This window comes from Typopeltis vanoorti, chromosome 6, assembly GCF_054136105.1.
Source record: "Typopeltis vanoorti isolate ZY-2024b chromosome 6, IOZ_Tvanoo_1.0, whole genome shotgun sequence".
Taxonomy (NCBI): domain Eukaryota; kingdom Metazoa; phylum Arthropoda; class Arachnida; order Uropygi; family Thelyphonidae; genus Typopeltis; species Typopeltis vanoorti.
Genome location: NC_143554.1, coordinates 88,765,970 through 88,910,148, shown reverse-complemented (window position 1 = coordinate 88,910,148; position 144,179 = coordinate 88,765,970). Strand labels below are relative to the sequence as shown.

The window sequence follows — 144,179 nt, the reverse complement described above, 5'->3', positions numbered from 1 at the left end:
TGCAGGCAATGAACGCAGCTACTTATGCCAAGTAATCTAGTTAAGTGTTCTTTTCAGCATGAAGGATTGTCGCTACAATTAATTATTCAATTAATTGCAATTATTCAAGAAATATAAAATTTCTTTTCATTCTCTTACAAACGTTGGGCAATTCTTTTAAAGTTTCGTTTAACATTGACACAGCCATCAGAAACGCGATGACAAAGTAAAATTAATGCAATCCGCCCTCTACGATATCAGTTAGGAGAAATTTATGATGCACTTTTTGAAATTTTAAATAATGAAGTTTAATATAGAAACTCAGCATGAAGCATAAACATTATGTTCTTAAATGAAGGACTACAAATTTATTTGTTCTCTTATAATTTGGCATGATTTACTTAACAGAATAAACCCTGTGAGTAAAATGCTTCAGGAAAAAATATGAACATTACACTTGCTTTAGAATCTATCGAAAACTTAAAATTTTCTTACAAGAGTATCGATCAGATACAAATTTCAAAGAAGTTCTAAAAACGGCAAAATAACGGAGTGAAGAGGTGGATGGAGAACAAGAATTTAAAACTGGTACGGAAGTTCGACGACGAAAGAAGACACGACAATTTGACAACGAGCGTCTTGACGAAACCACACAATCGCCAGAAGATAAATTTTGAGTGAATGTGTTTTATTTATACACTTCTAGACGTTGCAATGTGTTCGTTAATAGAACGTTTTGAACAACTAAAAACATATTATGATAATTTCAATTTCTTGTATAGATTACTACAAATTAATAACGAAGATTTACGAAAACATTTACGACAATAAAGACGTAAATTTAATAGAATTATATGACGAGTTATGTGCTTTGCGAGATATTTTTCGGAAGGATAATTTAAATATTCAAAAGCCCTTTCGATATTCTTAATTTTATTGTGCCTAATAATTTATCTTTCCCTAACTTTTCAATTGCTTTAAGAATACTATTAATCTTACCTGTTAGTGTAGAGAGCGGTGAACGTTCCTTTTCCAAGTTGAAATTGATTAAAACCTACTTAAGAACAAGTATGTCACAAAAAAGGCTTGTTAGTTTGGCGTTAATAGCTATTGAAAATGACATATGTGCGGAATTAGACGTTAAGACCATTATTTCTAATTTTGTGAATATGAAATCAAAAACCTTGAAATTTTAATAAAAAAAATTTGAAGTATATTTATGTAATTGAATTTATTTTCTGTTATTCTGTAAAGATGTCATTTTTTGAATACTTATATTAAATGTTCTAATTATTTCTGAATTCTTTTCCTATTTCCTCATCTATCTTGAGGTTCTTTTATTTTCCTAAAAGATAGTTCCACTTATAAAAATTCTTAAAAAATTTTTACAAGTTACTAAGAATTTAGTAACTTGTAAAATGCAAGAATTTTTTAAACTTTAGTTCCAATAAACTTTTACTTTAATTAAAATTCATTTTAATTTTGTTAGCAATTTGGGTCGGTGAGAAGGCTATAATCCCTGTATCATTATATTCAACGATTAAAGTGAAGTGGCTTTATCAAAATTTGCTTTAACTTTTGAGAATTTTTTGAATATTCGTGTTTTTAACGATTATCCTGCCTAGTCAACACCCCCTTGTTCGTTACATTTAGCGAACCAAAGTGTGGCTGTTCTCTCAAAAGTTATTTAAGAAATTTCAAATAATTAAAATTTTTATTATCGTAAAAGAACCACACACTCCCAGATTGTTACAGGGGCGCTTAGATAGACATTGCATACGGGCGCCAAAGACTCTAGCGCCGGCTCTGGCACTTATTATTATGGGAATAACTTTCGTTTTCTTTTGCCGGATTCAACTTCGACTTGCAACTCACGATACTTTGTAATTTTTGTTTTTTGTCGTCAATGCGTCTATCTCCTGGTACTTATATATATATATATATATATATATATATATATATATATATATATATATATATATATATATATAATATTCATCAAAGCTTGATTTGCTTCTTCAGTCTTAAGACAAGGCTGCTTATATTCCACTAATTCGGGCCCTACCCTAGGGCCTATGATTTGTGGAAATACTTTCTGAAAATGAAAGCTGTCCTGAACAAAGCGGCCTTTTGCAGCTGCCCAATTTTTAATCCATCTAACTCGAGTGCTTCTAGATGTTCTTTCAATGTTTAAGGGATGGCGCCTAAAACACCTATTATTATAGGAACAACTTTCGTTTTCTTTTGCCAGATTCGTTCAACTTCGATTTGCAAATCGTGATACTTTGTAATTTTTTCATTTTCTTTGTCGACAATCCGACTATCTCCTGGAACTGATATTTCGATAAATAATCCTTGATTTCACTTTTTTTCAACCACTGTGATATCGGGTGTGTTGCATTCCAAGCTTTTGTCAGTCTGGATTTTGAAATCCCAGAGTATTTTAGCTTTTTCATTTTTCAACCACTTTCTGGTGAACTTTATGCTTCCAATAGTTTTTAGATACTCCAAACCCATACTTTTTACATAAATGCCAGTGGATTATCTTAGCTACGTTATCATGCCTTTTACGGTACTCAATTTGTGCGATTTTTGCAAACTACAACAATCAAATATAGCAATAAAGTATTTATTTACATATATTATGTATTGAAGAGCACATTTTCAATGAACAGAATTTTAAAAAATCATTAACAGATGTCGCCACATTCAACTACACTAATCTTTGAAATTAGCCTTTTTTTTTTTTTTTTTTACTCGAATACGTCGAAGGTTAAGCTAGTTATCTTCGTGATTTACAAACGTGTTAACACTTATATATAAATCTATCCGGCAACTTTAATGATTTTTTTTAAAATTTTATTGCTTTTAGGGAATAGTTTTCTACTGAGAGTTGCAATTCTCTTTAGTTATCATAAGTTTAAACACCATTAAAATGATCCCTTGTGAAAATAACTAAAACTTAATATTTTAAAACAAAATTCAGATGTCATCTAGAATCGATGATATCAGTTTGTGCGAGTGTAACAAGCTAAGAATTTTTGAGATCAAATGTTCAAAAGAGAGCATACTTGACGATGAAAAGTTATGCAGGCCACATAAACAGAAGAAACAGGAAAGTTTTGTAACAGCGTGTTCGTCTTGTTGTGTATTATCTGTCTTTCAACTGAAATTTTAGGACAGCTGCAGTTTTTTATGGTTCTCTCAGTTCCCATAAAAGAACTGTGGAGTAGAACCTCAACAATACACTCAAATAATGCTTGCATGTAGTTGTGGTGGTACAATCATCTTCGTGAATGAACAGCACACTGTAAAATAAGGAGATAAAACACACACACACACACATAAAATCGTAATGCACGTTCTAGAATTTAATTCTTTTAATTCTCAATCTTTCGAAAATTTTGAACTAGGTAACACAGGGTCTTCAATAAGCTATTGTGCAATGGAAGAATATTTTTCGTTGCAATTTGAGTATTATTTAAAGATTTTTTTGAAATTCCTTTTAAAAAAAAATCCTTATTAATTCCAAAAACAATGGTGGATGAGCATTCATATGAATATGAACACATTGTATTTTTTTCCCTTTGGCTAGATGGGTGAAGCAAGAATGCTTTTCATATTCCCCGCTATCTGTAGAAGAAAATGTATTGATAGGGTAATATAGGGCCATAAGCGCTGATCATGGCAGGAGGGTGACAGCAATAGCCGAGCCTCGGTTAAAACTTCATTGGTTAAACGCATTACCATCCATTAACCTCCCAGAGTACCCATTTTAGTCGCCGCGTACGACATACATGGGCTACAGTGGGGCTATTCTTATCCCGACCACCACACTGGGTACGAACACATTTATAGTATATTTATTAAATGTTTGTAGTTCCAATTATAAACAGATAAAATGGTGTTTTTGAGTTATTATAAGAAAACTAGAAATTAAATAAATATTTAAATGTTTTTATTTTGTTATTTTAATTTATTATATTTTTATTTTATATATATAGAAACAACACTTGTTTTTATATTGTTGTAAATAATTATTATTTACACCTTAATAAAATATATTAATTTCTTGGCTTTAAAATGCTAATGGCTTTGTGACATTTTTCTTTGAAAAGAACTCCGCAAATGTATTTTTCTTAAATTAGAAAAATGCAAATGAATAAACTTCGTTATGCTTGTTTCTTTATTTTTAGCGCTTTGGTGTATTTGTGTATTTTTTACAGTAGTTTAAGCGCATTTTCCCCCCTGGAATTTGTTATAACATTAAGTTTTTATTAAAGAGGATTAATTGCTCAGTTTTTTATTCCGGTTCTGCAATTTAAAGTTTTTATTATATATCATAACGCCTTTTATTCCCTACATAATAATTAAATAATAATAAACTATTATTATTAAATATAATAATAGTGTATAATATATAATAAGAATGGATTGCGATTTGCTAATTTTCTTGTTTGTTTGTTTGATTATTTTACCGAATTAAAGGTGTCTACGGCAGTTAGTTTTAAACAGTTTCAGAAACCAGCTTTAAAAAATAATTGAGTCGCTCTTGAGCGCGCGCGCGCGCGTGTGTGTGTGTGTGTGTGTCATGTAAAGTGTATTCGTTCATGGTATAGTTCGCCCACCATTTCTAGATCCCTTCTTGGCTTTGTGCCAAGAATAGTCGATTCATGCAGAAGGGGAGAAAGAAATGAAGGATGTACGAATTGGTCGCCAACATGCGAAATCACGTGCTTTCTTGTCTGTCGCTCTACTAGTACTAGCTTGATTTTTGTTGTTCTCTTTTTTGCATTATTTTTTTATTATTAATTTGTATGATGGATCCAGTACAGTCAACAAGTTCTATTGTTACACGTTTCAGTAGTTCTTGCAAAAGAATGTTGAATAATGTGCTGACATTCTGTGAAAAAGAATCGTAAGAAGGCCGTCTTCTTCTTCCTCTTTCTCAAGTCATAAAACATGCAAGTGCAATTGCGGGCGTATCGGGGTCGACTGTTAAAATTTAAATCTCCTAAAAAAAGCGTCAGAGAAAGAAAACCATCGAAACCGTAGCTTTGAATGGGTTTGATGTAGAACGTTATAAGAAGAGCTATTCACGAATTTTACGTGGTCGAGAAAAGCGTGCCAACTGTTCCGAAATTGATTCCTGTGCTTAAAGAAAAAATTAATTTTCTTTGGGAAAGAGAAACTTTAAGGAAAATACTTCACGAAATCGGATTTTGTTTTAAAAAGTCCCATGAAAAGGAAACTTATCATGGAGCGAAGTGACATTGTTTTATGTAGAACGCAGTATTTGCACGTATTAACACTCTACGTACATTTTTCCAACAAGCAAAATAGTTATACAAGCAAAATAGTTACACTTTAAAAACAGCAATGTTCGTAAAAGAAAAGCTAAATTTTCCGACCTGTAATAATAAACAAACTCAGTTTGTTTATTATTACCTCCCAGAAGACAGACTGATTACCCTATTATCGGAATGGATTCTCCTTTTTCTGACATGCGCAGAAAAGTCGAGGGACCTCAAATCGGTGGGCGAACTATAAATGCGTGCATCGATTTACTGGCCATAAAATTATAATAATCATAGCTATTTCGAAGAAAATAACAAGGCAATGTCAAAGAAATCTTTACTGAGGCACTATTATACCAAGAGAATTACTGTCATCAAGTTAGCTGATTTGGATATTAACTTAGCACTAAAACATGAATGTCTAGTTCAGAAAAGATAGAAATGCTTAACATCACTCGATTCTTAGAATAACAAGATTAACTGATTTTTAGTTGAATGGTTTGATTCTCAAGAGCAGTTTTTAGTTTGAAAGAAATAAGGCAAACGTCAACATCCTGTCATCGACAGACATTGGTTGGCTCCACTCAGTGATGGCCTTCCACCCATACCGAGCAGAACCGCTCATATTCCGAAGAAAAGCATTCACCGGCAAGCCCCTCAGCGGGCCGTGCTGGTGAATTTAATTAGAATTTGTAGAGAACACTTTCCCCGGAGACTCAAATTGATCCCTTAAGGCAAAAACCTTAAGAGGGCGAACTCAAACTCTCGAATCTCAATGCTCCAGGCGGGTAACAGCAACAGCCGAACCTACCTCCCAGGGTTTCATCCACCCATCAACTGCACAAGAAATATCCTTTATAGTCCTTATAAGGACTGACTTAAAGGGGCGAAGCAAGAATGCTTTTCATCTTCCCCGTTATCTCTGGATAGGGATAAGGTGTTATTGTGCTATTAAAGCTCTGATCATGGCAGGAGGACAACAGCAATAGCCGAGCCTCAGTTAGAACTTCATTGGCTACAGCATTGCCATCCATTACCCTCCAACGGTAATGGATGGTAACACCTTGAGAAAGTATAGGAAAATAAAGAAGTGAGTGAAGATGCATATGCGTGGTGTTTCTTTAAATGTTAAAGCGGATTTCGTTTTGATTTCCATTTTTATCGGTTTTATTTGCAGTTAATTAGTGACCCCCACATCAAAACATTTTCAATAATTGTTTTATATCACCTCCAAAAAATATTTCCTTTGATATCATTGAAATTTATTTAAAATTAATTTGCATTATTAATTTAATTTAAATATCTAAAAATAAGATTTATATTATTTAAAAATCATTTAATTAAATTTAATTATTTTAAAACACCCTTTAAATTCTACAAAAAGAATTATATATTAAATTATACTACAATGGATAATTCTACAGATAACGGGGAATATGAAAAGCATTCTTGCTTCGCCCCTTTAAGCCAATCCTTATAAGGATAAGGATAATTCTGCTGAGGTGATTAGCGGAAGTATCCAATACCCTTGGAGGGTAATGGATGGCAATGCTGTAGCTAATGAAGTTCTAACTGAGGCTCGGCTATTGCTGTTACCCTCCTGCCATGATCAGAGCTTTAATAGCTCAATAACACCTTATCCCAACACTGTCCTCTACAGATAACGGGGAAGATGAAAAGCATTCTTGCTTCGCCCCTTTAAGCCAGTCCTTATAAGGATAATTCTGCTGGATTGTGAAAAAAGATGGCGGCTCGTGTGTTAGTGTTTAGGGTCGTGTATTATTGATGATGAATTATGAATTGGTTTGATATGTTTTTAGCGATTTATATTGCTTATTCATTAGTAATAGTAGTTAATTGCTTGCTACCATAAACAGTCACTTTATTTTCCTTAGTGTTTATCCAGGTAAGTCATTTGTAATTACAAGGGCAATACGCTAGGCCTACAGCCGCTAGTATCGCCTTTGTTTGTTTCTTATAGTGACATTTTATTGCTGGTAGACACCTAACAGTGTCTACGGGATTTGCTAGAGGACCCTCAAAAGTCCACAGGATTATCTTTACCTGCTCGGGACACCTGAGAAATCTCTACTCTTTCTCCATCTGTGTCTTGAAATGGCAAAACTTGTGAATGAAACCAGGTTCGAGGATGTATATAAGGAATTCCTCAGACTGGGAAAGCTGCTAAGTGATAATTGGCCGGGAAAAGTGAAACTGTATGACACGTTTCCGCCCGAATGTGTCTCAGACGTTGTCGCTGAAGATCATTTAGAATCGGTGCCTTCTACTCCTTCAGACTTTGTAGAAGTGCGTGCACGCAAAAAGCGAAGAACAACAGATGAACCGCACAATGACAATACTGAAATGAAACAGGGTTCGGACGCCGCTAGTTCTCCCAAAGAAAAGTGCCTCCGATCATCCTTAGAGAAAAGCATAAGTGGGCAGCTTTAAGATCCACAATGTCCAATTTGCATATTGGCTTCATTAAGGCCAAAAACATGAATGAAGGCATAAAGATCCAGCCACCAACAGTGACAGACTATAGAAGGTTGTCAAAAGAACTGGACGACAGAGGCATCCAGTATCATACCTTTGCGCTGAGCTCCGAAAAAAACTTAAAAGTAGTCCTTCGTGGTGGTGTCTGTGAAGACACCACACAGCAGAAATAGCTGCTGACCTAAATTCTCAGGATCTGCCCCCAGTCAAAGTGAGCAGAATGTACAAAGCTGACAAGACTCCCATGCCATTGGTCCTTGTTGAGATTCATAAAATATACAAGGATATTTACAACTTAAAAACAGTCTGTGGTCTCATCGTCACACCGGAACCACTCCGTAACAGATCATCTTCTGGGCAGTGCCACAGGCGCCAGAAGTTTGGCCATGCCCGGAATCTATGCAGAGCGAAATATAGATGTTTACAATGTGGAGACAGCCACCCAACCAATACTTGCACAAAGCCGAGGACTACCTCGGCCAAATGTGCCAACAAAGGAGGATGGCTGATTGACCAAATGTGTCAATCAGCCCTCCTCCAAGAACACCAGAGGCCCAGACATCAAAACCGGAAAGGAAAGACCCAGCAGCCACAGTCGGAGACCTCCAATAATAGAGACACCCGAAAGCAAACAAGAAGCTATGTTGAAGTGACCCGTACAACTAGACCAAATCCAGAACAACATCAACCAACAGCACCAAAAACCTTACAGCTGTTATTACGGTCTCTCTAGCAAATATGCTACAAAATTTCAGCCTATCACACCCTACTGAAACCTCCACTAAAAGATTTCTTCGTGAAACACAGGTCATCCTCACAGCTCTCATAAATGAATAGTACCAAACTCATTCCAGCATCTCTTCAGATAGTTGCGTGGAATGCAAATGGCCTTAAAAACAAAATTCTGGAACTCCGACACTTCACATCTAGGTATCAACCAGATGTTATTTTAATCAGTGAAACTCATTTAAAACCCTCAGACAATCCTACAATAAGGGGCTATCACCTATACAGAAATGACAGACTACTCTACAGAGGCGGCGGCACTGCCATCTTTATAAAAAACTACATTAAGCACCACTCTGTGAGCATTCCTTCAACCACTAACCTTGAGATCACAGGAGTGGAAGTAGTCACTGGCAAACTTAAAATCTACTCAGCTTACAACCCTCCCCAAAAATCTCTACTTCACTCTGATCTAAATGCCATCTTATGCACAAGAGAACCCACCATTATTGCCGGGGATCTGAATTCCAAGCATCCTGCGTGGAATTGTACAACCACAAACAAGAATGGTTGCATCCTTTACAATTACTTAGGATCAAGCAACGCTGTTGTGGCAGGCCCCACCGAACCAACTCATCTCATTGCGTTCGGCACTGCTGACATCCTGGATATAGCTATCCTTCAGGATATTCAACTTCAATTCAGCATCATATCTATGGATGAACTATCATCCGATCACAATCCAATTCTATTACAGCTTGGAAATCAAGAATACCTATGTCCTCCTTCTCACTCCTACATTGCATGGGAAAGACTGTCAGCAGCACTGAAGGATTATATTGGACCTGTTCCTCACATACGCACAAAAGAAGAAGTAGAAACTGCAGTTACAAATCTCACACAACAAATTAATTCTGCTATAAAGGTAGCTTCCTCCTACAAATCTTCCCGCAAGCCAGATCGTTTGCCTGAAGACATCATGAACTTGATCAGAGACAAAAACAGAGCTAGGAAAAGATACCGTAACACGTATGCACCACAAGATAAAATAAATCTAAACAGATTAAATGGGGCAGTAAGAGATGCACTCAGAGCCCATAGAGACCAAGTATGGGATGAAAAGTTATCCTCCGTTTCTCCTACTAATCACTCCATCTGGAGACTACTGAAAAATATCAAAAACAAAGACAGATCCCTTCCCCCAATATTCTCTGACCAGGGCCTTGCTCAGATGTAGACAAAGCAGAAGTTATAGCACACAACTTAGAGGAGCAATGCAGGCCATCGTATGGAAACTTTGACTTTGACCACATATATAAGATCCACAGCAAGGTCAGACACTCACTCAAACTTCCTATCTCCAGCACTGACCATATTGCACGAACATCACCTGCTGAGTTATATGACATTATTAAAAAATTAAAGAACAAAAAAGCTCCTGGGCCAGACGGCATTACTAATCGGGTGATTAAACTTCTGCCCCGAAAAGCAGTAGTGCACCTGACCAGTATAATAAATGCAATTTTAAGATTTCACTATTTTCCTTCCACCAGGAAACTGGCTGACATAATTCTTATACATAAGCCAGGCAAAACCCACACCTACCGCAAAATTATCGTCCAATCAGTCTTATCTCAAATCTGGGTAAGGTTGCGGAGAAGGTCATCCTCTCACGACTCCGAACCTCAGTAAATGACCTAAACATCCTCCCTAAAGAACAATTTAGTTTCAGGCAACACCATAGTACTACCCAGCAAATCCACAGAGTTGTGGAATACATCACCACCAGCTACAACTGGCACCAGTGCACAGGCGCTGTTTTCCTAGACTTATCGAAAGCATTTGACAAAATCTGGCATTTTGGACTCCTGCACAAACTTATCTCAGCCGGTACCTCACTAAAAATGGTTCACTTAATCCATTCATATCTTCAGAATAGATCAATGCAAGTAAAAATCAAGTTCCACATCCTCCTAGCGCCACATCTTTGCTGGAGTGCCGCAAGGATCTCTACTGGCTCCATTGCTGTTCTCTATATACATGTCAGACATCCCACACAATCCGATGACTTCCATTTTGGTCCTGTATGCAGACGATACAGCCGTTCTTATCTCAAAAAGGCCAATGTCTCCTGTAGGAGATGTGTTACTATTCAATACTAAAATTCCCTGGCAGACAGAAACAAATTACCTGGGTGTGATTCTCAACAAAAAACTATCCTTCAATCTGCACACTAAGTCTGCGTGCACAAAGGCATCTAAAGCCATAGCTCAGATCTATCCGCTAATTAATAGAAATAGCAAGCTCAGCAACAGAATCAAATTGCAGCTATACCAGATGACGATTCGTCCTATAATCACCTATGCCTCTCCGGCATGGAGCCACACCTCTAATGCTAACATTATGAAAATACAGCGAGTGCAGAACAAGTGCTTGAGAATGATTCTGAACGCCCCGTGGTATGATAGAAACAATCAACTCCACAGAGACACAAATATTACTTATATTTTCTCTTTTCTACAATCTTTAGCAACCAAGTTTTTCCTAAAGACGTCCACACATCCCAACGATTTGGTTCAGCAAGCTGCAGCATACGATCCAACGGATATATTCAAATATGAAAGACCAAAAGCTATATTGGCCTCCTTTAGTGATGCATAATCTCCATGCCCATTCAGGGCGAGCAATCTGCTCATAAATTTTACCTTCACTGTAACCGCAACAGATAGTGGGGAATATGAAAAGCATCTTGCTTCACCCCTAAAGACATAAATGTCAATTGTCAATAATTCTGCTGATAATCGACAGTGAGATGCGGTGATTAATATACACTGTAATTGAAATATACGTAAACGGCACGAGCCTCAATGATACGTGGACCCTTCCGCTACGAGGTCAGAATATTATGCCTGTTAATTGCATGTGTTCTTCCAGAGGAATCCTTCCCACCTTAGCAATTAGTTTTGACATTACTTAATGACGATCTCCATATTGTATTTTGGGTAATGAAAATAGTTGAAGAATTATTAATATTTGATGTTGGCATAGAGAAAAAAAATTCATTCACGAAATCGTCGTGATGAAATCACGTGACATTCCACTAATTTTAATGAAAGGCTAACATAATTAACGATTAACATTTCTGACATAAAGGGTGAAACAAAAATGCTTTTCATGTACCCCGTTATCTGTAAAGAAAATGTATGGATAGGGTAATGCAGGGCTATAAGCTCTGATCATGGCAGGAGGATAACAGCAATAGCCGAGCCTCAATTAGAACTTCATTGGCTACAGCATTGCCATCCATTACCCTCCATGGGTACCCATTTTAGTAGCCTCGTACGACATGCATGGGCTACAGGTGAGCTATTCCTATCCCGACCACCACATGGGGTATTAACATAATACATTTTGAAAGCATAACACTTACTTAGAATTAATAAAGATATATAATAAAATGCTTATATAGAATTAATAAAGGCATTTAATACTTAATTAAATCAATAATTATAGATAACGATTATTCATAATTAATGAAAATATAATAATTAGTTAGAATTAATTGATATGTTAATCCATATTGAGAATAATTTAATGTGGAATACTATCTTATATTATCATCTATACTAAATCTTTTTTTAAAAATGATTATTATTATTTTCTTTTATTAATTTGTACATTTATATTTGTTTTGACCGTATTGTCCCAGATCAGTACAGGTAATAATTAATATAATTAATTATTGTATAATTAATTTTTCAATAACTGAAAATCTAAAAAAAGTTTAGATAAAAAAAGTCATAAATAATACTAGGAGAACCCCATAATATTTGGAAACATAAAGCTTTTAAAATCATTAAAAAACAAAAAAAAAAAAAACAGAATCAAAAAAACACGTAGTGTGATAGTAGGTGAAAATATGAAAGAATTAGTAGCTTAATTTTTCTTATTTTTTATGTATGTGTCCACACACACACACACACACACACACACACACACACACTCTTGAATACTGACCTTATGCTGTAACTTTTGCTAATTTCGTTATGGTGGGTATGACTTTTGCTGTTCTTGTGCCAACAAAACATAAACCAACCAACTAGTTTGAATGTTTTGTCCCAAAGGCGAAAACTGTTGCATGAGAACATTAAGAATAATTTCATAAATTGTTGCAGTCCTCAGTTTAGGCAAAAAAGCATTCAAAGTATTTCATTATTATAAGGAGATATACGGAATGGGGGAAAATTAAAGACTTTCCAAATGTATTATGAATGTGAAGCAAAAACTAAATATCATAGGTGTATTTTAAAAATTTATTCCAATCAACAGAGATTTTTTTTTTTTTTTGTAAGGAGCATCCATCATTTTGTAGAAATGGCGTTTGGTCTAGATCTGTTTAGATCAGTTGGTATTAACAAGGGCTCTGTCCGTCGGGAGACGTGTAATGTGAACAATAATTGTAACTGATCAACAAAACAGTCTATGAAATAAATTGTTTTTTGATTCCATGCTCTGAACAGTTTTCATTGTCGTAAAGCTTAAATAAAAGATAATAAAAAAAACATAATGATTGCTGGCCTGTGTGGTGTAATGGTTAGCAAAAATATTCCGCGAGGTCGGTAGAGGTTTCAACAATGGAATACGCATTTCTTTTGTTAAAAACCTCAAAGGAGCAGCAAGTCACTGAGATTTTTTAATCGTTTAGTTTAGAGAATCGCCACGAGATGTCGCTTGCATATACGACATACGTTATACGCATGCGCATAATACCCTACTTTTTTCTAGTAGAGTTGTTGATTATTAACAAATCCTGAAGCGCAGTCTAATCATTTTAATAATGATAATATTCAAATAGAAATTAGTGAAGGAAATTCTTCGTAATACAAAAGCATAAACAATTTAAATCTTTATAAAATTTTTTCTGATTGTTACGAATTCTTTGTAATTAAGATTTCTATTGTATGTGTAAAAAATATTTTTTATTGCTGTGTTATTCTCTGTTGAGTATTATATAACTGATAAAAGGGTAAATAATACGATTTTGAAACATCCACTTAAAAATCAACGAACGTAGACTGAGTATATCGAGTTTACGTACAGAAGCCAACATTAATATGTAGGCTTCTGAAAGTAATTAAATAATTCCGTACATATTTAAAAGCGTTAGTAGACGATTTGCATAATTACAGAGGTTCTTTATAATTACATTAGATAATTGAAAAATAATAAACGGAAATGAATGTTGTGAAATAAGCACATTACATGAGAATCATTTATTATTTATGTCTGATAGCATTGTAGTCATCCCCCAAACAGGGGATTTTATTCTTTATTAGTCAAGAGAAAATAAAAATATATGCTTTTTATCTTCTCTAAACGGAATAACTTATTTTAGAGGGGGGTTCCTGCATATTCCATATTTTAATGTTATGTTCGTATTAACCTCTTTATTGTAATCATCTTCCTCCTAGAAGCCACAAGTATCTGTGGCGAAACTAGTCGGTTTTCATTTTTATATTGTTAAGGTCAAATAACCAAAAACACACAATTCCTTTTCGTTTTTTTTTTCTTTTTCGCTATGTAATATCTCACACATTACTACTTTCCCACTTAGACCGAAAAAGACAACTGTAAAGAACTATCTCGATGTATCAACGATCAACATTACTGGCATAAAGGGTGAAGCAAATGATTTTCAGACTCCCCGCTGTCTGGTAAGGAAACGGTGAGTTGAAAAATTTGTGAGCCAATTGCTTGCCATGAGCGGGCTTGGAGATTAAACGTCAGAATTGGAGTTTATGATGTCTTTTGTGTTTGAAGTAGACTGTTACGTCGTAATTTGCAGCTAGTTGAACCAATATGTTAGGGTCTACAGATGCTTTTGAGAAGGACTGTGTTGCTATAGTCTACAAGAAAGTGTAAATAGAGGGGAAGTCTGTGTCCTGATTGAGTTGCACATTTCGTACGAACCAAGGTGCATTCAGGATCATTCGTAGACGTTATTTTGCACACGTTCCAACTGGAGAATATTGGAATCAGTGGCATGGCTCCACGCCTATACTCACTCGACGAACCCATCGATTTGTAGATGAGTAATTTGATTCTGGTGTTCAGCTTACTGTCCTTTGATCAGAGGATAGAGCTGGGCAATGGCTTTTGATGTCTTTACACAGAGAGTCTTGATATGGCTGTTGAAAGTCCAGCAGAACACCTAGGTATTTGATCTCTGTTTGCCACGGGATTTTAGTGTTGAATAGGAAAATGTCTCCTTTTGGAAGACTTGGTCTTCTGGAGAATAGCATGGCTACGCTCTTATGAGGATTCACTTTGCAGTTTCCATTCGACGAACCATTTTTCGAACAGTAGTAGATTTTCTTGTAGTTTCTTGACAGCAAGATGTGGCTTTAGAGATCTGGCTAATATCGTTGTGTCATCTGCGTAAAGGGCTTTGATAGATGAGAATGGATTGTGTGGGATGTCACACATGTATATGGAAAACAGAATCGGTGCTAGTAAGGATCCTTGTGGGACTCCTGCCAAGATGCGCTTTTGTGCTGATACTGCACTGCCAATTTTAACTTGCACACGTCTGTCAACAAGGTATGATTTGATTAAGTGAACCATTTCCAATGGTATTTCAGTTGAGATGAGTTTATGTAGTAATCCGAAATGCCATATTTTATCAAATGCACTGGCCATTCAAGGGAAAACAGCTCCAGTGCATTGACGCCAGTTGAATCTGTGGAGATGTATTCTACAAGTCTATGTATCTGTTGCGTGGTCCTATGGAATTGACGGAACCCAAACTGCTCATTAGGCAGAATGTTTAGCTTTTGTACGTAGGCTAGGAATCTGATAAGAATCACTTTCTCTGCAATCTTACTCAGATTTGAGATGAGGCTGATTATTCTGTAACTTTGGGGCAGGTGAGGGTCTTTTCCAGTCTTATGAATTGAAATGATGTCCGCCACTTTCCATCAGGAAGGGAAATGTTTAAAGCGGAGGATGGAATTTATTATGGTGGTCAGATGAACAATAGCTAAAGGTGGTAGTAGTTTTATCACCTTGTTGGTGATGCGGCCTGGTCCAGGAGCCTTTTTATTTTTTAGTTTCTTGATTATATCATATATTTCTGCTGGTGATGTGGGTGCAATCTCATTGGGGCATGTTACAGAAGATTTTAACGAACTTTTGACATGTCTATGGATCTTGTAGATGTGATTGAAGTCTAGATGACCTCACGAAATTCACTTTTAATAAGGTATATAAAAAATAGATTTAATAAGATATATATATATATAAAAAGAGATATATCTCGATGCATTAAAATATCTGAAAATATATGTAATTTTCATATGAATTAAAATAAATGGTAAATTTGAAATAGTCATATTTGTTATGATTTAAAGCAAATTTTTGTAGTATGAATATAAATTAGGAAACTTAATTATTGTGTCTACTGTTTTATTTTCCGATAATCGTTTTACATCCAAGTGTAAGCGCTTTTAATGATGCGCGCTGTCGCGTACAGACATTTGAGTTTAATTTATTAAACAAAGTAACAATATTAAATCCATCGATGCGTTTCCTAAAAGAGGGCGCAGCTGTTACTAAACGCAGAAAATCAAATATCCATATCCGAACATTGATTTGTTAAAAAAATAACCTCAGGACGAAATCGGTTATAAAAACACCCCCATGTTTAATTAAAAAAAAAAAAAACCTTTCGATATCTTCAGTTTCAACATACTTCTTGAGCACTTTAGCTGTATGGGCAATGGAATTGTCCTACATGAAAAGAAAATACGTGCCAACTACATCAGTGCAAAATTGCACTTTGGGTTCGAGGGTCTGTTCTCGGTACCACTCGGTAACAAAAAATTCTTCGTTGTAGAATTCTTTTAAGCTAAAATGGATTTCATATATGGTTAGCACATACTATCGTCTTACAATACATTTCTGTAAGACGATAGATGAGAGATCAGCGACATTGAAATACACACCACATCTATTCTGAAATTATCAATCCATTTTAAAAATGGTCATCCTTGGGATATAATTCACCTAATCGCCAGACCTTTATAAGAATAATTATAAATAATCAAAGGTGTCTCCCGGAAACTCGGAGTTTTTCATCCCCCAGAACAGGCAAACCGGCCCGTGAACACGCTCATCTACAGACTCACTGGAAACACTATAGGACACACTGGAGGCATGGGACTAACCACCTTATCCTCGATAGAGTAGCGGTTAAGTGTAAAAAAATCCTCGACACGTAAAAGAGGAATAAGACAAAAGATTTTGTAATTTTATTATTATTATTATTATTATTATTATTATTATTATTATTATTTTCTTTTTTGCAATGAAAAAAGATAGATAATTCTTGTTATCAGTCTAAACAGAAAGATGTTTACTAGAATTTTAAAGAGGAGAAATAGAAAACAGATGTGTAATCAGTATAAGCGAGAAACAAAGTTAGATGTGCGACATATGCATTAATGTTCGCATATATAATAACTTTATATAACAAATTTTAATTATATGTTATTACACAATACATAATTCCCTTAATATTCATATTCAATATAAGAAATATTATAAAGAATTGAAGAACAAAACAACTATGAGAATTCATTTGTTATAACAGATCATAAAAATATTCTTAATCTTTTTTTTTATCGACGCTCAGAGAGAAAATTACAACTTTCGAAGGCATGTGACTGTTTTTCATGTATTTCGTCAATACACGTTTCAGAAAACAATTTCTCTATAATTATTATTATTACTTTATTCACGTAATTGATACACAGACAATACAAGATATCAAAAGATATCTAAGAATAGTCTGTCAGGTAGAGTCCTAAAATATGGACTGTTCCAAATAATGCCATTTTTTCAAGGTCATACGGGGTCACTTCGTTGATATTTAACTGCTGTAAATCAGAGGTCGGCAAGAGGAGGTCCAAACGTGCATTTTTGGCGGTCCATAAAAGGTTGACCATACTTACAAGGTATGTACATATGTTATACGTGCATATGTACATGTATGTACATATGCACGTATAAATGCATATATACATGTATGTACATATGCATTTATAAATTTATAAATGCATTATTTAAATAATACATTTTACAATATGAATAATAAATTAAAAGCAATTTTACACCTACACTTCGTGATATTTCCGTGTGACTTGCGCCAAGTCAACCGTGTGAGTCATCATGAATGGGGATAACTTCAAAAAAGGATAACATCTTAAACTACATTTATTATACTCTAACCAAGTGAAAAATAAACTTTCAACATCTTTCTCTAAATCCAGAGTAATTTATTAAAAAAGGGTGGCACACAATTTGGCAACTCCTATAGGTGGAGATGACCTGCTAATGCTTCTGCCTGGTGTCTCCACTCGTGCCTGGTTCCCACTGAAGAGACCTCAATAAAGGTCGAAACTAGTCTGGGTAGTGGCTCGTCCCTTACCGTCCCTTAATGCATAACATTAGACATATCCGCAAGGAGATGTGTTTTGCATTATGGGAGATACTGAGATGGGAGAGTTGGTGGCTTGCTCCACCTTTGCAACGAGTTGCCCTGGTGTTGTACCACTTTACCCCAGTCCTGAAGATACTTTCAGGCGCAAACTTCGTTTGCACACACTTGGATAAAGGATTAAACTACATTTATTATACTCTAATCAAGTGAAAAATAAGCTTTCAACATCTTACATGAGTAGGGATAAGACTGATACAGTAGCGCCCTCAGGATTTAATCTTAGAGGGGGCCGCGCACTCAAGATTTAAACTTGGGGGGGGAGTTGAGTAGACGATTTGAGAATGCACATTATATTGCACACGACCTATGAATGAGCAACTGCAGCGATTGCCAATACATGAAATCCGTGATCTCCTCTGTCCCGGCTCGGGCAAACGAGTAGCGCTGGGTCCGCAACAGCACTACTTTGTTCGCCTTGCGTTCATAGCTGCCGGGATTCCAATAGCTATAGGGGATTTCCACCATATACTGGGGTGGGGGGGGGGGGGGGTGGGGGGGGGGGGGGGTGGGGGGGGGGGGGGGTGGGGGGGGGGGGGGGTGGGGGGGGGGGGGGGTGGGGGGGGGGGGGGGTGGGGGGGGGGGGGGGTGGGGGGGGGGGGGGGTGGGGGGGGGGGGGGGTGGGGGGGGGGGGGGGTGGGGGGGGGGGGGGGTGGGGGGGGGGGGGGGTGGGGGGGGGGGGGGGTGGGGGGGGGGGGGGGTGGGGGGGGGGGGGGGTGGGGGGGGGGGGGGGTGGGGGGGGGGGGGGGTGGGGGGGGGGGGGGGTGGGGGGGGGGGGGGGTGGGGGGGGGGGGGGGTGGGGGGGGGGGGGGGTGGGGGGGGGGGGGGGTGGGGGGGGGGGGGGGTGGGGGGGGGGGGGGGTGGGGGGGGGGGGGGGTGGGGGGGGGGGGGGGTGGGGGGGGGGGGGGGTGGGGGGGGGGGGGGGTGGGGGGGGGGGGGGGTGGGGGGGGGGGGGGGTGGGGGGGGGGGGGGGGGGCATTGGCCACATTCACATCACTCCATCACTAGAGGGTGTAACATGATTCGACTTTCCATAACATAACATAACATTCAAGCTTCCACGTTCTACTGTAAACGCTCTTTGCCCTACTGAAGTGGAAGCATGTTGGTTCGGGTAATGTGGGGCTTTCATATTGTGGTCATACCATGCAAACCCATTTTTTGAGGCTCAGTTCTGAATTTTTTTTTTGGTACAGATTCGTGTTCTAACATGATGCCTGAAACTATTCATTCAACGTGTCGGCCAAAGAATGGTGGTTTTTACATATAATCCTTCGTGGCACTCTACAATCGCTGCCGGTGAATGTGATGAATCATCTCGTGCAGGTAGCACTTGTAGTTGACTCCCTTTCCCTTCCATCTCAGTCTGGTATTACTGATTGTTGATCTGGGATGGCCCAATTTGTTAACAAAATGCCAAACAGACAGACCTGCAACATGGCATCCTATCACAACGCCTGTTTCAAACTACATCAGTTCTCTTCTAGCAGCCATTTCAGTAGGACAGTCTTGACTTGGGAGCGTCATATTCCTCCAATTTATACATGCTGCAAAACACGGGACTCGTTACATAGTCCAAAGCATCTTGCCCATGGGAGAGTGTCCGTTCAGATTTTTCCCAGAATGTATATATATATATATATATACTGTATATATATATATATATAAAAAAAAAAAATCAGCTAACGCCTTTTTATTCCCGTATATACGGGAGTAGGCGAGGCCATTTAGCCCTATCTAACTTTTGGAGACTGAGTGGGCAGTTCAATCTCCACTGGTACCCAATCAGAGACAGATGGCCCAAGGCTATCACTAATTAAGCGGTACGCAGTGAAGAGAGACGGCTCAAATGTGCCGCCATCTCGTGGTCTCTAACACCCTAACACAATATATTTTAATGTCTGAAATAATGTGGGTTCTACGGTCGATTTTCTTGAGTTTACAGGACGAAAAACCCGAGTTTCCGGGAGGAAAAACCTGCTTGCCCGTGCCAGAGATCGACTTACTCGGGAACCGGTCGAAAAAAGGCTTAGAAAAATTTCCTCTAGTCGCCGACTAGACTCGAAACCAAGACTTCCTTCGTGCGGCCTAGCGCGATGGTGTGCAAACGCCACATCCACTGAGCTACACAGGCTCTCACAGGCTATATATATATATATATACATATTCTGAAAAAATGTGCTGCCCCTATATTTGAAATTACCCAAGAAAAGCGAAAATAACTTTGCTTTGTTTTATAAAAATATCACTTTTCCATCCACTTTTACATTCAAGCATCCATGGAATAAACTAAATGACCTACATCATCATTAAAAGATCCAGACTAGGCCTCCTGCTCTTGATAGAAACTCGAATTGTGGCTACATCAACCATAGTCCAACTTTAATGCAAAAATTACTCACTTCATGATTTATTTAGTCACAGGTGTGGCACTTTTGTCTGATCGGACGATGCCTACAAGAGAATGTCAAATTTAGAATCTCCTTCTTTTGACCTTCTCCGTCTCAAGGCTTCGTGTTCTGTTCGGTAACATTCAAATACTGTATTTCTTCTTCTTCTTTAGCTTCTTTCCATTCTAGATACAGGCTTCCCGTTTAATTTTCCAGTTCTCTCCTATGTAAATCATTCTTCCATGTTATATGTTGACATTTCCTTCATTTGGTATCCACTAAGTTCTTATTATTGTCCATTTTGTTTGTCTTGAAGTGTATTAATATGGCAAGTCCATCTCCATTACATGCTTTAAAACAGTTCACAATATTTTCATACTCCAGGCATCGCTTTAATTCTAGTATTTTTTTTTTATTTTTATCCCTTTTTGTTATGTAGAGCATTCTTTTCTTCAAGGATCACTGGGCCACATGCAACCTGCCTTCCTGTTTTTGCCCATGTCTCACTTCCGTAGGTAGACTCTGGAATAATGCATTTATAAAACAGCTTTGTTTTTAGGCATGTGCAGCTCAGTGGAATTGACGTTTGCATCCTCCATGCTAGGCTTCCCGAAGATAGACTTAAGTTCAAGTCTATTCGCCAACTGGACGAACTTTTTCTACCTCTTCTTCGACTAGTTCCCGGGTTAGTCGATCTTTGGCAAGGCAACCGGTTTTTTTTTTATCCTGGTAACTCCCGTTTTACGTTCTGTAAAATCAAGAAAAATCGACCATAAACCCATGTTAATTCAGAGAATAACATATCCTGTTAAGGTTAGGCATCAAAGGATGACAGCACTGGTTGTTTGCTTGTCTCTTCATCAGTTACCGCTTATGATTAGTGATAGTGTTTTCACAGACAATCACAAATATTCATTCCCATGGCGGGATTCGAACCCACAACCTTTTGGCTGGAGAGCAAAAACGCTAACCACTCGACCAAACCAACCATGTTTAACATTATAATTAAAGATGTTCAATTTGACTTTGACTGTAATGGCCTTCAATTCTTATCAATTCCATTTGTTTATAGCGAGTGTGCGGTTAATCCTCCCACGCTGACCAGTCGTCTTGGGATTTAGTCTAGTAGTTAAAGCAAACAGATGGGAGGCAAAGCAGTCTCTCACAGTATGAAGCGAAAAATATAGTAAAATAGAAAAGATTCACTCGCAATCCTCAAATACTCTAATAGCATTGGGGGAAAAGAGAAAAACAAAGAAAGACAGATAGATAGAAGCGTATAGATAATATAAGAGATCTATATTATATTAAGTAATGCATGATCTACCATCAGGTACTTTGGGTTTGCCACTCCCGTACTCACTAAAGTGAGCCCTTGAGAAATTATTGCATTTATCAATCCTGTTATCCAAATAGTGAAGTCATCTTCCTAAATTACTTACGTGTTCTACTGGATATCCTTGTGGTCATTTCTATGAGGCTAAATGAACATGATAAAAACATTCTAAAATAGCCGTAGATTGAAGTCATCAGCTTTTTTCTGGTTTTCAGTCGATTCCCCGTTAGTTGATAGTCGATACAATTAAGCGTTTTTTTTTTTTTCTTTTTCATACAAAGCCTGAGTTAATGAAACTTTTGCGTCGATAAATAGCTTTCTTCTTCTAGAATAAATCAGATTTATAACCTTCTGACTCAGAAAAATTGACCATACAACCCAAACCATTTCACATGGATACTAGCTAGGAGTGGGAACGTGATATGGCAGTGATGTGTAGGTATTTTTGTGCGGTGTCGTTTCTACATTTTCCTATAGAGATCGCAGTAATTTGTAATGACGAATGTAGAGATCTGCTGCCGACTACTTTTCAAAACGTTAATTATTCATTATTGTTTTACTTTTGAGTGAAAAAAGCAGTTGACTTTAAAACTGAAAAAAAAAAAGTTTCTGAATTGACCCAGAGATTATGTCAATATAACCCTTTTTTTTTTTTTTTTTTTGGCAAGAGAGTTGATTTGGTATTGCACTACGGCACTACTTAAAGGTGATAGCTCTGAGGGTTGTCTTAAAATGGCATCCATCTGATCTCTGATGAGAAGCAACAATTCAAAAACCTATCAAGTTAGTGAGATTAATCAAAAATTAAAATTGGTCTTATTCTACTTTTATATATACTTGTCTTTGCTACAAAAAAAAAAATCGTGCCAAAGAATTTTTTTTTAAAGTTTGAAAGGAAAATATTATTTTCACACTTCGCTATAAAACCGTATTGTATATTTGTGTTTTATTTAATAGTTTTCGATGTCACGATGAAAGGTTCTTGTCTTTATATCCATTGAAAATTATATATTTGTGTTTTATTTTAATAGTTTTCGATGTCACGATGAAAGGTTCTTGTCTTTATATCCATTGAAAATTATATTTTAATTTTCAACATTTTTACTATGTTTTTAGACATTGTTTTATGATTTTGGATCGCTAGATGTCAGGATTATCTATTTTCGCCGCTAGAAACGTGTTTGTTATGATGGCAGTTATGGTAAAGTGTAATGGTTTTGTAGTTGCTTTTTTGGCTTTCATTTTCATTTGCTTTACTTTGTGCAATGGGAAAAAAGAAGTAAGATTTTTAGCATATATATTCTTCTGTTTATTGCTTTCATTTGGTTTTACAAATATGTAGATATTAAGGAAATTGTATTCACTAATTAATTCCTTCGACTGTTGAATGCGGTTGCAATATACTCTTGCTGCCACGTCATGTTTATATTTATTAGCGCACCTACTTTCTGTTTTAGATGCTTTCAATTACTGTTAATTAGCTATCGAATAGATTATTCGTCTTGTTAGATTAATAATATTAAAAGATACCCAGTTAATTGTTGATAATCGATAACTCAAAAATATAAGCAGTGAATTGATTTGTCAATAACACCACTATTTATTTAAAATGTTTACCAGTACAGTTTAGTAGCATAGAAGATTCATATATGTCAGATATATAAATTACTATGCAGCAGTAACAATAAGAAAATAATATGCTTGTGGATATATTTGAATGTATTTGAGAAATACATTCAAAAAATATATTTGAGAAACTATCTGATATGATCAGACTTGCGTGTTTAGTTTTTAATCACCCTACCTGCCTTGAGTATACATCCAGAATCAGATGGATGCGAAGTGTCCATTGGAGTCACTACAATCTTTGGATATTATACAAATAATATCGATACGAAGCGTATATTTTTGATATGTTTTATCCGTTTGGACAGTTAATAACCAAATTTTTTTTAACCATATGGCTGGCTGTGGGCTCTGTTGCTCTGTATATATGAAAATGAAGGTATTGTAAATAATTTTGTCAGTGTTGCTGATTGTCTTCCCTCTACTTCATCACTGAATGATGAACACAGATGAATATTATATCAAAATGCAAATACATTTTCTTTAATGTTCCAATGTAATATATATGAAGAGTGCCTGTTGATGTGCATTAAATTGATAGCATGTAAATCTATATTCAAAACTTTGTCTAGTGATAAAAACAGTCTCTCAAAAAAACCAATTTCTCATAAAGTAGCAAGAGGTGTAATTTAAATTTTTTTATTTTTTATTATTTTTTTTTATAATGTTTCAGGCTGACTGAAACTTCCCACCCACCACTCATACACACAAAAGAATATGGATAGTTGTCAAAAAAAAAAAAAAAGTATTAATCCCAGGAAAAGTGACAAGCAGTAGAATTTCAAACATGTCACAATTTTTTGTGGCAATCTCATATGGTTTGTTTTGCATCAGTACATTGGAATGGTAATGTACAGGTAATGTAAAATACCTACGTAAGATGATCAGTAGTGTATACTGAAATGGTTCAGGATTGCATTGCTTAGGGTTAATGTTTGGCACCTAAGGATATGTAGCAAATATAGCCTGTGAACTGGATTTATTCCTTGGTCATTGTCTGCTTTGTGGAAATTAAGTTTTGGAAATAAATTCTGACATTCATTTGAAACTGGAAAATTAAAGGGAATTATACAATAGCCCTCTCTCTGATAACTTAGTTCTAAGCACAATTATGTGACCCAGTGGACATTGTTAGTGACATCGGCAGAAATGAGATCATTGGAGTGATTGACTTACTGCCGGCGAAGATAGTAACAACTGCATGCCATATTTCAAAAACTGAAATGAACCAAGTAAAACAGAACAAAAAAAAAAAAAAAAAAAGCTACAAATTACACAACAAATTTAAACTGATAATAAAAATAACCCACCATCATTAAAATGCACACAATAAAAATGAATCTGATAAAAATAAAAAAAACACCACATTCACTTATAAAAGCAAGGGGGTGCCTTTGAGGGATGCCCACCGAATTTAAATGGTCTGGTTAGCTCTCTGAGGGGTGTCCCTTAGATAGCTAACCTGATAATTTAAATTCAGTGAAACAAACCATTCACCACAACACAAATAAAAAAAAAAAACACGAAAAAGAAAAAAAAAAAAACAGTACCAATAATGCAGGCACCAAGAACCAAACACATACTGTCCTCGAGAGCCAAGCTAAAGTACCCACTCATCCATCCATCTCACTCAAAAATACCAACCTATCCTACCTCCACTATCACATCCATCCACACATTCCACCTCGGAAACACACCCACTCATCCTACTTTCACTTCAGAAACACCCAACCATTCTGCCTGAAAAAACAAACACACCAACCTGCAGCCTCCAAAACACACACAATTCCCCCCCCCCCCCCATCAATCAGTGCACACATACCTAATGCTGCAAAGCCAAGGAAAGTTTTTTCACTTGTTTACAAAGTAAATCATGCTTGCCAAGAAATTATTATATGTAGGTATCTCCATGGAATCAGATGATTCATTGAAGGAGAAGACCCATTATCTATGATAATTGTTATTCATAATTACTTATCATACCTCTCCTTAAACTCATTCACTGATGAAGCACTCACAACCATCTCTGGTAACCCATTCCCTCATCATCTAAGCAAGGGTGTCAGAGCAACTGACTAACTACATTCATGCATAATTTTAATGGGTGACCTCTTGTTCTCACCCTTCCTGCCATGAAAAAAAAGGAGGTCTTCAGTGTCAGTCCTATAAAATCCCTTGAATGACTTATATGCTTCTATCATGTCTCCTTTTTTTTGCTTATCAGCTAGTTTTTGAAGCTTACAGACCTTCAGTTTATTTTCATAAGGAGCGTTCTGTGTGTTCTTAAACAACACATAATCTGATGTGCTGTTTTGGCTGCCTTGCAATATCCCTTCCAAACTTCAGTATTCTTGTTTATATTCTTGCTTAATTCTTGATCCAAGTATAAGCAAACAATGGATTAAACAAGAATATATTCTTATTTAATATAATTAAATAAGAATGTGATAAAGTATAATTTATATTGAAGTATATGGAGTTATGCTTATGTCAGGTACCTCCAGGAAAATTTAAATAGACTTTAGAGTGTGAAAGAAATAAGTGGAATTGCTTTAATGTTAGTAAATACAAAAGTTTTTGCTCTAAAGTGAATGCAGTGGTGTCGAGCCGGGTACTGTATTAGTGGAAGCGTGCTCCAGCAGGTGAATAAGATTCTAGATTGGGAGGTGATAGAAATTAGAGGGCTAAAGTTTAAAGGACACATTGCAGTTATTATAAAGACAGTATATTACATTGCTGCTGTGATAAGGAGAACACTGACAAGTAGGGATAATGTGGTGGTTACTGTATAAAGCACACTGGATGAAATAGTTTTCTTTGTGATGTGAAAACTGGAGCAGCTAGTTTCAATAAGGATTTATTAATTTATTTAAATTGGAGCAGCTAGTGATGAGTAAGTAAGGAAATACCAGCACCCTGAAACATCTGTTATCGGGAGAGGTTGAGAGAATATGAATTGCAGTTTGGTGGATAGCAAAAAAAAGAGGTGAGATGATAGGCATTTAAGTCAGCTGGAGATTTTACTTGATTAATACAGAAGAGAGTGTGTGTGTGTGTATAGGGAGCTAAAGGGTCTCTCATTACTTTATACAACTTCTAAGAATAGTCATTCTTGGAAGTTGTATAAAGGTGTGATGAAGAAAAGATCGAGGAGTAGATTTTTTAGAGACTAGCAGGTGAGTGGAATGCATTGCCAGAATATGTTGTGAATGCTAGCAGTCGAAACAAGTTTAAAGTTCAACATGATAGATATGTTGCTTGCTGAGTGCTATTTTCTACAATTAATCTGTTGACTCCATGAAGGCTTGGTATACTAATAATATAACTAAAAACTATAACTAAATTCTCATTACTATTTCCTTATTTTTCTGAAGTCAAATTGTCAAAAAAATCATCCAGTAACTGACAGTCTGAGGATATTTCTGAAATATGTGGTTTCATGCAGCCAAATTTGAGTTTGAGACAATTCTTCATTGCAGAGATCAATTCATGAATGAGTGTGATATTTATATGTGCTTCTATGAATTAAGCACATATAAGCAAAGTGTTATAGCACAAACAGCTAGACTTAAATGATTGTGATAGATCTGGATGTGATCTTTTTGTTCTGCAATCCTGAATTAAAGTAAATTTTTTCCAACAGAGTATCTGTAGCATGTTCAGCTGTATCTGAGTGATTGCATTATGAGAACTGGATGTAATCTTTCTGTTCTGATTCCTTATGCTAGCTGTCTTGCATTCTAGCTCTAATAAGCATGTTTACAATTGCAAGGTATACTGGGATCAATCTAAGAATTAGATCTGATTCTTTGAGAGCCGAAGTACATCAGTTTTCTGATGTCTGAGGCTTTTCACCTTTCTGAAGATTCCTTGAACACTATACTAATTGAGCAAACACACGACTAGCTTATCTTCAGATTTAATGGAATGAAATAATAAACACATCTTTAATAGTTCTATTTCATCTGTCAGAAAGACATCATCTGGGATACATTATAAAAATTTTAATAATACACAGAAACACACAACACTAATTGATTAATGTTATACTAGAAGTCCAAGATTTGAAGAGTGCCCACTATGTTGGTTGCTTTTGGATGGGGGGGGGGGTGATCTAAGAATTGCTGTTTCTCAAATCTTGGGAAGTTTCACACAACTGTATTTATTTAAATTTGACAACATCTGGAACAGAAAGAGGAGGGATTTGTTTCTTAGGAGATTGGATAAGAACAGCCAGCTTCATATATCAAAATAATATGATTCTTATAAGTATTTATTTTGTAATTAAGATCATTGGAGTTACAGAAGCAGTTTACTGCATTTTCCTTGCTGTGCATAGTGACTATGCTGAGTTGTGACTTAGCTTTCCACCAGATATCCATGCCAAATGCTGTGTCTACAAAGTTGGAACAAGACAGTATACAAATTCCATTTACAGAACTATGAAATAATTTCATTGCTAAAGGTTATTATTAAAGGTGCTGGCCATTGGCTGAGTGAGTAGTTTTTGTTTTCCTGCCTAGAAGTAGGGTTTATTTCCACCATGGCAAAAGTCTATAGGTGATGGCGATTTTTATCATTGAGACCACAATCCTGGTTATTGGTAGCGTGAAGTGGATTCTCAGATTATCTAACTTTTAGCAAATTCCCAGCACTGTCTTCATTCCCCCTTCCCCATCATATTTTTGAGTAGAGGTGATGAAGTCTGTATGTTCCATCTAGTTTTTAATGATATCTCAGAACTGTACATTGAAATGTAATATTATGGAAAAATTAAGTAAAACTCTGTGATACATGAAGCTTGTCTGTGTATCAATCAGAAACTACAGTACACTAATTAATATATATATTTTTTTACTTAAGTAGTAGTGCAAAAATGAATAGTCCAGTTATCTCTGCCTTTAAAAAGAAAGTTTAAAAAAAAAAGATATGTTATCATTTGGCACAGAAGTATAAATTTACTGATGTGCTGAAAGGGTCTTCACTGATCTGGTGTATTAAGGAGTAGAACTCTGTAAGGTATTCCATGATATCTTTTCCTGTATTCTTTTCCATTATATACTATTCTTTGATATCTCTCAGCCATCCCTTTATCACTGTAATCTTTGTATTCATCCTCATTTGCTTTCCTGAAAACTTGGATTCATCATTCTGTAAAATTGAAAAATTAGCTAGCGAACACAATTTGCCTCAGTTTAGTTGCCTCAGCCATAATGTCAACCCAACCCTTACTGTAATTTGTTATAATGTCCATCCGGTATCCTGTCAAATGATTGCAAAGTTCAGTAGTATCACGGTTTAGCCATTCCCCCTCACCCAACTAATCTATCACTTTGTTATAAGAAAGTGAGTAAATTACTGTGACAAGATCTCTAACAAAACTATGGTGTTCCAATACAATATCATATTCCTATTAACTTTTTTCTGAATTCTGGCCTTAATTTTTCAAATAGTAAATGTAGTCTTAACCACCACTTCTGAGATATTGGTCTATAAATTGCTGCTGCTGTCATATAGCCTCCTTTATATAATTTAATTATCTTTCTACTCCCTTTGGATCCTAGTCAGAAACACTGTCAGTTTTTTTTTTTTGTAATACATAGGCAGACATCCCATCAAATGCCCTGCCATAATTCACGTTGAGATTTTGTAATATCCTGAACATCTCCAGTTTGCCTGCCTCTATTTTCGCATCAGTCACAGCATTTCCACATGATCACTTGGTACTTCAAATATTTCTTTTGTTGCTATTACCTTCTTACTATCTATATTCATCTGTAACCATCTCCATTTAGAATCATGATCATATCATTTTAGTATTGATGTTTCCAAAGTTTGTGTAAGGTATTATGTGCAAGGTATCCAAGATATGGTCAGCAAGCTCTGACTGACCATGTTTATGGCAACGGATGTATTTTTTTTTATGTTCTTCTAGGCAGATGTTAGCAGCTCTCCTAGTTTGACCATAATATAAGCTGTAGGAACTTTGTAGACACCTGGGACAGCATGTTGAGAGGATGTGAGGAACAATTAATTTTTTGGTCTTTATGGCATTGTAGCTATTGGACTGGAAAGTCTTGCAAATAAAGGAGAGTTCAGCTGGTAAAGCCGTGGTAGAACAGATTGGAGAATCTATTAACAAGGGTTTTGATAACTGCATATTGTTGAGAGGGGAGATGGTGGGAAAGTTTGTGTATGTATTCACCTGTGCAGGTAGATTTTCTGTAAACTCAGAAAGAAAGAGTGCCATTGGGAAGAAGAGCGATTAGAATATTTAGAAAAGGCATGCTATTGTTATTTTCTTTTTCTGCAGTAAACTGGATTCTGGGGTGCTGTCTGTTGAGATGGTCTGAACTAGCCAATATCATCAATGTATCTTAGCCAGATAGAAGATTTGAGAATAGCAGTATCAAAAGCCTGTTTTTTCAAAATGCTCCATATAATAATTGGCTAGAGGTAGGGAGTGGGGAGCCGATTGGCTGTATTCTCAATCTGTTTAATGTCGTTTCCCTAATAATGTCTCAGTGACTGAGATGAAATATAGGAGGGATTAAATGTGTTGTTTAATTATTTATATGTGCTGTGTTTATTCCATTAAACCTTAAAATCAATACCATCAGTGTTCTGGTTCACAATAGTAGACCTTCCATTAATTACTGTAGTATAAATGGAACTATAGGAACAGAATTAAGGTCAAACTGTGTACTTTAGTATAGTATAAAGTTGGGCTTTAATTTTTTAAAGTCCAACTTTAAAAAAATTAATTGTTTTGGTCATTTAATTTTTTTAAATGACCAAATTTATGCCTTCTTTATTCATTATTCATTTGCATCAATCAGTGGTGCAGTTTTAATTTTGTTTTATAATGATTTTATTTATAAGTTTTGTTTTTTAAATGGCAGCAGATGCATTATTTAATGTCTATTATGATGTTACTTTAAGGCCCAAACCCTTGGAGAAAGAGTTCAGCAGTTAGCAGAACTGAGTTCCAAAAGACCCATTATTCGGCTCAATGGAGAAAAATTCCGCCAGTTTGTAAAAGTCTCTCCAAGAAATTATTCTTTTTTTATAATGTTGACAGCCCTTTCTCCACATCGTCAGTGTGTTGTATGTAGGTAAGTTTGATGCTAGGATGAACTTTTAAGATTCCTGTTAGTTTGCAGATGCAGTTATGATATATACTATACAAAGCTGAATGGTGTGAAACTTTCTACACAGTAAAATATCACTCATCTACTAACCTATTGCTCTCTGCATAATTATACAGTCACACGTGCACTATAGCAGAAAATTTGTTGTACAAATATTTAGTCTTGTATGTTGTAAGATGTCATCAATGTGAGCAAAGAACAGACGAACAGTAGAGCACGTGTTAAATGATAGTCCCTCTATACATGCAGTGGTTTGTTTTTTAAGTTAAATTATTGGACTGTAAATGATAATTAATAATAAATTGCTACAGTTGAAGATGGCAATTTCCTAAATTATGAGATGGTAAGCAGTCATTGCAATTAAGTTGCAGCGAAGTAGGCTTTCATCACTTTGTACACAGATTTTTGTAATAGTTTGATGTGTTTCAATTGTACCCCCTGGGTTACATTTTCAATTCCATTCTGTGCCAGGCCAGATTTGTACAGATTGATAAACCAGATGATGTTCAGAGATATGATTATTGATTGAGCTTCCTGCTTGTTTGTATTATGACAGCTTGCACAAACATGGTATTAGGTATACATCAGGCAGCAGCATCATTAGTGAAAGTTTCTTTTTAAGAGGATAACAGATTGTGAATTTGGATGATAAGTTTGATGATAGCTATGAGTTGGCTTTTTTTTTTTTTCATAATCTTTGTCACTCATTCAGAGACTCCCCTTGATGTATGGGAGTCGTGTGGAGTTTTGCTTCTTCTCGTGGTTGCTATCTAGGAACAGTGTTAATTACTTTTTGTCTTCTTGGGTTTTATCCATTGACTAAAGCTGTTTGTTTGATGGTTTCCAATTCTTGTTTGAGCAACCTCTCAGAGGAACAATTTTGTGTTCTCTGGATACTTGGTACTTTTTTTTTTTAAATACCAAGAGGAATTTCCTTTCTGAAGGTACATATCCAGTATTACTCAGATGAATCACTTCTTTACAAGATGCCATACCCATAATACCTTAGCTCGCCATCTCAAAAGTATGGTATGGAGAGCTGAGGTATTATGGGCATGGCATCTTGTATCCAGTTAGTTATTCACATTTGACATCACTGATGTCAAATGTGAAGTGACCATATATGGTCACTTCCATACCTCATAGGTGTTTTTTTTTTTTTTTTTTTTTTTTTTTTTTTTTTTTTTTTTGTTTGTTGGAAGTAAAGGATTCTGCAAGAAGAAGAAATAGGATCACAGATGCACTTTTCACACAGAGTTAGTAAGACAAATAATATGTTAACCTCTTAGCTATCCTCCTGTAATTCTAACCATTAATATTACTTGTAAACCTGGCTCGCCGCTAAATTAGGTTCTCCAGCCTGGTTGGCTGAGTGGTTAGCGTATCCACTCTCCAGCCAAAAGGCTACAGGTTCGAATCCTGCTGTGGGCATGGATGTTTGTGATTGTCTGTGAAAAATACTAGTAGTGGTGATGGGTGGTAGATGGCGTTGGTGTAGTTGGTGGATTGAGTGGCGGAGAAGAGCTGTAGAGTAGGTGCCCTCCCTCGATGAGTCTTTGGATTCCTTGGAGGCTTTACGTAATAATAATATGAGAACAAACTTTGAATAGTTCTCTGACAATTTTGATTACTTATCATAAACAATAAAATCATTTAAGTATTAAACACAGATGTGTATTAAGTGTTCTCTTTGATTAATTGGGACTAACAAAATGTTGCAGTAACTGAATTTAATGACTGGCAAGCAGCTAAACCAGTGTTTTTTCTCTTATATAAAATTAAATGTGGTTTCATGTTATTATTATAATGATGCAATATATAGGTGATGTTCTAATAAAGAATATGTAAAAAAATGCTTTCATGACTTCTCCTTTTCAAGAAAATATGTATATTAAAATTAAAAAAACTCTAAATTATAATGTGATTTATAATAAAGTAAAAATTTAACAAAAAACTTATTAACTTTCTTTAAATTCAAAAATTTTACCTATTTTTTTTTAGATCAGAAAATATGGTAAACATCTTCTACGTATCATTTCTACCAACACACACACACACAATCTTTTCACGTCTCTGCAAACCAACCTGTTCCCGAAAAAAGGAAGATAAGTTAGCCATCAAACTATTATCCCATTGCTCTCACCTCGGTCTTTAAAATAATGGAGGAGATCAACAACTAGCATCCTCATTACCTAGAGATCAATCAGTTAATTGCTGATTACCAATATGGATGTGACCATCTCATTCTACAGCAAACTTCCCTGCTAGGCTTTCCCACTTTTGGGCACTCGCCATAGAAAGATTTGGAGAAACTCATGTAGTTGCTCTTGATATTTCCAAGGCATTTGATTAAGTCAGTCACTGCAGTCTCCTTACAAAGGTACTGTCTGCCTGGTTAGCTTAGTGGCCATGCGCTTCACAACCATATGCCTGGGGAAGGAGTGTCCTAGGTTCGATTCCCATTGACGATGTGAGGAGCTTCAGCCATAGTCAAGTTAGCTGGTCTTTTGCCATGGACAGCAGGGTTTTCCCCCCAGTTTATCTGGGGTTTTTCATCCTACAAGCAGGCAAACCAGCCCCGTGAACACACATGGATACAGTCAGGAATACTTAAGACTCAATAATAATACAGTCAGGAATACTCCAGCTATAGGTCTGAATTGTCAGCTGTGCCAGTCCTGAGCCCAGATAAAAATGGGGGGGGGTTGAGGTGGTGCCATACCTCCCCATAAAAGGGGTTCACGGCCGTTGAATCACCATGCGAAATGAATGAATGAATGAACCCAGGTGCCCTCTTATGGTCCCTCCTACCTTTTGCAAGTAGATTGTTGCTTCCTTTCTGATCATTTATTGTGCATCATGGTGGATGCAAAAACCCTGGTTCCTCTCATCCTATTCTTCCATCAATGCCAGAGTCTAAGGTGGCTATGCTTTGGACTTTGGCATTGATACATTAGTGATCTTCTCTCAGACATTCAATCCTTTTCATAGCTTTTTGGATGCTGAATAGGCTATAGATGTGATGTTTCATGCTAGGATAAGTAGATGTCAAAACCAATCCAAGAACAAAGACTGATCATGAAGCAGAATGTTATTTATAATGAAGAAGAGTGAGGCACAGTTTTTCTTCTGGGAAATATGACAGGACTGTATTCTAGAAGCATTAAAATTCACTAAATTATTTTCATTCCACTTAAGAATGGCTAGGAGATTGGTGTTTAAGGCATTGTCCACAAGGAGATCTTAAAGCTTAAGACATCCAAGTACTATGATGTTTTATAAATGATAAAGAGGAATGGAGTGTAATGTCTTCAGAAAATTAATTTTGGACAGACCAAATTAATTTTGGTCTGTCCAAAAGGAAAGAGAGAAAGAATGCTTGATTGTATCCAGAAAAGAGCTGTCCACTTAATAATGACCCATTTTCTTTCTCTCTTTCCTTTTGGACAGACCAAAATTAATTTGGTCTTGGAACAGTCTTCTTCATGCTGTTTCTCCCCCAATAAATTTAACTCTCAACTCTTCAAGAATAATAGGCAGTATGAAATTGCACTTTTTAACTGAAAAATGAAAAATAAAATATCCCGTGTCTTGGAAAATCACAGTCAAGTAGATTTAACCTGATTTTGTTTTACTACATTCAAAAGAAAAATCACGTGCATATTCCAGCCACTAAATTAGAAACCTTTATGCAGATGTACATAAACATTATTTGCATATATACAAAATACTTGGTCACGTGTGTCATTATGTGTTCTTGGCAACTATTTAAGAATGCTGCTGTCAGTAATTGTCAATAGTGCTGATCACAATGGGAAAAACAAAAGATCTTTCAGAGTTCAATAAAGGGATTATTGGGGTGTCCGTCTGGCTGGAGCCAAGATTTTGAAAACAGTGGAGCTGACTGGTTTCTGAAAAAAGTGAGATATTCTGGATATTTACTCAATGGAAAAATAACCCATATTGCTTGTCTAAGAGGCATAACTGTTGTCCTAAGAAACTCTGTCAGGAATGAGATCTTCATTGTCTGGGCTTGTATGGACAAACAGAACTTACAACAGGAAGTTCTGTTTAGCCAGAACATTTAATGAAGACTGTTCCCAACCCATATTTCACCAAACTACGTGCACGGAATTGAAGAGGATCGGTATTGGCAGTTGCATGCTTATACGTAAACCACTCTATTAAGTAAAAGTTTTTAATTCAGTGGCCAGTGTGTGTTGTAGTAGTAGTAAGGCAGATATCACAGTAATCTCTATCTTGATAAGCAGAACCATTTTATTCACAAGAACAAGATATATATATACTTATTTCCTATAGAAACGATTTGCTTTTGATTTATTTATGACAAAACACACTAGTCATTGAATATCTAATTATAAATTGACTGTTTAGCAGACAACAAAAGAAAAATGCATTTGATTTTTGGCAAACTGATCATAATCTCTCTCTCTCTATCTCTCTCTCTCTCTCTCATGCAGATAAGCTCATTTGAGCCAAACATGAGGCAGATTCAGTAAAAAAAAATTCATTTGATCATGATTGATTAATAAGCAAATTATATATAATGGCTTTAAATAACATAGTATTATCAAAGAAGAAGATACATTTGGCGATTTCATCCACTGTTAATAAACAAAAGACAAATATATATATATATATATATATATATATATATATACATTTTTTGAAGTGTTCTTTATATTGTTAATTACTTAAGCATCAACTGTGAATGTAATAATTTTTATTATATTAGCATTTTATTTTCTTATATTAGGATTAAGGCAGTCCAAGATAACTGGATTCTCTGTTGACATGTTTGGTTTCTGCCTTCATTTATTATTATTAAGAGCCTCCCTCTATGAGTTCCTGACTCCAGGGAGTCAGGCACTCATAGAGGGAGGCTATTTTATTACAAATAGGAATATAAGAAATCAATGCTATATATAATGAACTCTTGATTAGCCATTGACTGATTAACAAGATTGTGGATTAATTGTGCCTCACAATTCAAAAACTATAAATTTTAATTTCTGTTCTACATATTGATAGGTACCTTATTTTGCTACAAGAAAACATTGTTTTTAACAATTTTCCACATGTAATGTTCTATATTCCAACTGTCCCTGTCAACTGCCATTATAAGGCAGTACATTGTGTACTGCAGATAGCAGAGGCAGATGACCCAAGTAACAAAAGCAGTTGCACACAGTTAATCAGTGCCATAGTACTTGTGCCTGTGTTGTGCATTAGTTTAGAATTATTTTGCTGTCTGGTGTAAAATTAATTTAAATCTTTTACCCATCACTAAAAAGAAAGAGTTCTAACAGTTGAACAAAAACTTTAGCACATAAATCAAAGGGCACTGCAGTGTTAACTTTGGTGAGAGAGTTAATCTATGAATAAACATTTCATGATTTAAGAAAGAAAAAAAAAAGTAATTGAATTTGCCAGTCTTTCTAATAGTACTTTCAGTATGTCAAAATGAAAAACGGTGAAGAAAGTTAATAAAAAATAAATAAAATCAATCATCTTTTTTTTTTTAAATGTATTTTATTCATAATTTTTTAATATACATGTATTAATGTCATATTATTATTATTATTATTTTTTTTTTTTTTTTGTCATTTTGTGGATTTATCAAGGATTCAGTTATCCAGAGAAGTTTATTTACAGGCATCCACAGTGAAGGAAATTGACGAAATTTCCTTCACCATGGAGAAAAAGAAAAAAAAAGTTGCCAATCTACTGTATATGTAAATCAGCAATTGGCAACTTTTTTTTTTCTTTTTTAAGGAAATTGACGAAACCAGAGACTTGGGAGTGTTAGTGGATAGGGAGTTAAAGTTTGGGGGGGGGGTATTCATAATTAAAGTGGCTAAAGCAGCTCATCAGATCACTTGGTTACTGATGAATACTTTGAAGAGCAGAGACAAGCAGGTTATTGTACCTCTTTATTGAACCTTGAGTGCATAGATCTGGGTGCCAGGGTTTCTTGATAATGAGGAGGTGGTAGAGAGGATCCAGAGGAGAGTGACCAATATGGTAGCTTATCTATGGAATGAACCTTATGAGAACAGGTTGAAGATTTGTTTGTTACAGAAACTGGTTGATAGATGGATATGGGTGCCATGACTGTGAATGAGTTCAAAACAAAGTGATAGATACTGTTCAAATGCTGAATAGTTCATGACATGATGTTTAGAGTCTCTCTCAATGAGTCTAAGGACTCCTTGGAGTAGCCCTTAATAATAATAATAATATTCCTCAATTTGTTTTGCCTGCCACAAAATAAAGACAAATTGGTAGAACACCAAAATGGAGCAAAATTATTAAAATGTGTTGCAAGTGGAATGGATGGAGATATGCAAGTGGAATGGCTGAATAGTTCTTGATATAAGGTTTAGGGCCTCTCTCGATGAGTCTAAGGACTCCTTGGAGTAGCCCTTAATAATAATAATATTCCTCAATTTGTTTTGCCTGCCACAAAATAAAGACAAACTGGTAGAACACCAAAATGGAGCAAAATTATTAAAATGTGCTGCAAGTGGAATGGATGGAGATGTGCAATCCAAAAGGAAACTCCTCCCCTTAGTATTTATTTTTTCATAGAAAAATGGTGGAAGCAAATAATTTTTTCTTCTCTTATATATTTGCATTTCTGCTGATATTACAGCCACAATTGACTAGTTATCAATCCCTGATATAAATGAATATTATGAAAAGAGTACTATGCACTATATGCAGATCAGATCCATTCTATACTTGCATTTATTGTATAAATGCTGTCCATTATTCCTGTACAATTCTGAAATAAATGTTAAACATTGGAAATCAGTATGCATAAATGAAAATAAGAAATAAACAAATTAGAGCATCAGTAAATAGCAGCATTATACTTTTTCATTTTAATCTTATTGTATTTGATATTTTACTTTGATAGGATAATCATAGCAGAAGTGTAAAATTGTCACAGTGTAGTAAATTTAATTATTATATAACTGATTGAACTTATTTAATTATTATAAACTAAACTATATTAATCACTGACTTTCATTATTAATTGTATTTTTATAAAAATAGGCACGCACATGATGAATTTCAGATTGTGGCCAGTTCATGGCGATATTCTCAAATGCATTCTAATAAACTATTTTTCGGAATGGTCGACTTTGATGAAGGATCAGATGTTTTTGCTTCAGTGAGTATCTATAGTGTCTTCTAGAAAGAACTGTTTTTTTTTTTTTTACCTTGCTATTAATGCTGTTGTATATGCCACACATGCATGGCCCTTTTATCAGTTACACTGTGTGTGTGTGTGTGTGTGTTGGGGGGGTGGCAATGATCTGATTCCTAAATGCAGAACTAAGGTCAGCGATTAGAGCTTCAGATACATAGCATTTAAATTGTCTAATTGGAGGTTCAATAATAACTGCACATTTAAAAAAAATAATCTGTTTTGTCCATTTGGAATTGCAGTGATTAAGATGTTCCATGATTTTTTGTATTAAATTATGATATGGATGACTTGTTATCCATATTATTTTATCCTGTAGTGAAAAGGTTAACACCTTTTCACTACAGGGTGCTTAAGGGGGTCAAAGCTGTATAACTGAGAGAAGACCTCCACATAGCCTTTAAAAGAATGCGGAGAACCGACCAGGTCTTCTGACCTAATATCCAATCCTCACCTTCTCGTGGTACATGCATCTGGATACTAAACAAACGAGGATGGGCTGACAATTTGGGATTTAGCCAACCAAATTGTATTCTTATTGGCTTAAACCATAATGGAGCAGGATTATAGAATAGCAATTTGGTATATGAATATCTGTTGTGAACAAGTTGTTGGAGTAGAGTTTGTTGTTCTTCAGTAAGTTTTTCTTCATCTCTTCTTATAGGGACTTCCCTTTTTTGTGAGTGTATGTATGTATAATACCTAGTTTTTTTGACACAGTGTGAAGAAGGTGAATGTAGGTAATGACCTGTAGGAGTGGGCTTGTGATATACACCAAGTGAAAAGCTTTTTCAGTTTTTTTTTTTTTTTGGTAATTAAAACATCTAGGAAGGTAGTTCCAAAGTAAATTTGATTTTTTGGTAGAATGGGTTGATAGATAAAAGAAAATTGTAAATAATCTGGAAATAAAGTGCTGCTGATTTACATGATTACAATAGTTAGAGCCAAGTTCATAGTTTGGTCATCACAATTGCAGATGTCTGAAGTGGTATATCACTATGAGAATAAGCCAGGAATGGCCTATTCTCATAATTTTTTTTTTTTTTTTTTTTTTTTTTTTTTTGTGTGTGTAATTGTTGTAGAAGGTTAGCATAGCTGTTGATTTGTTATTTGGTCCTTTAGAAGATAAGCAATCATTATCCCAAAAGACTGTTGGCATGACTACTAGCCAATGGCACTTCCTTTACCCTCCTTGTAGGTGGAGATTTGGGTTGTTTCATCTCTAGTTTGTAGTAGTATATTCAAATCTCATCAGTAATCACAAATCATCTTCTCAGAAAATTAATGTTTTCTTCATAAAACACTAAAAAAACCCTCTATCAAAATTGACATTGAATGCATTTTTGTTCCATGTCAAGAAACATGGGGCCCACCTTGCAGATACTTTTGACATACCCCAGTACTTGAACTAGAATATTGTATAGCCATTCAGCCGAGATGCTCATAACCTCACCAATCTCATGCACTGGAAGATGACCCTTATAGTCATCTACTGTAAGAGCTCATCTTCCATGCTTTCTCAGCCCACATTTAGCTAGAGCTACCCACTTTATTTTTACTGTTAAGAATGAATGAATGATCAGATTATCCTAAAGTATTATCCCTGTCGGTTATAATTTCATTTGGGTTCATACCTTTCTTTATGAAATATTTGATGGCCACACAATGCTCAGTATTTTCTATTTTAAAAAAGCGCTCAACCCACTTCAATGGGCTACTGAACAAAAACTACTTAACAGATGATTATGGCATTTCTCATATGTTCATAATTCTAATGATTAAAGATTAGTATGCCAAAACAATTTTGGCAACTCAGATGGCTATCTCTGTTATTCAGGCCACAAACCTTTCAGACAATCCTCGTGCTCTTAAATAAATTACGTACAAATTTGCAAGATTGCTTGATTAAATTGAATAATTGCTGTAATAAATTTGAACTGAAAATCACCAGTAAAAAGACAGGCCATGAAAATAGCAGGAGTATTGAAAACATCAGCTACATCTCTAGTATGGTGATGCAACTGATGAATACAGAACTGGATACAGCTAAATGCAAATCAGTTTTTACTTATGGATTTGAGAGCTGTGTTAGAAGCAAAACACTTGACAAGGACTAGAAACCACAGATATGAAAGTTTTGAGGAAAAATTAGAGGAGTGTAAAGGTGGCACCTATGATAGAATCACATTAAAAATGTAGATACTAGGAACTTGACATTGTTAGCATTCAGGAATGTGTGAGCAGAGATAATCTCAGATGGTATAGTATAGTCACTTAAACAGAATTGTAGATGAAAGATTAGTAAAGTACGTATGTTTGATGTCAGGATGGTAGGGAAAAGACCCAGAGGAAGGTCATGATCTAGATAGATACATGCAGTTAGAAGATTGAAATATAGATCTGATATTGCACTCCTGATAGACTAATTTGCTGAAAAATTGTCAATATGAAGTTAGTAATAATATACATTTTTCATGTTTTATTGCAGTAGTATCACACCGTAGGAATTTGTTGATGATGATAACTGTTTTAATAATAATTGTCTTTGTTATATAAGAACTGTCATTCTTTGTATTAGATGGCTGTAGTAAGTTTTTTGTCTATGAATATTCTTTCTGTTATAGGAAAGTAGGACTGTTTTATTTCTTTAGTTGAATTAAGTATCTCCATAACACAATTGGAAGAATAATGGTACATTGCACCCTTCGATTGTAAAAGGCCTACGTTTGATTCTTGTCATGACGAGAGAAATGTTTATATGAGATTTTTTCAATTGAAGATGAGTTAGTTGATCTCAGATAGAGGTAGCAGGGTTTTTTCCCACCTGGAAACTTGGGTTTTTCATCCTGCATATAGACAAATTAGTCTTCAGAACCTGCACAATTTCCAGACAAAAAAATACTAGTGGTGGTGGGCAGTAGATGGTGTTGGTGTAGTTGCGGTTTGCCATAGTTGGTGGATTGAGTGGTGGAGACGGAAAGTTGTAGAGTAGGTGCCCTCCCTCGATGAGTCTTTAAGACTCCTTAAAGATGTCATTGAATAATAATAATTATTATTATTCTCTCTTTTATTAAAGGAAAGGAGAGTGAAAAAACTTTAAACTGATAATTCAGTACATGAAATGATATAATAACTTATCTGCTCTACTTAATCTGTTCATTAAGAACAGACTGTTGTTACTTGAATTTTTTATGAAATGCAGTTTACAATTAATTAATGTCAATTAATTCTTGGTTTATGTTTTTCGACATTATGAATTTAATTATTAAAATTAGTTGCTCAACAAATTTTTGTTTTGATAAATTTTTAATTTGTAAGGAAGTGTGTGAGTGCATTGCTAATTAATGGTTTAGTAATTTGTGTATGTTTCACCAATCAGTTTGTATATAATTACTGTAAATAATATTTGATTAACTTATTTATTTGGATATGCTTGCAGTAATTTTTGACTACAGCTAGAGTAATTAAGATAAGATTTCATTATATTCAGATGAATATTTGAGTCTGAGATCAGCAGTAGCACTTCCTAAGGATAAACCTGGTTAGCATTTTGTGCATTTAAAAATATAATGCACAGAAATGAATCATCAGAACCAGATAGCGTTGTGTGGGAGAGATACTGCAAAAACCACAATTTGAGGAACTGGATGTTTTTTCTCCATATGCAGTAGGGAACAAATTATCTGAACAAGCCAAATTTTCATCGTTTTTGGTTTTGGTTTTAGTTCACTATTTTGGTTGAGTGCTGCATGCTTGAACTCTCTACAATATTTATTAATAGTGTTTTGGCATTTTTAATAGTGCAAACAAGTTGACATTTGTAGTGGTTTATTCATTTTGTGTAGCTATAAAATGGATACATCGCCAAGAAAGTCTTCAAAAATCTGTACTCTTTCTCAGCTCAAATCCATGACTCAAAAACAAACACCACACGCATTGCCAATGAGTGTGTTGTTCGTTTGGGTACTGTTATACACTTTTAAAGGTTTAGGGAGGCAGGTACCTTTTTTCCTAACAGAAAAGGAGAATGTGGGCAAAAAAGGAAAACTGCACTTACTAGTTAAGAAAAGCAAAATGAGTCTAAGATGGTCTGCTGTAGACTTAGAGACTTGGCAGCTAGTAAGATTAATGTTTCTGACATGACAGTCTCTTGAAGATTGTTGGAAGCAAGGAAGACTACCCACAGACCAAAAAAGAAACAACAGTTGATGAAGACTATACAGAAAAAGAGGCTCCAGTGGGAAAAAGTATACAAAGATGGGACTATTGAGAAGTGGAAAGTCATATTCTTAGATGAGAGCTATTTCTTTGTCGAGGGATAGTGAGTACCCAATGTTTGCAAATCAGCAGCTGAGAAGACCTCTCCTTCCCACCTTCAGCAAGCCCTAAACACCCAGATAAAAAGATGTTCTCTGGTTGTTTTACACATGATGGTCCAGGATCACTTGTGCCTGTTGATGGTATGATGAAAAGTGATCAATACATAAAAATATTGGAGAAAAGAGTGGTCCCACAGAAAGACAAAGGTCTCATCTTTCAACAGGATCTCACTCCATGCCACAGTTGCAAAAAGTGATCATTTTTGAGAGTTCCTCAAAAATCACAACACCTAATTGCTTCAGTGACCAGGTACCTCTCCTGATATTAACCCAATAGAAAATTTGTGGGCCATGGTGAAAAAGAGACATGGGAAATTAAATTGTGTTCCAAAGGATAACTTAATTCAGTCCATTATAAAAGTATGGTTTCAAGATGCAGAAATAAGAAAAATGTGTTCTACGTTGGTAGAATCCATGCCTAAGCGAATTAATGAACTTATTAAGAACAGAGGAGCACATATAAATTATTAACAAAAGTTGGAGTTTAATTTTTTGTACTTATTTTCTTGTGAAATTAAAATTTTTCTTTAAAATGTGAGTGTCCAGATTAATTTGTTTGCTACTGTATGTCTTTGCAAAGAATTCATCACTTCAAATTCTGTTTTCCCAGTTTCACCTTCTTTCAAACAACAGAAGAAATGAAACTACATTTGTGAGTGGAGAGGAGTGTGGGTGGGGGGAGAATAACTCTCCAAAACCTTCCAGATCCATGATTTCACTTCAAATTATTGGTTATTTTTCCCCATTACTAATCTTCAAAACACAGTAAATCATTTATTGCAACTGAACTATCAGTTTCTTCAACTACTGCTCATTTCACATTGCCTAATTTAGATATCTTTTGGCTCACTTCATCCTTAATAGTAGTTTTTAATCTTCTTTAGCTAAAAATCTACCTCATTCTGAGAAATTAATTTGTCATTATTCCTCTTCTAGCAGCATCAACCATCCTGAGTTTTTTTATTATTAAATCTTTACTTTTTTTCAGCATAACCTTTTTAAATATCAGTATCATATTTTTAATTTTCATGACTTTTACCTTCCTTATATTCATCAAATACGGAGGACATTTTCTGTCACTCTTGAACTTCAAAATTTTTTACATGACCACTAGAATATCATATAATCCAAATAATTTTCCAGATAAACATGATCAATTTATTATCAGTCATCCTTCTATGTTGTTCTTCAAGGCATTTCAGATTCGAGCTGGTGTTGAAAGGACATTTGATTTCTGTTCTTTCTTTCTGTGGTTGGATTATTATTTTTAGATCTTATGGGCCAAAAATTTGTTTTGAACATTGAAACAGTTCTGTAATCTTGGTATGAAAATCTTTGCTTCCATTCCACTTGAAATTATCTGTCTTTAATTTTTTATTATGCTGTCCAAAAAATGTGCCAAGGATGTCATAGATCACAATCAAATATATCTTAACTCATTATCATCAAAATCTTTGTCTTTCTTTTCTGCCCACACAAGAACTCACATTGGTTGTAAGTAAATAAATTGAGCTTATCAACTTATTTTTTGAAAAAAAGCTTGATACCAAAAACTTACATGATGCCTGTATCACAGTTATGCTAAGTTGATTCCTTGTCAGACTTGTAATGTTTGTTTACACTACAATAAAATATGGATGAAAATGAGAATATAATTTCGTGTGTATTTTATGTGTAACATGAAATAAATTTCATTTACAGCTGGGTCAGAATTCTGCTCCTGTTTTCCTTCATTTCCCAGAGAAAGGCAAACCAAAGAAAGCTGATCAAATGGATATTCAGAGGTAGGCAGCACTGTTTTATCATGAACCATCTTTATCTTCCTTGTAACCTGTTAGGCACAGTGGCATGTATCACAGATTACTGTTAATTCATATTTGTGAATGAAAAAAAAAATCATTGTTGTAATTGGCAAACACAGATAACTTTTGGTTTCCGTTCTATTTTATTTTTATTGCAATCCACCCATGAAAGATTGTAATCCTGTAGTACATTTGCTGCTGTATTGCTAAAATTAGATTATCCAGAATTCCATCTCTTTCTCTATTGACCAAAGATCTTTTTCAAGCACTTCAGGCATCCAATAAACGGGATGATGGTCTCACACCAACATTGTAAATCATCTATAACCTAAGTACATTCACAGGCACCTGTGCTGCAATGAGATTTGAATTTACAGCCTTTGGTGAGAAATTTGGAATGTTATTCATTTAGCCAACATGTTGGTATTATAATATAGTAAGATATTATTATTTAATAATCTCAGTTCATATCACTTTCTGCTGCTTCATCAGTATGTTAAGAGCTGTTCTGTTTTACAATTTAGCCAACTTTTTTGAATAATCCAGATATTTTTCAAATCGTGTGTATGTGTACAATATACAATAATTATTCTATTGCATTTTCTCTCTCTCTCTCCCCTCCCCCCTCTACTGTCTTTTATTCCCCAGAGGGAGGAGGCAGATCTTTATCCCTGTCGTCTTTAATCTTTTACAAACTGTTTTATTTCTAACTTCACACTCAGATTCATAAGTTAAAATGGATTTGAAGATCATCTTGTATACGGTTAGTTTATGGTTTTGAACTACTCATCATTTCCTTTGATGCTTAATAGTTGGTTCTCTTTCTCATACAGCAGGGATTGAGACTTAGCACGTTGACCACTGTATGAATCAAATACGATTCACACTACATTTTTCAATGCATTGCGTGAATCATATTTGCTTCACATAAAGATTTTTCTTTCAGGCTGCAGTTCACCCATGATTCATATCTAAATGAAATGCTTATGGGTAATGGAAATGTGGGGCCTGGTAAACAGGTTTATATAGCTAGCGCAGTAGAATTTCAACTACATGTACAACAGGTGGCCTATTATAGGGGTTTTATTTTTACCTGATTTAGGCCAATTTCTAATGTTGAATGAAACAATAACAATGGTGCTAAATATTTATTTATAATATATGTTATTATAAATGTGTCAAATCATTAATTTTTCTTCTAAAAAATTGAAAAACTAATAAACAAACAATACACAAATAGATATGAAAAATATAATTAGGTGAAATTATTACTAAACAATTACAAAGTGCAGTTATGCACAATAGTAAAACAGCGAACACAGTAAAATTTTTCGCACTAAACACATTTCTACCATGTTTGTGTGGCCTTAGATGTTGCATATTTTCTATTATGTTCTTCGGTTAACTTTTTGTAGCAAGATGTACATCTTCTCCTATTACTGTACCAACCTCTTCTAAAATATGTTTTTCCTTGTCTCAAGTCGAAGTGACATTATTTTCCTTGGGTGTAATTCCTAATAACTCTTTTGTGATTTTTTCTCTAAATTCTGTGATGCTAATGTTTTTATCAGTAACTTGCTTATATACTATAAAACTTTTAGCATAACCTAAAAGAATTTCAACTGTGAGTTTTCAGTACATTTTACACTTCTTCGAAGATGAGAAGCATAGGCTTTTACCTGATCAGATAGATCAATAAAACGTTTGCTTTTGTTATAGTCTATAATAGCTTCCGACTTTTGCACTTCATTACCATTTCTTGCTGTAAGAGATTTCGTTTTGTTTGTGTGTTTTGTTGATAACATAAGCACTTCACGTTTATTGCACCATTTTATTACCCCCCCCCCCCCCGTGTCACTTTCTTTACCAATTATTTCACCCTTTTTCAATTTCTTCTGGGTAACAGCCTGTGGAATTCCCTTTCGATTTTTTCTCAAAGTGCCTACAAGGGGTGTTTGTCTATTTAAAAATTTGTACACTAATTCAATACTGATATAATAATTATCTACATATATTGTGCATCCATGGTCAAGTAGATTCTCACAAAGTTCCATAACAATTGAAGTTTGGAACACTATTAGTGGTATTGGTCTTTTCTACGCTGCAGTATATCTTAAAATCATATGTATATCCATCTTCAATACACAATTTGAATAGTTTTATGCCAAATTTGTGTCTTTTATTCTTCATGTACTGACGAAAGGCAAGACGACCTTCAAACGGAACTAAAGTTTCATCTACGCAAATATTACTCGAAGGCATCATTATTTTCTGGAAATTTTTTCTTATATGATTTATGAGAGGTGTAATTTTATAAAGTCTTTCAGAAGTAATTCCACCCTTGTTGTCTGTGAAGTGCCAGTTACTGAGAAGAAGGAGATTGAACCGATTCCTTGACATAACTTGTTTGATTTCTAGAATAGAGGATGTTATTCGACCAATAACAATCTAATTTTGGCATCTGCACTAAACTGAACCAAATTTGCAGACCCAAAAATATCTTAATTTCATTGGGATTTCTGTTTTTCCACTTTCTTATCCTTGCTATTGGTAAAATTATCTTACTGAGTTTTTGAAGAGTGTATCTGTTAGTTTCTTGCACCATTAGGTCCAGCAGTCCTTCATCAACAAACATAAAAAAGAAGTCTACAGGCTGTTTATTGTGCATTTCTTCAGTAACATTTTGTTTTATTCCAAAATTATTATCCACAAACTGAAAATGTTTTAGATTATCACCTGTAATTTCATTCCATTGTAGTTCGGTTGAATTCACATTTCCAAGTAGTTCATCTGAGGAAGAATCATTAGTCAAATGCAGATTTCTTATAACATCATCAATTGTTTGTTCTACAAAATGAGCAGCAGTAAACTGAGATGTACTAGGAGCGAAAACTTCGGTATTACCAGTTGTAGATACTTTTATTCTCTTTCTAGCAATGAGAGAATCAGAATCTGAAGAGACAGAACTAAGATCACTTCCATTGTAACTTTCTGACGAATATTCGTATGGTTCATCATCAGATAGAACTTCATTTATCAAGGCTTCTAAATGACATTGCTCTTTTTCGTAGTCTCCCATATTAGGGCAATTTATAACAATATTTATCACTATAATAAATTTATTCCACCGGACAAAACACTGAACGCATATAACTGTTCGTACACGTCATAGATATGCAAGTTTGACCTTGTGTGAAGTGCGAATCACGTGCACCGCTCGGCCCAGTCAGTAAAAAAATTCTTCTCAGGTCACGCAGTACACACGTGATTTGCACTTAACAAATCTATTTAGCTGCATGAAATAGATAAAAAATCATAAAATATGATTATTTCATGTTACTTTTAGCAAATTGTAAAACAAAAAGAAGTTAGCCCGGGGATCACAAAATTTTTTAACATTACGGTGGTCAACGTGTTAAGTAGTAAATGCATATAGCTGTGTGTTTACTACTCAAGTTTCTACACATGCACAATCATTTTTAGATGTTGTTTTACTGTTCTCCTTTACTCTCTCCAATGTCTCTGTGACAAGTGGCCAATATTACAAGCAGTAAATCTTTTTTGTACATGGGTTAACTGTTATTCACTTTACAATTTTGTGATGCATATTTCCTTAAAAAGATTATTCTGAAACTTTTTTCCAAGGTGCAAACCTTTATTTGCCTTTGCCTCTGGTAATGTTAGTGAAACATCAGCTTGTATATAATTAATTTTTTCAGTAAATTATTTGCATTCTGATATTTACATAGTTTTCTGTTCCAGAAACTTCAATATGGATCATAAGTAGGTTAAAAATGTCTATTAATGACTAACTAAGATGTTAGATTTAGCATAACCACTAGAAAAAGCTTTTAGGAATCTATATATGATGATTATTGCCTTATCATTAAATGTTTCTGCTGTTGAGCTGCTGATTATGTATTGTAAGGAAAAGTTCTCATTTATTGATGCATTTTTCAAAACTTTTTTTTTTCTTAATTGTCTTATGTAGGATAGGATTTGCAGCTGAAACGATAACTAGATGGATTGGAGAACGGACTGATATTCAGGTATACATTTATTAATAAAACAATTTAAAAAATTATCAAAGTTCACTTATGGGATTTGTTTATAATTTTTTTCATAATGTTACTAATTAATCTCTTCAACTGTAATTCCAAAACAACAATGAATGATATTTATTAAGGTATCTAACATCCATCCATCCATTGTTATTTCCATCTAGGAAGTTCATTGCATATATCTTCATGCAGTCCTATCTTGGGCTATTCTTTCTCTCCACATAGTGTCAGCTGAACCAGTCCTTTGTTTTTGATCATGAGTTGTTGTTGTTCTCCTCCATTGCTCTATTTTTCTTTCATATAAATCTTTTGTAAGATTTTCTTGTCTCATTGCAACCTGCTTATACTATTTTACTTTTCTGTTTCTTTATTGCACCAGCTTTTGTATCTATCTAAAAAAAACTTCATTTCTGTTCTTTTGGACTCATGAGATCACTCTTCTTAATGTCCAAATCTTAAAAACGTATGCATTGATTGTTCTAATGTCTTTATTCATTGTCTGTGTTTCTGATCTACTGAAGAGTAAATTGTATAAAGAATTTGATCATTCTTAATGAAGTTTTTTACTTATTTTTCATGATGATGGTAGTATGGTTTCATTTCTGTAAAAGATTGATTTTGTAATTTATGTACTTCTAATTATTATTATTATTATTATTATTTTTTTTTTCATCTCTCATCCATCTGTAATTAGGTGGATAGGTGAAATCCTGTACTTGGGATTTGATCTATTTTATAATAGCGTTTTCCACTTTGATTTTGACTTTGGAGTATGGATTTTCTCTGCTTATAACTTATAGCTTATAACTTTATTTTGTAATTTAATGTAATACCATATTTATTTTATATATTATAGTCTTAATTTTATTTTTTCATATTCAACATTATCCACCATACTCTTTTCAGTTTTTAAAATATTCACCACACTGTTCCCATATTTTATTTTTTAGTATTTCAGCTCTAAATATGAGGATAATCTTCAATGGCAGCCTGTATCAAGTATTGATCATATTGAGAACTGTGTAAAAAAAGTTTTATAAAGAATCATTTCAGTAGCTTTCAGAGATTAACTGTTGACCTCAAATACACAAATGTTATTCAAGAAAAAATGAAAGAGTTTGAAAACAAGAACAAAACTTTACTGCAAGGATAGAAAAATTGAAACTCCGTGGTGGACTCGGGAAGATACGGGCAATCAAGGAAAAGAGAGCATGTCGAAAGTTCTTGGAAGTTAAGTCGTATGCACACATGAATGTGCTTTGAGAGAATATAGAGAGAAACGTAAGAAAGTGAAGTAGGGTGTAAAACTAGCTAGTTTTACACAAAAGTCATGGGGAGACTTTAGTAAAAACATAGAAAATGAATATCAGGAAAATCGTGACATATTTTGGAACTGTTAAAAAAGCTTAGAAGACTGAGTACTGTAAAGGAGTCTGATGATAAAGGTGACATCAGAGCTGAAGATAATGATAATCTGGATCTAATTACTTTGAAACATTGCTAAATGAAACAAGAATTGACAGACTGGTGATTGAAAATATTCAAAATTGCACATCAAGAATACATATCAATATTTGATTTAAATAAAGCTATCAGAAGTATCATCTGCATAATAAAGATTATTTATACTTTTGTTTTTATTCCATGCACTTCTTCAGTACTTTTAAAAATTTCTTCTTAGGGATTGAACAGAGGGGGAGAGGAAGTACACTTTCCCATCTAACACCTTTCTGTATTTGTAAAGTTTCTAAGAATCCTTTATTAATTTTTATGTTTGCTGGTTTATTCCGTATATGCAGGATATCAGTCTTATGTTATTACTGTGTACCATTTTTCATTAACATTAATTTCTTATGATAAACACTATCAAATTTTTATTTTAGTCTATAAAACAAAGATGAACGTCTTTCTACATTTTTTTCTAATCTAATACTGAAGATAACTCTCTTGTTCCTGTATATTTCATAGCAATAGTTTTGTTATTAAGCTTATTGGTCTGTAATCTTTATGTGAACATGAAGATTTTAACCTGCTCCAACTTTTTTTTATTGGGATGTGATGTTTATGAAGATAGAAGTACTGTGATTGTCATCAATCATCTAGGGCTTTTAGCATGTTTGAATTTCATGTTAATCCTGGTGCCTCCTCTGTCTTTCTTTCATGGCTGCTCTTAGGATTTCTTTTAATTGTAGAGGACTTTTCTCAAAATTCTCAAACTCTGGTTTTACTTCTGTATCATCTCTGAAAAGATCTGAAATGTATTCTGCTCACATTTAATTTCTTCAGTCAAATAACATTTTGTACAAGGCTTAGTTATAGGCAGCAATCTTTCAGAATATCTTTGGAAGTTTTCATTTCTTTTGTATCTTGAGTCTGTGTAGCTCAGTGAGATTTGCACTCTTGATCGCCTGAAGGAAGACCTAGGTTCAAATCTATCGCAGACTATAGGAACATTTTCTAAGCTTTCCTTCGACCAGTTCCCAAGTTAGTTAATCTCTGGCATGGGCAAGCAGGCTTTTTATCCTTTAAATTCAAGGAAATCAACCACAGAACCCACACTATCTCAGAGAATAAAGAAATAGTGTTACGATTAAGGACACGAGATGGCTGCACTTGTCATCTGCCTCTCTTCACCAGAATGCCAAATGCTGTTAGTGATAGTCTTGGGCCAGCTATCTCTAATTGGCTTCTGGTGGAGATTGAACCATCCCCCCCCCCTCAGTCTCTGAAAAGTTGGGGCTAAAATGGCCTTGCTTAAGGGAATCAAAAGCATTAGCGTAAAAAAAATAATAATAATAAATTAATTAAACTTCAAGTGCTTAAAATGACTTTTTTTGTTGCATATTTATTTTTATTACAGTAATTCTTTGGGTAACTGAAGTCTAGGCAAGGTTCTTTATTTCTATTGTGTATTTTAGTCTTACTTTTGATTTTGAAAAATTGGAATGTGGTCTGAATCCATATCTGCTCCTTGGTGTTTTTTTGCTTACACAATACTATTTCTGAATTTTTTTCTTCTCATTATATAATATGTGATTTCTGATATTACCTTTTGGATGTTGAAAATAAGTACACCATAATGAACTTGCAGAAGTATGATAAATTGCTGAGTATATTAATCTTATGAATGAGAGGCTGCAAAATCTACAGCTCATCAGTGCCAATATGTGTGGATGATTAAAAAAGAAAAAGGAACCTTTTTTTCCCTCGACAGCTGACGGTTCAGTATTCTAAGGTAGGGTAGATTTGGGATGTATATGGTATTAGAAATTGTATAGGTGATGAGTTATCTTGAGCAGAAAAGACATCTAGTTTTGTGGAGATGGAGGAGACTAGATGTGATGTGCTTATGCCAATCAAGGTTAAAGGTATAAGCTAACCTGGAGGGGTGAAGGGAGAATCTGATCTTGCACAAAGATGTGGATATTATGAAAAGTGAGAGAAGGTCAAATATGATCTTTCTTGTAAAATAAGACATAACTCTATTTTGGTAGTGCTGAAGTAGACAAGATTGTCTTCACTGTCACTGAAAAATTACCATGGAGATCAATAAGGCACTAGTTGGTTAGTCACAAAGGATCAAGGTTAAGGTTAGGGAGACTTCAAAAAAGTCCCTATTCATATATGAATAGGAGAAAGAGTCCCAAGCTACTCTGCCATTGGTGAAGACATCTAAAGAAAGGAAACCATCCACTATGAGACATACCAAATGACTGTAGAGGAAATTGGCAATCCAATTGCAAAGGATGACTTAATGGTAATTCTGTAATTCACAGACAATCACAAACATCCATGCTCACAGCGGGATTCGAGCCTACAGCCTTTTGGGTGGAGAATGGATATGCTAACCACTCGGCAAACCAGGCCAGTGTTATTCATATAGGCGATGAATAACAGTATAGATAATATATCTCATTGTCTCACACCTGATTCAACATCAGGTAGATCAGTCTTGCAGATAATCAGGTAATAATGATAAGGAAGATAATTTACAAAGAGCAATATATAACTAAAACATTATAGTAGGACAGTTTGGAATGAAAATATCCATAGATAAAACTAAAACAATGACATTTTGTGGACAAACTCCAATTAGAAGTAAAATAATTATTAATAATAAAATATTAGATAATGTGAAATATCATATGAAGGAGAAAAAGACAAAATTAAAAACTTCAAAATTTTTACAGATTGTAGGCTTGATAAATTGAACCCCCAATCCAAACATTCTACAAAACGAAACATGCTTGAAAATATACAATACTTTAGCTATGCCTACATTACTATATGGCAGTGAAATTTGGGCAATAAACAACAAAATAAACAAAAATAAAAACAAGTGAAATGTGATTCATGAAAATAACTGCAAAATACACATTATTAGATTAAAAAAAAAAGGACGAAGATATTTTAAAAGGACTAAAAATAAAATCAGTTGAAGAAAAACTAAACAATTACAAATAAAATTGGATAGAACATGTAAACCGAATGGTCAATACCGGATATCCTAAACAATTAATAAAATTTAAACCATTTGAAAAGAGGAGGTCAGGTAGACCTCAAAAGAGATATTAGATGGATAATGAGACTGGAACATACCAGTATGGTCTATATCCATGATTAGCATTATGATGATGATATACACCCTTGTCTCACGCTTGATTCAACATCAGACTGTCTTCCTGTGCCTTCTTCAATTCTAGCAGCTGACTTACAACTCAAATAAACTGTATTGCTTCATATATTCCTTTTGTATGAGACTAGCTAACTGACTTTTAAATGAAAAGCTGTTTAAAATCTTACAATTATATGATGCAAATGAGATTTCTTTGTATGATTATTAATAGTAGAAAAAGCCTGAATTAAAAAGATTAAACTTTGAAGAATTATTACTAATTGCCTCTTTATTTTCCACAAGATAATTTCTTATCCCTTTTTATATATTTTGTAATTGCATTGATTATATTGTATGTGATATTTATTCTTTTTAAGATTCGAATTTTCCGTCCACCCAACTACTCTGGTACCATTGCATTGGTAATCTTGTTTGCACTGATTGGTGCTTTGCTCTATATGAGAAGAAACAATTTGGATTTTCTGTATAATAAAACTTCATGGGGATTGGCTTCTCTGGTAAGCAAAATCTATGTTTAGATGTAGAGAGTCATCATTCTGAGCTTATGATACAATTTCTTGTAATTCTTGAATGTAATACAAACAAACTAGTAGTAAAAAATCACTTCCAATTGGGGTTAATTTCAGCGAAAGTAATTTTCTAAATGATGGAAAGAAAAACATTAGTTTGCCAAATCATTATCTAGTTTATTCTCTACTTTAATTTTATTATTTTCATGAAATTTTTTTAATCTTTTGTGTATTAAATTATGAAGGAGATTCATATTTGAAAAGTGAATCAGAGAATATATGCTATTGAATTTTTGTTTAATCTTAAACAATATGATGATGTAACTGAAGAAAACATGTGTCTACAGTGAAAGTAGAATAGTTAACTAACTAGTTAATAGATATTTTGATGAGAAAACACTTGTTTCATAAAACTAAGAAAAGTGGGAAATTCAAATACAGATGATAGCAGTGGTTATCTTTTTAAAAGCAACTGCACATGTACCAGATCTAAAATGTAATGATATTAGGGCTTGTGAGGTTTATTTTATACAGTTAGAAATTATAATTTACCAAACTACAGGAGCACATTTCTAAAGTTTGTGAAATTATAATTAGAAAACCCACATTACAATTAAATTTGGGTAATGTAGGCTTCAATTTCCTTCAGAAAGTATATCTGATTAGGACACAGTATTTTTCTGAAACTATAGTTTAATGTTCATAATGAATGTTTATTTTCTTGATCATCTAACGATGATCAAAAAAATGCCAACAGCTAAAGTTTGTTGAAACTAGTAGGTTTAATAAATATTTATTAGTTAACAATTGATCTATTGTCCAAATATAGTTTAATGTTGTTTCTGGAATTATAGTAAAGATGGAAATAGATTATATTAAGGATGGTTAAAAAAAAAAATAGGTATAATTTGAGAAAGGTGTTCAGAATGAATCTCAGTTACATGAAATTTAGATATATGCAGGGCTCCAGAATTATCACTTAACTCTACTGGTAACAAAAAAAAAAAAAAAAATTACTTACCCATAGTGTGAATTGTGATAAAAAAAAAAAAATATTATTTATCACTCTTTTGGGTCTACTTCTCCCATGGTGACCCACTCCATCTTGGGAGAGTGCATACATAGTTGTCTGGATGAATGTATGAAGGTGAAAGACAATTGCAAGCATCTGTGCCCTAGGTAGAATTCAAACCCAAGGCTCTTGGCTGGAGAGCAAATATGCTAACCACTCGGCGAACCAGGCCAGCAGCTTTATAATAGGCGGTATTAACAAGGCACTTCAGGTGTTCAAGCATTTTAGAATCTATCTTTCTTTGGAAAGATAAAGCAATCTTTTTTTTTTGTGAAAATTGAAGTCTCATGAATCCTAAATGTCTCCACTTCAAAAAATGCCTTAAAAACCTTCTAGTAATCTAGAGTTTGTCAACAGATCCAGGATATTTTTTATACATTACAGAATGAAACTTTGTCTTCATAGCACATCCACTTGTATTCCTTGAGCCATTTGTTTTGAAAGCACATCTTCATTATTTTGAGTTGATAACACAACAAAACTCTTTTCCTCAGTGTTTTTAGTATATTTCAGTCATTCAGTTTTGCATTAAACAAAACTAAAAGATGTAGTTGCATTTCCTTTCATTTATTGTCCATTATGAATTAATTTATATAAATTATCCATAAAAGAATTCCCTTGGAAAGACGAAGTTGATCCATACTATGGGAAATGGTCAACACTTGCAATGGAACTAGAGTTATTTACATGTGATTTCAATAAGATGACTGATCTCTGACTTTTCTTTGCAGGATAACTTTTTTATTTTTATTTTTTTTTAACTAACACTATTAAAAAGCCTTTTTTATCATGTATGTTAAAATATATTTACACTAATCTAATTTATATTGTGAATTGTGAAAATAAGCTTATACTAGTACTACATTACAACTGCATATCTACTTAAGGGTTAAAGAGGGTTTAATAAATTTAGTTTAATCCTTTATCCAAGTGTGAGCAAATATTTGCACCTGAAAATATCTTCAGGACTGGGGTAAGGTAGTACAATGCTGGGCAACTCGCAGCAAAGGTGAACCAAGCTACTGCACCGGACTGCGAGTTGCCCGGTGTTGTACTACCTTACCCCAGTCCTGAAAATATTTTCAGGCGCAAATTTTGTTTGCTCACACTTGGATAAAGGATTAAACTAAATTTATTATAGTCTAACCAAGTGAAAAATAAACTTTCAACATCTTTCTCTAAATCCAGAGTAATTTAATAAAAAAAAAAAAAAAAAAGGTGACACACCTTTTGGCAACTCCTATAGGTAAAGATGTCCTCGCCATTGCTTCTGCCTAGTATCTCCACTTCTGGGCCTGGCTCTCACTGAAGAGATCTCAATAAAGGTCGAAACTAGTCTGGGTAGTGGCCCTTCCCTTAATACATAACATTATATATATATCCGCAAGGTGATGTGTTTTGCACTATGGGAGATACTGAGATAGGAGTGATGGTAGCTTGGTCCACCTTTGCTGCGAGTTGCCCAGTGTTGTACTACCTTAACCCCAGTCCTGAAGATATTTTCAGGCACAAACTTTGTTTGCTCACACTTGGATAAAGGATTAAACTAAATTTATTATAGTCTAACCAAGTGAAAAATAAACTTTCAACGGTTAAAGAGGGTGTCAGGAGGATTTTAGTTGGCAGTGAAACAAATGAAATTTGGTCTTCTTAAATAAATTTTTTGTTGCAGTTCACTAAGAGTAGATTTGCTTGATTGATAATAACCAGATTTTTAACTTGCATGCAATTGTTTATTTATACTAGATGTATTTCCTTTTGTGTTTCACTGTCTGTATGACGAAAGCATCATTGGGAGGTTACTTAATGGAAATAAAAAACGCAAACAAATTAAACTATTTCCAGTAGCAGTTAATATATATATAGTTGAAAAGACTGGAATGATAGTCTAATCAAGAGTATCATTAGGCATGCTACGTGCAGCCTCTCCATTGTTATGTGATTTTTTTTGTTTAATGGTATGTCTGATTTTTATGAGAATGGTGATAACTTGCTATGTTTGAAAATACTTGTCTGTTTATTTCAAAATTGATCTGTAGACTTAATATAGGTTTTAGTTTATAACAGGGTAAGAGATAAATGGTGCTGCCTGTTGTCATAGATAGTAATTATATCACATTTGGAATCGGCAGTAAGGTATCTTTTAGGGTATCTCCATTTAAACTAACTTTTGGTAGAGACAAATAGTCTATTCCCTAAATAACTTAATAGTGAATTAGATGATGTTTAAGAATGAAAAAAAAATATAAATTATGCAAAGAAAATAGCACAATAAATTTTGAATGGAACAAGGGTGTTCCATTCAAAATTTACTTGCCTCTGATAACTCACCTGTGGCTAGTGGATTTCTGAAGCCCTGGATATACGCACAGAGCCTCCGTAGCTCAGTTGATATAGATGAAGCCCTTTGGTTGGAAAGACCTGGGTTCAATTCCCGTCAGTAACATGAGGCACTTTTATCTGATCTGTTTTGATGAAAAGTGAGTTAGCTGATCTCATACTGAGGTAAGGGTTTTTTCACCCAGAAACTTGGGTTTTTCATCCCCCAGAACAGGCAAACCGGCCCCGTGAACACATGCATCTACAGACATGGGACACGCTGGGAGGCATGGGAGACTAACCGCCTCATCCTCAAGTAATGGTTGTGGTTGCGAAGTCCAAGTATATTTGGAAGGTTGTGGGCACTTGAGTGCCTGTTAGGACCACTGATGATGATGGTGGATATATGTACATTGAATAGCCAAAAATAAAACTTGAATATAAACAGTAAACAAGGAAGATGATGAATAGAATGAACTATAAATTTAGAATCTGTATCTGAAACCTAAAATTTAGAAAAAAAAATAACTGGTAAGGTATATACAGGACCAGCAACATGATGTGTGCTGGCCATTTTATGGGGAAAAAATACATTATCAGATGATGAACAATGCAAAATGACAGTCAGTTATGAAATGACTTTGCATCTGCATATAAGAAAGTATATCTGATTAATGCAGTACTTTCCTGAAATTACATTTGCATATCTAAGTTTCATTCTCAACACCTTTCTCATATTGTACGCTTAGTTATCAAGTTCAGCTCCAATTATTTTGTCATCTCTATTTTCTGAAATTGCATTACTAGGCATGTTCTTTTAACTAGCTTTAATACAATCTAACATATTAAATGTAAACTGTGCAAAACTGATCATCTGATGAAATATTTTTTCCCATTAAACAACCAGCATGCCATGTTGCTGGCCTTGTATATACTTGACTAGTTTTTTTGTTTCCTTTTATTCTTTAATTTTAGTTTGTTTGTTTTTTCCTTCTCCAAATTTTACGTTTCATAATTTTAGATTCTAAATCTATAGTTCATTTCATTCATCATCTTCCTTGTTTACTATTTGTTTGATTTTTGGCTATTCAGTGTACATATATTGAAATTTCACACAACCGAGCTTAATTCTCAACACCTTTCTTGTAGCGTGCATTTAGACACAGCAAGTTTGGCTTCCTTTATCTTGTCATTGTTATTTTCTGAAATTGTATTACTCGCTTTTAGTTGGTAAGGGGGGGGGTAGTAGATCCGTCACTCACCTAATGAGCTTGGTTATTTCCATCATTACTATGTTTATTTTTGAAAATGTAATATTTATTTTTTATAGTTGTTTGAAAGAAGTCATAAATTAAATTGTCTTAAAGGAGAAGAGTTACATAAAATTTTCAACCTGATGAGTTATGTATATTACTATTTCAAGCTTCCACAAGAAGACCAGATGGAATGTTAAAGATAAATATATTTATATATTTATCTTCAGATTATTACGTTAGGGTGAGATTATTATCTCACATCAACATATGCCCAGTACAATAGTATTGGGCATTTGTTGATTAATCTGCAACTAGTATTTAATAATGCTTTATTTTCTTAGTGTGTGGTATTTGCTATGACATCAGGACAGATGTGGAATCACATTAGAGGACCTCCATTCATGCATCGAACTTCTCGAGGAAGCGTTGTGAGTATCTTACAACTTGAATAATGATTGTTATTTAAAATTAGAAAATATTGATATATATATTTTCTTGCTTCATGGATATGGTCTATGAAATGTATAAATGGGCATGTAACTGCTTTAACTCCCTCCAACCGGCCATGACATCTATAGACGTCCAGCTAAATCTGGATATGATTCTGTAACACCCTTTAAATAACATGGATAAGAAGTGCAATTTGGTCTCACTATTTCACCAACCTCGCAAGTAGGGAGATTAATATGTTTCTATAAGTTTCTTCAATTTTATAAATTCATCTCTTTATAATGTGTTTTCTATAGTGAATTTAGGAAAAAAGACCGTCTCCCCTCCATATCCTAGGGAATAAATACCTAAGAAGGTTTTGGCATTGCTTTAGGTAATGTTCTCACACCATTATTGTATGATTATTATCTCACACTAAGCTTTAACAGGTCTATTAGGGGTCATCACTCTTTCCCCTACCAAAAAAGGACATTAATTGGTCCTTACTTCCTCATATTGGCAATTATGAAGTATTTTAAATTTTGGATAGCTAAGGACTAAACTAAATTCTTTTGTCACCTTATTTATGATTCTAACTTAGGAACATTACTGATTGTTATTTTTGACTTTTTTACTGATGGAAACCTAAATCAAAATCACCCCTGACTTTTTTCCCATCAATCCCTTCTCTTCCCCCCAAAATAAATTCTATCTTCAGATCCTTCTCTCAGCTCCTCCCTCCCAAATGCTCTCTACTCACCCTTAATAATAATAATATTATACATATAAAAAACCCGAGTTTTTTCCGAATGATTCCGCCATTCTTCCTTTAACAGCTTAACAGCAGATAAATGCATATCGTCGGGATAAGGAGACAGCAAGCAACATCCGAAAAGGTATATCCGAATTTTCCTCCTATATTATTCTTCATATATTAGTTTTATAACACTTCAGTAATGCCCTAAGATTTGAGTAAAGAGCCAATGACATTGTAAAAAAAAAGGGTACTCCTAAACAAAAGTAGGCTATATTAGTCATTGAAATAATAGTTTATTTTAGAGGTGTAACATGGGAATTTTCCTAGAAATAATACCTATAAATCAAATTCATATTGACATGAATGAAAAAATTGACATCCAAACCTGAATCAGAATGGCTGCTTCTTGCTATCAAAGATATGGGAAAATCTTAATCTAATCACATCATTATTTTTTTAAAAAATAATAATACTATGTTTCCTAAGTTATTCCTTTGTATTGTTCTATGTATAACATCATGTGCCTCTTGCCTGTTTTAAGTAACCTGTTTATGTCCTGTTTGTATTCAACTGTGTGATACCACTGATGATGACTTGTAATTTTTATGTTGAAATATATAGCTTTTAAACATAGCAGTCATAACAATTTCTGGATTTTTTTTATTTTTATAACTCCATGTTCTTATAAGAAAAAATTTTTATCAACTGCTGCTAGCTTGCATTATTCATCCTGAAGTGGGGGGGGGGGGGGTAATTCAGCTGGTGTGAAAAAATCAGCTTAATTAGAGCCTGAATCATGCATAGAAGAAAGAGTCCTGAAGATGAACAGTTGATATAAGTTCTCTTAAAAGTGTAAATTAAAGGAATACAATATAATATACAATATTTCTTTAAGTAGAAGTTTTTCATTAGAAGTTATTTTAATTTTGTGTTTGAAAAGTAAAAATTCTAAAATAGTTGATAATACCAACTTTAATTCCATTCCTAATGAAAGTAAAATAATTAAGAATTCAGTAACTTGAATGGCAGAATTAATGATGTTGGTATTTGTGAAGCTAATAGTAATTAATATTTTTATGCAGTCTCCTCCCATGGAATGTAAATCTATAGTACATCAGTAGTGGGATATTTTTGTATTTTTATCCTTTGCATCCAGAAACCTTACTCTAGAGACTAAACTTAGTGCATTTAGAAGCCACTTCATGCCTTCAATAAGTTGAGCAGTGGTCTCATGTTGGATGAGGAAATTTATCTCCCACCTAAACCCAATCACAAACATCCATATCCTTGGTGGAATTCAAACCCATTTATTAAAAAAAAAAATACTAATAAATGTTATCTGGTCTTTACAATAGTATTATTTTCAACAGCTGTATTTTGAGCTAAAGATTTTAGCATCTAGTCACTGTAAATATTATGCAGAGCTATCCTCCCCTAAAGACATGACAACCTCCTTGCATTATTTTTTACATTTCGGTGCAGATAGTTTAAGTTTGCTATTACAAACAAACAAAAGCTAAAACCATTGCTATAGTAAACCAAATTTCTAATAAATGCCATCACAATCAGGAGGTGAAGGAAATACACGAAAATAAATAAAACAAAAGATTTTGTTGGAAAGAACAAAGTAAAGGTGGGAAATTGAACATTGAGGACAACGCATAGGAACCATACATAAAGCACACAAAATGACAACATGAAAAAATACAAATATGAACAGTAATAGGAGACATAAGAAAGAACCAGAAGAGCATGAAATTATAAAAATCAAGAATTAATTTTTAAATTTCAAAAGGGCTACATTATCTTAAATTATCACTTACCTGAAATCATAATGAACTACTATAAATATGTGCAGTGTGTAAAATTTGAGGTCAAAAACTCAAATTCTAAATCAGAAATTTAGAATTTTTTTTTACCTTATAGTCTTTCAAATAAAATGTGCTGTAGATTTTACACTTTTACTTAAACTTTGAATTATAGAAATACTATATATTATGCAATATTTCTTTAATTTTCAGCTCTAAGATAACAATACCAATTTCTGTCAGTATGTCATTCAGTCTCTTTCCATTCGGGAAGCTGACATTCACACCAGCTGTGTCTATCACTTTTCCTCTACCATCAGGCTGACTAATGTAGATTAATGTTCATCACTTCTTTTCCTTTCTTCTTTGTAATTGAAGGCAACTAAGTTGACAATTGAAGTTTTCAGGTTATTTGAAATTTTAATGGTACAGATTACACGTTTAGTTTATGACATTTCAGGTAATTACAATATCTTAATGTAACATTAGGGGGATGCTTAAGGGTCAAAGCTGTATAACTGAGAGGAGACTTCCACATAGCCTTTAAAGGAATGCGGAGAACCAACCAGGGCTTCTGACCTAATGTCCAATCCTCACCTTCTCGTGGTGCACCCTGTTGGGTATCTACTTGGATACTGAACGGATGAGGATGGGCTGGCAATTTGGGATTTAGCCGACCAAATTGTATTCTTATTGGTTAAACCAAAATATAGAATGATGGTACAATATGACAAAATTTCATTCCGGCTGGGGTGTCGCCAGGTTAAACAAGGCCCCCGTTGTTTTTGCCAGGGAACCAGGGCAAACAGCGAAAAGTCAGCTACTGGAACAAATCTGAAAATAAACCCCAACTCAACATCGCCAGAGTTAAAGATCGGTACTATCAACGTAAGAAGCCTGAATGGCAAAGAAATGGAGCTAGCTGAGGAATTAGATAAGTACCAGATCGACATAATAGGGGTGACTGAAACAAAAAAGACCAAAACTGGTGAGATCTTTCTGAGCTATAAATACAAAATGTTATATTCAGGCAATGACAATCAAGAAAAAGGAGTAGCCATAGTATTCAACACAAAATACGAGGCTAATCTTCTTGAATGGCAGTCAGTCTCAAATAGAGTAATGTGGGCAAATATGAGAATGGGGAACTGGACAATGAGACTTATTTGTGCCTATGGTCCCACAGAAGGTTCTACTAAGGTAGAAGTGGAGGAATTTTTTGAGGCTTTAGAAAAAGCAACTGACACAATGAAAAAGGAAAAGTTGGTCCTTGTTGGGGATCTAAATAGCAGAGTAGGAAATGATTGTGAGACATACAAAAATATTTTGGGAAAATTTGGAGAAAAGAGCAAAGCTAATAATAATGGCAAATATCTGTTGGATTTCTGCTCAGGACATGGACTGGTTATTACTAACACCATGTTCCAACATAAAAATGTGCACAAATTCACATGGAGAGAAGAGGCTAGGAATAAGAAAAGTCTCATTGACTATGTTATTGTTGATAGTGATGTTTTCTCCCTGGTGCAGGACACCAGAGTGTACACAGGATTTGAAATTGGAAGTGATCACTATTTAGTCCTGAGCAGGATAAAATTAAATTTCATATTGAAAAGAATAACATGTAAGAAAGTTTTAAAGCGAATAAAAGTTGAGCAGCTCTCAGATGTGAACTGTAGGCTAAAATACAGAAATATTATTGAAGAAAAAATGAAAGAGTTTGAGAACAGGAATCAAACCTTGGAGATTCAGTGGCAAACTCTGAAGAAAACATTGATTGATTCTGCCAGAGAGGCATGTGGTGAGGTTATCTGTAAGGATAAAAAAATCAGAACTCCCTGGTGGACACAGGAAGTTAAAGAGGCAGTGAAGGAAAAGAAGAAAGCATGCCAAAAGTTCCTGTCAAATAAGTCAGCTTGTGCTCTTAGAGAATATAGAGACAATTGCAAGAATGCTAAACACTGTGTAAAACTAGCTAAACAAAAGTCATGGGAGGACTTTGGCAAGAATATAGAAAATAAATATCAAGAAGGTGGCAAAATATTCTGGAGGTTGTTGAAGAAGCTTAAGAATGGAGGAAAGAATGTTGTAAAAGGAATTAGAGATGATAAAGGTGACATGAAAACAGGAGAAAAAGATATCCTTGAAGTATGGAGTAATTACTTTGAAAAACTGCTAAATGAAACAAGCAGTGATGACAGCACAGTGATAAAAAAAACACTGACCAAGCATGCAGTCAGGAATACATATCTATACTAGAAGTAGAAAAAGCCATCAAAGGCTTGAAAGGTGGAAAGGCAGCAGGAGTAGATGATATTTGACCAGAAATGCTGAAGTATGGTGGTATAAGAGTCTTACAGTGGCTGCACTGCATAGTTCAGAAAGCCTGGACAGAGGGACGAATTCCCGATGATTGGAGTAGAGCTCTCATAGTATCCATATATAAAAAGGGAAATAAAACTGCATATGAGAATTACAGAGGTATTTCCCTACTGAGTGTTCCTGGCAAGATCTATGCAAGTATTCTTGAGAAACGGTTGAGAAGAATTGTGGAAGAAAAGCTTGGTGAAGAACAAGCTGGATTCAGGCCAAATAGAGGCTGTCAGGATCAGATCTTCACTTTACGACAAATAGTCGAGAAAGCATGGGAATATAACAAAGATCTGTATTTAAGTTTTGTCGATCTGGAAAAGGCATATGACAAGGTGCCAAGAGAGAAGCTATTCAATACGCTTCAGTTATATGGTGTCAATGGGGCATTATATCAAGCAATAATAGGGATCACATTATGAAGGAAAGTGGTATTAAACATGATATCAAAATTGGAGATGTTAATGTCAGCTCTTTGCTTTATGCAGATGATGTTATACTTCTGAATAAATCTGCTACAAGTCTGCAAGATTCTCTGACTAAATTGAATAGCTGTTGTAATAGATATGGTATGAAGGTCAGCAATAAAAAGACAAAGACAATGAAAATAGGCAGAATCATTGAAAATGTCAACTGTGTTGTGAATGGAGAACCTGTGGAACAAGTAAAACATTTCAGCTATTTAGGTGCGATTTTTACTGAAGATGGTAAATTAAATATAGAAATAGACAACAGAATCAGCAAAGCTGGTATGGTGGGAAGTCAATTGAATAAATTCATATGGAATAAGAGAGAAATCAGTCGGAACACTAAATTAGCTGTATACAAGACAGTGTTCAAACCAGTTTTAACTTATGGATCTGAGAGCTTGGTCAGAAGTAAAACACTTGACCAAAGACTAGAGATCACAGATATGAGAGTCCTGAGAAAGATTATAGGCATGAACAGATGGCATCAATGGCAATATCATATTAAAAACGAGTATATTAGGAAAGAACTTGACATTGTCAGCATCCAGGAATGCGTTAGCAGAGCTAATCTTAGGTGGTATGGTCACTTAAACAGAATGGGCGAGGAAAGATTAGCAAAACAAGTGTTCTCTGCCAGGTTGGCAGCAAAACGACCCAGTGGAAGACCAAGATATAGGTGGATTGATACGGTACAAAATGCTTTAGACGATAGTAATATAAGATCTGATAATGTTGGAGTCTTGACAAGTAACAGACTGATTTGGAGGAAAATTGTAGATAGGAAATTAATAATGATGTAATTTTTTTCATGTAGTACTATCATATCCTGTACACCCCTTGAGGGTACATGGCAGGAATTTGATGATGATGAACATTACCTTAATGTTACATTAAGGTAATGTAACATTTTGAAATTTAAATTCTGAATATTTCTTGTGATTTCTTCTGTCCTATTTCTAGTGATTTCCTTTGTTCTCTTTCCTGTGATATTTTTTTATTTATTTATTTTTTCTCTTGTAATTTCATGGGTGGGTTAGCATTTTTACCCGAAATTCACTATAGCGAACCTTGTGTTATAACAGACTGCCTTTTGTTCATAGGAGTTTGATACAACAATCACTATATTATACATATTCAGAAAAATGACAAGAAGTGATACTTATTCTGCACAGTATACTTAACGACTCCAGTGATAATTTTATATGATCTATAATGAAATATGTAAATAAAATATATGATCTATAATAAAAAAAATAATAATAATCAAGCAATTCAACATGGATAGAATTAGCTCTGAGGGAAATTGTGTTCAGCTGTGATAGCAAGCCACGTCTCATGGTTCCAGACATGAACCAAACAATTGTGTTCACTGATATTTTTATGCTTATTTAGTTTTATGCATACTTATATTCACAGTTGTCATTGAAATACCCTTGTCACTGGAATGCTGAGAAAGCAGTAGCAGTTCAGAGAAATAGTTGATCTAATCAAAATAAATTTTTATACGTAGAATAATACTGTACAGATATTCTTTTATCATAAGCATCCACAGAAACTTGGAAAAATAAACTGTTTGCTCCATTTTTGGTTTGTCTTGTGTTGATTGTTTCATACTCCTGATGAAACCATAATGCCTGTTGCAAAATATTGGTAATAAAGGATTTTTATTCCAATCTCTGCTGCTTTTAATACCATTAAACTGCATGATTAATTTCTTTGTTACCTGTTGTGCTTTTCATTCACTGAACGCATGCAAATCATGCACACAGTATGATTTTGTCTGTGTTCTGATGAAATGTTCCAACTAGTAATGTTTCAAACCACACCAACTAAAGCATCAGTGTTTTTCCTAAGGAAATTTGTTATAGTAGATCATTCACTGTAACATTTTATTTCTTATGTTCCTTCAAGTTTGCTTATACAGTGGTACCTTGGATTGCGAATAACTTGTTCTGCGAGTGTTTCACAAGACGAGCAAAAATTTTTAATAAATTTTAACTTGATAAACGATTGACGTCTTGCAATACGAGTACTGTATTACCTATATGCTTTGTCTGCCGAGCATCACGTGATCATAAGCCACTCGGGATTGTGGGTAATCATCTCGCATGCACAGTCTCAGTCGGCATACCTCATTCATATAGTCAACATTCGTGCTAGCGTTGTGACCACGTGTGTGTGTGTGTGTATAAAGCATTTTTTTATTTTGCGTCCAAATGTAGTGACTGTTCTTTATTAACTGTACTATGACAATGGCCCCAATGAAGAAAAGGGTTGAAAAGGAAGGCGAGTAAGAAGAAGGAGATGATTACGGTGGAAGTTAAGAAGGAAATCATCGGGAAGCACGAACAAGGTATGCAAGTGGCCGCCATCGCAAGATTTTATAAGAAGTTTACGTCAACGATTTGCACAGTATTAAAGAAGAAAGAAGAACTAAGAGGGCTAGATGTAGCAAAAGGAGTCACGAGAGTATCAAAGCAACAGCCACGTATTCTGGAAGATGTAGAAAAGTTGCTTTTGGTGTGGATAAATGAGAAGCAACTAGCAGGTGATACTGTGACTGAGAACTTGATCCGTGAGAAGGCCTTGTATGCCAACCTCGTAAGTAGACTGCCAGGTACATCTACAGAAAAAGAAGAAGGCTTCAAGGCGAGCAGAGAATGGTTTGATAATTTAAGAGGAGATGTGGCATCCATAGTGTTGTTAGGCACGAAGAGGCTGCAAGTTCGGATGCAAAGGCAGCTTTGGCGTTCGTTGCCGAGTTTCAGAAGCTCATGGTTTCTGAGTGTTACCTGCCACAGCAAGTTTTTAATTGTGATGAGACGGGGCTTTTTTTGGAAAAAAGATGCCAAAGAGGACCTACATTACAGCAGAAGAGAATGCAATGCTCGGTCACAAGCCCATGAAAGACCGTCTCACCCTCTTGCTGTGTACTAATGCAAGCGGTGATTTCGAAGTCAAGCCCCTGCTTGTGTATCATTCTGAGAATCCATGAGCCTTCAAGAAATGCAAGGATGCAGAAGAGCCAGTAAAACGTTATGTGGAGCTCCAACAGCAAAGCTTGGATCACTCGTACCTTGTTCGTTGAGTGAATTAACGAGGTCTTCGGTCCTGCAGTGAAGAAATACCTTTTAGAAAAAAAATTGCCACTCAAAGTCTTGCTGGTTATGGATAATGCTCCTGCTCATCCTCCAGGCCTTGAGGACGACTTACTGGAAGAATTTGAGTTCATTAAGGTCAAGTTCCTTCCTCCCAACACTATTCCATTACTCCAGCCCATGGATCAGTAGGTCATTTCGAACTTTAAAAAGCTTTACACCAAGGCACTATTTCCGTGATGCTTCGAGGTGACCGAAAGAACTAACCTTACCCTTCGAGAGTTTTGGAAAAATCATTTTCACATTGTAAACTGCATCAAGATCACCGCTAAAGCCTGGGATGGGATCACCAAGAGAACCCTTAATTCTGCTTGGAGAAAACTGTGGTCTGATTGCGTCGAGGGGTTTGCTCATGAACAGGAGCTGCCAGTTGTCGATGAAATTGTGTCCGTGGGGAAGACCATGGGACTGGAGGTGAATGAGGATGACATTCAAGAGCTGGTGGAGGAATATGGCTAGGAGTTTACCACTGATGAATCTGCATCGCGAGCAACAGCAAGAGGTTATGGAGGAGATCTGGTCTGAGGAGGAGGAGAAAAAGATGGGGGACATCCCTCTTTTCAAATGAGATTAGGGAGGTGTGTAAAATGTGGGAAACAATGCAAAATTTTATAGAAAAGCACCACCCGAGTAAGGCTATGGCAGTGCGAGCAATGAATCTGTTTAATGACAATGCAATGTCATATTTCCATGATATCCTCAAAAAGAGGCAAAAGCAAGTGTCATTGGATAGGTTCCTTGTTAAAGTCGCACAAAAAGAAAAAGAGTCAACAGATAGCAGTGATTCCGTTAGTGACAATGCAAGTCGTCCTACCCAATACAATTAATTGTATTTACTAATATGTAATTGTAATGTAATTAATAAATTCGATTACTTTATGTATTTTGTGTTACAGTAATTATTTTTATATGAATATTTTTGAGTTTTGGAACGAATCATCTGAGTTTCTATTATTTCTTATGGAGAAATTCGCTTTGATATACGAGTGCTTTGGATTACGAGCATGTTTCCGGAACAAATTATGCTCGCAAACCAAGGTACTACTGTACATTATGAATTGTAGAACTGTTGGACATTTTTGGTATTAGGTGAAAATTCATGTCACAGTTCATTAATAAAAATCAATATGTTCAATACATGAGCATTGAAGTTTACATTATTCTCATTGCTAATATTCTTATTTTTGCATATAAGTGATGAAAAGCATATTAGCAGATCTTTTCCTTATAGCTTTACATATCAACTGTGATAAACTTTCTTTGATTTGAGATGAATCTTGACATGGACTTTTTCGGTTGAGGTAGGGTTTTTCATTCCACATACAGTCAAATCATCCAGAAAGAAAATTCACAGAAAAGTCGAAATATGTAGTTCATATGATGTTAGTGGATGGCAGATAACATAGTATGGATGGTGAATTATGCAGTCTAGGGTTGTATGGTGTAGATTGATCTTTTACAATAAGGCATTGGGCTCCATGCAGGTGTCATGTAATGATAATATATTGAGATGTACATTTTCAAAAATCAGTTTCCTTAGTGATAATTTTTCCACCTCACAATAAAATTTGCTCCTATGACATCCAGTGTAATACATGTAAACAATATATTATGTAACTACGAAATTAAAACAATTTCAGATTCATTTTATTTTGTATTTATTTTGTTTACAATTATCTGTTTGAATTTAATAAATAAATTTGATAAAATAAATATTCTGATATTGTATTTTTAAGGCATACATTCATGGAAGCAGTGGAGGCCAATTCATTATTGAAACTTACATTGTAATTATTTTAAGTATCCTTTATTGTGGTAAAACTATTTTAATTGAATTAAACCTCAATATTTTATTTAAAGATAGGAAAACCAAAATTATTTAGTCAGCCTGATTCTGTTACAGAATTTATATCGATTGAAAAATCATTCAAGGATTTTACTAAACATGAATCCTCTCTCTCTCATTTACTCCCCCTCCCCTTTCAGAAATTATATCAACAACTTATGTAAATTGATAATGAGATATATAATATATAAATATATATTTCATTATCAGTTGAGATACAGTCAGCTCTCATTATAGCAAATATCATTATAACAAATATACTCATGGTAAAGTACCAAAAAAAAGTCCTGACCCTTTTAGATAGAATGCTTTCCCAAATTCGGAGTAGCAGATTCATAAGAAATTCACAATAGTAGACTATCCACTATTACAAATTAACCATAAGAGTTGACTGGATCTCATTATGTTGTACAATAGTTGAAGTTACACAACTCAGGTCAAAGCTGTATAACTGAGAGGAGACCTCCACATAGCCTTTAAAGGAATGCGGAGAACCGACCAGGGCTTCTGACCTAATGTCCAGTCCTCACTTTCTCGTGGTGCACCCTGTTGGGTATCTACTTTGATACCGAACGAACGAGAATGGGCTGGCAATTTGGGATTTAGCCGACCAAATTGTATTCCTATTGGTTAAACCAAAATAAAAAAAAAAATGATGGTACAACATGACAAAATTTCATGCCGGCTGGGACGTCGCCCGGTTAAAAAAGGCCCCCGTTGTTTTCGCCAGGGAACCAGGGCAAACAGCGAAAAGTGAGCTACTGGAACAAATCTGAAAACAAACCCCAACTCAACATCACCAGAGTTAAAGATCTGTACTATGGATTGATACGGTACAAAGTGCCTTAGACGATAGAAATATAAGATCTGATAATGTTGGAGTCTTGACAAGTAACAGACTGATTTGGAGGAAAATTGTAGATAGGAAGTTAGTAATGATGTAATTTTTTTCATGTAGTACTGTCATATCCTGTACCATCCCTTGAGGGTACATGGCAGGAATTTGATGATGATGATGATGAACTCAGAGGAGATCGCTGCATAGTCTATAAGAAATGTAGAGAATTAACCAACTGGAGTTTTTGACTCAGTTTCCAGTTCTCACCTTTCTGTGGTTCATTCCATCCTAATAATCAAACAAAAAAAAAAAAAAAATACTACTGATCAGATGCTAAATGAATGAGGATGGGCTGGCAATTTGGGACTTAACTGACCAAAGTAAAATCATTGGATGCACTGGATACCATGATGGTACAACATAATTCAGTTTGTATTATTACTTGCTTTCTTTCAACAGTGTTCTGTCATATTAATCTGTTATTTGTTCAGGTCTTCAATATGCGCACCCTTGTTTTTACATCCTTGTGCATCTTTAATTTTTCATTAGCTCATCTTCTAATGACTAAGGACTCGTCTAACAGTGACTTTCAATTTAAGTACAGGTTATACACTTCTCTGTAGAAAATGTCCCATTTTTGAACTGCTTTTCTTTTGTTACATACATTTTTTTTAAAATATGTAAAACTTACAAATCCTTGTTATATTCTCATGATTTCTTGACTGTTTGATTTAAAGTAAAAATCTGGTCTCAAAAATCCTTATTTAGCTTGAACTCAGCTTGTAAGAACATTACATACTGTCCTTTTAATATAACTTCTTGATTACTTGCCCTTCAAGTAACTGAGCCTGCTGCTAACTCATCCTTAATGGATTAACAAGTCATCATTACTATATAATTGTTCATTCATTTAACCTTTTTTTTTATATTTGTTTATTCTACTAATTTTTCTCAGAATGTTCACCCATGTAAGTCTAATTTTGATCAACTGTTATATTTGTGACCCAACTCTAGGTTACAAGAGTTGGGTTACAAATTTTTTGTTTTACTATTAAAGATTTTGTTTTCCAGTAGTTAGCTCTCAGTATAGTAAACATGTTTATTGTAAAAAAAGCTACTGAAAAGTCCGGAAGGTTCATAGGTATAATGTTATACCAAATGCTATTCATAAACTGCTATAGCAAAGTACTTCTCAGTTCTTATGCATTTGCTGAAATGAGAGTTGACTGTATTATGCTTTTGAATAATATTATGCTTTCATCATTGATAATGATGAAATGCATAAACTAGTTCTGATATTTCACAAAAAATAAAAATAATAATACTGTTCAGAAAAGTATTAGTAATTTTTCATGCTGACTCTTAGTTGAGTAATCCTGAATGTATTCGGATATATAACATTAGAAAATTGATCCATATTCTTAATTTTTGAAGCATGTATGTTTATAACTTTGATTTTGTTTGCTACAACAGCTCGCTCTTGTTAATCAAATAAAAACATTATTAGATGCATAATTGTTTATATATATTGATATCTTTCAGATTACAATTCATTCATTGTTTGTTTTTTAAATTTAACTGAAAGAGAACAGATATTTGTTAACTGAGTTGCTGACTAGTGTATTTCTATGCTTCAACAGTTAAAATTCCACTGGGGCATAGGTGCTTCTAAGAGTATTTTAGGTGATAAAAATTTTTGTCACTCAATGTGAGACCACTATCCTGTTTATTAGAGACTTGAAAATTCTTTAGAAAGTTATGTTTGGTCTTTAGAGTAGGATTCCTGGATTGTTTAATTCTCTTATCCATGATGCGAAATGTTACCGATCATTCATGTCTGGAATTAACATAAAAAAATTTTTTTTTTTTAATTGTATGGAATAGTTTTATGAATTAGTATATGCTAGAGATATATGGAATAATAGAGGATGAAAGGTTGGTCAGTAAGTTTGAAGTTGAATGATGTATTCATGCTGACCTGAAGGAAAGTTGAGTAATGATCTGGCTAGTTTGAGAGAACAGTATCCATGAAAATGCCCATAGAAAGAGCATGAGACAGAACATTTGTGAGAAAGTGATTGGAGTAAATCTGTAAAAGAAGAGTCATCTGTTATCTTGTTGCTGTACAAAGCCTGGTTATAAATTTAAAAAAAAAATTAATTTTGAATATTTGTTACTTTATCTTAATAATGGAATAAAATCAACGTTGTTAGTAAAAAAAAAAAAGAATGTTTTCTTCTTTGTGATGCTTTGTATATTACTATCTGGTAAAGATCGTTAATTTATATCAAAATAAAAAACGCAAATTAAATTTTAAAAAGAGTTGCTTTCTGGAGAATGTATGCAAAGCATCAATTAGAATTCTATGCAGCTAAAGTTTCTTGGCCATGGCAGGCAATTGAACTTGTCGTTTAATGAAAAATATGAAATAGTTTTGGTAGTTAATCAGGATTTTAATTTTAGTGGCTCTCAGCAAAGTTGAATGCTCTGAGACTTTAATTAGAGAGATTTTACATGCGAATCTTAAGATACATTTAATATGCTTCAAAAGTAGGTTTTTTTTTTTTTTTTTTGTGAGAATCCTATCCTCAAAAGGTTGGTAATATAGGATCTCTTCTCTCCAGAAATGAACTTCCTCCACCCCCTCCCTATGCACTTCAGACTACCAGTGAGCAAGGTGGTAGGAGTGGTCTCACACCAGATACTGCAGATTATCTACCACCTAAAGATTTAAACACCTATGCTATGATGAAATTTGAACCTTCACTCCTGTCATTTGTCCACCCAAGCTGTAGGACCTAAAGAAATTACCGCAACACAGTATAGTGAAAGTTGGATTGATCAGCTGAAAGATAAATGACAAATTGTTAATTTATCAAAAAAAAAAATCTGACTTTTATGGTAGACGAAGTTTGGATAGTTTCATTTAGTCTTAATTCCTGAATTTTAATGTTGGGAGATGGAAATAAAGTAAACTCTGATTAAAGGAACAATTTCACTAAAATAAAAGTTTTCCTTAATAACATGTAGATGCTGCAATTGTGTTTGGTATGATTCTTATGACAGAAGCTGCAGCCTCAAAAGGGGAATCGAAGAAAAGAAAGAGTAAGTTTATTAAGAGTTCATTATTAGTATAGAATTATCGTTATTAGCATCATGCATACTAAATTTTTACTTTTAATCTGAAATGTAATGTATAGAGAGAATTAAGGTAGGTAACTACTTACTTTTGTAATTGAAAGCATAATTTCCACTCCATATCCACCTTTTCAGAATTTTGTAATTTATTCTGTTTTAGTTTAGAATAAAAAGTTAATTTTTCATAAAATTATGCATTAACTTTTTTTAAGGATGATTATTAATGAATTCAACATATATACAATGAACTGTTTCTACAGCAAATTCATGGAAACTGAAGGAATATTTTTTTAAAATTTGAAAGTTTGCCATAGTGAATGTTCTTAAGTGCAGCGTTCATGCTATAGAACTTATGACAACCTTTTATTTTTTTTTTATACTTTGCGCAACAACTGAGAGTTCGCTTACGGAATATACACCTCTCCAATGCTTAAAGTTCCTTAGTACTGAGAGTTTTTGCTCTCTTAGGTTTCTGCCTAGTCTCTGATGAAAACCAATGAGTTTTGAAACAGCTGTCAGACTTTTGCTGTTGGTTCAAAATGAATCAATAGGAGGCGAATATACAGGCACTTTGAGCATGCGTCACTCCTATAAGGTTCAGCTAGGGCAACTCGTAATATGGTGGCGAGTATATTCCTGCAAGCTCTCTGGTCAATTTTCACATGAAACTTTTATAGTTTCTGTATTCGGCTTTGAAATGATGTTGGATTTTAATATCCATTTAATTTATATAACTTTTTTTGGGGTTTTATAATGAGTGTTATAACTCAGAAACCAGAAGAATAATTTTTAAAATTGACTTTTAAAAAAGTGACAGTCCCAGCAAATGTCCTTAAGTGCAACATTAATACTATGGAACTATTCCTCTGTCTTTTTGTTTGCAAATTGAAGAGACATGTGGTGCTCAGGTATGGTAGGTGATTTTCTTGGTAATCCATACAGGACTCGGAGGAAAACAGTAATGCTAGGATGTCAGTTTAGTTGCTGTAACAGTGGTGCCAATTGGATGAGAGAGAGAGGTGAAAGATCAGGTGACCAGAAGCAGCATCCATTGTGTGCCTGAATAATTAATTACATTTGTTCTGCATACCAAATTAAAAAGCTTATTCATGTGATCAAAATATACAAATGGATATAATGCTTAAGTGATTTCTTTTTGTATTGTTCAGACTGAGTAGCCTAAAATAATTATTCAAGAACTTTCCTTTTACAAGTTCAAATTTGAACAGCTGAACTCTTTGAACTGGTTCAATTTAAAGAGTTCAATTCCTCCTGAAGATTACCCTTAGTTTTGATGGCCACTCTCAGTTAATTGCAACATAAAGTTGTCAAGAGAAGCCCAAGGGAAGAAATGTGAAATGTCATCCTCACTGGCTTATAAGGTTAATAGAAACTGTCAAATATTCCATACAAATTAACAGATAAGCCTAGCATTACACAAGTGTCTATAGAGAACTTCTTACCAATCCTCATGACTGCTTGCTTCTTATGAATTATTGCCTGCAGTAAAAATGGGATCTAAATCATTTGAACAGAAAATCAGTGAATCAATCTGCACAAGGCAGCAGTTCTGCTCCTAAATGGGTAGTGAAAGGGATATATTGACATTTTTCTTGAATAGTTGGAGGTTGTAATTATTTGTTGACACTTGCCAAAGAAGGCTGTTCCAGAGGAGTACAGAGCTAGATAAAATAAAAGAGGATTGAGAAACAGGTGTGGAGTGTTTTCAGTTGTATACTGAAAAGGGATGTTGGGCAGCTGTTGTTTCAACATGCCCAACAGAAAGTGGAGGAATAATGGTTGCCAGTTCATTAGAGCAGTGACCATGAAAGTATTTGTAGAAAAGACATGGAACTAAAACAGTGAATGTGTGAGATAGGAATCATCTATGACCCAAATTTTTCTCAGGACAGCATTGAGAATTTTTAGGGAAATTTTAGTTGTATCATCCCAAACATGTGAACAGTATTTAGGATTGACAGATTTTGGATTTATGTAGAGTTAGTAGCTGGCTGGGTGAGTGAAAAACAGCATCTTGAGCAAGAAGGAATGCCTAGTTTCTTTCTTTTTTTTTTTTTTTTTAAGGCAGAGGAAACTATTGATGTGATGTGTTTATGCCAGGATAGCTGGAGGTAACTGTCAGTCCAACAAGAGAGCTGAACCTGTTCTGGTGATTTGTGTATTACTGAAAGGTAAGGAAGGTGAGCTGAGATCTCTTTTGTGAGAAAAAAGGTAAGGCTGCGTTTTGGAATTGAAGGTGACCAAGTTATTCTTGGCTCACTGAAGGATAGTATTGAAATCAGTGTTTAAGGCACTGCTTATAGGTCTTGAAATCTCTTTGTATGTTTGAACATTGCATGGTTTGTTTAATAAGTAAGATGATAGTACTCAACAGAGCTGTGGATAGAATTAGTGGTGATTAAGAATAGGGTGTTTATGTATAGGAGAAAGAGGGTATGTGATAAAACAGAGCCCTGAGGCAGTCCCGCATTGGTATCAAAGCTTGAAGAGAGGGAGCCATCCACCATTTCTTGTATATGAGACCTGTGGAATGTCCATAATTATAATTTTTGCTGTCATACACGTGTGATTCTATAATTATCTGCCCACCATAACCCTCAATGAATGACCAGAAAGCTGACTACCCAGTTGGTGTCATACATAATCAGTCACTGGAAATGTCAAGAGCAAAACAGCATGTGTTTCTTTCTCCAAACCTTGACATAGCACATGTTCATTAGTAAGATAATATAGGCTAAGAGGTCAGTTCTGGATCTAGATTGGTGGAATCCATATTGGTGGTCACTGATGGTTGATAACTTCCTGTTAGAGAATTGAGGCAATAACTATTTGTCACTAGATTGAAAGTAGATTTTATCTCCCCTTTTTTGAAATAGATTGAATATAGGCTTGCTGCCTTGTGGTGGGATAAGTGCCAACTAAGTATGAAAGATTTGTAGAAATGATATAGGATTAGCTCTGGAGCACAACTGTTGAGTATTATTGGAGAGATGCCATAGGAAATATAGATGACTTTTTAGTGTTCAAGTTGTTTAGTATTCCTCTGTTTTTTTGTATGCAAACTGTAAGAGACGTGGTGCTCAAGTATAAGTAGGTGATTGGCCTTGTAATCTATGCAGGATTTGGAAGAAAACAGTAATGCTAGGATGTAAGCTTTGTTTTTAGATACCATAACAGCTGGGCCATCTGGATGAGAGAGATGAAAGAACAGATGACCAGAATAGTATCGATTTGTAAGGAATCTGAAGGCACAGCTTTCATTTTAACAGATGAGTTTTCTGCTGTCTACTTTTATGGAGTCAGATTTGGATTTGCTGATGGTTGTTTTGCATTTATGGCATGCTTCAGCATAGGCAGAGTATGAAACTGGAATTCTTGTTGAAAGCCATTATTGAAATAGTAGAGCAGGTTATCAGGAATTTGGGCAGGTAGATGTATGATTTGCATTATATCATTGCTTATAGCAAAAACTTCTGCATCAAGCTGAACAAAACGAGATCCAGTAATGAGTGAATACTAAACAATATTGCATCTTCCATATTTATAAATGTTTATAATTACCATCATAATTTGTTAACCAAGGTCACTTAAGTATTTTTAGAATATAATGTTTTAAAAAAAAGTGCTGTTGTTGCTGCTAATATTCTAAGAAAATAAGTGATTTATTGATTGTTTCTTTATCACTAAAGTAGATTGTCTTTGTCATCTCAGTTCAGATGAAACCTAATGATTTTCTTTACGAGTTTTTATAACTAAACAGTAATCCTTTTCTCTGCTTTTAGCTGTATCCAATACATCACTGTAAAGTTTTTTTTAAAGACTTTTTTGCCATCAGCTTTCATTTTAAAAGTTTGAAAAATTTTAGCTGAATATGTTTGTGTGTAGATTTTGATTTGGAGTTCACCCGAACGCCATGCTTTGATCACAGATTGCTTTTAAAAGTTACATGATCAACCTTGCTATTCAAATTTCAAAAATCGATAAGAATATTTCTCAGTCAGTTACTAGGATGGATTTGAACAGTCTGATTTTACACAGGAATGAGTGTTTTTAGTAGGTGGGGGAGGGTTTATAAGTCGTACATAAGTTTCATTTGCTAGTGAATGTCTCAGAGAACATTGATGGGACTTTCTTTATGGCAGTTTGATATAGTGAGTTCACTAATGATGATTACTGTATTTATAAGTTGACTGCACTTAACTTACTTCCGATAACAAACCATCAAAAAGTCTTAACCCAAAGTGATGTGACAGTTCACTCTTGCAGACCTTCTGCTATGAGAAACTATTTCTTCATCCCTGTGAGTTTGCTATAGAGTTAATACACACCAAGTGAGTTCTGTCTGAAGGAAAAAAATTATAAGCTTCTAAAATCTCAGATACAAAAAAAATATTAATTCTTCTTTACAACAATCACAGTTATCTGAAGGATGCAAAATAAATAGCAAACCAACCAAAAATAATTTCCCAAGTCAGTCTGTTACTTCTATCTCATACACAAAACAAACTAATAGACAATTCAGTTTATGATACATGCATCTTTTTTGAAGTTTACTTCACATTACATTGTAAAACTCTCTTACTCTGTTTTTAAATAACTGAATTTGCTGGAATTGCATAATCAGGGCTTGAAAAAAAAAAAAAAAGTGCTTATCTGTAATGAATGAAAATTTATAGTAAAAAAATCAGATGAGCTTCAGTTTATTCATCACTTTTACATATTGCTGATTCTTGGCATGTGCTATGTTGTAAATAGTGTTTTTGTATTAAAATACAAACTTATTTAATACTGACCAATTTACAAACAAACTTACATTATAGCCTACCAGTTTCGCCAGCAAACTGTCTGGCTTTTTCAAGGCGTTTACAGAAAGACATAAAAACTAGTCGATGCAAATTGAAAGGAACATAAAAAACGTTGTAAACCAACTAGTAGCTAAGGTTACACGTTCGCGTGACAGAGAGGACTTATTCATTATCACGCATGCGTGTTTGTTGTAAACGTGTAATGTGATTACTGGCTAGCTGTAGTTCAGATTGATCAATCTGAACTACAGCTAGCCAGTAATCACATTACACGTTTACAACAAACACGCATGCGTGATAATGAATAAGTCCTCTCTGTCACGCGAACGTGTAACCTTAGCTACTAGTTGGTTTACAACTTTTTTTATGTTCCTTTCAATTTGCATCGACTAGTTTTTATGTCTTTCCGTAACGCCTTGAAAAAGCCAGACAGTTTGCTGGCGAAACTGGTAGGCTATAATGTAAGTTTGTTTGTAAATTGGTCAGTATTAAATAAGTTTGTATTTTAATTATAAAACGACCAAATATGTTTAGTTTAAGTGTTTTTGTATTTTTACCTTACTTATGCTTATTTGGACATGCTGGTTACAAATGTCTGTTTTGTTAATTATCACTGATTTTGTCATGATGCATTATGACCAATAAAAGGGTATGATATGTGTGCATTATACCATTAGATAGTACTTAAGCACAGTGTGAAGGAACCAATCAGTCCTAACTCAGAAACTTAAAATAACATGCAGCATACAGGATAATGGCTTATTTCATACCCAGTGATGGAATATGTAGAATTTGAATCATTAAAAATGTATATAAAAAGTTGGAAAATTGATATGTAATTTCAATGACATATGATTTCTCTATATTGATTCTAAAAAATTTAACATAAATGTTCTTTGTTTTCTCAATTGATTCTGTGTAATATGTTAAACATCAGTGTTAATAATCTTGCTATTTTGTTAATAGCATTGAACAAAAGCTTATAAATTAACCAGGTCTAGGATTGAACATAATGATTATGATACTCTGATATTGCCTGAGTGATCAGCCACCACAAAATTTTTCAAGCCTTGTGCATAACAAACTACCTGTTATAATCCATTCCAGAAAGCAACAGATTATGACCAGCAGCTGCATGAAATGTAAATGATAAAATTTTTGTTAATGATGGCAACTTTTGTTAAGCCCATAACGTCGAAATATTTTTATTTTAAATATATAAGTTCTTTCAAAGAATAATCTGTACTCAGCTTTTTTTTTTTTTTTCTGGAAGAGCAAAAATTCTTCCAAGTAATCCTGATTCCTGTTGGCACTTATATTTGATATAAAATTCATACAGAATCTCCTCAAAGAAACTAATTTTGTCAGACCATTGAAAGGAATTATTTTTTAGTGTATTGCCAAGAAAGCACCTTTCTGTGTTGTGAAGTTCCTATCTTCAGCAGTCAAGTGTAAAAGTAAATACGTTACACTATTAAACTAACTAAAGGAGCTATATCTCTATATTCTTATCCTGAACCTGTTGTTTTTTCTAACCAGATCTATTTTTCATAGTAGCCCACAGGTAATCAAATATGGATAATAAAAAATAGGAAAATTACTTAAATTTACTTATATAACATTTATTTCAAAATACCTATTTTAGAACACCTATGTTCTAGCTTTTATGTCAGTCATTTAGCACTGAAAAAGATATTCATTCTTATATTGTGCCAGTGGCGAAACATCATTATTAGCTAATAATGATAAGTGTATTTCTACCCCAGTATTTGTATCATAAAAATCTGTGTTTAGTATAGTATTAAATTAAAATTAGATTATCCTTTTTTTCTCTATAGTAAGTTTTGTAATTTACAAATACAGTTGTCTATATTTTATGATCTTGTTCCTCCCCTTAATATGCTAAATCAAACATGTTAAGGGGATTCATTTGCTATTTGATTCATTCTGGTGTAGATTAATTTTGAGCCTTACAGTATGAATATAGCAATTTTTAAAAGGTTGTTTTTAATAATGGGCTTTTAAAAACGTATTTTATGATACCACAACCTATTACATTAAAATAAATTGGTAAATAAAATAGATTGGTTAAATCTGTTTAAATGTATCTGGCCTTGTGGACTGAATTGATGCAATTTTATTTAACAGCTTTAATGAAACCCACTGAAGGTAGGCAAATTGTCTCTTTAGTTTCTTTCTTTCTTTGTACTTCAAGGCTTGGGTAAATATTGTCTTTATTTTGCACTTTTTTTTCACACATATATGGTGTCCTTATAATTAATGCAACTGTTTTGTATAACAATTTGAAGCATTTATATTTCTTCAGAGGAATTGCTGCTATATGTTAAAAACAAATGTATATAACAATTGTTAAATGTAGACAGGCTTAATATTTTTCAGTAATTTTGTATGAAAATAACCTTTTTTAATTGTTTACATTTAAAAAAAATTTAAACATTTGTGGCCATGTCATAGCTACATTTGATATGAATCACCAGCAATTATACTGCATAGCCAAAATTATTATTAGAGTATTTCTTGATACTTTCGCAAAATACTGACTTATTGCAGAAAACCACTTCATTCTACCTGCTAAATATATTTTTATGTATTAATTATGTGTGTTATCTGATTTGCTCTTTTGCGGGAGAAAAAAAGCAGCATTTCTAGGGAAGTGGGAAACAAAATACTAACATATTACCTCCATATGAGACTAACACACTTTCATCTGAACAAACACTTATAAAGATTTCCCATGGTCATGATGACAAGATTAAAATCCAGATCTTTTTTCCAACCAGAGAGTGCCTTTTACTTAATTCTTCCAACTTGTTTGAGAGAGACTTTACCATAGTACTTGTTATGTAGGGACTGCCATGTGCCCTAATAAGAGTTTGAATCCAAAATTGTATAAAGTGTCCAAAGAGTAACTGGGATAATTTGTGGTAACTATCATGAATACAGTGCTTAATTATTATTTAATGCATAATCATAGCAATAATGTCTCTAAGGAGGCTTTATTCTGTGTTTGGGTATAGAGAATAGGATAGCAGAAAGTTTTTTTGTTGATTAGCCTTTTGCTGTAATTGCTTTATTATGTGGACCTCACTCCTATCATTTCCTCTATACTAACTTCGTGTGAAGCATGTCTAAAATCCTTCAGTAATCCTTGAGATTAGAGGACCCTTCACCCAGCCCATGACAACTAAGATTCTCAGTCAGCCTTGTTGGGTGTGTAGTTAGCATATCTATTTCAACCAACAGGCTGCAGGCTTGAATCCTGTTGTGGATATGGATGTTTGTGAATTTTTAAGATGAGAGATGAATTTCATTATCCAGTGTGGGACTACTGTCCACCTGTTTTAAAAAGCGTTTGTCTCTAAAGCAGGTTTCTGGATTATGTAAACAGTAAATAAATAAATAAAAAATCAACAAAATTGATAAAGAAATTAATAAAATAAAATAAAAAAATCCATAGACCACCATTGAACTAATGTACAAACTTTTATGAATGGGAGTCTTATATAAAAAAAAAAAAAAAAATACGCACACACATGTAGATACATATAAGGATTGTCAACAAATGTACATTTATTAAATATACCACAGAAGCATATACCTTTCCTAGTTACAGCAATGCCATCTAGTTCAGTCTTCAAGGGGAAAAAAAAAAGTTTAAAAATCAAATTTAAATCAGATACCACGATGCTTATTAGGGAGAGCCTGAAATGGCATTTGCCATGTCTAGTCGCCAGAACAAGATTTCCAGTTGCTGTCTCTTTCCCTCTTTTCTTACATGCTTTAAGGATTTCAGTATGTTTAACTAGTGAATAATCTCTCTGCCCAATTTTGCCTTTAGGGAGTGTAAGTTGTAGCATGAAAGGAACTGTGGAAGCCATGCTGTGGACAGGGAACTGGAAGCTTGGTGTAGGAGACATGTTTGCAAGGCTTTCATCACTCATTGTTTTACTCTTTAATTTCCATAGATAATCACGAAAAGTTAATTATTTCACTGTCTGTGGTACATGAAAGGTATCATGAATAGTTTATGCCACGGGGTGTCGCCAGGTTAAACAAGCCCCCGTTGTTTTTGCCAGGGAACCAGGGCGAACAGCGAAAAGTCAGCTACTGGAATGAATCTGAAAACAAACCCCAACTCAACATCACAAAGTTAAAGATCGGTACTATCAACATAAGAAGCCTGAATAGCAAAGAAATGGAGCTAGCTGAGGAATTAGATAAGTACCAGATCGACATAATAGGGGTGACTGAAACAAAAAAGACAAAAACTGGTGAGGTCTTTCTGAGCAATAAATACAAAATGTTATATTCAGGCAATGACAATCAAGGAAAAGAAGGAGTAGCCATAGTATTCAACACAAAATACGAGGCTAATCTTCTTGAATGGCAGTCAGTCTCAAGTAGAGTGATGTGGGCAAATATGAGAATGGGGGAACTGGACAATGAGACTTATTTGTGCCTATGGTCCCACAGAAGGTTCTACTAAGGTAGGAGTGGAGGAATTTTTTGAGGCTTTAGAAAAAGCAACTGACACAATGAAAAAGAAAAAGTTGGTCCTTGTTGGGGATGTAAATAGCAGAGTAGGAAATAATTGTGAGACATACAAAAATATTTTGGGAAAATTTGGAGAAAAGAGCAAAGCTAATAATAATGGCAAATATCTGTTGGATTTCTGCTCAGGACATGGACTGGTTATTACTAACACCATGTTCCAACATAAAAATGTGCACAAATTCACATGGAGAGAAGAGGCAAGGAATAAAAAAAGCCCTGGTGCAGGACACCAGAGTGTACACAGGATTTGAAATTGGAAGTGGTCACTATTTAGTCTTGAGCAAGATAAAATTGAATTTCATATTGAAAAGAATAACATGTAAGAAAGTTTTAAAGCGAATAAAAGTTGAGCAGCTCTCAGATGTGAACTGTAGACTAAAATACAGAAAGATTATTGAAAAGAAAATGAAAGAGTTTGAGAACAGGAATCAAACCATGGAGATTCACTGGCAAACTCTGAAGAAAACATTGATTGACTCAGCTAGAGAGGCATGTGGTGAAGTTGTCTGCCAGGATAGAAAAATTAGAACTCCATGGTGGACACAGGAAGTTAAAGAGGCAGCAAAGGAAAAGATGTAAGGATATCAAAAGTTCCTGGCAAATAAGTCGGCTTGTGCTCTTAGAGAACACAGAGACAAATGCCAGAATGCTAAACACTGTGTAAAACTAGCTAAACAAAAGGTCATGGGAGGACTTAGGCAAGAATATAGAAAATAAATATCAAGAAGGTGGCAAAATATTCTGGAGGTTGTTGAAGAAGCTTAGGAATGGAGGAAAGAGTGCTGTAAAAGGAGTTAGTGATGATAAAGGTGACATGAAAACGGAAGAAAAAGATATCCTTGAAGAATGGAGTAATTACTTTGAAAAACTGCTAAATGAAACAAGCAGTGATGACAGCACAGTGGTAAAAAACACTGATCAGGCATGCAGTCGGGAATACATATCCATACTTGAAGTAGAAAAAGCCATCAAAGGCTTGAAATGTGGAAAGGCAGAAGGAGTAGATGATATTCGACCAGAAATGCTGAAGTATGGTGGTATAAGAGTCTTACAGTGGCTGCACTGCATAGTTCAGAAAGCCTGGACAGAGGGACGAATTCCCGATGATTGGAGTAGAGCTCTCATAGTACCCATATATAAAAAGGGAAATAAAACTGAATCTAAGAATTACAGAGGTATTTCCCTACTGAGTGTTCCTGGCAAGATCTATGCAAGTATACTTGAGAAACGGTTGAGAAGAATTGTGAAAGAAAAGCTTAGTGAAGAACAAGCTGGATTCAGCCCAAATAGAGGCTGTCAGGATCAGATCTTCACTTTACGACAAATAGTCGAGAAAGCATGGGAATATAACAAAGATCTGTATTTAAGTTTTGTCGATTTGGAAAAGGCATATGACAAGGTGCCAAGAGAGAAGCTATTCAATACGCTTCAGTTATATGGTGTCAATGGGGCATTATATCGAGCAATACTTAGTCTTTATTTGAGTTGTAAGTCAGCAGTTAGAATTGAAGGAAGTACAGGAAGATGGTTTAATGTTAAATCTGGTGTGAGACAGGGATGTACATTATCCCCTCTGTTATTCATTATCTATATGGATCACATTATGAAGGAAAGTGGTATTAAACCTGATATCAAAATTGGAGATGTTAATGTCAGCTCTTTGCTTTATGCGGATGATGTTATACTTCTAAATAAATCCGCTACAAGTCTGGAAGATTCTCTGACTAAATTGAATAGCTGTTGTAATAGATATGGTATGAAGGTCAGCAATAAAAAGACAAAGACAATGAAAATAGGCAGAATCATTGAAAATGTCAACTGTGTTGTGAATGGAGGACCTGTGGAACAAGTGAAACATTTCAGCTACTTAGGCACGATTTTTAATGAAGATGGTAAATTAAATATAGAAATAGACAACAGAATCAGCAAAGCTGGTATGGTAGGAAGTCAATTGAATAAATTCATATGGAATAAGAGAGAAATTAGTCGGAACACTAAATTAGCTGTATACAAGACAGTGTTCAAACCAGTTTTAACTTATGGATCTGAGCGCTGGGTCAGAACTAAATGGCAGATGTGAGAGTGCTGAGAAAGATTATAGGCGTGAACACATGGCATCAATGGCAATATCATATTAAAAACAAGGATATTAGGAAAGAACTTGACATTGTCAACATCCAGGAATGCGTTAGCAGAGCTAATCTCAGGTAGTATGCTCACTTAAACAGAATGGGCGAAGAAAGATTAGCAAAACAAGTGTTCTCTGCCAGGTTGGCAGCAAAACGACCCATAGGAAGACCAAGATATAGGTGGATTGATACGGTACAAAGTGCCTTAGACAGTAGAAATATAAGATCTGATAATGTTGGAGTCTTGACAAGTAACAGACTGATTTGGAGGAAAATTGTACATAGGAAGTTAGTAATGATGTAATTTTTTTCATGTAGTACTATCATATCCTGTACACCCCTTGAGGGTACATGGCAGGAATTTGATGATGACCCCTGAATTATGTAAAATATAACAAAAAAAAAAAAAAAAAAGCAATAAAAATCTGTACAAAAAAAGGTGTAAAGAAAATTATTGCTGATAATCAGAAAAATGTCATTCTTCATGATGAATGCTATTATGAGTGATAGATATTCATCATCATAGTAAAACCTATCTATTTTTTACTTATGTACTCTAGACAGTTTTGTTCTGCATAATTTTACAGTTTAGATTTTCCAGTTGAAATGACTCCACAAATTTTAAATGTTCCAAAATACTAAATTTCATTAAACTTCATCAAGCCAGAAAATTATCATTTCCAAATACCACTTTGCCATTAAAAACAAAATTGTAGTAGGGGCATCTTTCACCAACCAGTTTATGAATCTAAGACTGTATGAACAATGCAAAAACTACTTCACTACAGTGTATCTACATGAACAAATAGACATGTTTAACAGGCTTTATTCTTTAGATACTATACAATTCATAATTGTTTAAAGTTGAATTGCCTGTCATGTTCCCAAACTCTGACTCTTTCGAACTGCGACAAATTTATAGCCAAATACCAAATTACAAGAATTTCATCCAGCCAGAAAGTTATATCGGTGGAATCATTTTGCCAATAAACCAAGATTTAGCTGTGTGGATAATCTTTTGTACATCCTAAATCCCACATTTCATTAAATTAATTCCCATTAATCTAGAGTAAACTTATTTCTCTATATACTTTGGATACATTTCTTCCCTTGCAAAAGGTCAGGTTGAAACAAAAATTTCAATACTGACAATAAAATTTCATATAATCAGTCTCAAAATAAACTTGCATTCTAAACATACAGATAGAATTTGCATTTTGCAAAACGGCAAAGAAACATACTTTACCAAAGTGGCCTGAACATAAAAATGTTATCACAGTGGAAAAAAAAAAAATTGAACATTTGGTTAATTTAAGATAGCTAATTATTAATAGATATTGTTTCAAGTATCTCAAACATAAGTGTTAAATCCTAAGAGAATAATGGAAAATTCAAACTGATTATAACTTAAAAATGGCTGTCTTTTTAACACAAGCACATGGTTAAAACTATATCACTATTAGGAACTAAGGAATTGAAAACATTTAAAGAAAAAAATTTATTTCACACAGGTTGCTTAAGGGTCAAAGCTGGAAAACTGGGAGGAAACCCTCTAGTCTTTAAAGGAATATGGAGAACTGACCTAGCTTCTGACCTGATGTCCAATACTCACCTTTTTTGTGACACATCCTGATAGTGGGTATCTACCCGTATGCAGAAACAGTAAGAATGAGCTGACAGTTTTGAATTTCCCTGACTATATTATATCTTATTGGTTTAAACCAACATAACATGGTTGAATTTCATGCTGGCTGAGACATCACCCAGTTAAACAAGGATCCCTCCTCTTTCCACTATTTTCATCATGGAATCACAGCAAATAGTGAGAAGTTAATTAATCAAGCTCCAATGAACATCAGTCAGAGTTCAAGGTTGGACCCATCAGCATGACGAGTATCAGTGGAAAAGAAATGGAACTAGCAGAAGAATTATTGGATAAGTATACCAGATCTTAATAGGTGTTACTGAAATGAAGACAAAACAGGAGAAATTTTTTTTGAAGCAACAAATACAAGATGTTATATTCATTTAATAATGATCAAGGTAAAGGAGTAGCAACTTTCAACACTAAATACAAAGATAATAATTATGAATGGTAGGCAGTATCAAGTAGTGATGTGGGCAAATATCAGAATAGTGAATTGAACAAAGTGACTTACTTGTGCTAATGGTCACACAGAAGGTTTTACTAAGGAAAAAGTGGAGGATTTTTTTATTATCAGACATAAGAATGTTTTGAGAAAATTTGGAGAAAAGTGCAAAGCTATTTCCTTTCAGGACATGGACTGGCCATTACTAACACCATGTTCCAGCATAATGATATACATAAATTCACATGGAGAGAAGACACAAATAAGAAATATCTCATTGATTATGTTATTGTTGACAGTAAAATTTTCATGCTGATTCAGAATATAAGAGTATACAGATAATTTGAAATGGGAGGTGATTACCATTTAATTTTGAACAGGATAAAAAGCAAATATCTCATTGAAATCTATAGAACACGTAAAACATTTCAGCTATTTAGGCACAATTTTTAACAAAGATTGCAAATTAAATATGGAAATGACAGAATTAGCAAAACTTGCGTGGTAAGAAGTCAAATGAATACATTTATATGGAATAAGAGAGAAATTAATCAAAACACTAAATTAGTATATACAAGACTATGTTCAAATGTATTTTAACTTGAGGATCTGAAAGCTTTGAAAATAAAAACACTTAATCAAAGACTGGAGACCAAAGATGTGATCAGTGTACTGAGTTCACGAATACTCTGCATCAGTTGATTCATGGCATTTTCATGTTGCTAAACCTTGTATGAGCAAATGCAGTGTCATATAAATGTCATTGGTCATAATTGAAAAGCATCATATGAATGGATCATTGTCAAGGGAAGTGTCATAAGGTGGATTTTTACTGTATATTACTCTGTTTACTCTTAGAGATAGTACATAAAATTGCATTTCTTTGTACACAAACTGCTGCTTTACCCTTCTCCATTGCAGCCACCATAGTTCAGTTAGCATCGATGATCTCCTTTGCTTTGAAAGACTGGGTTTGTTGAATCCAGTGTATTACATCTCTTAAGTGCACACATGCACTTAAGAGATGTAATACACTGGCCTTGTATCTTTAGTTGAGTCACTGTTATTTAAAACATCATCTTTCCCCCATTCTCTACTTCTACATGACCAGTCACTGTACAAGAATGCAAATAAATATTTGGATTCTCTTCATTTTTGGTTTCTATTATGACCACACAATATAGTGGTATTGTTTAAAATTGAATGAAGCATGTTTATGTGATTCTGGGAAAATGATCAAAATGATTGCTTTAACAACATAGCACTTTCATTATTACTGACAATATTTGAATTTTTTTTTTTCAGTCTGAAAAATACTCAGGCCAGCGAGAACCAGTTGACAAGCATAGGTGATGGATGTTATTCATAACTTATTAACAGTATCACAACCCCAAACAAAACTAAATTATAAAAGGATGTTTATTAACTGGCTAATTAAATTAGCATATTTAGAGCAGAACATATATAGTGTGCATGTGAAAATGAATAAACAAAACAGTTCAAATTACAATGGAAAGATCAGAAGTTCTAATTTGGCACCCTCTATTGAATAAAAGAACTATTATAGTTGAGTAGGAGCAAATGTTTGGCAGATTAATACAGCTATACTTGTTTAAGGTTAAGAAAATGCTTCATAGCCATTGCACTCTAAAAGTAGTCTTTCTGACCTGTAGCAACTTCTGTATAGCACGTTAGTTAATTCCCATGTGAACGTGTCCAAAGCATAGTCTGCCAGTCCTGCAGAGGATGAAGCTTGTTCTTAGGGGAGCATATCAAAGTTTGCTAATTTGACAAGTGATGTGAAGGTTATATTTTATTAGTACTTTGGCTATCTTTTCAGATACAAACTTACCTTAGATGTATAGAATAGTAGTTGTGTGTGCCTGGGAAGTGGGAGGGGGTTATGTAGTATTTTAACTATTTTGTGGGAGCTGTAATTATTAGCCAAGAAAAATTGGGAGAGATATTTGAGTTCTGTGAAAAGAGCTGCATCATTAGAACAAATAGCCCTAGTTGTTTGTGTAAATGTTTTTAGAATTCATTACTGTTGGGCTGGATGACGATGTAATTGTTTATGTAGATATCTTTCTGTTTGTGTTGGCTTTCTATAAATGGAAAAAGATAGTAAGCCATCTGAAAGGTGAGTGACTAATGTGCGTCAAGAAAGGTAAAGTTATCATCATCAAATTCCTGACATGTACCCTCAGGGGAGGGCTGTACAGGATATTATGATAGTACTACATGAACTTATATCATTACTAACTTCTTATCAATAATTTTCCTCCAAATCAGTCTGTTACCTGTCAAGATGCTATTCACTTGGCCAGCTAGATTTGAGAATTTTGCCTTTTCCTGCATGTAATCAATTTATCTTGACTTCTCATCAGATCTTATATTTCTTCTTCTAAGGCACTTTTTATTATATCAATCCACCTATATCATGGTCTTCCTCTGGGCCATTTTCCTACCAACTTGGCAGAGAACACTTGTTTTTCTAATCTTTTCTCTCACATTCTGTTTAAGTAACAATAGCTCTGCTAATACATTTCTGGATGCTAACAATGTCACTTTCTTTCCTAATATCCTTGTTTTTAATATGGTATTGCCATTGATGCCATCTGTTTACACCCTTAATCTATCTCAGGACTCATATATGCAGTCTCTAGTCTTTGGCTAAGTGTTTTATTTCTAACCCAGCTCTCAGAACCATAAACTAAAATTGGTTTGAACACTGTCTTATATACAGTTAATTTAGTGTTTTGACTAATTTCTCTCTTATTCCATATAAATTTATTCAGTTGACTTCCTACCATATCAGCTTTGTTGATTCTGTTGTCTTTCCATATTTAATTTACCATCTTACTAAAAATTGTGCCTAAGTAGCAGAAATGTTTTACTTGTTCTATAGGTTCTGTATTCATGATGCAGTTGATATTTTCATTGTAGACAGCTAGGCTGAGTTTTTCTTCTACCGAAAACTCATCATTTATTCACCAAGAAGTGTTACCAAAGTTTAAGTGCAGTCATATTTCCATATACAAGTAGCCAAAAGGTGTCATACCTTATTACTAAAATACTTTGGATTAGAGATAGATGTTGAAAGTTTTTCCATTTAGTTATACTATAAATTAAAGATGGCAAGAGATTATATTCTTGGTTTAATCCTTTATTCAAGTGTAAGCAAACAAAGTTTGTGCGTGAAGTAACTTTGCGACTGGGCAACTCGTATGTAGAGGCTAATGACTTCACATTATTTCCCTTAGCATCTCATAATGCAAAGCACATACCATTAAACCAAGAATATAATTTCTTCTCATCTCTAATTTATAGTATAACCAAATGGAAAAACTTTCAACATCTATCTCTAATCCGGAGTATTTTAGTAATAAGGTGTGAACCTTTTGGCTACATGTATATGGAAATATGACTTTTGCATTACTTCAACCTTGGTATCACTTCTGTGTAGTGACCCTACCCATAATGCATAGCATTATAGAGGTCCGTAAGGATATGTGCTTTGCATTACGGGATACCAAGGCAAGTGATGTGAAGTCATTAGCCTGCATATATGAGCTGCCCAATCATGAAGTTACTTCACATGCAAACTTTATTTGTTTACACTTGGATAAAGGATTAAACCAAGAATATAATTTCTTGGCACCTTTAATTTATAGAGTTGTAGAAGCAGAAATGAATAAATAAGTTTGATAATAAAACTTAACTTTAAAAGTGCATATGTGAAAAACCCAAAGAAAAAAAACCTGTTTCTTGATAATGAAATAGTGGCAACTACTGCTGTACTAAATCTGAGATTGCATGGCATCAGTCATATTGCATGGTGATACTTGTAACTTTAGTGCATGATTAGAGTATTGCTTATGGATGAAGATTTGGAGTGGCATGAAATTTTATTCATATCATGACTATGCATATCAGAACATGATATGCTGCAGAACGTGCATTTTGCTTTAAAAGCTTGTTGAAAAGAAGCATTGGATATGGGAGTGTTGCTTGGTGAAAGTCTTTTGAAATAACAGCAGCATGTGTAATATATCTTAGCTTTACTTGTACATACTCATGAATACTACTGAAGATTTTTTTTTGAAAGCTAGCAAACAAGTTGGGTCTAGAGGTGGTGGGTACTTTGACTTCATTCACTAAAATAAAATCCTTAGGATGGACATTTTTCTCATAAACAAGAGGAAATACAGCCACAGATAATCACTGGGATTTGAGCAGCCTGATGGGGAAAGCCAAGATGCTATCGACTTGCTATTTTATAAAATTAAAATACAATTTATATTTAATTATAGTAAGAAATGTAGTAATTATACGTGGTGCGAGACATATCCAGAAAGTAAGGTCCAATCAAGAATTTAAAAAAAAAAAAAAAAAAAAGGTAGAGAAAAAAAATTGTTAGCTAAAATATCTACCTACATACATACATACTTTATTTTTCCACATAGTTACCATTGATTTCCAGGCATTTTTGGTATTGTGGCACTAGCTTCTTCATACCTATTCCAAAAAAAAAAGTCTGCTGCCAGTGACTTCAACCACTGAGCCATACTGTTTTTCAGTTCCTCATCTTCTTCAGACCTCTGAGATTGCAGCCACTGTTTCATATGCAGGAACAAGAGGAAGTCACTGGATGCAAGGTCTGTTGTCAAAAAGTTCCTACCCAAACTTTTGAACTCGTGCATTGTCATGCAAAAGCAAATCCCTAATGACAACGTTCCTCATCTTTTATTCTGAATTGCTTGTCTGAGTTTCTTCAGCATTTCACAATACACATCAGTATTAATTTCTTCGGTGGTTTCTCCTGAAGAAAATTGATGCACAAGATTCCTTTTTGGTCCCAGAAAATAGTGGCCATAATTTTTTTTTTTTTTTTTTTTATCGACAGTGTCTTTTGAATATTTTTGCTTTTGGAGATGATGAATGCTGCCAGTGAATTGATTGTTGTTTTGACTCAACATTTGTGTATGAAATCTATTCTTTGTCACCAGTCACAATATGAGAAAAAATTCACCTCCTTCATTTTCATGACTCCAAAAATTTTTATGCTGATTCCACTCGTTGTTTATGTGCATCAGCCAGCATTTTTGGACCCATCTTGCACAGAGTTTCTTAAATCCCAGCTTTCCTGTCACAGTTTCATGAATGAATGAGCACAAAACTTCTGGGAATTTAAAAGACATCATCATCAAATTCCTGCCATGTACCCTCAAGGGGTGTACAGGATATGATAGTACTACATGAAAAAAATTGCATCATTACTAACTTCCTATGTACAATTTTCCTCCAAATCAGTCTGTTACTTGTCAAGACTCCAACATTATCAGATCTTATATTTCTATTGTCTAAGGCACTTTGTACCGTATCAATCCACCTATATCTTGGTCTTCCTGTGGGTCGTTTTGCTGCCAACCTGGCAGAGAACACTTGTTTTGCTAATCTTTTCTATCCCATTCTATTTAAGTGACCATACTACCTGAGATTAGCTCTGCTAATGCATTCCTGGATGCTGACAATGTCAAGTTCTTTCCTAATATCCTCGTTTTTAATATGATATTGCCATTGATGCCATCTGTTCATGCCTCTAATCTTTCTCAGGAGTCTCATATCTGAGGTCTCTAGTCTTTGGTCAAGTGTTTTAGTTCTGACCCAGCTCTCAGATCCATAAGTTAAAACTGGTTTGAACACTGTCTTGTATACAGCTAATTTAGTGTTCCGACTAATTTCTCTCTTATTCCATATGAATTTATTCAGTACTCCCACCATACCAGCTTTGCTGATTCTGTTGTCTATTTCTATATTGAATTTACCATCTTCACTAAAAATCGTGCCTAAGTAGCAGAAATGTTTTACTTGTTCTATAGATTCTCCATTCACAACACAATTGACATTTTCAATGATTCTGCCTATTTTCGTTGTGTTTGTCTTTTTATTGCTGACCTTCAACCAATATCTATTACAACAGTTATTCAATTTAGTCAGAGAATCTTGCAGACTAGTAGCGGATTTATTTAGAAGTATAACATCATCCACATAAAGCAAAGAACTGAGATTAACATCTCCAATTTTGATATCATGTTTAATACCACTTTCCTTCATAATGTGATCCATATAGATAATGAATAACAGAGGGGATAATGTACGTTCCTTCATAATGTGATCCATATAGATAATGAATAACAGAGGGGATAATGCAACGCCCCAGCTGGCATGAAATTTTGTCATGTTGTACCATCATTTTTTATTTTGGTTTAACCAATAAGAATACAATTTGGTCGGCTAAATCCCAAATTGCCTGCCCATCCTCATTCATTCGATATCAAAGTAGATATCCAACAGGGTGCACCACGAGAAGGTGAGGATTGCACATTAGGTCAGAAGCCCTGGTCGGTTCTCCGCATTCCTTTAAAGGCTATGTGGAGGTCTCCTCTAAGTTATACAGCTTTGACCCTTAAAAGAAAGTTTCATAATTGTGAAGACAATGATTCTCATGAATTTTTATGTTCAAACTTTCCACCAAATCATCTGTCACTTGGCCGGCCACTGCACTCTTTATTGTAAACACTATTGTGCCTTTCTTTAAACAAATGACACCGTTGCCTAACCTTACTGTCACTCATTATGTTAGGCCTCTAAACCTTACATAGTTCTCGGTGAATGAATGAGCACAAAACTTCTGGGAATTTAAAAGAAAGTTCTATAATTGTGAAAATTTTTCATGAAACAAAAACTATCATGCCATGAACCTCACAACTGGTGGGATTTTTTATTACAGTACTCATTATAAATTCTTCATAGAAGAAAAACGAATATGTCATGGAAATAAAATGGTGAACAGCTAACTAATGAATCATTCTAGGCTACCATGCATGCGCATCCCCTCTCCTATATCCCATTTGGCAGTAAATTCTGATTGAATCTTACTTTCTGGACATGCCTCATACATAGATTTAATCTTTCACAAATGGTTTATATAATTAAAATTTTATCCTAACCTTTTTATTTTTTTTCTTATATAAAGTATATGTTAAATATAACATCTAATGTTTTGGGCTAATTACTGTTATTTGTCAGTTAGATATGAAGTGTTATTGTTGTGTTGGATTATTGTAAGGCGATGTCATTGAACCCATGCTGTGGCTTTTTTTACTTCTTTCAAATGATTTGTCTATGGTTGCATTAATTACTTGGATACATTGCATGATAATTTCTGTTTAAAATTTTGATCTTTGCACAGTTTTCCATTTTATTAGCACTTTCATTTAACTACATGTTTTCTTTTAATTTTACTAACCAAAAAGTTCGTTTATGTATGTTTATTGTAATTAAACCTAAACAAACTTTTTTTTTTCACATTTTTTTTTTCAATTTTAGTAGTCCTTCAAAGAGCCTCTAAAAACTTGAATAAATTCCAAATCCCCTCTTTTTTTTTTTTTTTTTGCATCATAGTAACAGAAGGAATTTTCTGTTTTGTTTTATGTCAATCTAATTACTGTGAACAGTTTTGCAAAAGTACATTTTACATACATATTGAATAGTATAAATCAATTAAAAAACCAAGTCTTCACATTGATTAAAAGCTTTTGGTACAAATATAACGTCTTCTAATATTTTAATGTATCCTCCTGCTTTTGATTGCAACTTGTGGAAATGTTGGAGGACTGAATGGAAATGAAACTATCAAATTTCTCATTGTTGCACTTAAATATATTACTTTATATTACTCCAGAAATTTTCTTGTTTTCATCTTTACGGATTGTAACCAAAGAGTTTACACAATGTCTTCATTATAATGCCACTTGTATATAGAAAGCAATTGACTTCACAATAAGTGGCTTTTTTTTTTAATCACATAATGCATTACATACTCCTTTCTCAGGTGTATGTAATGCTGTGCATTATAGTGAGAATCACTACCGATGTAAGTTATGTTTATTTTTGCCATCGAGATAATCCTTAATGGCAGAAATTATTCATGTAGAAATAACATAATGAAAGTTTATTTTTCACTTGGTTAGAATGTAATAAATTTAATTTAATCCTTTATCCAAGTGTGAGCAAACAAAGTTTGCACCTGAAAGTATCTTCAGGACTTGGTGTTGTACCACCTTACCCCAGTCCTGAAGATACTTTCAGGTGCAAACTTTGTTTGCTCACACTTCGATAAAGGATTAAACTAAATTTATTATATTAGAAATAACATAGCACAGTGGTATATCACTATAAGTTATTACAGTACATGGAGAGATAGTAAGATTTTTCAATGGGTTGGAAAGTATAATTATACTTGAAAAGAAATTATATTATTGCTTTCATCCTGATTTTCAACCCACTTAAAAAGACTGCAATAACTAAATATAACAATAAGACTGCAATAACATGACTAACATATATTATACAGTAATCTCTCAGTCACCTCACTGTATTTGGATGGCTGGGTGGTTAGCGTACTACACTGTAATCAATAGGTCAAGAATGCGAATCCAGCATGGATGTTTGTGATTGTCTTATTTTGCTGGCCTGGTTGATTGTGTGGTTAACATATCTGCTCTCCAGAAAGTCTGAGGGTTCAAATCTCACCATGGGCATGGATGTTTGTGATTGTCTGTGAAAATACTAATGGTGGTGGACAGTAGATGGTGTTGGTGTAGATGATGATGGTAGATGCAGTTCGTTGTACTTGGTGGATTGAGTGGTGGAGACAAAGTCGTAGAGCAGGTACTCTCCCTTGACGAGTCTTTGGACTCCCTGGAGGTGTCATGTAATAATGATAATAATCTAGAATATTATGATGGCACACCACTTTGCTACTTGTATATGGAAATATAACTTGTGCTATCGGGATAGCTCCTGTTCGCCATGAGTCTAGCTCCCAATGATGAGACCATAGTAAATTTCAAAACTGGTCTGAGTATGACTAATGTATAACACACCTGAGAAGGATGTGTGCAATGCGTTATGGATTACACAACTGCTTTTGTTTGCTTACACTTGGGTAAAATAATGAAAACAAGAATTTGTCAGTATAATCAGCCCAACAACAAAAAAACTTGCTGAAACTTGTGTTTTTAGATGTGGGTTTGAATCCCATTTAGGATGTGAGGAACCTGTATAAGGACTTCTGCCAAAGGTGAGTTAGCTGGTCTCATGAAAGCAGCAGAATTTTTCTCTTAAAACATAGGCTCATGTTGTGAAGCAAGCAAACTGAGCAGAAAGAATAACATGACTAGCATATATTGTACAGTAATCTCTCGGTTACCTCACTGTATTGGGAAAATGATTTACTAGTTTCAGTTTGGAAATCTATTAATTTAGCATGATTAGCATGCTAACTCATTCAAGTATTGGTTAATTTTGCTGATCTTACAAAGTTTTATAACTTTGCAACATCAAACGAAACTTAGTGATGCTGCTGTCTCTTCAGGAAAGTTAAGTAGACTTTTAGCTTGTAAATTCAGTTAGGTTGTGTTAAGTGCAAGGTGTTGTACTTAACACTACCTAACTGAAGTTCAGAAGGCATATTCCAAGTGTTGTTGTAGAGACTTGTTGCTATGTACAGAGCCCACTAATCAGCAGAGATAACGAGATGATTGTTTTTCTGCTTGGTTACAAGATATATTATACTTAACAAGAAATTATATTCTTGTTTTAATCCTTTACCCAGATATAAGCAAACAGTTTGTACATGAAATATCTTCATGACTAGTCTAATTGTGTGTGTGTGTGTCAGTATCCAATAATGTAAAAATGTTATGGAGGGTTACTATCCAGACTGGTTTCAACCTTATTGAAGTCTCATCATTTAGAGTCTAGACCTAGTAAGATACGAAGGTCAAACAATGCGGAAGTCGTGTATATTTTTAATAAATTGGTGTATCACCATCAAATACACTATTTTATTACTTCTGTTTGGAAAGTATATGATTTCTGCATTGATTTAACCTTAATATCTTCATGTGTCTAGGCTCTGTCTTGATGAGACCTCAGTGAAGATTGAAACCAGTCTGGATAGTGACCCTCCATAATGCTTTTGCATCAGGGGATACCGTGGCATGCAAAGTCATCAGCTTTTATATATGTGCACGTAAAAGTAGACTATTCATGAAGATATGCAAACTTTGCTTACTCTTGGGTAAAGGATTAAAGTAAAAATATAATTTCTTGTCGAGTGTGCATTGTATCTCTGTACACGCTGTTGATCAGACCATGCACAGATTTTCTGAAAATTTGGTCACCTTGTTTCCATTGTGATGAGGGAACTCTGGAGAGGTAATATCAAGGCTCTACAATGAATAAAAAAGTTGATAAATTTAAATGTTTTTTTCCCCCTTATGCAAGTAGTAAAATGCTACTACAGGTGTCGCAAAGAAGAGAACGGTCAGTTTTAATTCATTACTGGAATGTATAGCAACTGCTAAAAGTCTGAATGAGTTTAAGGTATATATTGCTAGCTGAGTGATACCTCTCACAGTGAATGACACCATGGAGGTATTTTAATAATAAAACTCATGCCACACAAAAATGGGATTCAAACCTATTGTCTGAAGATCAGAAAGTAGAGATGTTTTCTTTGTTCATGCCAGTCTGACAGTTGCTAGTTGTCTCAGCTTTAATAATTCCTACCCATTATGTTCAGTGTTGCTCTCATATATGAAGTAAATTTTGTCAGAAAACTGAATAACTATCAGTATTTATGCAAACTACACCTTAGTCCATATAACCTTTCTTTCCTTTTCTTTATTGCATCTACCACTAATATTTTTTTAGAATCTCCTCAGAACTGCACAAATAGTTTTCACATTGCTTTCATAGAAGGAATCACAGGTTGATTACGATAATGTTAAGTCCTTTATTTTTTATAGGTTACATGAATCAGGAGGATGCTATTATCTTAGAGCACAAAATATACGTTATATGATGATATACTGTGTACATTTTTAAAGTGTATTTCACCCACAAAGACTTAAGCCTATAGTTCATTTGCATCCTCAGCAGCCCAGAGTTAGATAATCTGAGATAATAATGCCCTGTTCAAGAGATATGATACTTTTTTTTTTCCCACAGAACACACAGCCTGTTGTATGGAGATTTGGTACACTAGTCATTTGTCAGAAATGAATAGCAACAAAATAGTTTCTCAGTTGGTACACTTCGTTTCTGTATGAATGTCTTAGTTCTGGGTTTGGTGAACATTTGTTTGGATTTGGGTGGGAGATGAACCTTCTGTATTTTTGACAGCTTATTATAACCATATCATTACTGGTTGGCTGGGTGATTAGTGTATCTGCTCTCTAGCTAAAGGGCTGCTGGTTTGAATCCTGCCATGGGCATGGATGTTTGTGATTGTCTGTTAAAATACTAGTGGTGGTTGTGGGCAGTGGATGATGCAGTTCGCTGTAGTTGGTGGATTGAGTGGTGGAGACGGGGAGTTGTGAAGTGGGTGCCCTCTCTTGATGAGGCTTGGACACCTTGGAGGTGGCATGTAATAATAATATTAATCAGTGCTTTGACTGATCCAGTGAATAATCTCTAGCTCTTGAATCTGCTTTTGTAATAAGGTAGTTTTTTTTTTCTACTTTATCTGTTGCTGAATAAAGAGACTACTGAATTAGATTAATATAGAATAACTGAAGTCATACTGTTGTATTTCATGGAAAGTTTTGCATAACATGTTATAACTTAATGGAATATTGTTTTGATTCTTTCGTTATCCACTCTTATCTGATAGTTTTTTAAATAGTCAAAATTCAAATATATATATATTTTTTAAGCTAGCATATTAATCAATGTAATGAACTCAAAGAAATATTAACAAATGACTGCATTATTTCACTTGTAGCACTTGCTCATGTATGTTCCAGTAGTAAAAATGTTCATTAATTTGAGTTAATGACTATTCATAATGACATAGGGCCAAATGATACTTAGATCAAGTCAACATTGTAATCTGCTAATGGACTTGTTGACACATCATAAAGTCTCTCAGAAAAGTCAGCCCTACTTTGTGGCTTTTTTCCACATATAGAGTTTTGGGGAACAAGCAATATTTGCTGGCTCAAGAGCATAATTTTTCTAGTTGGAGGAAATGCTACCTGGATCCTGGTTGGTTATTGCAGGCATAGTGTGTGTTTTGCTAAGTGTAGTCTCTAGAGTGGAGTCTGTCTCCAACTTCTGTCCTCTTGCATGATGTAGATACATATCTAATATTATAATCAACTAGGGCTGTTCTCCTTGATAATACTCATAACTCCTCAATAAGCCATCAGGAGACTTTCATCTTAGCTAGGAAATAATCTTGCTATTATGACATACCTAGAGAGAGTATAGCAATATGCTTGTGGAAAGGGGGAGGGGGGACAAAGTTGGGCCATACATGGATAGGAGACTGGGTACTTCCTGTTGGAAACTGGCTCATAAGTCTGTCTTATGAGCCATACTATATGTTCTTACTCTCTAATTAATTTATGATGGCAGCTTGGACCATGGAAAAATGCAATTACACTGTGGAACAGAAAAATCTCTACACAGAAATTACACCAAAAAATTATAATGAACCAAAAACTTTGCATCCACATCACAAATTCATGACTTTAAATATAAATTATGTGCACTACCACTTATATGCATTTCAACTAGGCCTGTTATTTCTTGTAGAACTACAGCTGGCAGCCTCAACTACCATCCGCTATAGCTGTGCATGCGCATTCATGAGATCTGATATTCTGTATCAGAGAATGGTTAACTATCTAGAATTCTCCCTTTATAATATCTTTGGATGAAAATTTCCTTGCCAATCTGTTGCATTTGTTTGCCATCTGTATCACTCTTCATATTATGATTACTACTCTGGCCTCCTTGATTATGCCTGAAGCTTAATTATCCAAATGGTGAGATCATCTTTCTTGAGGGCTTCATTGTTCATAACTGAAACTGGCTTTCCTTCTCCTTTTCCAGTGGATCGAGCTGGAAGAGATACCAGTGACCGAATGGCATCTCTAATGGTGTTAGTAATGACCTAACACCAATTGTCTACTTACCAGAATATAGATAATCCTTACATTCTCACACCTAGCATTGTGAATCTTTTTTTAATTTCTGTTTGTGAAATGGGATAACTTCCATGATTTTTGCTGCTACTACTACTACTTTTCACGACCTTTTGTTTGTTTGCACTCCCAATCTAAGCATTTGCCCTGAAGGAATAACCAAAATAATCCTTGCTGGAATGGGGGCCCACTTCCCACTCACCTACCCCCAAACATTATGCAAGGCTTAGTTCTCCAACAAGTGTGTGCTAAAGCAGTTAGATAAAAATTCATATCTGAAGTGGCTCAAGTTGAAACTAAGATTCATCAGCCTATACTGCAGACCAAAGCATACACATTTTTGTGTGAAAAAAACAAACAGGCATTCCAAATCTGACTTTCAGAGAGGTGGGGGAGCATATACAGAGATCGATCACCAAGGCCATTAAGTGTAACTTCTGTCTTTCCACACCTCCATCTCTCTCTCTCTCTTACATGTTGTGGCATCATCTGAAGATAAGACTGACTTCCAGGCAGTCTTATCACTCTTTGTCTCCAACTCTTGGATAAAAAAAAATCAAGTAAATCTCACTGTACCAAGAATAGTTCACAATGTGATTCCTCTCATAATTTGACAGACCTGAGAAGAATCCCTAATCACTTGGATACTAATAAATCTAATAAAATAGAACTAAAAGTTTTGCATTCCACAATTATCACCCATCTTACATCATCTGTACAAGCTGTTATACTTATGTGGTATTTAGTGGACAGCATGGAAGCAAGCTTACATACAGCCGATACCAAAAAAAAAAAAAAAAGAGAGAAAAGCTGTTGAATTGTCATCATCTGTCCTTTTAAAAACAATATAGGAATCATTAATGGTCAACTTCTTCACTAACTAGAGGTTATGATCAAAAGTATAAGTGTTGCCACTCTCAGACATCATTCTAGCTTACCATTTTATGGTCTACCTTCTACCCTTTGCAGTTGGTCCCAAGTTTCCACCCTTCATCATATGCCATGGACATTTTCTTTTTTCAGATTGTCAGTGCTGAAATGATCTATACTTCATCTTCTATAACCAGTGTCTTAAATACTGATCTCCTTGCCATTCTCCAGATGGGCAAGGACCACTTAGTGAATTTCGTCACTGTCAGAACACACTCCTGTGTTATTTATCATACAAAAGCTCTCACTTTACTTTCTATTTCCTTTTGATAATACACAACTCTCCAGTCAAGATCAGGTTCTCTTCTCAGGCTGACTTATGGACTTTCCTGCACAAATGCACCACATTTATAGCTTTCTCATCCTCCAAAATCTTGATATCCTATTTCATTTCAGGACACTACTCCCCATCTGTATACCTCCTAACACTGTATAAATTCCAAATTCATCTCATTCTTAAAATATTGGTCTCATGTTTGGTGGCTCAGCCATTAATGACTGTACCTTTATTTAGAAAGACCTCGGTTTGTCTTGTCTAGGATGCTCAGAGAACCTTTAATAAGGGCTTTGTTAATTGAAAGTAAGTTAGCCTGTCTCATATGGAGGGGAAAGCTTTTTTTTCAGTAACTGACATCTTAGTACATCAGCCAGAGGAATGCACACAATTATTAGGTAGAATGGCTTCATAGCCTTAGTTGCTGCAGCTGTGCTTAAAAACCAGACCAAAATCATGCTTGGAGTGATGCATCAGAAACCTCCTAGAAATGCTTGATGACATCCAGATTCAATAAAGGACTGCAAAGAGGCAGTCAGGAAAATGTTTGTATTTGCTATTTGAATAGTAAATAACTTTTTTTTTTAAGTCTACAGCTAGCAAAGTTTTGAAAACATGAAAGTTCACTGATGCTTCTAAGCCCAAGATGTGACCAGGTATGTCTAAAATATTTTGTGACAGGAACCAGTACTTTTTTGAGGAGGTTTGGTTACCTTATTATCACTGACAGGTCCTAAAGAATCTGTTTGGAGATGCGAGCAGCCACAAACAATCTCATAGATATTTCCACACTATGTAAAGATCCACATGCATGAATTTTCATAAAGAGCTGCATCCACAGGTCTTTATTAATAGCAGCAGACATTTGGGCCAAGCATAGAGAGCATGGACCTTGGAGCATTAGACTTTGGCTCCTGTGTTACTTGCTCTTTCAGTCTGATGGATGTGTTTTGGAATGGAAATTGCTTTTTTACTTGAGTGTGTGTTGCCCCAACAAGGAAGTTTGGAAATGGCAGTGTAATGATTTGGAAAACTCGTGGTATATGTTAGATTCACTAGTCATGTATGAATCATGACGTCTATGTCCTTAATTAATGTTTCAGGGACAATTGTGCTTTTCCTACATTGTGAAAGTTTTATGTTACTATCTCTTAGTGATGCAACTCTTTGTTACAACAAATTTGTAAATGTGATTTGAGGAGAATAACATTGGAACATTGCACGGCCTGGCTCAGAGACACTGATATGAATAGTCAAGTATCTGTGAGATTAACTAGAATTAGGGCAAGACAGCTTTTTTTTATTAGTCTTTTTAATGTTGTGAAGGAGGATTGGAGTGCATTACGATCAAGTTATTGTCAGAAATGAGTAAATCTTCCATGATACATTCAAACAGTTCTTCTAGCCAAAGGTAGGACTGTTGATTTGTTTAATTTGATTAATTAAATTATTATTTAATTAATCAAATGATTAATTTCTGTTGATAAAGATGTAGCTATATTTGCACATATGCCATAACATTTGGTAGAATAGTGCACATTTATAGAATATCTATCTATCTATCTATATATATATATAGCTTTCTGTAAGTTGCTACAAATTTTTTATGTGAAGCTAGGATATGGGAAACACTTATAAGGAATTTTCAGTTGGAGGTGCTTGTTTCCAAGATTTTCTCCTCAGAAATTCAGGTTCCTTTCTGTTGTACAGAAATAATGCACTTGCTTCATAATTTTATTTGCTTTGGCCTAAATCTAAAACAGCAATTAGCCTTTAAGTTTCACATATGTTGATCATGCTCCTACCTCCCCACCCCTTAAAAATGCTACTGCCAGAAAATAACTGGCAGTTGAATCTTCCTGAAAATGAGAAATCATTATTTGCTTGCTAAAACACACCACCTTAAGGAAAACACCACATTACAAACCATTAGGGAAAATTTTGAAGAGCGTATTAATGTGGATTGGGATGCCATATTAACCTGTACCAGTATGGACTGTAAAATCTGAGAGTTGGGTTAGAAATAAAGCACTTGATCAAAGATTAGAGACCACAGATATGAGAGTTCTGAGAAAAATTAGGGGAGTGAACAGATGGCATCAATGGCAGATTCATATTAAAAATGAAGACATTAGGAAGGAACTTGACATTGTTTGTTGAAGAAAGTGAGCAGGGCTAATCTAAGGTGTATGGTTTTTTAAACAGAATGGGAGAGAAAAGATTAGCAAAACAGGTGTTTGATGCCAAGATAACAATAAAAAGACCTAGAGTAAAGAGGAAGAGCAAGGTCTAGGTGGATTGATTCAGTCAGAACTGCCTTAGAAGAATGAAATGCTAGATACAACAATATTGGAGTGACTAATTTGGAGGAAAATTGTTGAAAGGGATTATTAATAATGTAAATTTATTCAAGCCTGAACACCCCTTGAGGATACATATCAGGAAACATGATGATGAACTATATTAATTTCTAGCTGCTTGCTTTTCTGCATTTCCTGTATTGATGAACTTGTCCATTTAGATATTTACCAGAAATCTTCTCTGGTCTGGATCTCAAGAAAGCCTATAATCCTGATGGCATTTCTGTGATTCTGAAGGTTTACATCTCAGGTGATGGAGAATTCCATTAACAGGCAACTATTCCTGGTATAAATGATCACTAGAATGAAATGTGCACCATCAATCAGCAGGGGATCATCATCTTATATTACGCACCATTGAATAAATGCTCTGGAAAAATAAATTTTGTTTGTTATTGCCTAAAGACATATGATTGAATTTGGCAGTAGCTTATTAAATAAGCTTCTACCATATGTTCTTTTTTTCCCTTGCCCAACTGGGTTTGCTTGCCTTCTCTTTGGCCATGTATTGTGTGATTGTGGATGGATCTTTATCAGGCTTTACAGTGAATGCTGTATCACAAAGCTGCATTCCTTTATCTACTCTCTCTCTTTTATGAATGGCTTTCTTCTTCACTTGTCCCCAAAACATGTTTAACAGATTTTTTTCCCACCCAAATGAACAAAACTGGCAGAATATATACTTCTGCAATCTTAAATGCCAATCTTCAAACTATTCTTCAGCAAGGTTCTTATACTTTGCAAATTTCTTTGCTAACAAACATTAGTGTTATCTTATTTCTTGCTATAAATAAAACAATTGTTTCTTCCATTCTTACCAAAAGTCTGCACAGCACAATTTCTCTCTTTAAGATATCTGTAACCTCTAGTCGTTCTCGTCATAAACCATATCAGAAGTATTGCCTCTTTAGCATCCATGAAGCTAATTTCTCAATTGCTCAAAGTTATTTTACTGTGAACAGCTGTTAATTTTGTATAGATCCCTAATATATCCACTTATTGAATATTATTCTCAGATTTGAGAGGAAATCCTTAACAGTTTCCCTGAAAATTCTTGACAGAGAAACAACTGTAGATTGACTCATCTCTCACTGATTTACTTCACTCTTATTTTTGCTAATGCAATTTCTGCAAGTATTCTTATGGTTGCTGCTCATTAGAACTGCCATCACTAATTCACTCACTGAAAAAATAAAAAATTTTATTTATATATTATATATATATAGGAGGTAATCAAACATCCCATCACAATTCAGCTCTAAAAACAATTTTTTCCCTTTATTCAATTCCTCTTTTCTTATGTATTATTTTGTAAAATATACATCTTCTGTGCAAGTTTTCAGACCTAACATTAACAAAAATAATGGAATTAGTGATGTATTACTAGCATAAAATTTATTTTTTGCCATTACAGGTTACAAAGATGTCAAAACAAGAAAAATGAAATAAAATATATCAACTTACAATTATAATAATGAAAATCATGATATGACAGGTGACATTATGTAATGAGATAGGGTTGCTATACCATTAATCTGGAAATTAAGCAGGCAATTATTTTTTAGAAGCCGTAATATTAGGAGCTTAGCAAAATACAATGGGTATAATAATTAAGCAAACATTGGTAATGTTTATGGTGAGTCATTCTATGCAACAAATGTTGTGGATATGCCTCAAGAATGATTATTTTCAGTGGAGTAGAATGCCAAGAAATCAAAAATTATATGCTTCTTATATGTGCTCATTATCTGCTTTGAAATATCCAAGTGCAGCTCATGTGTGCTTATATATGTATATATAATTCTCTTAAAATGCTTATTTAATCATAAATTTTAAAATTTATTCATTTTTAGGCATGTTTTGTAATAGTATAATACTTCTTTGCTTAGCTATATATGCAGCAGATTTTTTATATAATCCGACACCTAAATTCAAGTTTGGTTTATATTGCATCATATTGCATGCTTTGATCTGTCAGCATATGGAATCCAGTTATGTGAAACACGTTATTTTTAATATACTATAAATTTCCATCATCTTTCATTCCTAGCAGTAATCAATATAATACTGATGAATGATTACTCTGTTATGCATTATATACACTTTTCATTAAACATTTTAAATAATGGCAGTTTTCATCTGCTTTTATTGCATTTATGAAACTAGAATAGTTGGAGGAGTTAGGAGAAGGCTAGTCATAACTACTTGATTAACTCATTAATGCAAATGATTTATAAAATGCTTGAAATATTTAAAGTTCAAAATAATGCATTGTGACATAAATCATTGTTTATGTCTGCAAGTTCTGAATTTCTCTTTCTTTCTTTCTCTAGTATATTGATATATAAATATAAAATTTATACTGTACCTAATTTTTAATTGCTTGTCACAGAAAAAGTCAGATGCAAATTCTTTTCTTTACAGTTATGGCTATTGTAGGACTAGCAATAGTAGCTATATTCTTCAGTCTTCTTCTGTCAGTGTTTCGTTCTAAGGCTCATGGATATCCTTATAGGTACTTATACATTTTACTTCAACAAATTTATATATGTTATTAATGATTTGTATTCTTAAAAATTTTGTTTTGAATGTAAGATAGCTGTCTTCTGTTTCCCCTTTTGGGGGGAGAAAAAACTGCCACTAAAATGTAGTCATGCCATTTAAAACTTATGCTGTGTGGTCAGAAATAGAAAACAATAATGTGCATAGTAATTCTTATTATGTTTGGCAGTGGTGTGTTGATTGGCTGGTTTTGTTTCATGCCAAGTAAAATATAAAGAAGCAAAAACAATCACTGTAAACACGTGCACAAAATTCAAAACTTCTGCATTTATAATTGTGAATTTATAATTTATTTATTAATTGTAAATTGTGGGAGGTGAATTATATCACCTTGGAGCAAGACCAGTGCCTTGTTTATTGGGGACCCAGGTGGCTTGAGAAAATGTTTGCACCTCTAGATCAGAATTTCTGGATTATGTAAAAAAAAAATTTTAAGTTCCTTAGTCCTTACACCACAATTTTAATTTCCTTACCCACAAGTACTATAGGTGTACAACCTTTCACAGGTGGGAGTCACATAAAACAATCACTTATCATTCTCACTCTTTAGCTAAAATACTGTTTTTTCTTTTAATAAAAAAAAAAACTAATTTTTTCTTGAGTTTTGCAGAGTAGTACTCACATGCATAGTATTATGCAAAATGATTTGCAGTTTTTTTCCCCCCTCGTTAATACATGAATTTGCAGGGTTTTTTTTTAATGCAAATCCCACCCACAAAAGGCTGTGAACCTATGGTAACATGTGTAGTAATACTTGGTGAGTTAAGAGCTAGATAATCCATGAATCCTGCTCTATAGACCAAACATGGAACTTTTTTAAGCCATTTTTGACCTCCAGTAAGCAAAGTGGCAGTCTTACACTGCTCTTACAAACAAAATTCATGCGTCTTCTAAATATTTTTACAAACATCCAAGACCACATTGCGATTCACCTTCTCATCCTACTGATTGGTGAGAAGGTATGATATCCATTCAGCCAGCCACTTCAGTATAAAAAATATCATAAAAGATGCACTTTTGTTAATTATATGAATTTGAGAGGTGCCAGTTTGTGTGTATGTACATACACACACCAGTGGCATATGCAAGAGTTTCCTGAGAGTAGGTCATATGAAAGTCAGTTACATTATGCAAAAAATGATGCTGAGTCTGGTTATCATATATAAATGATTACTGCTATCAAAGGTTAAAGTATCAATGCAAGTGAGCATTTTGGAGTGGTTTTCCATTTCATGTCGAGTGAGAACAAGACATTTCATGATAGCAGAATTCTTGGATATGGTCGGAAGGCATCATTTAACCAATAAATTCAGCTGACAAGCTGTTGACGCTGTTGTAATGCTAGAGGCTAGCCGAAGTTAGGTGGAAGTAGTCAGGTGCATTGTTCCATGATTCACAGACTCTGGAACCAATTCTAGTGCCACAAACATCATCTCGCAGGTACAGTGAAGGAAAACAGTGGCTAAAACCACAACAGATATCTTTGATTATCCGCTTGCTGAAACTGGAGTGCTATCACAAACAAATCAGCTGTGATCTGACCTTGCCTCAGCTCAGCTAGAGGAACATTGATATCTGCTTCCATTGTACACAGAAGGCTTCATGAGGGTAGTATGTATGCTTGGCAAACCAGTAGTCTACATGCTCCTATCCCTATGTCACAGGAGGGAATGGGCCAGGCTCCACATCAACTTGACCCAAGACCAATGAGGGTTGGTAATGTTAACAGATATCCTGATTTGTTTCACAAAGCGATACCAAGTGTTCTGTGATCTGGAGAGAACCAGGGACATGATATCTCACAAATAGCCATGAAAGGGACACTTATGATGGAGATAGTGTGACGGTTTGGGGAGACATCTTGTTGGACACACTGACCCGTATGTACTTCCTAGTGAACCTGTGAATGCTGCGACTTATAGATATGCCGTCCAGGACCCTTATATTCATCCATATGCAGGTATAATAGTGGAGGCATTGACCCTACAAAATGTTAATGCTCGTCCTCATTGAGTGAACTCATGGACCAGTATCTTCAAGAAGAAACTATTGTAGTATGGACTAGCCAACAGGTTAGTCCATACTAATGGACAACCTTAATTGTATTGAGCATTTTTGGGATGCTCTAGCTAAATGTGTTACTGCTCTCAATCCCCTCCCCAAAACCTTGAGGGACTTAGGAGAGCTTTGCAGAAGCATTGGTTGTTATATGAAACACCATTGTGAGCATCGTATTGCTGTGAGTGAGTGATCACATTCTGTATTGAGACACTCTGATAATCTCATTTCGATCTCTTGTTTTTGATTATCTTCTTCTTATACTCATTTACTACTGAATTAAACTATTTATTTGCAATTTTTGTGGGCATTTCTTTCACATCTCATATCATACTACTTTTCACCAGATTGCATCAAAATTCATCATACAGTTTTTGAATGGTTTTTCTGTTTGTTCCTTAATTTATGGAAGCTGGCATGCTAATTGAGAAGGTGTGAACTTGTAGATTTGTGAATGTTTCATTAACTTTGAATTTCAGTTTTTCAAATCTAACTTGTTTTTTTCCCTCTTGATTAAAAATAAATAAATAAAGATCATACATTCTTGTGTTTTTTTTAGAACTCAGATCTGGCAGAATCTGTGAATATATTCTATTCTGTGGTAATTGCACTACCTGCAATTAGCACAGGAAAGATAGAAGATTATTCAGTTATGTTATAAAACTCAAGTTATCTTCAGTTGTGTCTGAATAACTAGTGTAAAGTTCATAATTATGGAGGTAATGCCATACTGAATTTGAGTGGGAATCGCATAAAAAAAAGGTTCATTTACTAATTGCAGAGTATTAATGAATATATGTGATAAGTTAAATGCTTCATTCTGCCAAGGATGCAAGGCATTTTAATTTGGCCATTTCCAGCATACCTAAAGAAAGATTCTGGGTTCCCTCTAGGTATATTCAGATTATTTGAATGTTATCTTCACTGGAGGTTGTTTTTGAGGGGAAGAATTAAACCTGTGACTGAATAGATGGGTTATTAAATTCCCTTCATACTACATGTTCACAGAGAAACTAGAAATAACAATTTCTCAGAAGTTTTTGCTATCTACCCTCACTGCAGTGAAATTGCACTTTTAAAGATCTTTAATATGTGATCTAGTTCACAGCAGGACTTGATAAATAATTTTGCCCTTCCTTTCTGGGAGTCTTATTATAATTATTACGTGACATCGAGGAATCCAAAGACTCATCGAGGGAGGGCACCTACTCTACAACTATCCATCTCCACCACTCAATCCACCAACTACAGCCAACCATCTGCACCAATGCCATCTACTGCCTACTACCATCACTAGTATTTTCACAGACAATTACAAACATCCATGCCCACAGTGAGATTCAAATGCCCACAGTGAGATTCTCGCATAACTCAGCCAACCAGGCTGGCTTGTTATGCGAGAGATTAATAGTTTATTAATAAATTGTTTATTCTCATGCAACCTTAATGCAATAAATCCATCCCTAAAATCAGAGTTCATCAGAATTATATAAAAAAAATGGCAGAAGCTGTTGCAACTTTAGCCTTAGTCTTCATCAAAAATTACCAAATCAAATTTAACACTCCTTTTGAACAAAGATCTTACTTAAATATATCCTTCTCGAACAGATACTTCCCCCAAACAATAAAACTTCATATAGCAAATCGTTTTGCCCAGAATTAGCAATGTCCAACAGAATTGTGACTATTGAATGCAAGAAAGAAATAAAGAAAAGAAAAATTACAAGCACGCATAACATGTGATATTTGTGTGGTATTGCATAATAAAGGTCAAATTGGCTGCTAACTAGTATATACAGGGTGTTCGGGATAAATTTGACATATTTATAATTAATTATATTTTTCCGTAAGTTACATGTATTAACACACATTTCTCTTCATTTAAAAGTTTGGACCCTTCTTCATTCATATACAAGATGTCAGAAAGGATGGATAGCTGGAACCCACCTGAATCATGGAAGAGAATAACTTGTATCATGATGATTCGTGCCCGCCATCAAAATAAGGATATTACGACTGCTGCCCAATGCTCCCTGAATACAGTAAAAACAATCAGGCATGAACTAGAGACTTGCAATGGTGACTACGAGGATGTAGCAAGAAGAAAGATCCCTAGCAGACGATCTGATTGCGTTCGTACAGCAGAATTCCTCGCAAATCTGCAGGAACAGGTGTTGAAGAACCCTGGCATTGGAATTCGGGCTTTGTTCGTGGAGTTGCTAACTGTAGTCAAGCCCTGGATAACAAGGGTAGCCAATGGTAGGCCGTATGTATGGCAGCAGGATTCGGCCCCTTGCCACACCTCTGGGAAAAGTCAAAAATGGTTGTCTGAAAATTTCTACGACTTCACCAGTCCAAATGTTTGGCCTCCAAACTCCCCAGACCTTAACCCTATGGATTATTTTGTATGGGGCGCAGTTGAAAAAGACACCAATCGCACTTCCAGTAATACAAAAGCCCAGTTAATGGATAAAATTAAAACAGTTTTTGCGGCCCTTCCCAGGGAGACTGTAGCATCAGCTTGTTCGAGGTTCCGAAGCAGAATTGAAGCTGTGATCGATGCTAATGGTGGTTATTTTGAGTAAATCTTGTTGATAGTATTGTAATTAACTCTGCCTGTAATGTTTTTTTGTCAATTCATTAAATTTAATAGATACAAAGAAGATTTTCTTTTTCCTTACGAAACTGTCAAATTTATCCCGAACACCCTGTATAAATAGAATATTGGAACAGGTCCATTACAAAAGTAAAGATAAATCTTTTTATGAAAATATTTTTCAGACAAGTGTACTTATGGACAGAAAGTGTCTGTAGTGTTTTAATGTCCTCTAGCAGGTCTTACTGCCATGAATATACATTCAAATATAGCAAAACAACCGTTAAATGGCAAACAATCTTCAGATTATGCATGGTTCTGTTTTGCAAATTTGTTATTTTTGTCAATGATCAAGAGGTGAAGGAAGGGGGTTCCTCGACTAGAAAAAAAAGTTTGTCTGTATATTGGGTTTGTGCATTACTGAACCAAGCATATTCAAAAACCCAAGGAATAGTTAAAGAATGATGCACGTATGTGTTCTGTCGTTCTGTAATATTGTAATAATTTTAATAAATACACTGCACTTGGACTTGCCCTTTCTTATAAGGAGATGAAAATCAACTACCATATTTACTCGAATATAACTCGCACTTTTTTTTTTCCCAAAATTAAAGTTAAAAAATCGCTGTCGCTACTTCCAGCCTCAAGAGCAGTTTTCTTGTGTGCATCATCAAAGACATCTATCCAAATAGCATAACCTTCTCTTGCATCCAGGGCAATGAGAAAACTAAAGGACTAAGGAGAAGTGAAAGCAGAGTGAAATGGACAGCAATGGTAGGCTGGTAGAGATAGAGCAGCTATGAAGACATGCATATGATTGGTGCAGTATTAACAAAAGATTGCGTGACTCAACGACAAAGGCAAGCAACAATTGTTGAGTTGAAATGCTGATTCTCTTCAACCAAATTCCAAAATATCTGAAACTGCCATAACAACATTCACTGTATTTTGTAATTAAAATAAAAAGCCAATTTAATTTCTTATCCATTTAACATTCACTGTATATTTCTTATTTCTTTTATATTTATATTTTTATAGGGGTGCTTAAGGGTCAAAGCTGTATAACTGAGAGGAGACCTCCACATAGCCTTTAAAGGAATGCGGAGAACCGACCAGGGCTTCTGACCTAATGTCCAATCCTCACCTTCTCGTGGTGCACCCTGTTGGGTATCTACTTTGATACTGAACGAACGAGGATGGGCTGGCAATTTGGGATTTAGCCGACCAAATTGTATTCTTATTGGTTAAACCAAAATAAAAAATGATGGTACAACATGACAAAATTTCATGCCGGCTGGGGCGTCGCCCGGTTAAACAAGGCCCCCGTTGTTTTTGCCAGGGAACCAGGGCGAACAGCGAAAAGTCAGCTACTGGAACAAATCTGAAAACAAACCCCAACTCAACATCACCAGAGTTAAAGATCGGTACTATCAACGTAAGAAGCCTGAATGGCAAAGAAATGGAGCTAGCTGAGGAAATAGATAAGTACCAGATCGACATAATAGGGATGACTGAAACAAAAAAGACCAAAACTGGTGAGATCTTTCTGAGCAATAAATACAAAATGTTATATTCAGGCAATAACAATCAAGGAAAAGAAGGAGTAGCCATAATATTCAACACAAAATACGAGGCTAATCTTCTTGAATGGCAGTCAGTCTCAAGTAGAGTAATGTGGGCAAATATGAGAATGGGGAACTGGACAATGAGACTTATTTGTGCCTATGGTCCCACAGAAGGTTCTACTAAGGTAGAAGTGGAGGAATTTTTTGAGGCTTTAGAAAAAGCAACTGACACAATGAAAAAGGAAAAGTTGGTCCTTGTTGGGGATCTAAATAGTAGAGTAGGAAATGATTGTGAGACATACAAAAATATTTTGGGAAAATTTGGAGAAAAGAGCAAAGCTAATAATAATGGCAAATATCTGTTGGATTTCTGCTCAGGACATGGACTGGTTATTACTAACACCATGTTCCAACATAAAAATGTGCACAAATTCACATGGAGAGAAGAGGCTAGGAATAAGAAAAGTCTCATTGACTATGTTATTGTTGATAGTGATGTTTTCTCCCTGGTGCAGGACACCAGAGTGTACAGAGGATTTGAAATTGGAAGTGATCACTATTTAGTCTTGAGCAGGATAAAATTGAATTTCATATTGAAAAGAATAACATGTAAGAAAGTTTTAAAGCGAATAAAAGTTGAGCAGCTCTCAGATGTAAACTGTAGACTAAAATACAGAAATATTATTGAAAAGAAAATGAAAGAGTTTGAGAACAGGAATCAAACCTTGGAGATTCAGTGGCAAACTCTAAAGGAAACATTGATTGATTCTGCCAGAGAGGCATGTGGTGAGGTTGTGTGCAAAGATAAAAAAATCAGAACTCCCTGGTGGACACAGGAAGTTAAAGAGGCAGTGAAGGAAAAGAAGAAAGCATATCAAAAGTTCCTGGCAAATAAGTCAGCTTTTACTCTTACAGAATACAGAGACAAATGTAAGAAAGCTAAACAGTGTGTAAAACTAGCTAAACAAAAGTCATGGGAGGACTTTGGCAAGAATATAGAAAATAAATATCAAGAAGGTGGCAAAATATTCTGGAGGTTGTTGAAGAAGCTTAGGAATGGAGGAAAGAGTGCTGTAAAAGGAATTAGAGATGATAAAGGTGAAATGAAAACAGGAGAAAAAGATATCCTTGAAGTATGGAGTAATTACTTTGAAAAACTGCTAAATGAAACAAGCAGTGATGACAGCACAGTGATAAAAAACACTGACCAGGCATGCAGTCAGGAATACATATCCATACTTGAAGTAGAAAAAGCCATCAAAGGCTTGAAATGTGGAAAGGCAGCAGGAGTAGATGATATTCGACCAGAAATGCTGAAGTATGGTGGTATAAGAGTCTTACAGTGGCTGCACTGCATAGTTCAGAAAGCCTGGACAGAGGGACGAATTCCCGATGATTGGAGTAGAGCTCTCATAGTACCCATATATAAAAAGGGAAATAAAACTGAATGTGAGAATTACAGAGGTATTTCCCTACTGAGTGTTCCTGGCAAGATCTATGCAAGTATACTTGAGAAGCGGTTGAGAAGAATTGTGGAAGAAAAGCTTGGTGAAGAACAAGCTGGATTCAGGCCAAATAGAGGCTGTCAGGATCAGATCTTCACTTTACGACAAATAGTCGAGAAAGCATGGGAATATAACAAAGATCTGTATTTAAGTTTTGTCGATTTGGAAAAGGCATATGACAAGGTGCCAAGAGAGAAGCTATTCAATACGCTGCAGTTATATGGTGTCAATGGGGCATTATATCAAGCAATACTTAGTCTTTATTTGAGTTGTGAGTCTGCAGTTAGAATTGAAGGAAGTACAGGAAGATGGTTTAATGTTAAATCTGGTGTGAGACAAGGATGTACGTTATCCCCTCTGTTATTCATTATCTATATGGATCACATTATGAAGGAATGTGGTATTAAACCTGATATCAAAATTGGAGATGTTAATGTCAGCTCTTTGCTTTATGCGGATGATGTTATACTTCTAAATAAATCCGCTACAAGTCTGCAAGATTCTCTGACTAAATTGAATAGCTGTTGTAATAGATATGGTATGAAGGTCAGCAATAAAAAGACAAAGACAATGAAAATAGGCAGAATCATTGAAAATGTCAACTGTGTTGTGAATGGAAAACCTGTGGAACAAGTAAAACATTTCAGCTACTTAGGCACAATTTTTACTGAAGATGGTAAACTAAATATAGAAATAGACAACAGAATCAGCAAAGCTGGTATCGTGGGAAGTCAATTGAATAAATTCATATGGAATAAGAAAGAAATTAGTCGGAACACTAAATTAGCTGTATACAAGACTGTGTTCAAACCAATTTTAACTTATGGATCTGAGAGCTGGGTCAGAAGTAAAACACTTGACCAAAGACTAGAGACCGCAGATATGAGAGTCCTGAGAAAGATTAGAGGCGTGAACAGATGGCATCAATGGCAATATCATATTAAAAATGAGGATATTAGGAAAGAACTTGACATTGTCAGCATCCAGGAATGCGTTAGCAGAGCTAATCTCAGATGGTATGGTCACTTAAATAGAATGGGAGAGGAAAGATTAGCAAAACAAGTGTTCTCTGCCAGGTTGGCAGGAAAACGACCCAGAGGAAGACCAAGATATAGGTGGATTGATACGGTACAAAGTGCCTTAGACGATAGAAATATAAGATCTGATAATGTTGGAGTCTTGACAAGTAACAGACTGATTTGGAGGAAAATTGTAGATAGGAAGTTAGTAATGATGTAATTTTTTCATGTAGTACTGTCATATCCTGTACACCCCTTGAGGGTACATGGCAGGAATCTGATGATGATGATGATGATGATTATATTTTTATATTTCTTTTTAACACGTTCATGTCAGGGGTGGTGTCTTACCCATTTACCATTCCAATGGGACTTCTCGTTACTGTTTGTGTACCGTGTCGTGCAGGCAGGTTCAATTGACACAATGTTTCAACCCTTTGGTTGAATTTTATTGTTGCTTGTTTGCATGCTGCTTCCATGTCGGGCTGGGCAGTCGATTCACACACACATTATATGGCATATCAGTTTCAATTCTCTGCTAGAATTTTATTTGAAGTTAGACTTTGTGATCTGTCTTAATGACATTGAAAATTTGAAATGGAATCAAACAAACATTTATTTCGCGTAATTGAAAATTTGGACAAATGTTTGGACAACAGGTTTTAGTTAGATACTGTGTTTGGCGGTACAACATGCAATTTTGCTTGTCTGTATAGCATAGTTTGTGTGGGATTCATTAATTAGTGCCATTTTTATCTCATTTGTCTCCAATTACACTATTTGTTGACAAATATATTACACAGACTGCAAATGTGTCTGTACCTTATTCAGTGATACAATAAAACTACTTGTTTTTCTTGCGTCTGTAGTATATGCAGTATAGTGGCTGTTGTTTATCGTGGCAAGCGAGTTACTATCGCCACCAACATGAATGTGTTTAACTTTTTCGTGTGCGAGGTATATGCAAAACTTCTTAATTTCTTTTTCCATAAAGTAAAATCGGGGGTGCGAGTTATATTCGAGTAAATACAGTAATACTCCAATGCCCAAGTCAAGACTTTTTTTTAAACAAATTTTGAAGATGATAAAACCCCTTTCAAATTAAACAACATGCAACCTGTAGTAATGAAGAATGTAAAGTCATTTCATTTTTATTCATATCGCATGTATCAGTGCTGGTCTGTTCTTTCTTTACTGTTCTGCTTCAGTTCTGGCATTGCTCTCAATCCTAGTTCACTTAAATTGTTATATATAGCCTTTACCTACCCACATCCACAGTACTAATACTATATTTTACTAATACCTATAATTTTACAACTTTTATAAGCGGAATTCATTTTATAAAACACACATATGGTTCAGGTTAATTATTTTACTACTATAATGCAGGCTATAATTTTACAACTTTCATAAGTGGAATTCATTTAAAAAATATATATATAATGCAGGCTAACACAATCTCCATATTTTTTATATACCTTACTTTACTATTACTCCAGTCAGACTCGTGAATTCTGCTCCTGTATGCTGCTGTTTAGCTATATTTTCATTTTGGTTTGTCATCTAAATAAAATTTGTGAATAAATACAGAATTAAGATAAAAATCATGTTGAATATGGGAAAGAAAACTCTCTTTTAATTTCTTTTTCTTCAGTGATCTTCCAGTTATCTGATTGCATTGATTGATATCTATTACTGGTAACACTTAATTGTCTCCAGTTGAGAGTGCTTTTCCAGAAAGCATTTAATATGCTAATCCATTCAAGGGCCATTTAACTATGGCTTTGGTTGTTTGAAGGTTGGTTAATAGAGAAATTTCCATATACAGTCTTTTCTATTATGTTATATGGTGGTCAGCATTCATCGTGTGGAAACTCAGAGACAAACGTGTGTTACAGCAATTTCTTGCTTAAAACACTTAACACTAAGATAAAATAACAGTTGATGTTTCAACCTTTATATCAAGGCCATCATTATAATATATAATATGCCTTAGTGAGCTATACCATTACTGCTTTGTTAACTGTTGATCCTACTAGCTTGACCTCTGGTGAGGAAAAGAAAAAGAAAAGCAAAATTTGAAAAAAAAAGACATTAGATATTAAGATGGATAATGAAAATCATATTAAACACTTAAATAGTGGAACTACATTAGGTTCTATTTATCCATTGACTAGTTTTTGTGTGTGCATTTTGAGATTTTTAGAGAATTGACATCCTGTTCTCTTGAGCAGTTCACCAACTCAACAGAAGAAAAAACACCCAGGAACACACATAAAACAAAACAAAAAAAAAACCCAGAAAGGTAGACACTAAGAACTGACTGCCTCTGGCCCAGCCCTCTAGTGTTAACCTAAATGTATGCCCATCTTCACTACCTCAAAAAAAAAAAAAAAAAACTTCTCCCTTTCTCCTACCCACCCAGAGTTGATCACAAAAACATACTACCATATACACCTGACCCTCATTATATGTTATTACTGCACATAGGATAATCTTGATATGTTGCTTATCATCTGCTTGCTTACTTTTATAACTGAATGAGGTATTTTTTTTTATTGAGTTTATTTTTGTTTGCATTTGTAATGATGTCAGGTTATTTATTATTGATTTAAATTTTTATCATATTTTTTTATGTAGCATAAATAAATAGCACATATTTATTTTTTGTTTTTGAAATTTAGCATTTTCAAAATTTGTCACACAATAGTTACTACTCTTATACATGGTGGTGTATAAGAGGGGGGGGGGGCGGCAAGTGCTGATAAAGAGAACCATATTTAATGTAGATGAGACCGGCTTGTTCTAGAAAAAGATGCCTAAGAGAACTTTCATCACACGTGAAGAAAAAACCTTTCCTGGCTTTAAGGCTTCCAAAGACCGGTTGACAGTAATGCTTGGTGTTACTGTCAACTGGTTGACAGTAACAGTAATGCTTGGTGGAAATACAGCTGGTGATTGCAAGTTAAAACCTCTCTTCATTTATTGCTCCAAAAATCCAAGAGCTCTGAAAAAAAAATCTAAAGCTGGCTTGTCAGTGATTTGGAAGTCAAATTCTGAAGCTTTGGTGACAGCTTCTATTTTTGAAGACTGGTTTGGTCACCACTTCATACCTGAAGTTGAACGTTATTGCCAGTTTAAAAAAATTCTGTTTAAAGTTATGCTCATTATTGATAATGCACCTGATCACCCTCCTGCAACTTTAATTGATTTTGATCCACTTGTAAAATTTGTTTTCTTGCCTCCAAATACAACCAGCTTACTTCAATCGATGGACCAATGAGTTATCAAGACATTCAAAACGTACTACACATGGTGTTTGTTTGCAAGTCTGAATGAAGCTATGAGGCAAAATGAGCAACTGTCTGTTTTGGAAACAGTTTAATGTTTTAGATGCTGTAAGGATTATTGGAGATTCTTGGGGTGAAATTTCCCAAAAAACCTTGAATGGATTTGGAAAAAACTTTGTCCATCCTTTTTTAAATGCGAAACGGAAATGTTGCCAGAAACTGATCAAGTTGCTTAGGCAGTAGAAGAAGTTGTCAAACTTGCCAGGCAATTAGATTTAGAAGTCGACAGTGAAGATGTCAGCGAGCTGTTAGACTCGCATAACAAGGAGCTTACAATCGACGAGCTCATAGAGATGTGTAAGCAAAGCGCTACTGAAGAGACCAAAACCTCAGATCCAGTTTTACCAGAAAAGCACATGACAATTGCAAAATTAACAGAAAGGTCTCAGCTTAATTAAGAAAGGTTTACAGATTTTGGAGAACATAGATTCTAACGAGGATCGAATTTTAGCCACAAGGCAAGGAATAAAAAAAACACTGACTTGCTATGAAGAAATTTTGCGTGACAAGAAAAAGACATTATGCCGTCAGACGAATTTATTAGATTTTATGAAACCATCGACATTGAAATAACTTTCTTTTTTTATGTATGAAAAACTACAATTATGATTACTGTATATTTCTTAAAAAATATAGATGTTTTTGTAAACCTTTTGTCCCAATTGTATGTTTGTATATATAAATTACATGCAAAATTATACCCCAAGTTATGCGAATTGGACTTATGCGCTTTTCGTTTCCACGTTTCCACCTACCACGTAACTTCGGGGTATCACTGTATTTATATTTATACTGTTAATAAAAGATCACTGCTGAGAGGAAATGCCTCACTGTTCCTTTCAGCTGGATCTGTGAAAGAGAAATCAGCCAACCATTGATATTGTGTGTATTTTAATCTCCTAGAAGAAAGATTTTACTGTTAAAGAAGTTGCTTGGCATCTTATCTGAATTGATTGGAGTGGCAGGCTCAGAGAGGATTATCAGGTTAAGTGGGTAGTACCCACGGCTAGTATCCCATAATCACAATACCACTCAAAATTAATAGCATTGTGCTTACTATTCTAAAACATTGTTATCTCTACAAATTTGCTATATTGAGAACCAACTGTATGTATTGAAATGAATGTGAAAGTATCTTAATTAAATGGTATGTTTTGTCAGGTTAGAAATGTTTTATGATTACTTTGGTGGGATATGCTGATTTTGGTATTTCATTTTCTTCCTTCGTAGCTGTATATATATATATATATTCTGTTTAAGCTAACACTATCTGTGTTGTATTTAATAACTTCTAAACAGAATAAAATTCAGTATAAATAAATACAGTTCACTTTTTCTCTGTAGTGAACTCACTGGGCAGGAATAGTGTATTATAGCAAAGAGTTTGCATAGTCAACGTCCTTTAGCATAACAATATTTTGCTGTCACTAAAATAAAAAAAAAAATTTTTTTTTTACTATAATAGTAGTTGCAATAATGAGTTTTTTTGTTTATAAAATTTTCTTACTAAATTTCATTGTTTATATGTTTCAGCTTTCTATTTAAGTGAGGATAGGTGCAAGATGATCTATATTCCAGGTTGCCCCTGATGACCATGCTTTGTTGTACTACAGAAATTTCACTTATTTGTGATGTGTGTAAAAGCTGCCTGCATAGCAAACATTCCTAGCATATGTGCCGAGCAGCTGTAGAACAAATGAAAACATTCTGGTATAGCATATATTATTTTAATGTACACTGATGATTTTTGTAAATCACAACTTGCAGGGTGTTAAGTTAGTGTCAACATCTTGGGAATATTGATCATTTTCTAGTCATTGACTTCAGTTGTGGTTTCATTTGGTAAAAAAACATTTTTACATTTGTGTAGTGTTGTTTCCTACCTTTAACAAGAAAAATCAAGTTGTGTTTTATATTTTTTTCTCACCAGTAAGTTTATTCATTTTACACTTTGAGAATTTTGAAAATGTCTTCAGTTATGATTTCAAATAATGTAAATTTTCTGCTGAAACCGCAAGGAGGAATACATGTAAAATAACTGTCATAAATATGATTATAATTAAGATTTGCTAGAAGCCTTGTTCACTGCCATAAAATCCTCCTTTTGTTAATTATATATATGGTATGAACAATATAAAGATTAAGAATTTAATTAAAAGTAAGCATAATTGCTATGGCATGGTCCCTTAAAATATTGGAGAAGAAAGGTATTATTTGCAATCTTATGATGCTGTATTAAAAAAAAAAAAAAAAAATTGATTAGATTTTAAAATCATGTGCTGCAAGTTGCAGCTATACAAAATTCTGTTTTATCAAAAATGTTGTGCAAGTTCCTCTTAAATGTGTTTTACTTATTTCCCACAAAGAACAAAATCTTGTTACCAGTTTTATTATTCAGTATTTATAGTGATTTTATTCAGAAGTATGAAGCAGTTTTTATTCAGTGTTGAAAATTTCACTTTTTTTTCCTTCTCCCTTTATTTCAAGTATGAGCATGTTGATTAAAGTTCATGCTTTGAAATTTGGGACAAATTAATAAAGTAATATGTCAAGGGCTTCAATATGAAGCCTTTTTTTTTTTTTTCTTATGATTCTGCAGAAGTAGGAATGAATGAGATGTAGTAAATGTCTTAGTAATTTGTCTTCTAAACATACATTAGTTTGATAGAATTATCATTTTCTTTAAGTATATTAATCATGGATTAAATGAAAATTAGCCATGAGTCAAAAGTAACCTCATCAGTGCCTACCATCTTGAGAAAGAATTAGATGTTAATTTTTATTATGCAGATTATTAGTTACTTAGTCTTTCATGCTCAACTTGCTAAGTTAGTTTGTTCATATTGGATGAATAATCTTCTCTTGCATAGTCATCAACAAAAAGGATCCAACCATTTATTTTAATATAATTATTCATGCCTAAGTCATGAATTCATTTTGAAGAAGTGAAGAATATTATAGGTCATTGCCTGTTATTTTGGAAGCATTTAGAATTTAGAAAAGACCTGGGTTTTCACTTGGTTTTTACTTGCTTATCTGCCTATGCCATTCTTTATATACACCAAAAATAACCCCTCCTTCACTTGGATGATAAAATGAACCTTGTGGGATTTACAGTATGGCTTAAGGTGTGCAGTCTTCCTCCTACAAGTGTTATCTGGATGATCATTGTATGGTGTTCTGAATTAATTTGTTTGTAATTGCTTTTCCTCTTAGAGTCAGGGAATTTTTTTTCTTGTATTTGGTTTGAATTTCAGAAAAAGCATCTTATTTACATTTTGCATAAAGCTGATATCATTTCTATGTTGGTCACTGCAAAATGTATGAATAACATCTGAAATAATAGCAAATGAAGATAATTGAACTTTGTGCTATCATTAGCTAATTAAACAATTTAAATGTTAGTTTTATATTGTTAAGGTGAAATTATTGATGGTTTTCAATGTGAGTTGGTACACTAAAGCTAGGTTTGGTTCTGTAATCTTATAATAAAAAGAGAAAATAATAAGAAACACTGTTAGAGTGAGAATTATTCTTCTAAATGGTTGAGAACATCTCTTTGAATGCTGATCACCTGTTATAGAATAAAAATTGTATAAAAGGCAAGTTTGGCATTTTATTCAGTTTCTACAATGATCGTTCTCATCCTAAATAACACACACACACACACCAGCATTTAGAGAAGATTCGAATTTTCATTCAGCTATTGCATGGATATCCACAGCCGTTATTCTTGATATTCACACATAAAGTCTTCCTCAAGTATTAGACAAAAATTGTCCTTCACTTGAAGGACAAAGTTATTGTATGTTGTAGGAGTTAAAAAAAAAATTAGGTGCCAAAGCATGATCAGAAAATATTTTTTAATGTTTTTAGTTTACAAATGTATAGTGTAATCTAAGACACTTCAGAAATCCATTGAGCAAGATATTATGCAAATTCATCTGTCCCCTAAAATCTCTCAATTATAGTAAATGGTTGTACATTTATGTCTAAAATTTTCTTTTTGAATTGTGATAGCAAGCAAACTATCTCAGAATAATTGCTCTAAATCAAATATAAATATAAATAATTTTTGATTAATTTCCAATTTTTTATTTATCATTTCAGCAGCACCGTATTTTTACAGCTTTATAATAGTAGCTTGTAGTTTGGCTTATAATTCATTAACACTATGGCTGGGTAGAAAGATGAGGAGAAAAAAAAACTTCTTGAGATTGGATTTGAAGACCTGTAAATAAGAAATGTTTCTTTATTCGTGTACTCTTTAGATAATGCATAAGAGCGAAGACTTCAAAAGACAGCAGTAGAAGGACTAAATGAAAAAATTGTTTTGAGTTTGGGATTGAACCGTAAAGGAGTGTCAAATAGCTGCTGCCTTGCTTTTAGAATGGAGTGGAGGAATTATGGATGCCAATTCTGATGAACAGTACAGCAGACTCACGACTATCCTGCCTCCGTACTATCCGGAGCCTGGATTTTATCACGGAGAATTGTAATAATACAGTAATTCTCCATGATAAAATGAGGAATACGTACTGTAATTTACTTTGCCAAGGCATTGCAAGCAGGCATCTGCTACAATCCTGCTATGTGCATAACAAGTTGAGACATGCAAAGTGTGGATTTCCCCGCTTCGTCAGTTGTGTATCGGATGTCCACAAGTACGGAATACGTTTGCCACTGTTCCTGGTTACGTTAGTAAATTGTTAGTAAAGAGATTCAAAGCATATCACTTGTAAAGTCTTGGAAAATTCTTTTTGACCATGAAGGTGGACATTTCAACCTTGAACCGTGTGTGAAACTGAAGTGGAAGATGAAAACGATAAACTTGTTTCGATGCTCAAAAATGTACCGAGCTGTGAGGATGTCAATGCAGAGGACATTACAGAATGGATGTCAAACGATGAAGTTGATGAAATAACTGACAACGATATTGTGAAAATGGTGACACGGGGAGGAGAAGAAGAGGAGGAGGAGGAGGCATCCTTAGATGACAGGATAAATCTCATCCCACATTTGGAAGGGTTCAAGACGATTGAGGCAGTGCTGCAATACATTAGTGAGCAGGAGGAAGCGATGCCAGCTGATATCTGCTTGCGGAAGAGGGCTAAAAGGGTGAAGCAGTCATCTATCAAGGACTTTTTCAAAAACTAAAAACTAAGTTTTGACTCTTTCATCTTAGGTCTACCTTTTCACATTTGTGTGAAAAGGTAGGCCTAGAACTCCGGCCTATCCAGCTTTTGTGTTATCCGGCCTGCCCTTCCGCCACATTAGGCCAGATAGTCGAGAGTCTACTGTATCTATAAAATTAATTTTTATGGAAAATGCAAACATCTGGGTGAAAGAGAATGCAGAAAATTATTGAGAAATGGATCACTAATCAACATAATTTCTATCTTCTGTGCTAAATCAAGTATTTTTAGGGAGTTCATAGACTATCCAAAATGTGAGCACAGTATTCAGTTTATCCTGGTTGGCTGAGTGGATAGCATGTCTGTGATGGAAGTTGAACCCATTGTGGGCATGAATGCTTGTAAAAGCCTGCTATGGATGAGCTTGTATAGCTCCATGAGTTTATAAGCTCGTCTTTTTATTTATTTATTTTATTTAAGAGTTGATAGCTGTTCAGAGGTAAATTTGTGCCTCAAATGAAAAAGAAAACCTAATATTTTGATGCTGAGGAGGAATTATATTTGTAATATATTTATGCCAAGATATTGAGGTTAGAATAATCTCCAAAAGAGAAATCTCATTTTGATTAAACATTTGGGTATTATCAAAAGTAAGACTGACAAAATTATCTTTTAGTAGAGTATTATTGGATTGACTTTTAGTTTAAAAATATTTACAAAATTTGTGTATAAATATTCTGCAATGCACTATAATTCATCCATACGTCATATTCTTAGAGATATTTTTTCATATATTTTATCCTGATCTTCTGTGGAGCATCCCTGTAGCCAGTTGTATTGTCAAGATTTGAATCCCTTTAATAATAGGTGAAAAACTTTGGAGAAAAAATTCTCCTATTCAGTATTGAGTTTTGTTCAGAAGTTCTTTGCCGAAGTTTCTCTCAGCGTGTCTTTGCTAAGACAGCAAAGAAAAGCACTGATTTGAGGGTAAACTTTTGATGCAAGAATGATAAAACGTTTGAGAACCATTTAATGAGTACTATGATGAGAGCAAGTTGGTAATATGAAAAAATTTCAAAGTTAAGATTCAATTACAACATGCTGTTCTTAATGTTAAGTAGAAATTACTAATTATATTTTCTATATTCGGCATGAAATTCTTTAAGTTTCTTATTCGGCTATGAAACAATATGGGATGTAATATCCCTTAAATTAAATAGAAATGTTTTTTTTTATGCATACGCTTTTTTCATCATTTAAAAAAAAAACCCATTAAATATATATATATATATATATATATATATATTTTTTTTTTTTGGTTTGTATAACAAACCAATGTAGAACAATGGAACATTCAAATAAACTGTGATGTATCACAATGGTTATCTTTGAATATATGAAGTCATGAGGATACCAGTTTGTAAATTATTAGGATCCATAACCTAAATAATATAGTTGCCAATCGCAGTTTCTCTGACCTTGGCCATGGATATTCCATTGTTGAAGTTAAGGGATGGGACAATGTAGAAAATATCCAAAACACTTGTCTTTGTGGAGGTGTTCCCATTTGCAGGTACTTCCATGCTGCAAGAGAATCCTGGTGCTAGTGTTGATCCATGTTTTGGCCTCATGACTGATCAGCTCAGTATGCAATTGTTGTTTTGAAATATTTTTCAATTGTGAAATGGTTCTTTTGTTCAAAATAGGTTGCTGCAGGTACATGGAATTTGATAAATGCCAGATCATAACAAAAGAGAATTTTTTTTTTCTTTAGGAGATAGATAAATATTACTGCTACTATTAATAATAATAAAATGAAATAAATTTTCATTATAGGTCTTGTGTTTCATTTTCTTAAAATAATTTCTTAATTTATATTGCTTGTTACTACTTTAAATCTTGCAAAACTTATAAATTAGCTCATTTTTTTAAAAATAGTAAATTTGATTAGCAATGCTTAATAGAATATGAAGCTATTCCTATTACCAACCCTCAAAGCTTGATAAATCTACGGAAATTTCAAGTTTAATTTTGATTATCACTGTGGAGGCATATCTTAATTATCCAATTTAATTTAATAGGAAGATTATTTCGGTATTCTGAACTCATAAGGCGAAAATCAGAATTAAAACGAGAGATACAACACTGAGAGTGGAGAACCAAAAATAGGAGACAGGATAAGAATATAATTAAGAATATGGAACAAACTAATATAAAAATTGCCATATAAACTAATATGAATATAAAATACGTTAAACGCCTCAGGCTATTTTAAAAACCTTTATTTTAACATATTTAAAATTAATTATTAATCAGCTTTTATTTCCGGGATGATTATAATTAAAGGTTCACATTTCGAAAGGATGTAACTGGCTAACTACTCAGCAGAACGATTTAATATGTATTTAACATGTGTCCGGCAATGGAATTTTATTTTGCGCAAAAAACGTTAGTTCTAAAAGTTGCCACTAGGGCAGGGCCATTCATGCCGCTGTATTACCATAGTGGTTAATTCAAAATTGCACAAAACGTAGGGTACACAGAGCGTTGTGTGGTTATGCAATGTGTTCGATATGGTGCCCACATGCTGAACTACAGAACGTACAGTTGCATTCGAAATGTGGATTTGGCTCGTAATACTGATCTTGATGTTCACTAAACTGGCTATGTGTCCACAATACACAATGTCTCTGAGATGTCCCCCATAGCCAAAAGTCGCAGGGCTTCGGGTCTGGCAAGTGTGCTGGTCATGTTTTAGGAAAATGGCGGCTGATGATTTTGTTCTTTGTAAAATGTGAAGCAACCACTTGACAGGGGTTACAATGTGAGGAGCACCATCCTGAATAGAAACTTGAATACAGGCACTGAAGCTGTTGAAATGTTAGAATCATCTGATTGGCTAAGAGAGAGAGAGATGCATATTGCTGCCCATGGGGCAGCAAGTTAGCCGGTCTTGGGCGTGGACAGCAGGGTTTTTTCCCCCAGTTTATCTGGAGTTTTTCATCTCGCAAGCAGGCAAACCGACCCCATGAACACGGATCTACAGCCATAAATACTTAACCCCCCATGAGGGGCTCAACTCGCCCCAATAGGGACGGGGGAGAAAAGGGAGGAAACTCCATATGAATAAATAAACAGCACTGCCCAGATGGAAGTGAGCTTCGTCAGTCCAGAAAATGTTTCATAGCCAGTCGTCCGGTTCAGTCCGAGTAAGACACTGGAGAACAAATGTTTCTCATGCACCCTGGTCAAGATTAAGCAATTGCTGAACGTGGGAAATCTTGTAAGGACAGTAGAGCAGAATGTCTTACGACTTTGTGACCCCTACTTACAGGTCAGTCTAAAGAAAGTGCAATACTCCATAATTCCACATATCTTCTCCACTTGTGAAAACAAAATCAAAAGTGTTATAGCTAGCCTAAAAACAGCCAAAACTCCAGGATACGATGGTTTTAACACCACCATTGTGAAAGAAAACGAAATGTACATTATGGAACCCCTAATGTACAGGCACGTTTCCATCGCGTTTTAAGAAGGCCATAGTTGTACCTATTTACAAAAAGGGAAACAAATATAACTTGAAAAATTACAGACTGATTTCCCTTCTAACAATCTTTTCGAAAATATTAGAAAAATAAAATTTAGACTCATGAAAATTTGGACAAAAACAACTTTTCAAAGAATCAATTTGGGTTCAGGCAAAAGTTTAGCACAGAATAGGCATTACTGAACTTTACACAATTTATACCTCCATAGATGAACAGAAATTAACATTAGCAGCATTTTTAGATTTACACAAATCTAAAAATTACACAAAGCATTTGACAGTGTATCACATGAAATTTTAATTAAAAAAATTAGATGTCATAGGAATATGACACTGCCCTAAACTGGTTCAAATATTACTTAAATGCCAGATCACAAAATGTAAAAAGAAACAACAGCTATAACAGATCCAAAACAGTAGGCTGTGGCACCACAAGGATCTGTCTTAGGATCAATTTTATTTAGTACTTATATAAATGACTTCTGAAATCTTAACCTAAACAGTAAAATAAATACTTTTGCAGATGATACAGTCCTAATTTTCTCTAGGGACATAGCCGAACAAATGCAAACCATAGTGAATGTTGATCTGTTAAAAGTAACAAATTGGTTCCAAATAAACTCAGTCTGAATGTCACAAAAACTAAATATGTAAATTTTAATTTGAGAAATACAGAAATACAGGTAAAATGAACTTCATTCTACATTGATTTTTGCATGATTGGAATTGCAGGACAAATTTAAATCGCAACTTTGAGGAAATAGAAAAAACTCAATGTAATAACTTACACTTGGGATTAAAAATTGATAGCAATTTAAGTGGGAAACCACATGAATTAAGGTATTAATTATTAATACCTTAATAAGGTATTAAATAATCCTTACTGATGTAAATAACGTAAGTATTATGTTACACAGACTACTACCTAAATAGATTCTTAAATTTAAATATGTATGTTAAAAAAGTATTATATTCTGCATGGATAGAGAAAGAGAAACATTAACCAGTGCCTAATATCTCTCTTCACCGATTCACGTAAACGTTTTATTATCTTTGGCATTCCACCTCCAAAGGTGAGAACAATATTCAAAGTTCGATTGGATCTGTGACCTGGTACAGAAAGTGATTGTTCAAAGAGAAAGCTGCATTTCACTGCATTGAGAAAAAGAGTAAACCTAATTTTATGGACTATAACGATATAGTTCAATGATTTAGTTAATATATTTGTAATGCAATTAAGTGAAAGGGGAATCCAGGCTAGAGTAATTCCAAGTAGAGAAATCTAATCGTGTCTAGTAGGATGAGCTTGGTCTCCTCTGTTTTTCTGTTGCTGGGACTCGAGACATTGGTTTTTTATTTCCCAGAAATTCCCTGGACAATATATTGTCTTTCACGTAAGTTATCTTTTACATATTTATTATATTTTTTATATATTGTCTTTCACGTAAGTTATCTTTTACATATTTATTATATTTTTTATAAATTACACCAACAATTGCTCATTGAATGTCATGATTAATGTATTGTAGAATAAATTTTTTTAACTGTTTTCAAGTCGAAATTTCTACATTCTCTTTTCATCTATCGATAGAACAAAAATGTCTTTTTTTCAGTGATTCTGTAAAATCGTGTATACGAGGAACTTTGTTCAAAAACTTCTTGTATACCGATTTTACTGGTAATTTTACTAAAAAGTTACTTGTTAGAGATATTTTCATATTTTTGTATTTACAAATAATTTTTTGTATATTACTGAATATTGTCACCTCAAAGGGTTTTGTAAAAGAACAGAAAAATAAGTGTAAGATTAATTGTGTCTTAAGAAACCTCTTAGTCACCAGTAATTCCAGAGGGAATTACTTTAAGTATTTAATTTAAGTAATGTTTTCATTGCCGAAATGAAGCTTATTAGCTCTTTATACTTAAGTAACTTAATGGTTGCACCTGTTTGGAAAACTCGTTCGCAAAGTACATAAGTTCTTTTCGCTATACACTTTGGTATTGGGTCTAGCTGCTCACTGATGAAGCCTCAAAAAAGGCTGAAACCGGTCTGGGTAGTGACCTCCCTCCATATTGTAATAACAGCATACATTTCCTAGGAATTGTGTTTTTACATTATGGATAATACCTAAGAATAGCGATCTGAACTTCTTCCTCCACCTTTGCAACGAGCTGCCCAATATTGTACTACGTACTAGGATCACTTGCATTGGCTAACGCTAGTGTCCGCCGATACTTTATAGTTTACTATATTCGGCAAGAAACTCTCTGATTCCAATCTTTGAGTTTCTTATTCGGTTTTAAAACTATGTGGGAATCAATATCCCCTTAATTTAAGTAATGTTTTCATTGCCGAAATGAAGCTTATTAGCTCTTTATACTTAAGTATATTAAGGTATTAAATAATGACCTGGGGAAACTGCAAACCTCGAGGGTCAATAGTGCGGGGGGGTTCTCCCGACTAATTGTACCGATCGACGAGAGTGACGGGTGCATACCACCAAAGTACCCAGGGGACGATGACGTAGGCAAAAACGAAGGTCATAGGGACCTCATAAATAGGAGTTCGCAACGTCTTTTTTATTTTATTGGAGTACGAGTTCGAGTCGATCTGGTGTGCGTTCCCGTTCTCGGGTCAGCGAGGAAACTCCTCGCTGACGTGAGAACGAGATAGGCAAATCGAAAAATGAACATATTTCGATCACAGAAACACATTATTGTGGACAGATGGCGTTGTGAGGGTGAAGATTTAAGTAGAGCAGAAACTTGATTGTGGGAACATATTGTCCCCCCCCCTCCCCTCTGCAAATGAGTCCTTGGACATCAGTTTATGAAACAGCCCATGGGAGTGTAGAAATTTTCATTTGCAAGAGTACCTTATAGTCCTTTTAAGATCTATATAAGGACTAGCTTAAAAGGACGAAGCAAGAATGCTTTTCATCTTCCCAGTTATCTGTAGTGGACAATGTAAGGATATGGTGTATTGAGCTATATAAAGCTCTGATCATGGCAGGAGAGTAACAGCAATAGCCGAGCCTCGGTTAGAACTTCATTGGCTACAGCATTGCCATCCATTACTCTCGCAGGGCAATGGATGGCAAGTGCCCATTTTAATCGCCTCGTACGAACATGCATGAGCTACATTGGAGCTATTCCTATTCCGGCAACCATACAGTGATGGTCATTGCAAGAGTACATCCTTATAAGGACTGGCTTAAAGGGGCGAAGCAAGAATGCTTTTCATCTTCCCCGTTATCTGTAGCGGACAGTGTAGGGATAGGGTGTTATTGAGCTATTAAAGCTCTGATCATGGCAGGAGGGTAACAGCAATAGCCGAGTCTCAGTTATAGCTTCATTAGCTACAGCATTGCAATCCATTACCCTCCAAGGGTATTGGATACTTCTACCTGCAAGAGTACATCCTTATCCTTATAAGGACTGGCTTAAAGGGGCGAAGCAAGAATGCTTTTCATCTTCCCCGTTATCTGTAGAGGACAGTGTAAGGATAAGGTGTTATTGAGCTATTAAAACTCTGATCCTGGCAGGAGGGTAACAGCAATAGCCGAGCCTCAGTTGGAGCTTCATTGGCTACAGCATTGCCATACATTACCCTCCAATGGTAGTAAGTTCTGCAAGAGTACATCTTGGTTGTTTTCCAATAAATATAGTTTACATTCTTATTTTGAAAGGGTGTAGGAAGTATTTATTTGCAAATATAGTAAATAAAAATTGATTATGAATTAACATATATTGTATAATACATTTTAATTAAAGTTATTTTTATTTTTATTAAAATATTTATTTATTTAATATTTTTTTTATTTATGCGAATTTTTGATTCGGCCTCTGAATTGTCTGCAATAGATACAGTATATAGATCTTCTCTGCAAACGAGCTATTCTTATAATTCCTTTTTTTTTTTTTAGTTAGAATTTAATTTCTAACAAAGTGAACGGTATTACAATGCACAGTGTAAGATTTTTTACAAGTGCTCATTTATTAAACAGTTTTATTTTCTCTTAGAGAAATAATATTAGTATTCCGTAAAAAAAATGAAAAAAATTGTTTAGATAATAAAAAAACTCTTTTGTCCTTTCTAACTGCTATTCGTAAAAGATAACAAAGCTCTGTTTAACAATCAACAGTGCAATGAAGCTCTGGGATTGTTATTACACTTGGAACAATAATATCACATTTCATTATTTCTTTGCCATCAATATGCAGACCTTCAAGCGACACTCAAAGACTTTTACGTTAAGTGTAGGACGCATATCTATCTGGACCAAAGAAAGGAAGTATCCACAGTAACAAATCTTTCCCGCTGACTTATCTGGTGCGTTACACCTTAATATTTTATTTCTAAAGTCTTTTTTTTTGTCTTTGTTAACGATAACGAACTAATTTGAATTAGTAATTTGAGACTAGAGAATCTGAAGGTATTATTGTATCAGTGATTACTACTGTGGACATTATGGAAAAAAAAAAGAAATTAATTTTGCTATAATACATATAATCACTTAATTGGAATGTTAAATCTATAAAAATAAATGTTAATCTTAAATCTATTATAAAATAATGTCGACATTATAATGAATTTAAGAAAATGAATTATATATAATACGATGTTTATAATTGTTATACTATAATAATTAAGATTATATTTAATTATATTATTTAAGATTATATTATATTATTTTATATTATGTTTTATATTATTTATATTATATTATTTAAAACAATATATCCTGTTAGGATTAGGTACCAAGACATGGCAGCACGTCTTTGCCAGTCTCTTCATCGGTTGCCGTTACAATTAGTGCTAGTACTGAGCCAGCTTTCTGCAATACATAAAGGCAATTATATTTTATTTCATATTTATATATAGTGCAATTATATTATATTATATATATCCTATCCTATCCTAATTTAGGCTCACGTGTAGACCTACACTTTTTTACAGTGTAGGCATTCGGAACGGAAATCCTACGGAATAAGTTGGTTACTCCTTCTTCCTGGAGGTGACCCATGCCTGTAAAAGCTGTGTTCACGGCCCAGTTTGCCTGTTTTCTTGGGAACGAAAAACCTGAGTTTTCGGGTGAACCCCCCCCCCGCATGAGACCGACTAACTCACCTTTCTACGAAAGAGACCAGTAAAGGTTCTTCAGGTCACTGACGGGAATCGAACCCAGGTCTTTCCAACCTTTGGTTGAAAATTCGATTATATATTATAATATTGAGAAAGAGACTTTGTAGTTAAAAAAAATTTGGAACTGCATAACTTGAGGACTGAGAGATTAAGCGATATCATTTGAAAGTAGAATGACTTTAGGTCTTTCGTGTTTGTAGGGGTCATATTCGTTGTAGTCTGCAGCTTGTTGTATCAGCTGATTACGATGCGTAGCCGCTTGTGAAAAGAACTTTACTGTTAGAGGGCGAAGGAATGAGGAGATATCTGGAATATTGGTATCCCGATGAATCTGTTCGTTTCTGATGAGCCATGGAGCACCCAGTATCATCCGTAAGTACTTGTTTTTGCACTCGTTGTAATGTTAGTATGTTAACTTTTAAGACGTAGCTCTAAGCTGGGGAGGAATAGGTAATTATACGACGTATCACCATCTGATAGAGTTTGTTCCTTGTGTTTAATTTACTATGTTGATTAATCAGAGGATAGAATTCAGCAATAGTTTTGGATACCTTCACACATATGCTATGGTAACTGAGGAGCAGTCTGTTGTATAGTACCTGAGATATTTATCTCAGTCAATTCCAAACCGATGACATAAATCTAATAATAGTTCTAATAAGAACTGGGCGATGGACTGAGTCCTTGACTCTTTATCCCATCATCTGAATGAGGAAAATCTGTGTGGATGGGGTGTTATTGAGCTAAAAGCTCTGGTCATGGCTAGGTAACGGCAATAGCCGAGCCTCAGTTAAAGCTTCGCTGGCTACAGCATTGCTATCCGCTACCCTGGAAGTCCTAAAAAGGACTGGGTTAATCTCATCCCACACCGATGACACAACTAGCTAAGTTCACAATTCATTAGGTACAAGTAACCAATTTATAAATAGGTGTATTATATCTATGACAAAATTTAAAAAAATATATTACTATTAGATTTATTTAAAAATCTAAAAATTCTTATTTTAAATTTATTTACGATATGGTTTAAAATTTGTTGAAAAATATTTAAAATAAATATTTTAACACATATATTTCTAACACACATTTAAAACACGGTTACTTCACAAGTTAAATCAAATCATCTGCACATTTTGAATTATTTCTTACCAGTTTTTATCAAACGTTTTCGAAGAAATCTCTTTCAAACATTTTTAGTGGTAAAAATATATGACTTTTTATTACAATAACAACTCTTGAAGTCAATAACGTAAATTATTAAATAAAATATGCCAGTCTGGACATGCGCATTACGTTTGTGATTGGGTCATTACAGTTGCCATGACAATTGTAATTCTGAAAGTTTATTTTTCACTTGGTTAGAGTCCAGTGGTCTCCAAAGTAGGGTACGCGAGTCGATACGTGGGGGTACGTCAAAAAAAAAGTTTTGTATTGATAGGAAAAAAATAAGTAATTAATTAAAGATAAAGAATATTACTTTCTTTCATCAATTAAACATATATCTAATATAGACAAAGACGTTATAAAGATAAAATAAAGATATAGAAAAGGGATGTTTAGAAATGTTTCCATCTTTATCTGATTTCGTTACAGAAAATAATGTAAAACAAACAAAAATATCTAATATCTGCACATTTAAAACGCTTAGAGAATTTAAAACACAAATCTTCCTGGCGAAGAATTTCAATGGATTTTATACCCATTTGCAGAAAATGTAAAAATTGATCACCTTCCGATTATTTTCCAAGAGCAATTAATTGACATTAGATACAACACAACTTTGAAAAACGAATTTCAACAGAAATCCCTTCACAATTGGTGGATGGGACTGAAGTCCGAGTATAGCAATTTAGTAAACACAGCAAATGATGCACTCCTACCGTTTGGTTCTACTTATTTATGTGAGGTATCATTTTCTGCAATGACAGGTATTAAAACCAAATATCGAAATAAATTAAACTTGGAACCAGACCTTCGTATCGCAGTGTCAAAAGCCATCAAACCAGAATTTCAAGAAATTATGAAAGAAATGCAAATCCATTGTTCACTTTAAATATCGTAATACATATGTTTCTAAGCTGTAAAAAAAAAAAAAAAATCAGCTAACGCCTTTTTATTCCCGTATATACGGGAGTAGGCGGGGCCATTTAGCCCTATCTAACTTTTTTTTAAGCTGTTAATAATAAAAATAATGTGTAAAAATATCTAGCTTTTTTAATTATTATATGATGATACAAGACATATTTCCTCTTTATAATATTTATTACAATAGATTTTTGCTCAATCAATTGGGGGTACGCGCTATTTATTTTTTCTGTCTTGGGGGTACGCGATCAAAAACGTTTGGAGGCCACTTGGTTAGACTATAATAAATTTAGTTTAATCCTTTATCCAAGTGTGAGCAAACACAGTTTTCGCCTGAAAATACCTTCAGGACTGGGGTAAGGTAGTACAACACCGGGAAACTCGTAGCAAAGGTTGGCCAAGCTAACATCACTCCTATCTCAATATCTCCCACAATGCAAACCACATCTCCTTGCGGATATGTATACTGTTATGCATTAAGGGATGGGTCACTACCCGACTAGTTTCGACCTTTATTGAGGTCTCTTCAGTGGGAGCCAGGCCCAGAAGTGGAGATACCAGGCAGAAGCAATAGTTAGCTTGGTCCACCTTTGCAGCGAGTTGCCTGGTGTTGTATTACCTTACCCCAGTCCTGAAGATACTTTCAGGCGTAAACTTTGTTTGCTCACACTTGGAAAAAAGGATTAAACTAAATTTATAATTGACATTCTCTTGAAAACTTCGCTTCACATCATTGGTTTATATTATACTATTCGTACATACTGTTTCGCCATATTTCTTTCTCTAAATATGGCAATGACTTATGTTTTTCCGTTATTATTATTTTATTATTATTACGAGTAAGAAATTAATAACTTAAGTGTTATTATTATTGTTATTTTTTTGAACCTGTTTCTCCGAAGTATATTTATATTTTCTCTCTTTATATGTGAAATTTCACTCTACTGTATTTCCCAACTATGTTTAATCAGAATGGGCTCTTTTAAGTGCGTATTTCATTCGTTAATAGACTTCTGACGTTGCGCCTTCCTGAATGGTTCCAATCGCCTTGAAGAAAGTGTGGAAAATGCAAGCCATCCACCTTATCGAAATCACTCCATCAAATTCGCTTGCTCAGATTATATTTTCAACAAAATAAATGTTTTACTTTTATATGTTTTCAGACAATATTTTTATTTTTTTTCCACAAAGTCCAGACCATCCCTCATACAAAATCTGCCGTCTCATTTAGCCTCTGTCATACCATAGCAACAGATTCACAACGTTTACTTCTTCGCTCTTCTCTTTCGCGTGCACCAGCAACTCTTTAATATCTTCTGGTCCAAAATAAACATGTACTTCACCTTCATGCTCTGCACCCTTACATCATCACTACTATCCTTAATCTTAGCTCCAAGAAAACACAATTTCTTCACAAAACACTCCTCTTATTAATGAATCGCTATACAAAATCCGATGCTAACTCTCACACTTTCGCTCATTCCTACTCTGCTTTCTCTTCACTTACATCATCTCCCTCTTTTAGTTAGTTTTAGACAGTTAGTTTTTTGAAGAACTCTGTGTAAGTGGACTATCTCTCATCCACCATCTAGTCATTCTCTTAATCTTCCACCGCTTCATTCGTATTCATATCGCTTTTAACACCAAATATTTTAAGAACATATATGGAAAAACTACAATCAGCAAGGTTTGAATCGTATTTATTTTATTGTAACATTTTTTTTTTAATTACAAAATGTTACAAACTTTAATATTGTAAATTTCCTTAGCCTAACCCTCTTTTGATCCCAAATCCATTCAAATGCAAGTCGTCCACTTTATCGAAATACTTATTTCCATCAAATTCACTCCACACATCCACAAAGTCCAGACAGACCATCCCTCATCCCTATGGCTTTCGAAGTGAGATCGACTCTCCACAAATTTAAAATAACATCTTCCTGATAAGGAACTAATGTTGTCTGAACATATAATATAATATAATATAATATAATATAATATAATATAATATAATATAATATAATATAATATAATAACAGTAAAACACTTATTTTGTTTGAAAATGTCTGAACATATAATATAATAAGGAAAAAATGTTGTCTGAACGATATAATATAACATAACAGTAAAACACTTATTTTGTTTGAAAATATAATCCGAGCAAAAATTGCCCAGATGTTCTTGATCGATTTAGGTTACGAAAAAATCACCAATTACTATATTTTCTAGCAAAAACATTTCAAGAAAGGTTTTGTAAAACTAAAATTGGTGTGAAGTAAGTATTTTTTTTTTATAAAATTGTTTAAAGAAATTTCTAAATACCTAAAAAAAATTTAGTTCTACAAATAATTTAATAATAGTTTTATAAGCAATTTCTTTTTTTAATGGAATTTAGACTGTTATCTCATTAAAATAGTTACGTAAACGAAAATACCCTAAAAACTTAACGACAGTAAGCAATAATAGAAAAGGAGAACATTAAAAATATTATAAAAACCAGTACAACGAAGAATAAAAATCTGTAAACGCTATTACACGGATAAAACAATAAAAACAAGGAAACAAATCTGGACTTGATTGTAGTCGAAGCTTCCTAGAGGAGAGACTGCATACACAGCGCACTTAAAGTGATTTTAGCCAAAAGAGAAAAAAATTGGAAGATTCCATTTAGATACTATTTGACATGGTATAATGGAGCGAATATATCCACAAACCCCACCTCAGAGACGAAAGAAGTCAAAGATGTGTGGATGAGTAGTATTTTGAGAGGGTTAAGATATAAGTTTCTGTCAAGAAATAAAGGACAGACCGGACGCGGAAGTGGGCATCTTTATGGTTAGAACTGAGACTGCGTATATTCTCGCTGCGCAGTCTCAGTATTTCTACGTAGAAGTACTGCGCAGTCTCAGTACTTCTTCTACGTATAGTTCTGGTATGAGTAAACGCGTTGTCTGACGATAAATACAGTACGAGAGATGGACATGAAACGACTACTCGAAGAAACGAAGAGTGAAGAGCGAGAAAGTGAAAATAGTTAATATAATACTTAGGATAACACAGAATTAAGATGAAGAGTTATGATAACAGACGATTCGATTCATAATTTATGTAGAAAAAAAAGGGTCGCGAGTATTTGGATGTATGGAGTGAGGTTTAAAGGAAGAAGGGATTTATAGGAGGGATGGTCTGTGCACGTGCTCAGGAACTTCAGGAAAATATTTATTGCAATAAGACCAAAGAGAGAGAGAGAGAGAGAGACTAAGATACGCACCTGTATCAATGATATAAATATGATCAATGACTAAGGTTATTATGATGATAAGATGAAATGCGTGTTGGCCAGGTTCGGATTTGATTCACGGATGTCTGAAAAAGGAAGCATTATATATGAAAAGGAATCTGAAAAGTGTCCTACTTGGTCATACAGACTATAGAAAAACATGGATGTGACTTATTATCTTATTATGGCTGCGCACAAATGCCTGGGGTATCAGGAACAAAGGGGTATAGAGGTTGTTGTCTAATACGGTGGGCTTAACATTGTTAGCATTAGTCAGAAAAGGCTCACAAATATGATATGTTATCGTATGATATCAGCTATGTTAACAAGTATTGAGTGTAAATGGATACTGCATCTTATTAAGGAAGACATTCTTTGGAAATAAAGATAATGTGGAAATAATATCCTAGGCATAGGATGATGTCAACGGTGAAAATTATAAAGCTGAGAACCTAAAGAGTGACAACTGTTGTACGAAAAACTAACTGTGCAATGAAATGGAACTGACTCTGCAAGCTTAAACACTGCAAATGAATTCTATTCTTAAGTTGCAAGTAATAAAACATGAGTGTGAAAGAATAAGTTCCCTCCATTCGGATGGTGGTGGATGCAGAAAAGATTGCCCAGCTAATGAGCGCCATTTTGATGGAAGGTTTCAAGTTGGTGTGTGCAATATTGACCTCACAGCTACCTCTACACTGAAGGAAGTAATTCAGGTATATGAGGCGGACGTACTTGAGCTTTTGCATAAATGCAATACGATTTCGGCAATAAGGATTGATGGAATATATGAGCATGGATGCTCATCTGGCCTGCATAATTTGAATCTCAGCACAAGGGAATATATGATAATCCCATTGTATCAGGGATTGAAAGAATGTATATGATAAGGAGGTAGCATGGGTTTATTTTCTCGAACAGGAGTTTTTCATGGCGCTTATGGGAAAATCGACCATGAATGCACTCACTTTTCTGGGAAAAATACTGTTGTTGTTGATGGTAGTAGGAGTGTTGTGTTTGGTGTTGGAGAATTACGATGTAAGGAAGATGGTGAGATGCGTGTGTAGCACAGTAGAGTACCCTCATGACGTAAGTCCTTGGACTCTTTGGAGGTGTCCCGTAATAATAAGAATAACAATCCAATTGCACAAGACATGTTTCATGGCAAAGAGAAATAAAGAAAGGCCACACTGTTCAAGGCTGGAAAGGATATTTTACTGATTTTGACGAATCTCTCCCAGGCGAACTCAAACCGTAAAGGAAGGTCGGCATCTCATAATAGAACTGGGAAAACCATCACGAAAACTTCTACTAAAACTATAATCTACCACTCAAATGTATACAATAAAAATCGCCTGATTGAATGTCCGTACATTACAATTAGATGATAGATTAGTATAACTAGAAGAAGCCATCTTCTAATTATACTAATCTTCTAGGGACATCATTGGACTTTCAGAGGTGAGACGTGACACCGAAAAAGTTATCGAAAGAGGCTTTCTATTTTACCATAATAAAGGCGAAAACGGACTTAATGGAGTTGATTTCATAATTAAGGGCAAATGGAAAAAGCATATCGCAGAATTCAAAAGTAATGCAAGCAGAATTGCCTCCTTAAAGTTAGAATTAGGAATAAAACAATGACTAACAATAATACAGGTTTATGCTACCACCGCAAGCTATGATCAGGAAAAAAATAGAGGAGATCTATGATGAACTTACACTAGCAATAACATCCCACAACTCCCAAGTCATTATAATGGGTGACTTTAATGCTCAAGTAGGCACTAAGCAACAAAAGGCAGAAGATTTAGTTCTTGGAAACCATGGCAGCCAGTAAAGGAATCACAGAGGAAGGCGACTTCTTACAATTTGTCTTTAACTACCAGCTGAAAATTGGAAATTCCTTCTTTAGGCAAAGAGAAAAAAGAAGATGAATATGTGTTTCACGGACTGAAAGACAAGATATGACACAGACGATGTGTTATTAAAAGATTCGCTTCATCTATATAACTTTGACGTTCTCAACAATTTCAACTAAAGTTGAAATTGTTGAGAATTTCAATAATTCAGATCATAGATTAATAAGAGGAACCTTCTGGTTCCAAACAACCAAAAACAGGAATAATTGGTTCCGAAACAGACAACCAGGAGTTCAAGATCTACAAAGAAACCAGAAAAAATTTAGAAACAGCTTAAGGCAAATATTAACAACTCAAAAATCAACCAGATTGAATAATACTGGAAAGCTTTGTGACAATACAGAAGAAGTAATGAAGCAAACATATATCAACCACTGAGTAGCAACAAGGGAACTAAAGAGTCAAAAATAACTGATAACACCGAACACGTAATAAAACAAAGAGAACTATTAAAGAAAAAAAAGTTCCAATCAATACAAAACAAAACAGAGTTTGTTGAACTAAACAAATCAGTCAAAAGAGAAATTAGAAACATGGAAATCCTGGATCCCTTCCTTAGTAGATGAATTTGGTCATAAAACAAATAACGGATCGAAATTCTCAAAATAGCAACAGAATTATATTCAAGTAATCTAGAAAATATTCTAACAGACAACCAAACAAATAGAACGTGTGATGATCCTATCTTGGAAATCACCGAAGAAGAAATAGAACAGACAGTTGAAACAAATGAAAAATGGCAAAGCACAGGGTGGTGATCAAATTCCAAATTCTTCAAAATAGGACTAGTGGAACTATTACCAGAACTTCTCAAACTATACATTGGCATCGTACATACAGAAACAGTACCAAGGCAGTGGCTAAATTCAGAATCAATAATACTTCTTAAGAAGGGTGATAGATCAAACATAAGCAAGTACAGACCCATAAGTCTCATTTCACATCATTATAAAATATTTATTAGGATTATCCAAAATAGAATTACAAGCGAACTAGATCAGATCCAACCCTATGAACAAGCAGGATTTAGAAAAGGTTTTTCAACTATTGATCATCTACATTTATCAATCAAATTATTGAAATTATGGAGTTCAAAAGAGTGGATGAAAGGAGTACTGCCAATCAACCTAAAATGCAAACTTCATAATACGATCATACTACCCATTCTAACTTATGGATCACAAACATGGTCACTAACAACTAAACAAGCGACCAAGCTAAGAACATGTCGAAGAGCAATAGAAAGAAGTATGATAAATATCAAAAGGATAGAAAAAAAAAGAAGAGTCCTAGAAATAAGACAAAAAACAAAGGTCATGGACTTCGTAAGAACACTAAAATCCCTAAAATGGAAATGGGCAGGACACTTGATGAAAAAACAAGATGATACATGGGATAAACGCACCCCTTACTGGATACCAGGAGAAGGAAAGAGAAGTAGAGATAGACAGAAGACCAAACGGAGAGATGCACTTATTTTAAGAGCAGGACCAACCTGGCCGAGAACAACCCAAAATAAAACCGAATGGAATAAAACGGGCGAAGTCTTTTCCCAGCAGTGGGGTTGTACAGGCTGACAACATCAACAACAATTGCACAAGAGGGTGGTACAAATATTGATGTGTCTAATAAATGAACATCAGGATCTCTGGAGCGGTGGTGAAGATTTTGAAACAGTTGATGAAACCACATACAGAAACAGGTTGACGGATATGTTCTGCTTTGCGAAGAACGGGCTGGGTTTACTAAGGGAAGGTCGTGTTTGAGTAATTGTCTCGCATTATATAGCAATGTCACGGATGAGTTAGACAAGGTCAATTGTTACACCATGAGAATTTTGGACTTTCTTAAAGGTTTTGACACGATTAAGCATTGATGGCTGATGCATAAATGGACTATATGGAATTGGATTATGAAGATTACCATTTTGGATAAGAAGATGGTCTGTGATAGATATCAGAAAGAGGTGTAGGGGGAATGTAAGTCTCCCGGTGTACTCCAGGGATCTGTTCTTGGTCCATTGCTATTTATATTAATAATGTCATTTTTTTTCTTGATATGAAAAATGATATTCAGCTCTTTTGTCCCAAAGTAAATTGATAAATTTTTAAATTTATCGTGGATTAGGCCTACTGGGGATACCACGTTAAAAAAAGCGCGCCAGGTACTCGACCCCTGAGGTGGTGTGGAAAAGAGTACACCTTTTATCAATTTTCTGTCAATATGTGCCAATGGCTTTTTTTTTTTTTTTGCAACACGTTTGAGGTTGCAAAGAAAAAACATGTTTGTTTTTTCTTTGCAACCTCAAAGAAAAAACAAACATGTTTTTTCCACTTAATCTTAAATTAATTTTTATATTTTGCATTGCAGGACACTTGCTCCTCAGACCAATCATGGAATTTCTTGAAGGTACTTCATTTCTTCCCTAAGCGTTACGATGATTTTACACCCAGCGAGGAATTTCCTCTCTTCCGCCTACACACATCCATGTCCACACAGGATTCAAATCCGCAGCACTTGGAGAGAGTGATAATCACTCAGTACATACAATGACAATTTCAAAGGCTTGAACTCTATTCACACGTAACACCACTATTAAAAGCTGTATTCAATAAAATCATCTTCCTATTATAGAGTTACGCTTGCACATAAGAACAGAATATCCTTACGTGTTGTGAAAGCCATAGGAATTCGAACACTTTACACATGAAGGGCATAAAATTCAATAACAGATTAAAATACTAAAAATTTATTTTCAAACTCCAGTAATGTAATGATAAGAAGTGTATTAGTGAAATCAATTTTCCTTATATTCTTATAAGGACTGGCTTAAAGGGGCGAAGCAAGAATGCTTTTCATCTTCCCCGTTATCTGTAGAAGACAGTGTAGGGATAAGGTGTTATTGAGCTATTAAAGCTCTGATCATGGCAGGAGGGTAACAGCAATAGCGGAGCCTCAGTTAGAACTTCATTGGCTACAGCATTGCCATCCGTTACCCTCCAAGGGTATTGGATTGAATGAATCAATCACCGCATCTCACGGTCGATTGATTCCATTCCTGGCTCTGAAATCAATTTTATATTTGCAACATTACTTTTAATTAAATTTATGTCAATTTTGAAAAGGTGTATTAAACATTTTTGCAATTGCTTAAGTTATTTAAAATATTTTTATATTTTTTGAATTTATTTAAATTAATTATAAATTTTAATTCAAGAAATTTAAAATATAAATTTGAAAGGTCACCAGAATCTCAATTTAAAGTCAATATTCAAAATAGGATCAGAAACTTGTATTTGCTAGGATCCAACAAAGTAATAATAAATGTGGAGCTATCTTAAACACCTAGGTTCACATATACGTGCATTATATTAGCGATATTAATATAAAATTATATATTTTAATAGCATATAAAATACTAAAATAAGTATAGATAACTACTTGAATGACTAATGATTTTTAAGCAATTTATTATAATATGCCTCTGATATAAAAAGCCTTCGTTCTGTTTTCAATTTTTTGCTTAGCTACGGTAACCTAAAAGCCAGTTTTATAACCGTAATATCAAGTATGCAGTGAAATTTATTATGATAATAAAATACGCATATTCCATATATTCTGTAATCGCTGAAAAAAAAATTAAACGAATCTGAATTTGATTTCAAAAGGGCCAAACAAAGAAATCAAAATTCTTCCCTTCATACTCGCATGTCTTACTCATCTTGATGGTTCAATCTCGGTGCCTTCCAAAGATAATGCAAATCTCCTGACATCGTTCTTTTCCATCAAGTCCTGCTCTGATTACTACGTTAAGTTACTTCGCCACAAGACGTTAATTCAATTACACTGTCTGTGCTCCACTGATACCCACCTTTCAGCATTACAAGAAAGCCTACATTCAATCCATTCCAAAGAAAACGTTGATAAGGTCAGCCAAAATACTCTCTCCAACTGAAGCCTGGTCTGACTTCAACCTTATGCAATTAAATCACGAATTTTCCACCTGTTCATTCAGATTTCTCTCTCACTGAAGATGTTCCACAGAACTCTTTTCTATACATAAACAATATTGACCTTAAACCCTATTCATAGTTTTACTGCTGCCAATAGTACGCTTCATTTCTCTTACCTTTGACAATATTTGTATTGCTCAAACATCGTAAGCGTGAAGATCTCTTACGCCAGGTGCTAAAAGCTGATCCCTATACGAATTCTTCAATAAAGTGTAGAAAACTCATTGCTTTAATTCTCCTCAATGGTACAAAAACGCCGCTTTTTTTTCTCTAAAAAAATATCTTCGTTTGCAGCATCTTTATTTTGAAATTCAAAAGCGTTATATGTATATGTATATATACATACAAGGATGATTTATTTGAAGTCCAACGTTGTGTCCAGATCTCCATATAATTCATCTCTCTCTCTCTCTCTCTCTCTCTCTCTTCTTGGGCTGCCATTTACCTCTAGCTTTTTTATCCCTACCACAACAAACGCATTACATTCGCAGGCTCTAAAACAGTGATGTACCTTTTGGAAAATGCAATTCTTAATAATAATAATTATTCCCAAATCGTCCAACTGTAGAATACTGCTCTCACGTTCAGAGTGGAACATCATCATCAACCAGAAGAGTTAAATTCGGGTAATTGGTGACACTTTTCTCAAAAGCTTTCTGCAGCCAGTCTTACAGACTTCTGTACGTTTTCTACAAGCTTCCATGGGCGTTGCTCCACTCAGCATTCGTTGTTCCCGTAGTGTTTCCCCCCCCTCCCCAACGACCTGCTTTTCTTTCTCCTCTTTCATTCCAGCTTTCTATATTCTCTGGGACAGCCTTCTTGACAAAATTTTCTCAAGGACTACAATCTGTTCAAAAGGAATATTTAATAGATTCTGTTTCGCTTAATTTCCGCTCGCACATACATGCCACTAATGCGTTGTTCTTTAAGACTGAATTAAAATCTCCATAACAGCATTGCCCTACTGATTGGATATCACTGATCTTCATGATTTGCAATCCTAAACAGAATTTCACTGTTTACCTATCTATGATACTAATGTACATGAAAAAAACAAGTACCTTTCAACGTTGTCAGAGTTCATCATCATCAATGATGATGATGATGATGAACTCTGACAACGTTGATCATCATCAATGATGATGAACTCTGACAACGTTCATCGAACGTTGTCAGAGTTCGAAAATCGTCGAAAATCGAACCATGGGCTCACTACTCGTTGGTGTCCGATGCCTCCTTCACTATCTTCTTCCACCATTCTTTGTCCAGTGCACAGTGTCGCAGTTTTTGTAACCCCATTTCCCACCAGTCTTTTATATCGTCTATCCATTCTCTGTATGGTCTACCTCTTCTGTTTAAACCATCCAAAATACCAAACATAAATGTCTTTATCTTCCGGTCCTCACTCATTCTACAGATGCGTCCAAATAATTGCAGCTTCCGTTTTATAATCTTCTGCATTAGATTCTGTTTTGGTTGTATCTTCTGATAGAGCTCTTCATTGCT

At 34.5% G+C, this 144,179-nt stretch overlaps 1 protein-coding gene across 2 annotated transcripts; it reads left to right on the top strand.

The window, feature by feature from the left end:
- Window positions 1–22,965: 22,965 nt before the first annotated feature.
- Ostgamma (oligosaccharide transferase gamma subunit) lies at window positions 22,966–121,151 on the top strand. 2 transcript variants are annotated; one of them, XM_090395005.1, is made up of 12 exons: window positions 22,966–23,059; window positions 30,349–30,521; window positions 37,641–37,758; window positions 43,875–43,957; window positions 47,967–48,024; window positions 53,029–53,169; window positions 58,170–58,256; window positions 68,557–68,620; window positions 72,535–72,609; window positions 79,617–79,637; window positions 105,315–105,405; window positions 119,079–121,151. In XM_090395005.1, the coding sequence occupies exons 1-12, from the start codon at window positions 22,967–22,969 to the stop codon at window positions 119,092–119,094; spliced, it is 1,020 nt and encodes a 339-aa protein (XP_090251131.1). In that variant the 5' UTR covers window position 22,966; the 3' UTR covers window positions 119,095–121,151. The 2 variants fall into 2 exon arrangements, with proteins under 2 accessions (XP_090251131.1, XP_090251132.1); XM_090395006.1 differs by lacking the exon at window positions 79,617–79,637.
- The last annotated feature ends 23,028 nt before the right edge of the window (window positions 121,152–144,179 follow it).

Excerpts from the sequence above, each read along its gene's own strand:
- Ostgamma (XM_090395005.1), top strand. The coding sequence starts at position 22,967 with ATGATGGCAGTTATGGTAAAGTGTAATGGTTTTGTAGTTGCTTTTTTG. Across the intron at positions 37,759-43,874 it reads GATCAGATGTTTTTGCTTCA|CTGGGTCAGAATTCTGCTCC; the intron begins GTGAGTATCTAT and ends TTTCATTTACAG. Across the intron at positions 58,257-68,556 it reads GAACTTCTCGAGGAAGCGTT|GCATACATTCATGGAAGCAG; the intron begins GTGAGTATCTTA and ends TGTATTTTTAAG.